This window comes from Rhinatrema bivittatum, chromosome 2 (genome assembly GCF_901001135.1).
Source record: "Rhinatrema bivittatum chromosome 2, aRhiBiv1.1, whole genome shotgun sequence".
Classification (NCBI taxonomy): domain Eukaryota; kingdom Metazoa; phylum Chordata; class Amphibia; order Gymnophiona; family Rhinatrematidae; genus Rhinatrema; species Rhinatrema bivittatum.
The window spans coordinates 710,557,844-710,702,022 of NC_042616.1; the positions used below are offsets into that span (position 1 = coordinate 710,557,844).

At 44.5% G+C, this 144,179-nt stretch overlaps 1 protein-coding gene and 1 non-coding gene across 5 annotated transcripts; both read right to left on the reverse strand.

The window, feature by feature from the left end:
* Positions 1–19,935: 19,935 nt before the first annotated feature.
* Positions 19,936–103,038, reverse strand: C2H8orf37 (chromosome 2 C8orf37 homolog). 4 transcript variants are annotated; one of them, XM_029591746.1, is made up of 6 exons: positions 102,788–103,031; positions 83,627–83,726; positions 80,501–80,565; positions 48,448–48,513; positions 25,778–25,873; positions 19,936–22,264 (listed from the first exon to the last, which is right to left on the reverse strand). In XM_029591746.1, the coding sequence occupies exons 1-6, from the start codon at positions 102,913–102,915 to the stop codon at positions 22,105–22,107; spliced, it is 615 nt and encodes a 204-aa protein (XP_029447606.1). In that variant the 5' UTR covers positions 102,916–103,031; the 3' UTR covers positions 19,936–22,104. The 4 variants fall into 4 exon arrangements, with proteins under 4 accessions (XP_029447606.1, XP_029447608.1, XP_029447607.1 ...); XM_029591749.1 differs by having other exon boundaries at positions 22,086–22,264; positions 25,773–25,873; positions 102,788–103,038; XM_029591748.1 differs by lacking the exon at positions 25,778–25,873 and having other exon boundaries at positions 102,788–103,037.
* Positions 103,039–103,372: 334 nt separating this feature from the next.
* TRNAS-AGA lies at positions 103,373–103,454 on the reverse strand. The gene has a single exon. It is a non-coding gene; the product is annotated as a tRNA-Ser (tRNA).
* Between the last annotated feature and the right edge of the window lie 40,725 nt (positions 103,455–144,179).

A 144,179-nucleotide genomic window follows, 5' to 3' on the forward strand; every position in this document is an offset into this window, starting at 1 on the left:
GAAATAGGATGCTGTGCTTGATGGACCCTTGGTCTGACCCAGAATGGCATGTTTTTATCTTCTTAATTACACGTTTAGCTCCCCCTGTGGTGGATTGGAGGGAGCTTGATGAGCAATCTCCTGACAAATGATTCTTGGGTGTCCAAATCGTCAGGGTTTACTTCCCCTGAGGAAGCCAGATTGGTGAGGGAAGGGCCTTGTCGGGGCATTGCAAATTTATACCCACAGGAACTCCGCTTTTTAGAATTGTTTTTGACAGTTCATCATGATTACATGTAATGTTTTGTTAGTATATTATAATCATGAGCGATGTCACATTTTGTATTCATATGTTTAAATGCTAACACTCTTGTACCTTGCTTTCCCAGTTTGTGGTAGCTATAGACCAGCAGCATTTTAGATCAACCATCCCATGTGGTTAGGTTTACCATATAAAGCACATATTTATTAGTAGGGATGTGAAATGGTTTTATAACGAATTGAAATATCATACGATATTTCTTAATTCGTTATATATTGGTTAAAAACTAGAAATGGACATTTTTTCCCCGAATTTTCGTGAAAATCGATTTTTCATGAAAAAAACCAAACCATCGATCCACAGGAAAACGAGATTTTCTCGCGGCCAGACAAACACAAAAGCGGGAACGATCGGACACCTGATTCACATCCCTATTTATTAGTGTTATGCATCTGACATACTGTTCCTAATGCTTTAGGAGGAATGTTAGAATAATTTTAAATGGGGATTAAGTGGTTTATGTTTGCTCATTTCTGTACATGTGATTAGATGTGAATAAAGAATTGTAGTAAATGACATATTGTAATTAGGTTTTTGTATAATTCCATAGGTGCTTTTTTCCCGACCCCTTTTGGAGTGTGTATTTTTGTGTATATATATATATATATATATACACACATGCTATATCTAAGTTTCTTCTAACATTTACTGCCATTTAATGTTCTGTATACTGGAGACTATTGCTTAATTAAAATACAATCTTTTGCCTGTGCATCCTTCCAAATTAGTTTACAGCATAGGGTTGAAAGTTAGTAAAAGTTGAGATGATGCAATTTTCTTCTCTTTGATTTTTCCAAGACAGTAAAGTCTAGACCAAGTAACAGGAAGTTTATTTTTATCAGAGTATGTTGCAAGGAACCTATTGAGGAATTCACATTTGGTTTCTCAATGAGTCATAAAATGAAAGCTAGATGATGGGGTCGGCATAATGGCTTGGTGGCAGAACTGCATGCTGCCATGCTGTAAACTCAGGTCTTGTTGCGTGCCCCGTCTGCGCCCGGCCCGCGCACGGGCCTGCTCACCTCACTAGCTCCTCTGCAGGTCATGGGTTTGCCTCCCCAGCGGCAGCCGCGAGCTCCTCTAGGCCTCGGCACCCCAGGCCTGGCAACCGCCGGAGTTTGGCGTTTCCAGTGGCGTTGGCCATGACCCTGTGCGTGCTCGCGGACCGCCCAGCCTCTTGTAGGGCCAGGGGTGGGTCCTAGCTCCACGGCGCGCCCTGATTGATGGAACGATATAAGGAAGTCCCTGCCTGCACTTCCTTGCCTTGGCAATTGGGTCGACCCTGCATGTGTACTAGTTTGCCTCTATGTTCACAGTCTTGTTCCAGCCTTGTTCCAGCAACCACTAATAAGGTCAGGTTTTCAGGATATCCAGAATGAATATGCATGAGATAGATTTTCATACAATGGAGGCTGTATGATAACTCTCGAGAAACAGACTTAACTACCCCTGTTCTAAGTCAAACTAATTGTCTGGCTCCTATGGTGACTGCTGAAGATCTGGAAGCTGTGTCAAGTCAAATTCATCATATCTTGACCTGGTTAAGTGTTTTGAACATTTTTCTGCTTCTGCTACTACTGAAGGTGATCTTTTCCTGGACTTGCAACTCAGATTCTATTCTAATAAGACCTCTTTAATCTTCTGTAAGGTGTTGTACATGTACTATACCATTTACAAATGGTGAACTGCAATCCTGGACTGTAAAGTTGTAGATTGAAACAATTTTATCCCAAACTTGTCCAACAATTTTCAGTCCTTCCCAGGAGAAGTGATAGAGTAATTTTTTTTATTTCTTCACAGTTTTCATGGCTGACTCTACTACCAAAGAATCATGCAGTAGCTGTATATTCTTGAAACCAAGACACACTGGGGCAGATTTTAAAAGCCTACGTGCGTAAATCCAGGTGGATTTACGCACGTAGGGGTGGTTACATGCACCAGGTATATTTTCAAAAGGTCCGGCGGCGCACGTAAAGCTCCGGGATGCGTGTAGGTCCCGGGGCTTGAAAAAATGGGCAGTCTGGGGGCAGGGCATGGGTGGGGCCAGAGGCCTCTCCACTGCTGCTGGGCCAGGGGATCGCATGCTGGCAGATGGCTGGCGTGCGCAAGTCACGCCTGCCTTTGGCTGGCTTAACTTCTGAAATAAAGGTACGGGGTTTATTTTTTTCGGGCTGGGGGGCGGGACAGGTAGGGGAAGGGAGGGGAAGGTGGGGGGGGGGGGGGAACGGGGAAAGTCATCTGGTCTCCCCGAGGGCTCGGCCTGTGCTCCCCCTTGCGCACGTCGACCCCTGATTTTATAACATGTGCGCAGCTGCGCGCACATGTTATAGAACCAGGTGTACATTTGTGTGCGCCGGGTAGCACGCACAAATGTACCCCGCACGCGTACGTTTTAAAATATGGCTCTATATTTCACATTTATATTTTTTGCCACTAGTGATATAGAGGGGTTTTCCATATTCTTGACTGTAGATCCTGTAGCACCTTATAAATTGGTACGCACTTAATTTAGGAGACTGAACACATTTTAATACTCCCTGTTGTCTGGTCTCCTCCAGTTTGAAAGGTATGGCTTCAGCCATCTTTTCCACAAAGACTGGATATGACAGATCTGTAGGTGAAGTACCTCTCATAGGCTCAGGTGATGGGTTTGAAAGCAGTTCAGGTGATGGCTGGAAGGAACACAAATGAACAAGTGAATGCCCCAACCATAGATTGTCTAGAATCATGAAACAATAGGGCAGAAAAGTCTCAAATGTCCAATCTATTTGTCTTTAAGAGATATTTATTTATAGTCTCACAGATGTATTACAAGATATTGAAGACTTGTTATGAGTTATAAGGTTCCCCGATACAGATCGTGTTTCGTACAATAACTGCGTCAGGAGACACTAATAATCTAAAGTTAGATAATATATTTTTAAATAAAGAAGCAAAAGATGGCATCAAAAAACAGAAGAATGCAAGTCAAAATAATCTTACCCCAACTTTACAAATGTTTGACTTTTAAGTTTAGAGTGGATCTAATAACAGAATTAAAAATAAAAGTTACATAATGAGCAAATCTGTACATAAATACAAAAATTAGAACATGTATTCTGACATTATTGGTCCCTCTCAACACAGTTGTACAAAACACGGTCCGTGTTGGGGGACTGTGTAAATCATAACAAGCCTGCAATATCTTGTGATACATGTTATGGGAGTCTCTGTTTAGTGGACCCTTGGGCTGACTTACTGGAGGCTGGGAAAGGAGGTCAATGTCTCTGATGAATAGCAGGCCGGGAGGCAGATGTTCAGGCAGGACGTAGATGCTCTTCACCCTGGAAGCTGGTACTCCCCCAGGAGGAGCCCGTAGGAGCCCAACCGCTGGGACTTAGGTGGCTTCACCCTTGGAAGCCGAAGCCCCCCCCGGAGGAGCCCGTAGGGGCCCGGCCGCTGAGACTTAGGCGGGTTGTGGATCAGGACAGGTAACTGGAACCAGACTAGGACAGTAGCAATATTGTAACTGGGCTCGGGTTCTGGATCCAGGCAGGAACTGTAGCAAGACTCGGATACTGGAACCAGGCAGGAACTGTAGCAGGATTTGGTTACTGGAACCAGGCAGGAACTGTAGCAGGATTCGGGTACTGGAACCAGGCAGGAACTGTAGCAAGACTCGGGTACTGGAACCAGGCAGGTACTAAGCAGGTACTGTAGCAGGCAGGCAGGAACCAAGCAGGTACTGGAGCAGGCAGGCAGGAACCGAGCAGGAATGGAGCGATGAAGCAAAGCAAGTCACTCCGGGGCACAGCGCAACAGGAAATCGGGAGGCTAACCCGTTGCAAGGCAAAGACTGGAAGACCGCGGTCGGCTTATCAAGGCCGCGGCGTCTGACGTCAGGAGTTGGGCGGAGTCACCACTGGCGGGAAACGGCCTAGAAAAGCGCCCAAGTGGAGAGTGCGTGCCTAGGAGCCGGGCGTCCATGGGAGACCTCACAGCGGCGCAGCCCCAGCGGGGACGCTGCCAACCAGGCCGCAAACCAGGCCTCTGGAAGTGGGAGCAGGTCCGGGAGCCCGGAGGTAAGGGCCTGGCCGCGGTGCTCGCAGCCAGAACCGCAACAATACATCTGTGAAACTACAAATAAATATCTCTTAAAGACAAAGATTGGACCTTTGAGATTTTTCTGCCCTGTCATTTCTTGATTCTAGATAATGGTTTGAAGGAACCATGAGAAAATGTTGAGTAAGAATCAACAGATTCATTGCAATCCAAAAGAAGGATAAGTAATTCTCTGGGTAAAGATATTTCCGTTAAGAAAATCGACTAGGATGATTTTATTCCCAGTTTAAATTGCTGTGTTTTGGATTGAAGCTCCTTTGCTATTTTTTTTTAATAAATTCTGAAACTTGTGCCCCTGCAGAAGAAGATGGAATATTGCTTGCATAAACTGCAATAAAATCAGACCCTAGCTTTTGCATGACTGATGGCATTCTGCTATTGGTGGTAATGACAGAAGTGGTGATGGAATTTTAGCTGCAAAATCAGACTCCAGCACTAAAATGGGAGAAGATCTTTCCTTTATAGATGATTCTCCACACTAAGGGGAATGCTTGGCACTAACACTTTTCCTGCACTGAGGATATTCTGCATTGGTTTCATGATGGCACCAATGAAAGTGGTCAGCACCATGGACATTTGGCGCCATACACTTTGGCTCAGGGATGAAGAAGATGTAGACTGAGCTGACACTGATGGAGCCATTAGTATAGCTGCACCAGCAGCATCTGATTGTGCCAAGCTTTGGCACAGCCTATGGTCAGCATGACTTTTTTTCTTTTTTTTTAAACTTGGCTCTGAGTTTGTAGGAGATGCTGTTCGTTTCTTTGAGGAATCATGTTTAAGGGACAGTTCCTCTTTTCCCTTCTTGAGCTTGGACCTGTGAGGTTCTGGTCTTTTTTGTGCACTCTTCTTCTCAGCAGGTGACAAGAGCTCATACATGAGTTTCATTTACTTGTAGGTGCAGGCTCTCAGATATTTGCTTGCAGGGATCACAAATGGACATGGCATGTCCCGGTCTCAAACAGATAGCATGTAGGTCATGTGTTGCCATTTTATGGCAACATTTCATGCGGGCTTTAAATGGGGACTTCCCTGCCCTCTAAGATTCTTCAGTCATGATTAGGGGCAAATAAACCTACTTTTTTTTTTTTAAGCTCAAATGGAGGAAAAATAAAGAAATTAAACTTGCGGAAAAAGAAAAAAAAATTAAGGGAAAAATCATGGCAAGGAGAGAAACTGACCATTTGCAAAGAGACCGAAAAAAGATTAAAGGGCTGGCACGGTGACACCAATGTATGAAATCTCACGCATGCTCAGAAAGCTATTTTTCTTCTGATCTTGAGAAAGAATATGCTCAGACATGGAGCCGTAGAAGAAGGATGTGACCCGCTCGTGTGCTGACTTTGTATTTGTTTGTCCGCGGACAAAACCTGTTCCTAGTGACTAACAGCCATGCTGGCAATCCTATATTATGAAGGCTAGTGTTGTATTAATACGGCTGTTACAGCCCAGCTGTCGTTTTTCTGCAACACCTTGAGCCAAATTCAATAAAGATTATTTTCCCATAGGCACAAAATGGGGGGAAAAGTTTTTTTTTAAATAAAGTCTATTGTGTATTACCCCAATGGAGCAAGGTGGAGGTTGGGGAGAAAAAACCCCAGGGTAGAATGGAATATGCCTATGGATGAAGTGAACACCCCAACCAATAGGATTAGAGTAAGTTTCAGTGAATCTTCTTTACCAGATGTAAACACACAGAAATATCATTATTTATACCATGAGAGTACATTAACAAAACATTTGCATTTTTACATCTTATAAACTGTACATCTCTGTGCCTTTATCTTGGATATTAGCTGGGACTTGTAAGGTCGGCATTTGTTTAGCCAGCTGCTCTCCTTTGGTTATTTCTCTCAATGCTTCTGTGTGTTGGGTTTCTAAGCACTGGACAAGTTGAACAGAGATGTCTCAGTGTTAGAATACAACAACCAGTACATTCCTTAAATGAAAAAAAAAATATGGAAGTTCCAGGGTGATGGGTGCAATCTTTAACAGTCTACACAGGATCTCAGCAAACTGGATTACAAACCCGAAAAGCAGGCAGTCTCCACAGTGCAAGGCTGCCCTCTGCAGTGTGGCTTATGCAAACTCCATGTATTACTTACATAGGGAGGGTAATTTTCAAAGGAAAATCAGTAAAGGTAAAACAGTGCTTTTATCCATGGAAGTGGTCTGTTACAAAACTGCCCACCCAATATGCAAGTAAAAGGGCATGGATGTAGGGCCTGTATGCAGATAACTATGTCTGCAGTGAGCAAAAGCACTCCTGGGGGCGGGGTCACAGTGTGGTTTGCACTTATGTGCATGTAAATTTTCCCAGAAATTATCTGCACATAAATTAGCAAGTGTAATTGTTGTGGGTATTTTATGCGTGTACATCTCCTTTGAAAATTGGTGTAAAGAATGCATGTTTGATCGAATATTTATGTAGGCTACTACACAATTACCCACTAAAACCATAACTGATGTCATGTGCACTGCTCAGCTAAAATAATCTCTCTCATTTTTTTTTTTTTTTGGGAGGTCAAGTTCCACCATGTTAGTATAAAACTATTTCTTCAGGAGTAAAGATACATTTCCACGTGTATGTATAAATAAATAAATAAATAAATAAAGTACCCTATGTGTATTTATTTAAGCTAATTAACTAACGTCTTTTTTTCTCTTTCTGGTTTAATATGGTGCTGTTGCCCAGGGTGAGATACAGAAACCTCATACTTTTCCTTTTTAGTTTTATACACAATTGCTTCCCAGCTTGCCTATTTGATGTGACTAGTATACTTTGCTTAATGTAGTAGGCAAATTTGCCCCTTTAGCATGTAAAATATACTTTAAAGTTAGAGGATCTGACCAATTAAGTAAAAATACTATTAGTGAACAGATCACTGTATCAAAAAGCAAACTCTGACATGCTGTAACATACATGCAAGATTGTATAACTTTTTGGAGACCAAGCCCTCCTTCATATTGTTGCATTAAAATTGTTATCGCGACTCTAGCTGTTTTATTACCCCACAATAATTTACCAACTATCCTCTGTATTTCTTGATTATCCTTCTATCTCAACCAAATTAGCAACAAACAAAGAACATACAACTGTTTGGAAGTTGCATAATTTTAAAGAGATGAATCTTCCCATTTAAGATAAAGGTAGGTCATGCCAATTAGCCAATTGTGACTTCAACTTTTGCATTAAGGGTCTTAGATTACATTGATACATCTTGCTAATATCTCATGGGACATAAATTCCAAAATTTCATTTCCTTTTTTACCCATTTTAGGGGACAGAATTTAGCCAAAGTGTCCAAAAATGATATACCATGAATTTGTACTTTGAATTTTAAGAGGATACTTGAATAGATTTCACTCATTACTTAGATGCATTTACCACCTCCCCCCCTGGTAAGTCAGCTTTTACACATGTAAGGCAGGGGATATAATAATATACATGAGGCAGTGAAATCACCAGTTTTACCAATTAGTCTACCAGTTGTCCCAGTCCATCTGCAGCTCAAGAAGACCCTCATGGCTCTTCATCCTGAAGTCCCCCCATTTCAGCCACACCTCCCATGCAGTCATAAATTTACCCCTTATCTATGGTTTGCCCAAGATTTTTGCACTGTTTTGTTTGCAAAAGCTGAGGTTTTTAAAATTATTGAATAGGTTTTCTTCAATATTTATTCACAACCAGCTGCCATCTACTTTAAGGCTACAAGTTATACATTGTCTTTATCCCTTTTCCTAATGTATAACTTGTAGCCTTAAAGTAGATGGCAGCTGGTTGTGAATAAATATTGAAGAAAACCTATTCAATAATTTTAAAAACCTCAGCTTTTACAAACAAAACAGTGCAAAAATGTGAATATCTTGGGCAAACCATAGATAAAGACCACATACTCCAATGACTTGATTGAGACAGAGACATTAATTTTAAAGGATATACATTATATTATAGAACCAGAGAAAGTGAGGATTAAAATGTAACTTTCAGCAACAAATGTGGAAAAGCAAAAAAGTACATTGTAAATTATTCATACTTTTATTTCTCACTAAGAAAATGATACAAAGCATTGAACCAGCTTTAGCATACTAGAAACCTTCTTTGTTTGAATTTTCAATACATTTTTGCCTTCTTTGAATGTACATTAGGTAGGTCTCTGGTTAATCTTAACCCAAGAAATGTTCCTGGACTCTGCTCATCTCAGGGATGAAAGCAATCCTTCTTGATCATCTTAATGTTGTGCCAAAGAGAAAGTCAATACCTTTTCACCACCAGATTATTTTGCTTGCAGATCGTTTTCAAGTTGGAGTTGCCTTTCCATTGTAAAAATCAGTATGCACTTGTGAGGCTAAACTATCATAGGCTTGTGTGCTAGTCAAATGTGTAAAACAAGCATCATGACATCCCAAATTTAAGAATATATATTAAAAACATCAATAAAAGCACACACAAATATATTCCAGATCCATTTCAGACTTAACACTTCATCGCATGCAAAGAGTGATAAATTTTCACGAGATTAGGTATCAGTTAGATGAGGCGAAATGGAACATGTTGACATTAAGGAATTTTCAAAGACACTGAGTATCTAAGTAGAGTTGCAGGGCTAAACTGTAAATGTCAAAGAAAATGGTGGTGGTTTAGAGGGAATGGCCTAACAATTGAAGGCACAGAGCTAATTTATAATATATTGCGTTTGTAAATCAACTATGCATTACTGCACCAGATATGAAGGTATCTAACCAAATGACCCACTCAACCATTCACTCTGGTATTGGTGTTTTAGATTAAAAATCTGCCCTGTCCTTTGCGTTCACAAAGCTTAATGTCTTAAATCCCTGATAACACCTCCATTCTTCCCAGTATCAGCTAGCAAATTGTGGAGTTTGGTCCAAATTTCTCTTAATTTGGACAAAGAGTTGTAGCAGGAGTTATGGGTTAAGTGTTACAGAAGTATGACAAAGCAAAGACAATGAACCAATATGTTAGATGTTGGCAGAAAAGAACCATCTGGTCCACCTGGTCTGCCCAGGTGCCCTCTGAATATGCTGCTATATCTAAAGATCTCCCCCCCCTCCCCCCCCAGTTGTCAGCAGTACAAGCTAGACTAGCAGTTCCTACACCATTCTAGTTATGGCCATCATCTTTCCTGGTTTATACCACCATACGCACCTACTACACAGATTTCCCTGCTATCAGCTGTACAAATTAAATTGCCTATAGGAGATCTAGCCTTATTCCATGCAGGTCAAAGTTTCAGGAGGCTCTGTACCCAGTAAATAGAAAAGGACGAGGAAGCCAAATCAGGAAAGAATAGGAAAACATTAATAAGGTGATTGTCAATGAAGAGAGTTAGCATGTTGCTAAATAGACTAGGAGCTTAGGAAGCAGGTAGTTTTTTTTTTAGGGATGGGGAGAGGGATTCTTGGCATGTAGAACTGAGACACAGGTGAGCCAAGACTGCATAGCATGTGAATTCAGATGGTTCTAATAATTAGAAATCTATAAAATAATTCAAATCAAAGCAAAGGGGGGGCAAAGTCAAGGATGAAAGCTGCTGGGAAGAAGCTGTTGCTGGAACTGGCCTGGAGATTCAGCAGGAAATCCAGAAGTAGAAAGCAGTATAACCTGGGACCCATAGAGTAACCAGGAGCTATAGTGAATGACCATTAATTGTGAGACATTGCCATCAGGCCAGACAGACATGGAGAAACAAGCAACTGCAGACATACTAAAGAGTTTATTTCTTTCAAATATCCAGTAGACATATCAAGAAATGGTGGGTCCTGGCTGCTTGTCTTTAGAGGAGAAGAGAATAAGAGATATTATTGGGATTAAGTTTCTTCCATCCAAATCAGCTGGATTTGAGTCTTTTCTATTTTTTCTGCATGTATTTCAAAATGGAGAGGCTTATAAGGACTCTGGTACAGCAGCAGCAGCGGACAGGACAGCGATCAATGGGAAATGGTGTCGGCGACCACGCGAGCAATATGAAGACCACCTCGGAGGGTCTCCACATGGGAGGACCATTGGATCGGGGTCTAGCCCGGACAGGGCTGATCAACCCGATAACACAGACGCCGGCTGACGATTTGTGCGGCTTTCCGAGCCTCGGAGACTTTTAGAAAGTTTTCTAACTTACTTTGTTTCGGTGTTTCTCGGGTTTCGTTCCGGGCGGTCTCTGGCTGCAGGAAGAGAGGGAAGTACCTTTGCCGCACTTGGTGTTGCACCCGCTGCCTCTCAGCCTCTCCCGTTGCCGGGGATCTAAGTCCACACCGGGAACCGGCTGCCAGACCGAGGCCTACCTCTGAGGGATCTCGGAAATCACCTCAGGAATTCTCGACTGGGGGAGGGACCCGCAGGAGAGCAGGACTCGTCTCTAGAGGTAAGGTTTTTTCTTGTTTGTAATTTTCTTTGGTTTGAATACTCTAACGCTGTGCAAGCGTGTATAAAGTCCCGAACTGCTATGGAGACGGAAAATACTGAAGAGCAGAGCTTCCTGCAGGGGCATATGTACTGGTGGTGACGTCAGATTGAAATCTGACTCCATCTCCAACTGCTATCAGGAGCACACTATACCCATTGGTCCTGAGTCCATCTGCTACACGCTAGGAAACTGCTATTAATAAAGCTGACTTAGGGAATGGCCTCTGTTATTACTGGCATCAGTAGCATGGGATCTTCTTAGTGTTTGGGTACTTGCCAGGTTCTTGTAGTCTAGTTTGGCCACTGTTGGAAACAGGATACTGGGCTTGATGGACCCTTGGTTTGACCCAGTATGGCAATTTCTTATGATCTTTTGCATGTTTGGGTGAGAATGAGAGTAGGTGTATGTGAGAGTGAAGTGTACTTCAGAAGTGCGGGGAGGTGGGTTTGATGCTATCCTTTCCTCGCCAGTTGCTTCAGTTATTTTTCCTTTTCTGCTGGTGTTGCTCTATGGCAAAGTGCTGTAAGGATGAAAGGGAGGGTTAATGGAATGAAACCAGGGTCAGCATTCTGTACCTTCTGACAGTTTCTCATAGAAAGCAATGGGCATTTTGTTTTTAGAGCCTCTGTTCTCTGAAACTACTGAGCCAATGGGTTTGACGTTCAAACTTATCTGAGATATTCACATTTTCTCCTAAGAAAAGCAGGATGTGGTCTTCACCCTTCAGATGGAGCCTGGCACGGAAAATTATGTCAGTTTCTAGAAACTTTGACTGGCACACTGAACATGCCCAGCATGCCACTATGCGCATGTCCACGAGGGGGTCCCTCTTCAGTCTCTTCTTTTTCGCGGAGCTATTTTCTTGCGGTTCTGGAGCTCTGCTCTTTTTTCGTTAATTTTTAAGTATTTCATCGATTGGTTCAGACTTTTCCTGCATCAGGGTCCCTCTTTCTCCTAACGGTTAGTCAGCAGGGTGGCGCAGTAAGTTTTTCTCCCTTCTGTGCAGTCGATTCCTGGTGTGTTTCACCTTCGGTGGCTGCTGGGCAATGACTGCTTGCCGGGTCTTTTTTGAAATGGCGGCGTCAGGTTTTCATCAATGCCCCCAGTGTCTGCGGACCATGTCCCTCTCGGATCTGCATGAGGTTTGTATCTTCTGTCTGGGGGCATTTTTGCGACCAAATGACCCCCAAAGGACGTTGCGCCCATCTAGATAAAATGGAGAAGCTCTTTGGTCACAAGAAATCTGAACCTTCGACTCCAGCATCGGAAGCATTGACTCCGAGAGACCATGGGGAACCGATGGACACCGAGCCTTTGCTGTCCATTCCCCCACTGGGGCCCCCTCTGGAAAGAGGGGCCAGAGATCGGCCATCATCAGTGTCTTTGTGCTCCAGGATATTGGGATCATCTCCATCCTCCTTGGCACCAGGGAAAGTCCGGGCTGAACACAGAGGAACGTCTCAGAAGCATTGCCACCAGTCACCGTCTTTGCATGGCACTGGGTTCGAGTCGACACTGACACCAGCTGTGATGCCTCCAAAGGAACCCCATGGAGAGGAGGCGCAGTTCTCCATCAAACCCAGGAGTCCCAGCCATTCCCCATAGATACTAGCGCTGGGCACCGATCTCCCTCGGGGCTCTGAGGGAGATCTAGTAATGCCTCCCCTCCTCCGTCCATCTTGTCCTTGACAGACTTTCAGTAGGAGTTGGACCGCAGGGTGCAGTTGGTGGTGATCCGAGCCCTGTAGGGTATTGAGCTGCTGGCATTGTCGGTGCCTCCATCGGTGGCTGCATTCTTGATGTTGGCACCACTACTGGAGTGCCTCGATATCCTTCTTAGCATTCTCCCCACGCAAACGCTGCCCGGCAGTCCTATACCCCGGCAGCCACTGTTGCCTCCTTTGTCCGATGCAATTTCCATTGTGGGTTCCTCTGAGAAGGAAGGCCCAGCACAGTCCATGGCACTGCCAAGGCCCTTGGTTTCTTGACCAGCATTTCCCGGTCCAATTCTGGATCCTGCAGGGGATCTCTATGCCTTAGGTGCCCAAGCTGAGAAGCCTGGGTAAGGGCCCCTCACTGGTGTCTCCGCGTGATCTTGGTGATGAAGATGCCCTGTATGACCCAGTCTGTTGTGATGGAGTCCACTCAAGAAGGCCAAGCATTCCCATACCCATGCATCTACCCCTCTGGGTCAAGAGCACAGAGCGCTGGATGCGCTGGGCAGCAAGGTGTTTGAGTGCACCATGTTGATTGCCTGGATTGCTGCCTACCAGCTGTACATGAGACAGTACTCTCAGAACCTCTGGAAACAAGTCCAAGAGTTGTCCGAGCATCTGCCCCAGCAGCAACAGGATGCTTTTATGGTGCTTGTCCAGCAAGGCTTGGAATGTGGCAAGCACGAACTGCACTCCACCTATGACGTGTTAGAAATGTCTGCTAGAGTGGCAGTGGCTGGCATTGGTGCCTGCAGGATGGCCTGGCTCCGAGTCTCAGATCTCCACCTGGAGGTCCAGGATAAGCTCATGGACTTCCCATGTACTGGCGAGAGCCTTTTTGGTGATAAGGTGAGGAATACTGTGCTAGGTTGAAGGATCACCATGAAATTCCCCAGCATCTTTTGGCCAGTACATCAGACCCGCCGTCCTCTGCCAGGAAAGTCCTTGCAGCAGGGCTTGAGGAGGTCTTTTTACTACCAGAGGAAATATCTTCTGGCCTCTCGTGCCCGTGCTCAACGTGTGGGCTCTAGGGGCCACCCCAGACAGCAGTAGACCCCCAGGTCTCAGCTGGTGCCTCAGCCGAGTCCTGCCACAGGGTTTTGACTGGTTGCAGGGGAGAATAAGCCAATCGTCTGTACCCTCGGCGCTGGGCTCTCCAGTTGGGGGCCAGCTACGGTTCTTCATTGACAATTGGCCCAGTGTCACCTCGGACCGGTGGGTCCTGTCCATCATTCGTCGAGGGTATCAACTCAACTTTCTGGGTGTTCTTGTAGACACTCCCCCATGCCCCGCTTGGGGTTAGTCCTCGCATCAGGAAATACTTTTGACAGAGCTCTCTGCCCTCATAATGGCCAGAGCAGTGGAATTCATCCCATTGCTGCAGCAAGGGAGGAGGTTCTATTCTCGCTATTTCCTGATTCCAAAGAGAACAGGAGGACTCCGCCCTATTTTGGACCTGAGAGCTTTGAACCAGTTCCTAAAAAGCGAAAAGTTCAAAATGGTCTCTGGGCATCTTGATTCCCCTCCTGCAAAGAGGGGACTGGCTTTGCTCCCTCGATCTCAAGGTTGCATATGCCCACATCGAAATCTTCCCCAGCCACCGGAAGTATCTTTGCTTTGTTGTGGGTGAAAGGTATTTCCAGTACAGGATGTTGCCTTTTGGCCTCGCCTCAGCCCCCTTGTCTTCACCAAGTGACTAGAAGTGGCTGGAGCCCACCTCCACTGTCTAGGGGTGCAGGTGTTCCCCTACTTGGTCAACTGGCTGGTCAAGAGCGTCATCTAGGAAGGATTGCTTTGGTCTCTACACGTGACCATTCAGGTGTTGGAGTCCCTCGGGTTTGTCATCAACTAACCGAAGTCCCATCTGACTTCGTCGCTGCAACTGAGCTTAATCGGCGCCCGGCTGGTCACAGCTCAAGCCAGAGCCTATTTGCCTCGGAACCGGGTGCTGGCACTGGTATCCCTCGTGGGTCTGGTTTGCCAGAGCTGACAGGTTTCGGCCCATCTCATGCTTCGTCTTCTAGGTCACATGGCTGCCACTGTCCATGTTACTCTCTTGACTCACTTGCATATGTGCAGGGCCCAGTGGATCCTGCAGTCCTAGTGGCTGCAGGCCACCCAGAACCTACATGTACACATCTGCATCACTCAGTCTCTCCAGGCCACCTTTTCTTGGTGGGAGAGCCTTTCCAATTTGGAGCAGGGGGTTCTTTTCCAGTCTCCCCCTTCCCAGGTTGTACTCACCACTAATGCATCGATCCTGGGGTGAGGGGCCCATGTGGAGGGCCTCCGCACGCAGGGTCTGTGATATGCTCAGGAATCTCAGTGCCAGATCAACTTCCTGGAACTTAGAGTAATTCTTACACATTCTGGGCGTTCTGGGATTGCTTGAGCAACAAGGCAGTCTTGATCCGGACTGACAACCAAGTGGCAATGTGGTACATCAACAAGAGAGAGGTACGAAATTGTTCCTCCTGTGTCTGGAAGCATTTCAAATTTGGTCTTGGGCTTGGTCTCAGGGCATGCCTTGTGGGGGACGAAGAATGTGGTGGCAGACCACCTGAGTTGAGCTTTCTGATCCCACGAATGATCTCTGAATCCTGCAGTGGCAGACAGGATCTTCCACCTCTGAGAAACTCCAGATGTGGGTCTTTTCGCCTCCCCCTGTTACAGCAAGGTGAAAAAATTCTGTACAGGTGGGGACAGCAAACCAGCCAGACGCCTTTGCCCGCCATTGGGGCAGGGGCCTTCTGTATGCATATCCTCCGCTTCCTCTGGTGATGAAGACTTTTCTGAAGCTCCGGTAGGACAGGGGAACCATGATCCTCAAAGCTCCTCATTGGCCGAGGCTGATTTGGTTCCCGCTTCTACAGGATCTCTCTATCAGGGACACGATCGGCCTGGGGATCTCCCCCGACCTTGTCACACAGGATCAGGGCAGGCTGTGCCATCCCAACCTCAGGGTGTTGTCCCTAACTGCCTGGATATTAAGGGGCTAATTCTGCAGCCCCTTGATATGTCTCGGGTCCTGGTAGCATCCAGGAAGCTTTCCACTAGGAAGTCTAAGTGGAGGAGGTGTATCATGGACTAGATCTGTTCTACTCTACACTGAAAATGCTTGAAATGATAGCAGCTTCGGCCAGTTTGTCCTCTGTAATCTCTTCCTGCCTGGGACCTTTTTTTTGGGTTCAGGCAGTTTCCCGCTGTTACGCCTGTTGGCACCTGGTTGGGTGCCTGTTGGTCTTGCTTGTTGCTCGGGAACAGCCTGTAGCTAGGGATTCGCCCATGTGTGAGGACTACCATCCTGCTTGTCCTAGAAGAAAGCAGAGTTGCTTACCTGTAACAGGTGTTCTCCTAGAAGAACACCTGTTACAGGTAAGCAACTCTTTCTTCCTACATGCCAAATTTGGTGACCTTCTGTTCCTTTTTTTGGAGAGTTATTGTGCCTACTGACAGATGGATATCAATTGGTTTTATATAATTCTTTCCAATTTTCCATCTGTTGGAAAACATTAAAAACAGGTATTAAGAGATCCTGTAGAAAGACAATTCACATTAACTTGTTACGATTCCAGCTGTGTAGCAGCTTCATCAAACCCCGACAGTGACACCTCCCCGCCAGCAGGTCTCCCAGAAGCTCCATCCCTTGCTGTCCTTGTCAGCTCCTCCACCCTGCCTGCACCACACCCAGATTCCAGCACTACATAACCCTGTCTGTCCCTTGCTTCGATGCTTTTGCATCGAGACTCCCTATGCTCCTTGCCCTAGCCACTCTTGCCTTGTGGCCTACTCAGGCCTATCCTCGCTTTGACTTGTGGTTTCCAGGCTTTCTTGCTCCTAGCCTCAGGGACTTCTGACCTCAGCCTTGTCTTGCCTTGCTGAATGGTCTCTGGGCCTTCTGACCTTTTCCTTGTGCCCTGCATAGTCCTAGCCTTGCTCTGTGGCCTTTCTAGGCCTTTTCTTGTCCTGCCCCTTGGGGCTTAACTGTATGGCTGCCTTTCAGCCTGTATGTTCTATGTTCTGTCTTGTTGTGTCATCATACCTGCATGCTGTTCTTTCTAAGCCTCAGTTCCAGTCTCACTTGCGTGCTGTTCCTAACCCTCAGTTCCAACTTTACTTGCATGCTGCTCCTGTCTATGCCTCAGTTCCAGCCTTACTTGCATGCTGTTCCTGTCTATGCCTCAGTTCCAGTCTTACTTGCATGCTGTTCCTGTCTATGCCTCAGTTCCAACCTTAGTTGCACTCTGTTCCAGTCCAAGCTTTGGTTCCAGCCTTACGAGCACTCTTATTCCAATCCAAGCCTTGGTTCCAGCCTTACCTGCACTCTGTTCCAAGCCTTGGTTCCAGCCTTACCTGCACTCTGTTCCAAGCCTTGCACCAGCCTTGCCAAAATGTCCAAGCCTTGCTTCAGCTGTATCAGGCTGTCCAGGCTTTGTTGCAACTTTACCAGACTATCCATGCCTTGCTCCAGCCTCGCCCTGCTGTGTCTTGCTATTCCGGGGGTGGTGTTCCCCACATTCCACCCGGACCTGAGCCATAACACTTGTCAAATCCATTTGCCTAGTCATTATGCAGACTAGAATTACAGCCCTGCATAAATTGGTTACTGATAAGATTACAGCAGGGGTGGCCAACTCCAGTCTTTGAGAGCTACAAACAGGACAGGGTTTCAGGATATCCACAATGAATATGCATGAGATAGTTTTGCATGTAATGATAGCAGTGCATGCAAATCTCTCATATGCATAATCATTGTGTATATCTTAAAAACCTGGACTGGATGAGGGCAGCACGACATGAAAGAAAGCATCAACAAACATTATGCATCATACATCGCAGGGGTGATTTGCTCATCTAGCTACGAAGCAGCCCCATTTTACAGCATTCTCCCTAGCCTACTTGCAACCCCACTAAGAAATGTATCCTTTTTTGGAAAGAAGAGAGATGTAAGGGGCAATTGTTTTAAAACTATAATTAGGAAGGAGAGAGAGAAGATCCCACCATGGCAACATTTAAAAAGAGAGAGGGGAGATCACATCATGGGTACTTTTATTTTAAATTGTAGGAGAGAAGAGAGGGAAATAAAAAAAAAAATTACAGTCAGGTGGTGAGGGGAGATCTTTCCATGAGGACTTTTTTTTTTTTAATTAATTACCCACCACACAAATTAGAAGGGAGGGGAGATCCTGCCATCAGTACTTAAAAAAAAAAAAAAAAATTACAGTCGGGGGAGAGATGATCTAGCACTGGCTTGGAGAGGAGTAATTAGGGGCCTGACTTTCAGTGTGAACCACCTAAGGCCCTATGTACTAAGAATTTTTCCTACAGACACAAAATGAGAGAAAATCTTTAGTAAATATGCCCTGTGTTAGCTAAATCTAGCTGGTCAAATAGTGACCACCTGTATTTAGGGAAATTGTTACTTGAAAACCCAGCTGGTTAAGTTCAGCTGAAAATTAGCCAGTTACTTTAGTTGTTCAGCAGCTGTTTGAAAATTGACCCCATAATGACTAAGGAAAACAGAATACACATCCTCCTTAAGAACATTTAGTTCTAAACTCACATGATAAAAATGAACTCTTCATAAAACTAATGGTATGCTAATGCAATAGGAGGTTAAAAAGGGTGCTAATCCAAAAATGCACACAGAAAACATTGAGGTCGATTTTAAAAGCATTGCTTGTGCAAAAATGCCCACCATATGTGTGTATGTGGGCTACGCATGAGCAACATGGATTTTAAAACCCACAAATTACATGCAGGGGCATGAGCGTTCCGTGGCGGGGCCAACTGTTAAATGCATAATACCCTATTTAAAACCTGAGGCCGCAGCAAGTGGTGGCTTATCCGCATAACTCTACTGCTGCTCCTGATGAGGAGCAAGTCTGTAGATCTTGAGTTTTAGTACTTGCAGGACAGGGTGAGGGGTCCGGGTCAACTGGGAGGCATGCAGGATGAAGAACCAAAGGGGTCTGGAAGACCTCGATTTTGACTGGGCAAAGTGCTAGACTGACTGGAAAAACTGGAAACGTCCCTTGCGAGAGAATGTTTTAAAATCCACTTACATACACCTGTTAAAGCCAGCAAAGTCCTATGGAAGATACACGAAGTAGGTCTGCTCAAGTAATATCTTAAAATTAGGAGCATAATTACGCGGAGTAGGCATATTTTAAATCATGCGTGCGCATGATTTAAAATTCCAGCGTATTTCCACTCGCACGCCGCTATGTGCGTGGGAGCACATGCGCGCATTTTAAAATTTGTCTGCTTATGTGCACAATAAGTGTCTTCTGAACATAAATAAAATGTGCATGAAGCACATTCTCTGTGCATAAAACATGTTTTATGCACTTAAAATTTGATTTGTGTACACATTGACGGTAACTTTCAAATGGGCGCACACCCAGAGACGCAGCCATTTTATTTCATGCGTGCATGTTATAAAATAGCCTATGCGTGTGTAAGTGTGCGCCCAACAGCATAAGTTGGCTTACAAATGTCCAACTGCCTGTATTTTAAAACAGATGTGCATCCAGCTGAGGACTGGTTTCACCAGTTCATTCACTAGTTCGCCCAATGTTCTCCTAGGTCCTCCCAAAGCCCTTGGTTATACAGCCTGCACTCCTCACAGTTACCCAGACCCCATAGATGCCTGTATTATTATTTATTTTTAACTTACGCCTCCTCATATAGAAGTAAAATTATGCGGCACTGGACCTGGGCGCGCGCCCAGGCGTGTAAGTACTTGCATGCACATTTCTTGGCCCTGCCCCGGAACACCCACCATGCCCATTTTTCTTCCAATGTGAGATGTGCGTGCATTGGCACTTGTACACATATCTGCCTGCTTTATAAAATAGGGTGGACATGCACTGCCATCTCCTGATTTTGCATGCATCCAGCTTTTAAAATTCACCTTGTGTTTTATGCGCATTAATTCTGAGTGCAGGACCCTTGCACTGTGAACTTTGGATTCAGCCTCCTAAACTAACATTAACTCAAAGAACTTTACACCAGCTTTGATCAGAAGTTAAATTTTCAGTATTAAGAAACTATGAGTTAAGCTTATGTGTCTCTCTGTATCAGGGAGTGATAGCTATTGCCTTCATTAACATGGAATTTGAATGAAAGTGCACTAATTTGTGCATATATTTTTTGCGTGCAAAATTCTTTGTTGCACCGAAGGTAAAGTCTGTGCACATTCACAAGTAAACCTGTGCACACATCTAGTGCACTTTATTACATCGAGGCCTAAGTTAGCAGAGTCACCACATTTTTACTAGTTTTGGAGTTTAAGATGTAAACATTAAAGTATTAAATAAAGCAGACACAGTAGTTCAAGATTTCTGCCACTGATTATTTTTCTAAGCAAAGATGGAAATATCGCAGCTGAGAGTTACAGATATTTGTGTTTTATTGGGGAAGGAAATTCTTTACCTTTACCAACTTGTAATAATTATCAGTTATATTTTCAGCACTATACAGCACAACATTAGAGACCATACAAATACACCTTTCCAGCTTTTCAGTTCAATATAAAATAGGACAGCAGTGTAAATGACTGCGGTGAGACAACTTTATTTTAATTCTCATTAAAATGAACTCCATTTCTGAACCTATCCAGTGATTGTTTTTTCACATTTTGTGCCTCTGGCAGAAATCCAGCCAATAGAGCCCTTCATTTGTAAACCAGTAGCTGAGATTGAAATAGTTGTAGCAAAATAAGTGATACATTAAATATTATCTGCTACTAGGTTTTCTCTAATTGTTAAAAATTAAAAATTTAATCTTTTACTATATAATCATATTTTCCATATATACTATAGGGTGGATCCAGGCAAGTGTTTTTAGACCGTCACACAAGGTAGCTTTGAAGTGTGTATGGTAGTCCATGAGGCAGACTTCTGCCTGGATTTAACTCCTTAGGAGTTCTGCCATAGACACTAGTAAGGAAAAAAAAACCTTTAATGAAGTGATTTTTATAGTTTTTAAACACATAGGTTTAAATCAATCAAAATAAAGGACAGCAGCCTTCTAAATCAGACTCTCTCTAATCCCAGCCCTATTATTTCTTTCCCCTTATACAACAAAATGACCCGTTTGCTGTGGATACCTACTTGATCTGGAATGTACGGAGCTCTGAAAATCTAGAATCCATCTCTCCTGCCTTCACTTTATCACTATATCGCCTTGTCATTAGCTGACACACATCTTTCGTGTTCATGGCTATTCAGCTCTACTATTTTTAGCAATCTATAACATAAGGCTTACTACTAGAATAGTGAAGTAAAAAGCTTCAGATCTAAAAATTTCCCAGTCTAGTGCTGTTGTGAATATTTCCATATGCAAAATGTATACACACACAGCAGTAACTGATCCAGAAAGGCTGACAATAACAGATTTCTTAGCTATCCAACTCTCGGGACCCAGGAGTAAAATGTCCATTTTACACTACTCCAAATTAAGGATTGTTTTTTTTAAAGCAGGTAATTAGCAACATTTATTCTTTCTAAACTGTCACACCCCTTTTTCTGAGAATTTCTCTCATTTGGTCTTCTGGTCTTTTATTTTACTTACTACATTTCACTTTGCTTTCACTTCTGATGTACGTTACCAACACTATCATGCTTGCACAATACAAGACATATCCGCATTCCATCTATATTCTAAAATATGTATTTACATTTTCTTAAACCTCTCTGCATATTTCTAAAACCAAAATAATTTGTTACATTTAAAATGACTCATTTACATCAACATATATAAATAACACTACTGATTATATGCAGTACACACACAGATGTACATCATCTTTTTAAGAATTGTAAAAAGAAAACTTGACATGAAGCAGCGCAACTACACTACCCCAATACAAAATCTGAACACCTATCATAACTTACATTTTTACATGAAAGCGTGTTTTGCTGGCCATTTAACCTGTAGATGTACTTTGACATGGGGGCATTAAAGGGAAGATCCTAATCCATGATCCTTGATATATCCAACCTCTCTGTTAACTTTATTGAATCAAGAGGTTGGATATCCAGGGTAAATTTCATATTTATGCATTGCTCTTTTACCTTGTTTCTGAAAAATATAATACAAATCTAACAATAAGACTGGCTACCCAAAGTGTTATCAAAGTAATTACATTAGTAATAGCACTAAGTCCCTCAAGTGATCTTGAGTAATGTTACCAATTCCGATATAAAATCAACGATGCCACTAAAACCTAACATTTATGTGGGTTTTACCTTCTTGAACAGACTACACTTCCACACACAGCCATTTCTTCTAAACAATCTGCTTACCATGACTTATTCATGTTGCATAATCATACTGACGTAAAAGTGACTTGCAAATCACATCAAAAACTGATGTACCCAAATTCCTGTCACAACTAATAAACCTTTTCATGTAAACCTGTATGTGACCATGAGTCTTCAATGATCAAACCAAAGTCAATGCTTCTTCAGTTTCATGGCCTTGTGAAACCGATTGGCAGTCTGTTATCAGTCATTAACACATCAAAACCATGGCTTCAGAATACTGGAAAACTTCATTCGGCATGTTTACCACAAACCCAACGAAGGTGCTGATCTGTTGCAAGGTCAGTTAGCTCCTGGATGGATCTCCAGCTGCACTGACATGCATATGCTCGTGTTCCTTTCTTCTTTATCATCTTCTCTTGTAATCTGCTGAACTCAGGCATGTTATTCCTGTCAGGAGCAAACATACAACTCAGTACTACTTTAAACCAAAGACTACCTAGCTACCAACATGTTTTCTTCCGTCTATAACTGTATCATAAGCAAATATCAACTGCACGACTAGAATAAAAAGGTTGCATTTTTACACAGTAATGTGGAGAAAGGACATAAGAACATGCCATACTGGGTCAGACCAAGGGTCCATCAAGCCCAGCATCCTGTTTCCAACAGTGGCCAATCCAGGCCATAAGAATCTGGCAAATACCCCAAAACTAGGTCTATTCCATGTTACTGTTGCTAGTAATAGCAGTGGCTATTTTCTAAGTCAACTTAATTAATAGCAGGTAATGGACTTCTCCAAGAACTTAGCCAATCCTTTTTTAAACACAGCTATACTAACTGCACTAACCACATCCTCTGGCAACAAATTCCAGAGTTTAATTGTGTGCTGAGTAAAAAGAACTTTCTCCGATTAGTTTTAAATGTGCCACATGCTAACTTCAAGGAGTGCTCCCTAGTCTATTATCTGAAAGAGTAAATAACTGATTCACATTAACCCATTCTAGACCGCTCATTATTTTAAACACCTCTATCATACCCCCCCCCCCCTCAGCTGTCTCTTCTCCAAGCTGAAAAGTCCTAACCTCTTTAGTCTTTCCTCATAGGGGAGCTGTTCCATTCCCCTTATTATTTTGGTCGCCCATTTAAAATTAAACCTAAGCTAGAACCTACCTGATGAAACTATTTCTACACACTAAGCAGAATTATGTGTCTGATGAAAGAGGGGAGATGTAGATAAGTTTCCTACTAAGGGGTGAATTCTCATTTTTACTCTTCTTACCACACAGGATATGGTGAAGGTTAATAGTATAGCAGGGCTTAAAAAAAGCTTTGGACAAGGGCAGGGCCTTCCAATTGAAATATCCTTGTAAGTGTATACTTAAAAATCATGGTAACAGTTAAGTTTTCTATGTTGCAATTCGGTTGGATTATTTTTTGGGAAATATGGTGGTATCTCGTAGTATTGATGCTAATCTCTAGAGATCGTAATAGGCCCTGAAAGTAATAATGTCTTATTTTCCTATTAAGTATTTCTATTTTATTTCTTTTTCTCTCCTTTTTGTGGTCTGCTATGCAACTTTCTGTTTATTGTTAATCTCATTCATAATGCTTTTTTTTCTTCTTGTATTAAATATTTCAGATTGTTGGTATATTTCTGTAATCTAAGGTTAGTTCTTGGATAATTTGTTAAAATTTAATAAAGAAAGAATTAAAAAAAAAAAGGTTTAGACAAGTTTCTGAAGGCTAGGTTCATTAATACTAATTAGTTAGATAGACAACTCTTACTTCTGATAGAAAAGTATATGTAGGGACCTTCGTTTTCAGTTTTTATGTTATTTTGCCTGGGAATTTCAATGTCAGAACATAAAAGAAATCTGTTGAAAAATGAGTTTTCGGTTGTTATAATAAAGCCGTTTTTCCACTGATTTGTTTTAAACACTGAAATTCACAGGCAAAATAAAATAAAAACTGAAAACAAAGGTCCCTAAGTATATGGAATGGATTTCTCCAATATGGTCTGTTAGGTAGTTCTAAGTAACCCAGATTAGCCGCTGTCATAGACAGGATGCTAGACTCGATGAAAAATTACTACTTTCCTGATAATTTCCTTTTCTTTAATATAGTCAGATGAATCCAGAACCAGTGGGTTATGAACCTCTACCAGCAGATGGAGCAAAGCTGACATCACTGTATATATACTCCTGCAGTGACATCAGCCTGCCAGTATTTTCTTCAAAAGCCAAATGTGGACAGACAAGTCAAAACTTGATTAATAACAGATAACCCACTGCAGTACTCAGCCAACAGGAAACATTGAACTCAGACAAAAAATGCTTCAACACTAGTTTAGGGACTGAACTAACCAGTTTACTTATCAGTAAACCCTGGGACATGTAGCCACGCAGAAGGACTATATCACAATCATTTGGCAGCCAAGAGCGGGAAGCTAGATTCAACTGACTCTACTAAAGAAATGCATTTCTTAGCGTCTAGTCAGATGAATCCAGAACCAGTGGGATGTTCCCAAGCTACTCCTGAATAGGACGAGAGGATGTCTGCGGTCCAGTCAAAACTGTACGTGCATAGGCTGCGTCCTCTCAGGCCTGCACATCCAGACAATAATACCTGGAAAAGGTATGTAAGGAGGACCATGTTGCAGCTTGGCAAATGTCGATGGAAGACAACAATCTAACTTCCTCCCATGACATTGCCTGAGGCCTATAATGACTAGACAACCGCTATTCACCTCCACGTACTTGGCCGTGACCACCTCCTTAATCCAGGGAGCTACTGTAGCCAGCTACTACCATCGTGGAGGACAAACAGGCGTTCCATCTTCCAGAAAGGTTTAGAAACCTCCAGATACTTTACGATATGTCTCTTGACATCCAAGGGTCGCAACAGGCGATACTCCTTCGCATCTCTTTCCCTATCCAGAGACAGCAGGGAAATGGTCTGATTTAAGTGAAAACCTGAGACCACTTTTTGCAAAAAGGAAGGAACAGTACACAGCTGTATTGCCCCTGTGGTTACTCGGAAGAATGGCTTCTGGCAAGAAACATAGAAATGATGGCAGAAGAAGACCAAACGGCCCATCCAGTCTGTCCAGCAAGCTTTCACACTTTTTTTTCCCTCATACTTATCTGTTACTCTTGCTTGGCCCTTAGTAGCCTTTTGGTTCTATTTCGCTTCCACCCCCACCATTAATGTAGAGAGCAATGCTGGAACTGCATCTAAATGAAGTATCTAGCTTAATTGGTTAGGGGTAGTAACCGCCGCAATAAGCAAGCTACTCCCATGCTTATTTGTTTACCCAGCCTGAACAATTCATTCCTTGTTGGTTGTTGTCTGAATATAAATTTACTTTTCTTCATTCCCTCCCACCGTTGAAGCAGAGAGCTACCCTGGATATGCATTGAAAGTGAAGTATCAGGCTTAATTGATTCAGGGTAGTAACTGATGTAACAAGCAAGCTACACCTATGCTTATTTGTTTACTTATTTGTTGACTCTTGGTCTGACTCAGTATGGCAACTTATGTTCTTATGTTTGATTTATGTTGAACTGCAGCATATAAAAAATGATTAAACTGAACACTCCACAATCCCTTGTCTTTCCTTTTGCTTTTGGTACATATCTCTCCTTCTAGTGTGAATACTGAGCAAAGTATTCCTTCTGATCATCTCGTCATATTAAATATGTCCTCCCCTTTAATTTTTACTATCCCCCTTTTTGGTCATCACTATTCATTTATGTGTAAATAAAATTGTATCCTCTCCCTTTACTTAGTGGGCAATATACTTTTCAGTTTGAACCTTTTGCTGTGTAAAAATATAGTTGCGGCATACAGCAATATACCATGTTATGATTGATGGAAGGAATAGTCTATAGCTATAAAAGCTCTGTGCAATCTGAATTTTTGATTAGTGTTCTTATCACTTTGAAGTCTGCCTTACCATACCTGAAGAACAGATAATCACAAGATATGTCCCACTGGTAGTCATCATGAATTGCCACACTGAAGTCACAAGCAGTGCAACGTAGGTGATCACATGTTCTATTACAAAAAAAATAAAAAAACTACCATGAATTTATCACAAGTCATTATGCATAGTTCATGTCATTTACAAGAATAGATTCTTTTATGCTGAGTTTACGCGTGTGGCCGGCCTTGCGTGCACCATGAGCATTTTACAAGCAGCCCAGCCATGTGCCTAACAGTATGCACAGAAGTGCCAGTTGAGGGAAAAGGGGCGGGCTGGGGAGGGGGCTGGCCAGGATAACGGCCAATAGGCCCTGTCCTGGGGAAGCACATGCTGGCACCGGGCCAGTGCGCGGAACTTATATTTGCTCGTTATAGCACGAAAGTAAAAAGAAAAAAATGTAGAAAAATTGGGAAGGAGAAAAGGTAGGAAGGCCAGGTAGGGGTGTAGAGAACTGGGAAAAAGGCTGATGCACGCATGTTATAAAATCGGCGCGCCCATCTGCATGCACCGGGAACCAGTGTCTTAAAATCGAACCCTGAGGATGCAACTTCAGATTGCAAACTATTTTTTTTAAACCATTTATTTATAAGACAGACAACTACATAGTAGTACAAGACTCAGAACATATTCAGTGTCAACAACTGCGTAAATCATGTACATTGATCTTATACATATACAGTACACCATAACTTCCCCCTTATTGCATCTAGACTTCTTATATTTCCAAGGCTCCCGTATCCCATACATACTGGTCTTCTACATTATTGATGTGAGTTTTTCCAGCACTACTACGTCTTATACCTGCTTTTCTCAATGGGCAATTGAAGATGCAACATGAGGCAATTGTGTAACACGTTGCATGAACTAAATGTCTGTACAGCCTGCGTTGCTGTCGACAGCATGATCTGATCCCAGCCTCAAACAAAATTTAGGATGTAAAGCACCATATGATCCAATATTTTAGTAATTATTTTTTCCACTTTGTTCCAAAATTCCGCCAGTGGCACATACGTCCACAACACATGAAAATAGGTCCCCCTCCACACAATCCCTCCAACACAGGCTAGATGTCTGTGGCAAAAAAACCAGTAATACTTTGGGTATCTATAAATCCACCACACCAATTTATACTTAAGCTCTACCCTTATACTAGTAGTAATAAATTTTGTGTACCTTCCTTCATATGGTCTTCCAGTCTATCATGGGCAATCTATCCCCTAGGATCTGCATTCCACTTTTCTATCAGAGCAGTAAGGGGCTCTTTCCCTTCGTAAGTAGCAATAATGGCCTGATATAGGAAGGACATAATTTTATGTCCTACCTCTGTGGTCATTAGTAGCTGCTCTACTCGTGAGGGCTCCCTTCTAGCCCATAAGGTCTCTTCCATTTTAAGTGCCTGCGAATGCTGTCAAACATTTTTAGCTTCTTCTCCCAAGTCAAATTCCTCCTTCAAATCCTCGAAGAATCAACCCACTTTTTCTCCCATTCCTGAAACTAGGGATGTGAATCGTTTTTTGACGATTTAAAAAAATCGTCAGATATTTTTTAAATCGTCAAAAATCGTTAGAGTCGCGATACAATAGAAATTCCACCGATTTATTGTGAAAAATCGTAAATCGGGGGGGGGGGGGGGGGGGGGGGGGGGAGAGGGCGGGAAATCCGGCACACCAAAACAACCCCTAAACCCACCCCGATCCTTTAAAACAAATCCCCCACCCTCCCGAACCCCCCAAAATGTTTTAAATTACCTGGTGGTCCAGTGGGGGGGGGGGGGGGGGTTCCGCCGCGATCTCCTGCTCTCGGGTCATCGGCGCCATTTTGGCTGCCACTAATATAAATGGCGCCGATAAAAAAAAACCCCACCCAACCCTTTAAAATTACCCCCTTAGCCTCCCCCACTCTCCCGACCCCCCGCAAAAACTTTTTACACATACCTCGTGGTCCAGGGGGGCCCCTATGACATAGTGAGGGCAAAGGTAGCGCTGGCGCCATTTTGAATACTGGCAATACGGCCGGAGTGCAGGAGGTCGCTCCCGGACCCCCGCTGGACTTTTGGCAAGTCTTGTGGGGGTCAGGAGGCCCCCCCCAAGCTGGCCAAAAGTCCCTGGGGGTCCAGCGGGGGTCCGGGAGCAATCTCCTGCACGCGGGCCGTATTGCCAATATTCAAAATGGCGCCGGCTCTACCTTTGCCCTGTCACATGGTAAGGGCAAAGGGCCATTGGCGCCATTTTTTTTAGCGCAGCTGATAGCGTGGGAATGGGAGATCGCTCCCCGCGGCCCCCCTGGACCACCAGGTATCTGTAAAAAGTTTTTTTGGGGGGGGGGGGGGCGGGAGAGTGGGGGAGGCTAAGGGGGTAATTTTAAAGGGTCGGGGTGGGGTTTTTTTTTTTTTTAATCGGCGCGGGCCTCACTAAAAAAAATTAGTGATGTGAATTGGAATCGGAACAGATTTCAATTCACATCTCGTAACGATCAGATTCCCCCCCCCCAGCCGAACCCGATCGTTAAAACGATTGGGCACACGATTCACATCCCTACCTGAAACTCAGTATTAAATATAGTGATTGAAATATCAGGGTTCACCCTTAAAACAACTAGTGTGGCATGGTGGTCCAGCTGTATATGCAAATGCTTATAAAGCATATGCCATGTCTTTACAATGTGTGCTACAACTGGACTAGATCTCATCACTTGCCTGACCATCGGGGAAATCAGTGGCAAAAAAGGCAAATCTATTCCTTCTACTGCTAGTCTCCAGTGATAGCCATGGTGCATATAACCTCTATTAAGCCATGCCAGTAAGCAAACCAATCTGGAAGCCCAATAGTATACCAATAGATTAGGAAGTGCAAACCCTCCTATATTTTTAATGCACCATAAAAATATTTAATTTTAGCCTAGAAACCTTGCCCTGCCAGATGAACCTAGATATCAGTCCATTCAGGTTAGTGAAGAATTTCATAGGAAGTATAATGGATAAATGTTGGAACAGGTACATTAATTTTGTTAAAATATTCATTTTTAAGATCCCAATTCTACCTGCCCATGAGACATAAAGCCCAATCCATTTCTACATGTCTTCTAGGATTTTCTGGCATACAGGGGGCATAATTAGTTTTATAAAATGTCCGACCAAGATTTGGGTATAAAGATACCCAAATACTTAAAAACCCTGCCCTAGCTACCTTAAAAAGAGACAAGAGTCTGGTAACTGAGAGGGTTGAGTCCCCCCTATCAAAAATAGTTCAGATTTTTGCTAGTTTACTTTATAGCCAGACACCTCACCATACACTTTAAATATATGAAGCAATCACGGGGCTGAGTTTGGAATTTGTGTCATATATATTAGCATGTAATACGTGTTCAAAGAGATCTTATACTCATGCCCATTAAACACAAAACCTTTAATATCGATGTCTACGTGAATGAACTGTGCAAATACTTCAATAGCTAGGTTAAACAACAGGAGGGACAAGGGGCATCCCTGCTGCGTACCCTGTTTAATTGGAAAAAGATTGGAGAGATACCCATTTGTAAGTACCCTTGCCACTGGCCTGGAATACAGGGCCTTAACCCAATCAATGAATTCCTGATCAAAGCCATACGATTGCAGCACAGCAAACAGAAATCCCCAGCTAAGCTTATCAATGGCCTTTTGTGTGACCAAAGATGCAACCAGCCCCGGGATCTGATGCCTGTCTGCCAATGAAATGATATGAAAGGCACATCTAGTATTAGTAAAGGAGAGCCGCCATTTCACAAATACCGTTTGGTCCTCCTTTACCAGATGAGGTAAAATGCTTTCCACTTTTATCTGCATTACTTTAGCTAAGATTTTTAAATCTACATCTAGAAGAGATATGGGTCTATACGATCCTGGCTCTAGCTCATTCCTACCTTTTTTGTGTTTCAAGCCTACAGTAGCTTCAGTCATTCTATGAAAACATTCGAGTGCATCTTTAGTTGTTCAAAAGTGTCTGCCATAGGCAAAGCCAGTTCCACAAAATTTTTTTTTTTTTATAAAATTCTGCCTGCAACCCATTGGGTCCTGGACTTTTACCCATAGGTAGCAACTTAATGACCTTCAACATTTCCGTTAGTGTGATAGCCTCCTCTCCCTCAACTTTTCATTTTGTTCCTCTGTTACTTTGGGTAGATTAACCTTTTGTAGGAAGGCATCAATTGCCTTCTCAGTGCTTGCCTTTTTCCCTACAAAGAGATTCTCATAGAAATTCTTAGTTATGGCTATGTTCCAAATTATTAGAAATCCTCCCATTGCTTTAATATATACTAGTAATTAACGTGCTTTGTTTCCTTTTTTTTTTTTTTTTTTAAAGCAGGCTAGAGACGAGTTTTCCTGTTTTATTACCATGCTCACAGAATTTTTGACATGTGAAACGCAAGGATTTCTTGATCTGTTCAACTTGTAGCACCCTCCAACTCCATCAGGTGACCAGCTGTGTCCAAATCCTCCGAGAGCAGTTACTTTTGTGTAGAGATTCTAGTCATAAAATTTCCTTCATTAAGGAAGCCTCTCTAGCCAGCCAGACCTTATTCAGGTGACTTGTGTATTGCATAATTTTGCCTTTCAACATTACTTTTAGTGTTTCCCAAGTTACAGGGTTGTATTTCCTAACTGCATGAATTTCCTTAAAGTCAGCAATTTCCTTTCTGAACATTTCTTGAAACCCCTCCGTATTCAGGAATATGTTGCCACCAGGAATTGTGACAAGCCAATTCCCATTTCAATAGGATTGTGGTCAGAAACACTACTACTCAGTAATTCTGCAGAGAACACTAAGCTAGATATCTCCTTTTAGCAGAAAAAAACATGTCCAGAAGGCTGAAGAATGGTGAATAGCAGAGAAATATGCTCTGCTACTCAGGTAGCACATTCGTCACACATTTACCCAGTTTATGCTATGTACCAGATTTTTAAGACCTTTATTAGGCTCAGTAAGGCTTCTTACATTCTTAGATCTATCCTTTTCAGGATCCAGACATACATTCCAGACCCCTCCTGCTATTACAGAGCAAGAAGTAAACCCATCTATGGTTATTTTTAAATTATTATAAAAGAATGTCTGATCTCTGTTTGGCCCATAAACATTGACCAAGGCAATGTTCTGGCCATGTAAAGAACCTCTGCAAAAGAGTCCTGCATGAAATGCAAAAAATGAGCTTGTTAATTATAAGGCATTCACATAAAATTAAATTTTACAATATCAATACCTGCACAAAATCAGCAACAGCATAGGATTAGAGAGACCAGCATAACACCCGGTAGAAAACAATATGGGAGTACCACAGGGATCCTCACTCTCCCCCACCCTCTTCAACATTTATCTTCTCCCACTCTGTCACCTACTCTCCAACCTCAAGCTTACCCATTTCCTATACGCGGATGACATTCAAATTATCATCCCCATAACGGACACCTTACACAAGACCATGGCCTTCTGGAATAAATGCCTCTCATCCATCAACGAGCTGTTAAGCAGCCTCAACCTGGTTCTGAACACCAACAAAACAGAAATCCTGATAATAGCACCGGAAAAACATACCGCGCAGACCTCAAGCAATTCTCCAGACATCTCAGGATACACCACCTCACCACAAGTCAGAGATCTGGGTGTGATATTAGATGACAGATTCAACCTCAATAAATTCGTCAACAACACCACCAAAGAATGCTTCTTTAAATTACAAGTTTTAAAGAAACTAAAGCCACTTCTACGCTACAGAGACTTCCGCACAGTACTCCAAGCCATCATTCTCCCGAAACTAGACTATTGCAATTCACTTCTGCTGGGACTTCCTGCATGCTCTACCAAACCCCTCCAGATGGTGCTGAATGCCACAGCAAGAATTCTCACCAACGCCAAAAAAAGAGACCACATCACCCCGATCCTCCAGCACCTTCACTGGCTCCCCATTAAATACAGGATACAGTTCAAAAGCAGCATGATGATGCATAAGGCCCTTCATAGCATATCCCCACTCAACTTAACCTTCAAGCTGCAACTACATACTTCGGACAAGCCGACTAGAAGTGCATACCAAAACAGAATGATTACTCAGCCCGCAAAATCCTCGCTGAGAAAACGCGCTCTATCAACCGCGGGCCCGTCCCTCTGGAATTCCCTACCACCAGGCCTCCGCCTGGAGCCGTGCCACACCACTTTTAAGGCGAAATTAAAGACTTGGCTCTTCCTGCAAGCATTCCCAGAGAGCTAAGAACTAACTTATATAACAACCCATAACAACCCTGTCCTTTGGTTCTAATGTATTATTCTCTGCACTATTTATTTTAATTAAGATTTATATTGCCTTTTTATTTATTTTTTATTTTTTATTTGTTTAAAGTTGAAACTAGTTAGTTGGTTTGCTTATTCTTATTAGATCAAGTTCTGATTTGTTCCATGTAAACTGCCACACGGCAGTAGTTATTACCGTTTAACTGTGAACCGGAGTGATATGTATTGTATACAGGAACTCCCGGTATATAAAATCCATAAATAAATAAATAAATAAATAAATAAAACAGACCTAAGCTTGTGTAGGTCATTCATTATCATAAGTCTCAAAAGCACAAAAGTTAATTTTTTGTGTATTTTTATGCATATAAAAATCAGAGCCAAGAAGAAAATTAAATGACTTCCCTCAAGTGATCTTTATCTTCATTAACCACAACTTGAGGGATGAAAAAACATTTGGCTGCAGTACTTAATAGGAACCCAAGCATTTCACTGAAGTACTTAGCAGGAACCTGACATAACGCTGTTTTGAATTACTTCAGCATCAGGGGTAATTCATATGCTCAGTAGACTCCAATTTTCATGGCTCATTACACTGAAAACAAACGTACAAGAACAGCTGTAAAACAATTATGTATTACCAAAAAGAAGAACTCACCCACATTAAGGTATCTTTTCTTACTGGCGGCAGTTTTCTGCTTGTAATAGCCAAGATCAAGCATGTTTTGCGCCATTGCGGAGCATTGCTTTTAAAAGAACCGACATGTTCACAGAAAGACGTCACTTCCAACATCAGCGCCCATCAGCTGATTAGGCTACCAAGCAGTCACGATGTAAATATAGATATTGACGCGATCATTTGTACCTTAAATACAAGGGTTCCATTCGATCTTTTTATTTAAGCCATGAGGGAACAGTGAATTAATTTTATAAATCCATCTCTGTTCTCTTTGTAATAAAAGTTGTCCCTAATTACCCCCCCTCCAGTCTTTAAGACAACTTTTATGTTCCAATAACCATGTGTGTAGCTGTCTCGTGGTTTGTCCAACATATTGTAGCCTACATGGGCACTGTAGACATTATACAACAAATGAGGTTTTACAACTGAAAACTTCACGTTAGAAAAATTTGTTGGGTAGAAAAAGATTTTATCTGTGTGCCAGAAATCCACATTTTACATATCATACAATGTGTGCATGGTTCACAATTGTGTGTCAAAGATGTTGTCTCAGTCAGGGGGTAAACTGGATCACACCACTTTATCTTTGATATTTCGTCCCTTGGTGAAAGCAAATTTCACCGGTAATTGTGTAGAGGCTTTGTTGGAAACGTTACATCAATGATATTTTTGTCATCTGGAGATGGTCATCTGAAACACTTATACAATTTCACCAATGGCTAAATACCTTGAACACCAATTTGCGTGTCACATTAAATTATTGTAATGAACATATTCCCTTTCTGAATTTGAAGATTATCAAAACACCACCTTCACTTACGACCACCTTGTATAGAAAACCAAATGAACACAACAACTTGTTATTTTTTTTAAAGCTTCCATCCATCCCCTCTAAAAAGAAGCCTCCCAGTTGGACAGTTCCAGTGATTGCGCAGGATTTGCACTGATGTGCAGAAATATAAATGCCAACTGCAAACTTTAGCTGATAAGGATATCCAAGAGATATGGTGAAGTGAGCTTTTCAGCGAGCATTGTTCAATAATAGGGATCTACTTCTAACTACTTCTACGTGACAAATATCAAAGCGACAAACTTGGGTGCTTACTTACTCTTATTTGTCAAATAAAATGTGTTACATAATTCAACAACATTGGCCAATTATGGATTTTTTTGCATCCACACAATTACCGGTGAGATTTGCTTTCACCTGGGGACAAAATATCAAAGATAAAGATAAACCTGGCTGTTTAAACAAGCATACACTTCATGAACATTTCCCCCTCAGATATTACTAAATATATGCTTATTTTTCAATAATCTTTTTCCATTTCATGCAGTCACTTTACAATAACGCTAAACGCCTCCGTTGATATTTTACTTTTGTAAAGACTATTTTGATTCTTGGATCTATCATGCAATTTTAGCTCCCAAATTAATTTACATCTCCTGTTATATTTACTTCAAATTATATATATATATATATCTTTAAATTTCCTCCACCTTTTAAGTACATCCCCATTGTATTATTTGATGTTAATTGTATTCTGGTTTTAATTTATATATCTGTTGTTCCATTCTAAATTGTTTGGATTGTAAAGCTGGTTGCTGAATTATCGTTCATTGTAAACAGAGGTGATGTTTTCTAACGTGCCGCAGTATATAAAAACATTCTTAAATAAAATAAATAAATAAATATGGTACAATCTAGTTTACCCCAGACCGAGAAAACATCTTCGACACACAATTGTGAACCATGCACACATTGTATGTCTTGTGAAATGTCTTGTGAAATGTTCTTATGTTCTTATGGGGTTCTGACACACAAAATCTTTTTCTACCCAACAAAGTTTTCCAACATGTGAAGTTTCCAATTGTAAAATCTCATTTGCTGTATACTGTCTACAATGCCCACGTGGGCTACAATATGTTGGATGAACCACGAGACAGCTACACACATGGTTATTGGAACACAAAGTTGTCTCAGAACCAACAAACTTCATGCACCATTGCTGCCACATTTCATACAATCACAACATCGCTTTGAAGATATCAAATGGTATATTTTGGATACCATTAATAAAAACTGGAGGGGGGCGGGTTAATAAGAGAAAACTTTTATTACAAAGGGAACAGAGATAGATTTATAAATTAATTCAGTATTCCCTCATGGCTTAAATAACGAGATCGAATGGAACTCAGGTATTTAAGATACAAACAATTGCGCCAATATCTATATTTACATTGTGACTGCTGGGTAGGCTAATCATCTGATAGGCGCTGACGTCAGAAGTGATGTCTTTCTGTGAACATGGTTCTTTTAAAAGCAATGCTCCACAATGGCGCGAAGCACGCTTGATCTTGGCTATAACAAGCAGAAAACTGTGCTGCCAGTACGAAATGATACTTTAATGTGGGTGAGTTAACCTGTTTTATAGCACATACCGGTAATTGTTTTACAGCTGTTCTTGTATGTTTGTTTTCAGTATAATGAGCCATGAAAATTGGAGGCTACTGAGCGAATGAATTATCCCTGATGCTGAAGTAATTCGAAACATAGCGTTAATTCGGGTTCCTGCCACTTCAGTCAATGCTTGGGTTCCTGTTAAGTACTGCAGCTGAATGTTTTTTCACCCCTCAAGTTGTGGATAATGAAGATATAGATCACTGAAGGGAAGTAATTTAATTTTCTTCTTGGCTCTAATGTATAAAAATAACACAAAAAAATGTTGAACTGTCATGCTTTGAGACAAATGATATGAATGACCCACACGAGCTTATGGACAAATATAGGTTTATTTACTGCTGGGTGTTATGATGGTTTCTCTAATCCTATGCTGGTGCTGATTTTGTGCAGATATTGATAATGTAAAATTTAAAAATTTTATGTGAATGCCTTATAGTTGATATGTAAAGAACCTTCCAGCAAGATAAATCTGTTTGTACCTGAAGCAAAGGATTGACTCAAACACCAAAGAAAAACGCTCAGGTCAGCATGTCAGGATTGCCATTTTGATTTTCAGGAGAGTGAGAGGGCAGAGGCATCACTCACAGAGCACCTTTGGTAACATGGAGAGGGAAGCAGTCAACTCTTGGCTAAGAGAAGTCATGTGCTGCTCTTAATTCAACAATAAACGAGGAGATGTAAAACTACAAAAATCTGGAAAGTAACTGCATGAATCCTTCCTGTGATTATTGTTTTTGGTGGCCCCTACCATGCAACTTTGATTTTTAGATTTCCAGTTTATGTTTTTTTTTTTTTTTTTTTTAAATAATTATCTTTTTATTAACATGCATTCCATTACTAAGATTAAAGCTAAAATAAAAAGTGACATACATAAGCATAATACATAGAAGAAAACCTACCAATAATAATATTCCATCTTACAAATCACAAGTCCCCTTCATGGGGGGGGGGGATATAAGAAAATAAAAAGAAGAAATAATAAACAAACAGGCGCCAACAGAGCTATTCAATACTATTCCAATATATATATTCTCACACACTCTCAACATTATCACCCACCTTTATCAACAAGAAATGTTTCCAAATGGACAGGATCAACAAAAAAAAACTTGTTCCCATGATAAATAATACATTTACATTGGAACTGTAAGAAAAAAGATGCACCCAAACCATTTACACTGTGTTTTAACTGTAGGAAAAGCTTCCTTCTCATTTGAATCTGTTTAGCAACATCAGGAAAAATATGTATCCTTTGTCCACAAAAAATTTCATTCTTATATTTAGAATATTGCCTAAGTACCAATTCCTTGTCTGTTCCAGAAGAACAATTATAACAAAAGGGTATATCAAAAAGTCCTACAAATACAAATAATATAATTACAAAAAAGGAATAAAAAATTTGAAATATACAATATTTCTCAAATGTTACATTTTTATTTTTTCTTACCACATTTCATACTCTAATATAGAACACAAGAGATACATCAAGAATTTACATGCACAATATCAATTTAAAAATCACACAAACTGCATATACAATTATACCACCCAAAGCATTTTGGTAAATTTTAGTATACAATAGTTATTACAGGAGCCTGAGGGAGAAAGTTGTGGTTAATACTTTTGCTAAAAAGAATTTAGGTGGTGTAATTGTATATGCAGTTTGTAGAGGTACATGAACACAAGAGATCACATTAGATTGGGCTGGTAAGATTTGCACCGATCAGTTAGGTGCTGCAGTTACAAGCTATGTATAGCATTAATTTTGTGTACATATATATATATTTTTATATGTGTTTAAGTCTATTAGAGTATGTAAATTCACTGAATATATCACCGTGTGATTGCTAACAGAAATTTAGATCAACGGATTGGTTGCAGTAGATGCTGTTTTCCCTGTACTTTGTAACGGGACTCTGGAAGATGCATTGTATATTACATAAGGAGGAGAGTGGATATTGCATCCCCCTAAAGAAGCCGTAATGGGTGAAATAAGTGGGCCTATGGTCAGGGTGATGGATATTTAAATTAATTAATATTCAGTGAAGTCATTATGGTTCGAGACAATTCCTTTGTGTAACATTTTGTATAGTGATTTGAGTTATTGTCAATTATTTTTATATGAGAAATTACTTACCTGATAATTTCCTTTTTTTTTTTTTTTTAGAACTGTCAGATGAATCCAGAACAAGTAGGTTATGAGTTCCTACCAGCAGATGGCAACGGAGTAACTGACATCACAGTATATACATCCTTGCAGTTTCATCAGCCTGCCAGTATTTTCTTCAAAAGCATCTGTGGCCAGACTAGCAAAAAACTTGATGAAAAACAGATAACCATTGCAATAATCATCCAACAGGCAACATTGAGATCAGATAAGAATGTAATAATACTGGTCTAGGGACTGGAGTAACACTTAGCCCCGTAACATATAGGCACACAGGAGGATCATTATGCAATCAGACAGCAGCCAAGAGAGGGAAGCTAGATTCATCTGACTGTCCTATAGAAAAGGAAAGTATCAGGTAAGTAGTAATTTCTCATTTCTTAGCATCCAGTCAGATTAATCCAGAACAAGTGGGATGTACCCAAGCTACACCCGAACAGGGCGGGGGCTGCCCGCAGTCCAGTCAAAACCAAACGTGCAAACGCTGCGTCCTCCTGGGCTTGCATGTCCAGATGATAATACCTGGAAAGGTGTGCAAGAATGACCACGTTGCAAGTCAGCAAATGTCAATGGAAGATGTTAATCATGGTAACATAGTAATGATGGCAGAAAAAGACCAAAATAGTCCATCTAGTCTGCCCTGCAAGCTTCCCAAGGTAGTAACTGTCGCTCCGTGCAGGTTACCCCCAAGCTTTTTTATTTATTACCATCCTCTAGCCTTTAGGGATCCACAGTGTTTATCCCATGCCCCTTTGAAATCCTTCACAGTTTTAGTTTTCACCACTTCCTCCAGAAGGGCATTCCAAACATCCACCACCCTCTCAGTGAAGAAATATTTCCTGACAATGGTTCTAAGTCTTCCTCCATGGAGTTTCAAATCGTGACCCCCTAGTTCTACTAAATTGTTTCCAATGAAAAAGGTTTGACAATCATGGTTCATTAAAACCTTTCAAGTATCTGAAGGTCTGTATCATATCATCCCTGCTCCTCCTCTCCTCCAGGGTATACAGTTCTTCAACCTCTCCTCATAAGTCATTCGATGGAGACCACCCACCATTTTGGTCGCCCTTCTCTGGACCGCCTCCATCCTCTCTCTCCTTTGAGATACGGTCTCCAGAACTGAACAAAGTACTCCAGGTGAGCCCTCACCAAGGACCTGTACAAGGGAAATATCACTTCCCTTTTCTTATTAGATATTCCTCTCTCTATGCAGCCTAGCATTCTTCTGGCTTTGGCTATCGTTGTGTCTCACTGCTTTGTTGACTTCAGGTCGTTAGACACTATCACCCCAAGGTCTCTCTCCTGCTCCATACACATCAGCCCTTCACCCCCCAACGCATACAGTTCTTTCGGATTACCACACCCCAGATGCACGACTCTGCACTTCTTGGCATTGAATCCCAGCTGCCATATCATCGACCACTCTTCCAGCTTCCTTAAATCCTGTCTCATTCTCTCTACTCCTTCCAGCGTGTCCAACTCTATTGCAGATCTTAGTATCATCCGCAAATAGACAAACTTTACCTTCTATCCCTTCCGCAATGTCACTCACGAAGATGTGGAACAGAACCGGTCCCAAGGCTGATCCCTGTGGCACTCCACTTAACACCATTCTCTCTTCAGAGTAGGTTCCATTTACCATCACCTGATGTCTTCTATCCATCAGTTAACCAGTTTGTAATCCACGCCATCACCTTGGAGCTGACTCCCAAGCTTCTCATTTTGTTGACGAGTCTTCTATGTGGGACTGTATCAAACTCTTTACTAAAATCCAAGTAAATTACACCGAGTGCTCTTCCCTGATCCAGTTCTCTAGTCACCCCATCAAAGAAATCAATTAGATTAGTCTGACAGGACCTTCCCTGGTGAATCCATGCTGCTTCTGATCGAGCAACTCACCGGATTATAGATAGTTCACTATCCTTTCCTTCAGCGGAGTCTCCATTAATTTTCCCATCACCGAGGTGATGCTAACTGGCCTGTAGTTTCCAGCCTCTTCTCTGCTCCCACTCTTGTGAACTGTGACCATCACCATCTCTGAGTTCCCTCAGTATTCTGGGGTGAACCTCATCAGGCCCCATGGCTTTGTCCACTTTCAGTTTTCTTAGCTCTTCCTATACAACTGTAAATGAAGTTTCATCTACTCCACCCCCTTCTACAGTCTTGATAACAAGTGACAGTCCTTCTCCAGGGTTTTCCTTAGTGAACACTGATCTGAAGTATTTGTTTAATACTTCTGCTAATTCTTCAACTCTCTCCACCCATTGATCCTTATCCCCTTATCTAACTTCTGCTCATGACAATGCCTGAGCTCAAGTGAAATGGGCCCGAACACGACTAGGTAACGGCTTTCCAGCATCCACATATGCATTGGTGACTACCTCCTAAATCCAGCGAGCTACTGTAGCCCATGAGACTGGCTCTCCCTGTCTAGTACCATCATGGAGGACAAACAGGCGATCCGACCTGCACAAAGGCCCAGTGACCTCCAGATACCTGACAATATGCCGCTTGACATCCAAGGGCCGCAACAGAAGAGGCTCTTCTACATCTCTCCCCCTGACCAGAGATGTCAGGGAGATGGTCTGGTTCAACTGAAATTCAGAGACTACTTTTGGTAAAAAGGTTTAAGGTCATTTATAAACCGTTGTCTCAGTAAAGCCTTCACGGTGGTTAACATTTCAATAAAACAGATAAAAGCAATGAAATTACAATCATATCATAAAAGAAGATTAACAGCTAAAATAATTAAAAGATCAGAAATTATGAAAAACACAATAGCTGTTAAAATAGAAATTGTTAAAACTAAAATATTTTAAAATAAGTGTTAAATAATTAAAAATACTAAAAGAGAAACAGCTCCTGGCAAGACAAGGTCTGCTGCTCGGAAACCCTATGTGCATAACAATTTGCTACAAGAAACATTGTTGTCAAGGTCAGAAACCGAAGAAAAGAGTACACAGCGGCCTACCAAAAAATCCAAAACCAAATTGAAACTCCATAGGGCAGTGGAAATACAAAGGAGAATGAAGATGTTCCACTCCTTTCAGAAAACGGACCACATTAGCCGACAAGGATCCACCATTGACCAGATCCCTGAAACAGGAGAGAGCAGTTACTTGTACCCTTAAAGAATAAAGGGCCAAAACTTTATTCAAGCCATCCTGCAAAAGTTCCATCGGTATCTTGACCAAACAAGGAAGAGCACCGCGATCTTTGCACCAGGTCTCCAACACTCTCCAAATCCGCACATAGGCCAAGGAAGTGGAGAACTTTCTATTTCTTAGCAAGGCAGAGATCACTGCCGTAAAGTATTCACATATCAGCAAGCGAGTCCTGTCAAGGGCCATTATGTAAGACAAAATAGAGTTGGATCTTCATGAAGGACAGGCCCCTTCTGCAACAGGTTCCTGTGCGCCAGAAGTTGAAGAGGCGAATCCACCAGGAGCCTCCGCAGATCTGCATGCCACAGTCTCCTGGGCCAATCTGGAGCAACCAAGAGCACCATCCCTTGGTGGCATCCAATCCTTCAAATCAATCTGCCAACATAGGCCATGGAGGAAAGGAATACAGTAACTTGTCTTCCAGCTACTCCTGCACTAGGCCATTGACTTCCAATGACCTCAGATCTCTTCTATGGCTGAAGAATAGTAATCTGCTTGGAGACTGCACACACAAGTGCATTTACAACTTGGGAAAAACATAAGCGCTCTCTTACCACTGGATCCAGAGGGTACAGGCCTTCCAAAATAGCCTCTGGGGCACCCATCATGGGGAAAAACCAAGAGGCTTTACCAAGGAAACCAAAATGGGATTTCTCTTTGGCTCAGACACTGAATTGCACCAGGAATTCCAAGCAATTTTCAAGGTCTGGGAAATCAGAGCTGGCAGTTCATCTAAAGAACCACAACATAGTTCCATATGGTTCTAATCCAGGGGAATTTCATCATCCTCAAGAGAGGCAGGATCGGTGTCATCATCTGTGCCGTTCGGATCTCCATTCAGAGAGCCCGCTCCTGCCCAACAAAAATTCCAGGCAAGGTTTTCCCCCTGCGCATCTGCTCTAGGAGCATGGGTCAGGGCAGAGGACTACGCCTGAAGAAAGGACTGCAACCCCTGGAAAAATTCTACCCATGAAAAAGTAGAATCATCCAGACTGGGAGGGACCTGAGGTGTACTCACTAAGCTAACTTCCCCTGATGAAGAACCAGTTAGAGGAGTTCCAAAATTAAGTGCCCCACCTGAATCGTCTTTACCCACACCCACATCCGGCTGGGATGAACCAGGCTTAGTGAAATCAGAGGCAGACAATTCACCCTCAGCCTCCATACAGCACTGGCACAAATCAGCATACTCTCCTGGCTGAGATTCCCAAGCAGTGAAAGAGAAAGACGTTTAGTCTTCTTAGGCACAGGTGCCAGGATGGCTGATAATGTGCTCAGCGGTGGCCAAAAGCGTGTGTCTAGCCGGTTTTGTTTTTCTTATTTAGACAGGCACTCAACTAGGCGCCTAGAAATTATGCGTCCAACACTTATGTGCACAGACCTAGGCGCTTACTTAGGTGGCCAAAAATTAAGCGCACAGTACCACTTGTGCGCATAGGAAAGCGTGCGGCCACTAATCGTCATAATGTGGGCGCACAGACTACATGGCCCCACTGTGCACTTAAAAGCTGGGCGTCCAACCTGAACGCACAGCGAGATGCATGCATACGCCGGACCGACAATCCTGTAGAGCAGTGGTTCTCAACCTTTTTTCTGTCGGCACACACCTGACAGATGGTTCTCACATGCATGACACACTGACCCATGATCGTCATGGGGCTAGATGTAAAAGTACAGTTTGCATCCACGGGAACCCCCCTGACCCACAATAATGGATGTAAAGCAGAATTATGACATTCCTCATACAACTCACCCTACAAAAAAGATATTCTGGTTCTGGTGTCATCTCAATAACAGCAACTCAAACTCCTTCTACTTCCAGGCTCAATAGTCCTACTTATGAAAAGACAGCAGTTTACCACCAATACATGTCCTCTTCAGAAAACACAACAAATAAGACTGATAAAACGCTTACATGCTAGTAAAATATCTCATCTCGGTAACAGACACAGAACCGACCTTACATACTCCCAGGATCTGTAGTAATGCACATAAACTAATTCGCACACAGTTTCACCTGTATTATGGAATACATTCAAACAGGAGCAACCCTATCTATGAAAAGGCAACACTACAAATATTAAATCAGGCCCTAAAAACCAATACACGTCTTATTAGGAAAACAGAACTAGCAAGCAGCTATAGATCCCCACACAGAAATAATTGTAAAACTATACTAACAAGCAGAATAAATGTTTCAAAACAGCTATGAACAGAATAACATCCAACAATTAAAAACTCATAAAAACTATTAAAAATTCTCCAAACACCAATAAAATATTTCAAAAAAAGCAGACACATCACATAATATTAAATAATTAAAATGGCAGTCAATCAAGAAAATAAACTTAAAAAGCCACCTTTACTTACCCCCTCCAGCAGCTCTCCTACTCCTCTTCCATGCAGGCCATAGCACACAGCAGAAGCAGCAGTAGAGGCTAAGCTCTATACTCATGGTCCTCTTCCTTAGTGCCCAAGTCTCTCACACACACACACCATACCAGTCATGCCCCCATGACCAGTTTCTGTCTCTCACACACCAATCATCTCCCAAACAGTCTTTGACACACACACCAGTCACCTTCCTGAACAGTTTCTCTCATGCCATACACACACACAGGCTTCCCACTGCCGTGTTCTACTTACATATAGGGGCTTCTCACTCTCATAATCACTTTCTCTGTCTCACACACACTCACCAGTCTCTCACTCCCATGCACAGGCTTCTCATTCCCATAATCATTTTTTCTCTCTCACACACACACACACACACACCAGTCACCTGATCTCTCTCATGCATACACACACAGAGGCTTCCCACTCCCATGTTCTCTTTCAGATATACAGGCTTCTCACTCCCATGCTCACTCTTCACATGCACAGGCTTCTCATTCCCATAATACTTTCTTTCTCTCTCTCTCTCTCACACACACACACACCAGTCACCTGATCTCTCTCATGCGCGCACACACACACACACACAGGCTTCCCACTCCCATGTTCTCTTACAGATATACAGGCTTCTCACTCCCATGCTGTGTCTCACACACACACAGGTTTCTCACTCCCATGCTCGCTCTTCACATGCACAGGTTTCTCATTCCCATAATCACTTTCTCTCTCTCTCTCACACACACACATAAACACACACCAGTCACCTGATCTCTCTCATGCATACACACACACAGGCTTCCCACTTTCATGTTCTGTCTTACATATACAGGCTTCTTCCTCCCATGCTGTGTCTCACACACACACACAGATTTCTCACTCCCATGCTCACTCTCTTCACATGCACAGGCTTCTCATTCCCATAATCATTTTCTCTGTTACACACACATACACACACACACCAGTCTCTCTCTCATTTCCATGCTCGCTCTCCACTGCACAGGCTTCTCATTCCCTGAATCACATTTTTTTCTCTCACATTCACACACACCAGTCTCTTTCTCTCACACACACTGTCACCATACCAACCAGTCTCTCTCTCATGCATGCACACACACACACACAGGCTTCCCACTCCCATGCTCTCTCTCACATAATCAGGCTTCTCACTCCCATGCTTTCTTTCACACACACCCCCGCAACACCAGGCTTCTTACTCCCATGCTTTCTCACATACCCAGATTTCTCACTTCCATGCTTTTTCTCTCTTTCACACACACACACTAGTCACATCCCTGTCTGTCTCACACTCTCACATATACATCAGTCATCTCCTTGAGCAGTCACTTTCATTGTCTCTCACATACACACACACACACACACACATCAGCTCTCTGACCAGTTTTTCTCAATCACACACATGCTCTCAATCAAATACATTCTCTCACTTACACACTGGCTGGCTGCTTCTCTCTCTCTCACTCACTTCCTCTCCCCCCCCTCCCCCGAGCACAAATGGTAGCTGCAGCGGCCTCCTCCGCCAGCCCCCTCAGGCCAAGAAAGAAGAATCCCATCAGCCGCGGGAGGCTCAAGCTGCTGTCTCCTTTCCGGCTGCTTCAATTGCTCGGGGGCCGATGCTGCAGCCGCCGCTGCTACTTTATCACGCGGCACGGCTTTCTCCTTCCAGCGCACCGCGTATCACTTCCTGTTCCGGGTCACGGGAGGGGGGGGGGGGGGGGGCAGGTGCGGGAAGAAGAAAAGGCCAGCCACGGGTGCCACAGCTTCTTTTAGCACTGCTGCCGTTCCCACTGGGCTTGAATGTGCTGATAGCCCGGCGGCAATGGCAGCAGGGAAGGAAGAGCAGCGGGAGAGACCGGGAGCACGCGACACACCAGCCGGTGCTTGGCCACACACTGGTGTGTCGCGACACACTGGTTGAGAAGTGCTGCTGTAGAGGACAGCCTTAGAAAGTGCACAAAATGCCGTTGCAGCCTATCACATGGTGTGCAGCGAAAAGCCTCAGAGCGAGGCCTTGCCTAAGGAAGCTGCTCAACCTGCCAGGCTGCCCACATTCCGCGACCTTCCATGGAGCGGAACGAATGTTGGAGTGGCGCCATGAGCACGGACACCAGGGAAGGAGGAAACCCTGTACAACAAAAAACCTCCTGCTAAGTCTCTGTATCTATTTTTTTTTTTTAAAACTTACCGGAGCTCAGCTGTACTTGGCTGAGCACACAGACGGTCTTCGGTTGCAAGGGGGAGAGGGCATGTGCTGTCATCGCCACGCTTAGCTTCCTGCTCCCACTGCCTTTCAACTGCTCAAGCAGCTAAGTCCACACCAGCAAAACCAGGTACCGGACCAAGGCACTCATCTGAGGGACCACAGAAATCATCTCAGGCATTCTCCTTTATTTTAAAATGAAGCAATCCCCAGTGGGGAGATGCACGTCCACCATCTCCTGGAGATGGAGAATACTAGCAGGCAGATATAACTGCAGGGGTGTATATACTGTGACGTCAGTTACTCCATCTCTATCTGCTGGTAGGAATGCATAACTCACTTGTTTTGGATTCATCAGACCGGACGCTAAGAAAGAGCGTGGATATGAATGTATGAATGCATGTGGTGATGTAAGTGGTATTCATACCCCTCAGCGTAATCTATGATCTTCGGGTAAGGCACTGTTATCCATCCCATCCCCAAAATCAGCTCATTTAAACACCGCTCAAGACAGAGCCTATCATTAGCAGGCCCAAAATATGGAACACACTACTGTTAGATATCAGGCTTGAAACACATCCACATTCATTCAAAAAAAACAAAACAACTGAAGATATGGCTATTTGAACAAAGCATTCACATAGTCGGACAGATCCCCTTAAGAGGCTCCTGTTTTGTTTTACTATCTTATCCCCATTTATTTTAATTTGTTTTTAGATTTACTCTTATTGCATTTTATTTATGTTACTTATAATTTATGGGCAGTTTTAGAGTTTAGAGGGTTGTTTTTTTTTTATAGAGTTATTTGAGGTTAGAATTTAATTTTAATCAATGTTCTCGCCTTGTATTAATTTTAATGTTTTGATTGTTTTAAGATTGCCAACAATTTGATTCTGCTGTATTGATGTCTTTTGATTTGACATGTAAACCGATATGAAGCCAACACGAATATCGGTATATAAAAGTGAATAAATAAATTATATGGTATGGATAAAACAAAATGGTGTGATTTTAAATTGATATTGTGCATGTAAATTATTGATGTATCTCGTGTTCTATATAAGTCTGAAATGTAAGAAATAAAAAATAAAAATGTAACATTTGAAAAATATTTTATATTTCAAAATGTTGATTTCCTTTTGTGATTATATTACTGTTTCAGAAGAAAACATAACCCAATAGGGTAGGTCTAGTTGCAATTACATCATGAGAATCTTGAAGAAATGATGAAAAATCAGAGCTCTCAATGGCTGCAAGCACATCCTTATAGCTTTCAACTAGGTTAAGACAATCATTTTAGCAAGCAAATAATATCTGGAAAAAATAAACAGAGGAAAATTGTAATATTCCTACAAAATATTTATTAGGCAACTCTACAGGTGATAACCACCTTTTGTTGGGGAAATACCTACGTTTTTTTTCCCCAAAGATTCATGTTTACAGTATAACAATTTATCCTTGATATCATAGCTATTGTAGATTGCAGTGTAGCTATGGAACATGACAGAACCACAAGCTGATTCTCAAGGCCTACAAGTCTGTTTTCTAAATTAGACATCTTAGTAGCAGCTCCAGCAGAAAAGGAACAAAGCCAGGTGACAGTACTAGCTAGGGAGGTTTCAATACGCATGACCACTTTCTGTATGACTTAAGTGTCACATTTAATTTATTTTATTTAAAATTGCTCATAGCCTGCTCTCTTCAAACCTTTGGACAGGTTACAATAGTACACACATAATAAAAAGTTAGAACAAAAACCACAAAAACAAAGTAACTGACAAAAACAGATCCTATTAAAGGTGCATTACAATTCCTCTAAATCTTACTGGTATGCTGGATAAATGGTGGAAGGCTTTGTTAAGAGGTCTGTTCCTGTATCAGATCTTTAAATGAGGTATTAAAAGGGAAAGTCTTTATGACCTTCCTAAATTCCTTAGAATCTTCGAAAGTACGTAGCTGCAAAGGAAGCGAGTTCCATAGTAAGGGGGGTTGGAGATGGAAAATGCTCTCTCTCTCTCTCTTGTTGAGTCAAGTCTGGCTAATCTATAGGAAGGAATCTCCAGTAATTGCTGGCTGGATAAATGGAGGGAATGGCTGGGTGTGTACATTTTAAGAGTTGTATTTATCCAAGGGGAAGTGCGATGGTGTAATAAAGTATGAATAATTGAAGCTAGTTTGTACTGAATACTCCACTGAATGGAAAGCCAGTACAAACTGAATAAAACTGGGATAATGTGTTCATAAATCTTGGAACATCTGCAGGTTTGGGCACAAGCCCCCTTTGCTTTAATTCCACTAAGACCTGGGGCTGGACTAACAGCCTCTGGCACTATAGCCCTGGAAGATTCAGGGGTGTGTCCACTAGGCAGTATATGGTTTGTCATATTCAGCTCTTGACTCATGGGATTCAAGACAGAGGGGGCTCCAAGCCTAGATGCTGATCTGGAGAGTCACCTGACATCATACATGGGCCTCCAACTGCTCTTAATACAGGAGCACATTTACTCTCCCCTTCCAGGATGGCTCTGGATAAAGATGGGGGTGACCAGACTCCAGGACTCAAAAATGTTTCAGTGATTTCCTTACTTAAATTAGGGGAAATGCAACCATTTAACTGCACCAAGTGGTCATCTAGGGGGCCTCTTGCTAGAGTCCAGTTTGCAGGCATTCCAACTGTCTTCCGCTTTTGATTTCTGCTGGGATTTCCTTTCAAAAGGGGCACGCCCTTTGGCACACAGCCTTGCATTGCTGCAGGCCAGATGTTATAGCCCTGGCGCTTGGGTGACCAGCACTTGCAGTCAGATGGCTGTAATTTCACTGAGCTCAAGACAGCAGGTAAAGCCGGTCACCTTTTCTCAGAGATCCCCCAAGAAAATGTCTTTGCAGGTCGGATGTTATAGCCCTGGTGCTTGGTTGAAGTTGGAACTTAACGGTCCGGTAAGCCGCAATTCCACTGAACTCAGGAGGCTGTTCAAGATGGCAGTTAAAGCTGTTGGCCTTCTCTTAAGAGCTCCACCTTAATGTTATGTTTTAATGCTTATTATCTATTGCTCTATTATTTAATTGTACACCGCTTTGATGTGTTTAAAAGAACTGAGGTAAATCAAATAGATTAAAGTAGAAAGCAAATGGAAGAAACAGGTTGCAATGAGGAAAAGTTGGTGTAAATTAACAGTTAAAAAAGGTAAGGGGAAGTAGTTCCTTAAAAAAAAATAAACATGGCTATTAAATATTTTAAATACATATTGGTAATCTGGAAAATATTTGCGCTTAAGAAATATATTATGGCTAAGATTTCTAACCTCTGTGACAAATTTGTTCCTATTCCATGTGGTGCCTTGCTTCCACCCAGATAAACTGGACAACATCTGCAATAGAAAAAAACAACAATATTCAACTATTGTTTCAGCAGGCATTTTCAGTAAACTGGGCAGGTGCAAAGAACCTGAGTACCCTTCTATCTGCATACCTTGTAGATAATTTTCCAAGAGAAACTACCAAAGAGTTTCTGTGGCTGGAGGAACAGGGGCAAACCTACATACCCGTATGAACAATTAAAAATAGAATTGTGTGTGTTTAGTTCATTACCTGTCCTAAACCTTTCTCCAGAAATGCCTCTTTTTAATCCAGTTAAAAGTGCATCCGTGTTTCCAGCCTCTACATGGGATATGAGTTCCACCCCAGGGAATCTAGCCAGCTGACTGGTTCGCTATTTGGTTAAATCCTTTTGAAAACTGTTCTCTTAAAAATGTGTCTTGAAAGCCAAATCTTAATAAAAATTTATGATATTTTAAACTTTTTCCTTTATTATAAGAGTTACCAGCAATTACTACATGGAGATAATTTAATATACAAATAAAGAAAAAGTACATAATATTACTTATGATTTATATAATGCTAATAGATGTACACCAATGATTCCCAACCTTTTCAAGCCCAAAGCACACCTATATTAACAAAAATGTTATATGGCACACCGACCTTTAAAGAGCAGGCTGTGTGGACATGAAGAGTACTCATATGGTTAAAATAAGCATCAAAATTCTGGCTGCTAGTTGGCCCCCCTGCCAGCAGGGGCCCTCAGTGAGCTGCACTCACTCCTTCTCTGGCCTCCACCTTTAAGGCTGCATGACATAGCAAGGCCAGCCCTATAAAAACCCTCCCTCATAGTTTGCTCACAGCCTCATTATCAAGTCATCTTAGCTCCTTGCTTTGGCCAACCTCTTGCCTTGCCTTGTTCCTGGGTGGTCTGTAGTGGCCAATTTGCTTTGCTTTGTTCCAGTGTGGCCTGTTTAGACCTTCTTGTCTGGATCTGTCTTATCCCTGTTCATTTCCCTAGTTCCTATGGGCCTCCCAGAAGCTCTCCTGTTTCATGTGGGTCTCCCAGTGGCCCTCCTATTCCCTGTCGATCTCTTAGTGGCCCTCCTGGTCCCTGTGGGTCTCCAGATGGTTCTTCTTGCTTGATTATATCATGTCTTGTTCCTGGCCCTCCTTGCCTGTCTTGTTCTCCTGTCTGGGAGTCCCAATGGCCCTCCTTATCTGTTGCTTATCTTCTCCTTGTCTTGGTCCAGGCCTTCCAGGGGCCTATCCAGCCTTTCTGTTCCCTGCCTTTCCCCTGTTTAGGCTTCCTAGTGGCTTCTGCTGCTTGTTTGCACCTTGCCTTGTATACCAACAGAGTTTTGCCCTTGTTTACAACATTCCTACCTATGTGTTTACCTTATTCTTGCCAGCGTGTTCCAAGACTTGCCTTATTGCTCCTGCACACCTTGCTTCCTCTAGGTTTGGTTTGACTCCTGGTACCTGATCTTCAATGTTGCCTGTACTCTGCCGACTCTGATTATATCATGCTTCAATTTCTGCTTGAACCCCTGCTCCAGGTGCTCTTTCCAACTAAGTCCTGCTGGCCACCAGAACCTGTGGACTCAACCAAAAGGGGAGGTGGCCAGTCAGGCAGAAGACTCTGCGCTGGAGTCCAGAGCTTTCCCTGCTGGGGAAATACCTTTATCTGGCCTGCCCAGCTGTGACAAAGAGTTAGAGACAAACTGAAAGCCCTACCAGCCTCTTTCCCTAATTTTAAAACAAAGGAAGAGGGGGGGGGGAGGGGGGTGAAAACCACATGGACCTATCATATTGGAGTAGCATATAGTGGCTTTTGAAATTAACTGATTTGCCTATTTATTTAAAAGGATTTCTGTCTATTTTACCAAAGATCAAAGTGGGTTACAGTAAAAACAACCATAATCAAATCACATGAAAATCACAATGGAACATAAAAACTAACAAGGACAAAAAAATACAGCACCTGTTCAATAAGAAGGAACAAAGCACAACTGCCTAAAGCTCAAAAGCTAGTCTGAACAGATAAGTCTTCAAATCACACTTAAATGATTGCAAACAAGCTATTGAGCACAAGGCCACTGGCAAAGTATTCCAAAGTGCCGAACATGCTACTAATAAAGTCTTCTCTTGAGTCTTAGACCAAATGTGATGTATAGAGGGAACCTCAATAAATCCACGATTTTAATTCACACTGTGGGTGTAACAAATATACAATGCAGTGATCATGGGAAAATGTTTAATAATTTATGAATGAAGGACAAGATCTTATATTGTATCCCCCATTTTATGGGCAGCCAGTGCAATGAACGCAGAGTTAGCACAATGTGTTCTCGAAGGCCAGTATTTGTCAATAGCCTCACCGCTGAATTCTATAAAACCTGTAGTGCCCTAGCAGAACTCTCAGGGATGCCCATACACAAAGAATTACAATAGTCTAGAGCAGGGGTCCCCAACCACCGGTCCGCGGACCGGGCCGTGGGAGTTTTTTGCCGGTCCGCGGCGCCGCCAAGCACCGGCAGGTGTGTCGCGCGCTCCCGGTCTCTCCCGCTGCTCTTCCTTCCCTGCTGCCGTTGCCGCTGGGCTATCAGCACGTTCAAGCCCAGCGGGAACGGCAGCGGTGCAAAAAAAAAAAAGCTGTGGCATCCGCGGCTGGCCTTTTCTTCTTCCCTCCCTCTGACCCGGAACAGGAAGTGATACGCGGTGCGCGGGAAGGAGAAAGAGCCGTGCCGCATGAAACAATAGCAGCGGCGACAGCAGCATCGGCCCCCGAGCAATCGAAGCAGCTGATAATAGGTAAAGGAGACAGCAACGTGAGCCTCCCGCGGCCGATGGGATTCTTCTTTCTTGGCCTGCGGGGGCTGGAGGAGGAGGTGGTGCAGCTACCGTTTGTGCTCGGGGGGGGGGGGGGGAGGGGAGAGGAAGTGAGTGAGAGAAAGAGAGAGAAGCAGGCAGCCAGCATGTGTGTGATTGACTGGTCAGAGAGCTGATGTGTGTGTGTATGTGAGAGACAATGAAAGTGATTGCTCAGGGAGATGACTGTTGTGTATGTGAGAGTGTGAGACAGTCAGGGAGGTGACTGATGTGTGTGTGTGTGAGAGAGAAAAAGCATGGAAGTGAGAAGTCTGGGTATGTGAGAAAGCATGGGCGTAAGAAGCCTGGTGTTGTGGGGGTGAAAGAAAGCATGGGAGTGAGAAACCTGGGTGAGTGTGCATGCATGAGAGAGAGAGACTGCTTGGTAAGGTGATGGTGTGTGTGAGAGAAAAAGACTGGTGTGTGTGAATGTGAGAGAATGTGATTCAGGGAATGAGAAGCCTGTGCACGTGGAGAGTGAGCATGGAAATGAGAGAGACTGGTGTGTGTGTAACAGAGAGAAAGTGATTATGGGAATGAGAAGCCTGTGCATGTGAAGAGAAGTGAGCATGGGCGTGAGAAACCTGGGTGTGTATGAGACACAGCATAGGAGGGAGAAGCCTGTATATCTGAAAGAGAACATGGGAGTGGGAAGCCTGTGTGTGTGTATGCATGAGCGAGATCAGGTGACTGGTGTGTGTGTGAGTGAGAGAGAGAGAGAGAGAGAGAAATAAAGTGATTATGGGAATGAGAAACCTGTGCATGTGAAGAGTGAGCATGGGAGTGAGAAACCTGGGTGTGTGTGAGACACATCATGGGAGGGAGAAGCCTGTATATCTGAAAGAGAACATGGGAGTGAGAGACTGGTGAGTGTGTGTGAGAGAGAGAGACAGAGATAGTGATTATGAGAGTGAGAAGCCCATATATGTAAGTAGAACACGGGAGTGGGAAGCCTCTGTGTGTGTGTATGGCATGAGAGAAACTGTTCAGGCAGGTGACTGGTGTGTGTGTGCCAAAGACTGTTTTGGGAGATGATTGGTGTGTGAGACACAGAAACTGGTCATGGGGGCATGACTGGTATGGTGTGTGTGAGAGTCATGGGCACTAAGGAAGAGGACCATAAGTATAGAGCTTAGCTTCTACTGCTGCGTGCCACGGCCTGCAGGGAAGGGGAGTAGGACAGCTGCTGGAGGGGGTAAGTAAAAGTGGCTTTTTAAGTTTATTTTTCTTGACTGCTATTTTAATTGTGTGGTGTCTGCTTTTTTGAAATATTTTATTGGTGTTTGGAGAATGTTTAATAGTTTTTATGAGTTTTTAATTGTTGGATGTTATTCTGTTCATAGCTGTTTTGAAACATTTATTCTGCTTATTAGTATAGTTTTACAATTATTTCTGTGTGGGGATCTATAGCTGCTTGCTAGTTCTGTTTTCCTAATAAGAGGTGTATTGGTTTTTAGGACCTGATTTAATATTTGTAGTGTTGCCTTTTCATAGATAGGGTTGCTCCTGTTTGAGTGTATTCCATAATACAGGTGTAACTGTGTGCAGATTAGTTTATGTGCATTACTACAGATCCTGGGAGTATGTTAGGTCAGTTCTGTATCTGTTACCGAGATGAAATATTTTGCTAGCATGTAAGCGTTTGTATCGGTCTCATTTGTTGTTTTCTCAAGAGGACATGCATTGGTGGTAAACTGCTGTCTTTTCATAAGTAGGGCTATTGAGCCTGGAAGTAGGAGTTTGAGTTGCTGTTACTGAGATGTCACCAGAACATCTTTTTTGTATGGGGAATGTCATAATTCTGCTTTACATCCATTATTGTGGGTCAGGGGGGTTCCCGTGGATACAAACTGTACTTTTACATCTAGCCCCATGACGATCATGGGTCAGTGTGCCATGCATATGAGAACCTATGGTGAGTTGAGTCACATTCACTTTATAAATGTCATAATTAAATGATAAGTGTGCACTAAAATCCAACCCCCTCCATAACCCCGCCCTCATATGACCAAAGCCCCGCCCCTGCCCCGCCGGGCCATGGAAAAATGGTCTTGCTTGAAGCCGGTCCCTGGTGCAAAAAAGGTTGGGGACCACTGGTCTAGAGGAACCAATATTAAAGCCTGAAAAACTACTGGAAGCTCTGGCAGCTCCCCCAACCCACTAGTATTAAGCAGATGTGGTTAAATGTGTGTGTGCACATACACTCACTGCCCCCCCCCCCCGCCCCCCAAAAGCATTGTTACATAGCAACATTGAAAGTAACCAGGGTTGCAATACAGTACCATGATTCTAGCACAAGAGCCACATTTCTAAAGGTACCGGCTGGGTGGGGGGAATGGATAGGGTTTGGCTGTGGGGGGGAGGGCATTTAGGGACATTTTCTGTGGAATCAGGGAAGAGGTGGGGTGGGAGGGAGGTAGGCCAACCTACAGACCCTACCACATTTTTTGTGTGCTTTGAGGGGCAGAGGCTGGATGGGGTGTACTTGGCCTGGTAGGGCGATTTATTAAATACTGGGTGGATGTATAGGAATTGGGCCATAGTCCTGCACAGCATTTAAAAAAAAAAATTTAACTCTTTATTTAGATAAATTCAGAATATACATGGAGGAGAAGGGAGCTTGCTCGGACCCCTGTGGCAGAAGGATTGTTCTTACCTTGCTGATAATTTCCTTATCTGCCTTAATAGGCAGACTACTTTTGCGAATTCTGCCTGGGAGGGGTAGGCAGGAGCCTGCCCCGACGAAACAGAGGGAAGCCAATCAGCTGCTGCCACGTCATCGAGGGAGCCTAAAAGCTTTCTTTCGCGGAGGAATCTTTGAGGAGAAGGGAGCTTGCTCAGACCCCTGTGGCAGAAGGATTGTTCTTACCTTGCTGATAATTTCCTTATCTGCCTTAATAGGCAGACTACTTTTGCAAATTCTGCCTGGGAGGGGTAGGCAGGAGCCTGCCCCGACGAAGCCGAGGGAAGCCAATCAGCTGCTGCCACGTCATCGGAGGACCCGGAAGGGAGCCTAAAAAGCTTTCCTACGGCGCGTAGCTGCCGAGGCGCGCCTATTAACCGCGCCGTCTAAGCCGCGCGTCCAAGGGGCGCGTGGCTTTGGTCGGCTTCGGCTGGATTCGCCTGGGAGCCTCTAGGAACTTTAAAAAAATTTTTGCAGACATATCCGTAGAAGATGGACTTCTCTTAAAAGATCTGCTGTCTGGCTAAGGTAGGCTAAAATACTTTAATATTAACCTCTCCTACTCCTTCACGAGAGAAGTGTAATTGAATTTGTAAGGTTCTCTCTGCTAGTTCAGCTCTTAGCACTATACTCCATATTTAATGAAGTAGAGATGCCCCATACTAAAAGAAAGGCTAAGGTAAGGCCTCCATCTTCAAGTACACCAAATATGGAATATGGGCAAAGGACTGTTGCAGAGTGGCTTAATTCCCCTCAGATCACTCCTGTTGAGGGGGCCGCTATAGGAATAGATTTGGAGCATAATCGAAACCTATTGGCCGAGGACATCTCACTAAGTCCAGGAGCGCCAGAAATACCAACACCACCCGGTAAAGATGGGGATTCGCCCCATAGTTTACCAGATACCAACCAGAGTGACTCAGAGAGGAGGGAACGAATCAGTATAATAATGGAAGGAACAGAAAAAACACCTAATGATGGACTGTCTACACCTGAGAATCTTGAGCAATTAAGAGAGCGGAAGGATATTCCCTCCTCTGTGCAGGATAGTAACCAAAAAACAGAAAAGATCATTCAAGAAGTGATTGTAAGACCATCAATTATTACTTTGGAAACTGTTTGGAATTTTCTGATAAAAATGGATTCCTCTATTAAAAAACTAACTGAGGTAGTAATAGAAACTAATAAAGTAGCTAAGGGCAATTCGGATATATTGATGGCTCAGCAAAAACAAATTAAGGAAGTAGAACAACGTCTTTTGAAAGTTGAAAAGATACAAGTGGTGCAGATAAAAAGTGAGAATGAGTTACAGAGAAAGATGGAGAATCTAGAGAATTACTCACGCATATTAAATTTACGAGTAATTAATTTTCCTATTATTGGAAAGATGAATGCATTAGAATTATTTAGATCTTATATTGCTCAAATATTAAATATGCCGGATCAGATTATGCCTACTATAGTAAAGGCTTTCTATATTAATACTTCTTTAAAAAGTAAAGAACAAACTAAAGAAGGGGAAGTGCAGATAATTGAATCTGGGTCATCAATAGATCTAACTGCCCTTATAGAAAAATCCCAAGATAAGCTAGTGATAGAGAAAAGGGGGAATATATTGGTTACACTAGCTTTTGTATCAGATAGGGACAACATATTGAAATATTTCTTTAGGAATATGTCAAAAACATTCTATGGATACAAAGTTTGGATTTATCCAGACCTGGTGAAGGCTACTCAGACTAGGAGGAAGAGCTTTTTAGCGCTCAGAAAATATGTTCTTGAAAAAGGTGGACAATTCACACTTCGGTATCCTTGCAAATGTGCCATAAAGTTAAATGGTCAAAAATATCAATTTACTGATCCGGAACACCTTAGAGCACTTATGGGGGTAGAGAAGGATGGCAATAAATAATAAATAAGGGGAATTATTCTACAAATTTTCCTTGAGTTAATGTATGTAAAATGCTCCTAATTATACACTTCTTTCATTTTACTTGTTTAAAATACAGAATATGTTTTAAGGAAAAAATTGCAAAATAACTGTTTTTTCTCATTTTTCTTATACATATCTGTAATTTCAATTGCAAGTTATTGCTTGTATAATTTGTAAAACTCAATAAATAAAGAATTAAAAAAAAAAAATTCAGAATATACATATCAAGAAAATACTGACAACAGAAAATGCAATAAAACTGCCATCAGAACACATATTGGGAGAGAGAAAAACAAAGAATTTCATATAAAAGAAATATATCACCCAATTTCATTAAAAGGTCCAAAGGCTCTATGGAGCATGCGGACTCAAGTAATTTTATTCTGAAGAAAAAAAAGTCTAATTGAGAAGGGACAAAGAAAACATAATTGGCACTCTGATATCGAATATGGATGTACACTATACAGGCCATCACATATTTGATCCTGCTCACCAATTTATATAAAAAAAAATGAATCTCTTTTTTAAGTGAAAAAATTACTTTATTAAATCACAACCTCATGTATAAATATTATGCCTATAAAACATCCAAATAAAGATATATATTGTTTTTCTTCCACACATCAATCAACATATTCCAATTCCCCATTCACACAACACTACCCCATACGCACTCACGCATACTTTTACCCCATTCATACATACCCTTAAAAACATATACCACCGCTATCCCAAATTCCTTTGTAACCAGAGTAAAAGTAAATACTTCAGTCCATGAATCATATGTTTTTTACTTCCCAAGAAACAGCTTGTTGGTAGATGAATTAGTGATCAAATGTTCCAAGGAATAATGCTTCGAATGTGAAAAATTTTTTTTGCTGATCAAATTTGATTATTTCACATATGGAGTTCACTTTAAATGTAAAAGACTGTGAATAACCATTTATGGTCACAGATGTCACTTCCCAAACAAAATCTGTCTCACAGGACACTTGAAAAGGAAGTCACTTTGAATCGCTGTCCATTGCAATTAATGGTCATCAACTTTACTTCTCCAATGTGGGATGCCATGGCATTTTGGCCTGCATCAGGGGATAATGTCTACTTAGCTTTCAGGATATCACCGGCTTGCTGATATCTTATCACAGAGTTCTGAAGAAACACTTCTCAACACGGCTGTTGAGGTAACAGTGCGGTTTTGTATGGTGTTGATTGACACTCTGATATCGAACACAAGATTTACATGGAAACTTAAGTCAAAAGGTATCCCTTATATCCAGTACCCTTTCTTCAGAAAAACTTTCCTTCTTTGCTGAGTATCTTTAAGCGCATCAGGAAAAACAGCAACTGGAAGCCCTAAAAAATATATCCCTAAGACAAAGAAAAAATCTTAACTTCAAGTCCTTTTTGGACTCTTGAGCGCAAAACCAACACAGTGACCCTTTCCAGGTTTTCAGAGCTAGAGCCCACTAGAAACCTAGTAAGGTCCATATTAACGGAAATATGAAAACCTTCAGATGCAGAAGAAACCTTTTTGTAGTCTGGGAGGTCGTATGCCTTAACTATAGAACTTAGATACTTTTAACACTTCCAAATAGAACTTTCTTAACTCCATTGGTGATGACATTGGACATTTAGGAAAATTATGAAACTTTAGATTACATGTTCTTAAAACAATTATCAAAATTTTCCAATTTTCAATGTGAAAGAGATTTATCTTTTATGATAGAAACAGGACATTCTTGTAATTTAGAGCATTTTTCTGAAACTTCCTTAATTACCTTATCCTGCTCTTTAAATCTTCAATCTTTTGAGTGAGACCTACCTACCATCAAATCTATTTTAGAGGAAAGAAGCTTTTTAGAGTCTACTATAGCTGTCCATGTAGGATAACAATTGCAAGTTTCTGAAGCACAAAGTGCTGTTTTACTGGTACATCCAAAGGGATAGATGAAAGTGCCTCAATGGATGACAAAGACTCTCCTAAGGGCTGAAAGAAAGACCAGTATCTCTACTCACCCCTCGCACAGCTTTCTTAAAAGCAGATGATATCACCTGCAGAGATAATGGACCGCCGGGGATAAGAGAAACTGGTGTCATGTGCGTCGGAGTTCGAGGTTGGATCGAGAGCTTCGCACATTTTGAGTCGTCATGCTTCGATATGTCATGTGGCATATGCTCTGATGCGCCGACCCGTGCGCCGATGCGTTGTACGCGCAGCTGTGCGCCGATGTACCGTGCGCCTTTTTGTGCGCCAATGTGTTGTGCACCGAGCTATGCGCCAATACGCCGTACGTGCATTCCTGCGCCAACGCACCGTTCTTCGAATGCTTCGTTTGTTTTGATTTTTTATGCTCCGACTTTTTTGGTGTCGAGGAGCCGAGCGGGTACAGTGGCCTGAAACCCGAGCAGCTCATGAGGGGCTTTTTGTGGAAGAGGAGTTGCGGCCTCAACTCTCTTCACTGGCCCTGGTGGTATGACCGACCTGGCCGAGGCACGCTCTAGCGAAGCAGATCTCTTAGCTGGTGTCTTCTTCGGTCTCTTTGTCGGTCCCGGTGAAGACTGCGTGGATGATATCTTTAAACGTGCAATTTTTTCTGCGTGTTGCCTTTGGGCCAGGGGGGACATACGACCACAGTTTCGGCATGAGACTTGGTCATGTTCCGGCCACAGGCATATATAGCAGTAATTATGTCCATCTGTAATGGACATAATTTTACCGCATTCGTAGTACTTAAATCCTGATGACTTAGGAGCCATCTCTGCCCAGAAGAAAAAGAAAATCGAAAAAATTGTGAAAAAATCTCTTTAGAGACAAGGAGGAGAAAAACCTCGCGTGCTGACTGCTCACGGGATAAAAGGAGACTGAGGTAATAAGGCAATCGCACAGGAAGCTCACTGCGCAGCCGTACACAGTTCAAAACTGTACTGAGAAAACTCGGCCTACTGACTGGTAACGATGCGCTCCCAGACAGCATGGCTAATTCAGCTCTGCTATCGACGGGAAACTTCAAGTTCCATATTTCTTTGAACATTCTGGGCGACCAAAAGAGGTGTTCAAAATAGGCTGAAAAGAAGGAAGTGGCATAGATGAGACAGATGAGAATACCTGTACAGTACCCCATCGAACTTCTATAAAGGAAACAACTGAAGAAGGCTAAAAAACCCACAGAGAGGCACGCCACTTTGATGCATGGCTTCGGTGCGCCATCAAGTCGGAGCTTTTCAAGGGACCCGGTCATCTGATGGAAAAGCGTCAAACATGGCAATAGCGTCATAAGACCAATGTCACAAATACTCTTCAGCTTTCTCCAAGCTTCACTGCTGAGTTGGAGCTTTCAAAGGGATCCAGTTGCCTCTTGATTAAGCGATGGAAGGCATCAAGCACGATGATAGGGTCACAGGGCTGATGTCACAAATACTGCTCAGCTTTCCTCCACTATTTTATTTTTTTTAAAACACTCTAGCAGTTAACTGGCTATATTCTTTTGAATATAGCTGGTTAAGTCAAGTTATCCAACCAAACATCCAATCAATCAAACGCCCAATCAATCGCAAAAAAAATCCCCATCATAAATGACCTAATCCTTGATCACCTACCTGACATTTTCTGCATCACAGAATCCTGGCTGAAAAGCACAGACACTGTACTACTAAATCAACTGCCCAGAAACAACTACAACATATTCTCCATTCCCAGACCCAAAAGAAAAGGAGGTGGCCTACTATTCTTAGCACACAAAAAGCACAAATTCTCATCCCACACACTAAACCTTCCCCTCCCCATATGAGACAAACCTATTCAAATCTAAAAAACTCCAAATACTCCTCCTCTATGCACCCCAGGTCTCCTCCAACACAATCTTTCCCTCCTAATCGAAACCATAACAACCCACATCAACCTACAGCAGCCAGCCATCATTCTGGGGGACTTCAATCTCCACATGGACACCAACCCCCCCTCCCCACCAGCCAACTCCTCCTCTCCACCATTGGATTCACCCAACTCATCAACACCCCCATCCAAAAATCAGGTCACACCCTTGACTTACTCTTCATCAACAAAATTTCCACCCTAGGCATTCCCACAGCCACCCCTACCCCATGGTCAGACCACAGCCTCATTCAAGCCAAACTTCAACTCCAACGCTCCCCAATGAAACCAAACAAGCACATCATCGAATTCACCAAACCGTGCTCCAGCAACGACCTCGCCAATCTACTACCTGAAGCCTTAAAGACCCTCAACAAAAATGACGCCAACTCTGCCACGAACTCCTGGATCTCCATCAATGCGGATATAGCCAAATCATTATGCCCCAAAGTAAGAAATGTAATCAAAGAATCCACGAAACACAAATCCCCATGGTACACCCCAGAACTAAAAAACTCAAAGCAAACCTTAAGACAAACAGAAAAACTATGGAGAAGAAACCCAACGCCAGAACTGAAAGACAAATACAGAACTCTACTTCAAAAATACGCAATGGATATCAACACAGCAAAGCAAAACATTTATTCAACAAAGATACATGAATACCATTTCAACCCCAGAACCCTCTTCTCCTTTGTCAGTGACCTAACCAACCCAATCCAGAATAACTCAACCCTGGACACCCACACCATCTCCAACGAAAAGCTAGCACACTTCTTCAGAGACAAGGTCAACACCATCATCGCCAAGATCCCCCCAGTCCACCCTAACGCAATAGAAATTCCCCCGCTCAACTCTACGTGGTCACAATTCATCCCTGTGGCTTCGACAGAAATAGAACCCATCATCAAAAAAACCAAGCCCGCCTCCCACCCCTTAGACCCGATCCCCATCAAAACCCTAAAACTCATCAGCAAGATCATCACCAAACCCATAACTGACATCATCAACCTATCACTCGAGCAAGGAATATTCCCTGAGAAACTCAAAAACGCCATAGTCAAGCCAATCATCAAAAATCCTCAGCTTGACAAGTCTGATCCAGCAAACTACAGACCAGTATCCAACCCCCCCTTCAAAGCGAAAATCCTTGAAAAAACAGTTAACAATCAACTTACGGAACACATTGAAACCTACAACATCTTACAACCTGCACAGCATGGCTTCAGAAAACTATTCAGCACTGAAACCCTCCTTCTTACACTCACTGATATCATCCTCAGAGGGCTCGACCTTGGCCAATCATACCTCCTAATACTCCGACATATCCGCCGCCTTCGACACCATCAACCACGGAACACTCCTCACAAGACTCAAAGAAATCGGACTACGACACACTACAATCAAATGGTTCGAATCCTATCTCACAAACAGATCCTACAACGTAAAGATAAACACATCAGAATCCTCCCAAATACCTCTCACACATGGTGTCCCACAAGGATCTTCACTTTCCTCCACCCTATTCAACATATACCTCCTCCCACTCTGCAAATTCCTCTCAGAATCACACCTCACTTATTTTGTTTACGCAGACAACATACAAATACTACTCCCCATAAACAAAACCATCGAACACACCCTAGTCAGATGGAACCAACTGAGCACAAAAATAACACCGCTGCTATCTCAATTATCACTCTGCCTCAACCAAAACAAGACTGAATTCCTACATATCTCCAATCAGCTTCCCTCTGTCCCCCTCAAAATCAACACCCATAATAACACAGGGGTGCAACTTACACCATCTACAAGAAATCTGGGAGTGACTATTGACAATGAACTCAACCTCAAGCACCACATCTCCAACATGATCGAAGATGGATTCTTCAAGCTGCAAACACTAAAAAAGCTCAAAACCCCTTCTCCATGCTCAAGACTTTTGAACAGTCCAACAAACAATAATCTTTTCAAAGCTCGACTACTGTAACACATTACTCCTTGGCCTCCTCAAAACCACCAGACCTCTTCAGGTACTACAAAACGCCGCCACCAGATCCATCACCAACATAAAAAAATGCATACAAACAGAAACATACGGGTGTTGCATATAGGGAATGTTGCAAAAAACATACGAACAGAACTGTACACACTTGTGAAGATTTGATGTCTTTTGGAGTGAGAAACTCAACCAAAGATGAGATTTGTACAATGTTCTCTCAACCCAGCTTGATGAACTCTCTACCTGGATATCATCAAGCTAGGTTGAGAGAACATTATACAAGTCTCATCTTTGGGTGAGTTTCCTCACTCCAAAGGACATCAAATCTTCACAAGAGTGTACTGTTCTGTTCGTACGTCTCACTCTGAATGTCAAAGTGGCCCCTAACCCCTACACTAATACCTAAACCTCACCTCGAGTAACTAGGTGGGCCTCCTATAGAGGTATAAATACCTAACTACTATGAGGGCTTTATAGCTAGGTGCTCTCTCTCTCTCTTCCCCCCCCCCCCCCCCCAAGTGGTTGTAGGTAGGAATTACAAGAATTGTGGCACTTACTGCAAAGTGCGAAAAAGTTATCGCACTCTGCGTTAATACCTATGCGAAGCGCTAAGATAGCGTACCATAAAACATGCCCCTCTTCCTATCGCATGCGATAGTTTGATTAATCTAGCCCTTAGCTAGATAACATAGCTCCACTTCAGAATGCCTCTATGTTATCCAGCTAAATAGCTAAACCAAAATATTCAAAAGTCAACATTTAGCCAGCTATATGCCTTTGAATATGGACATATATAGATAGATAAAAATGGACATACATAGAGAGGGAGATATGGACATGCATACACACAACTGCTGCTGGTTTTATTCCTTCAATCGTTACCTGTGAATTTCTCCGGCCATCTCTATAGGTCCCATGAAGAATGATGTTTAAGTTGCATTTGTATATTATCTACAGCTTCAGTATGCTTTTAAGCAACACTTCCTTGGGATTCAGCAACAATTTGGCCTCAATGGTGCAAGAGTCTTACCTTGGAACCCCTTCCTCTCTCCTCCTGCTGCTCTCTTCTTCACTCTCAACTATTTTTTAAAATCGGAACAATGTTCATCTGTCCCAGCTCCTCACCTACAGATGCTTCTACTCCCTCTGCTTTTCACTGTCTGCAAACTCCTGCTCCTTCCCTACTTTTTGCAGCTTATTGTACATGGACAGTTTTATTTATTTAATCATTTTAAAAGATTTTTTTTTTATCTGCTTACATTCATTTTGGTTCATAGAGAATTATATCAGAACATACATAATAAAATTAAAACAGTACAGCAGTAAGCACAAAACAATGTAAAAAGCCAACAGAATATGAATAAACAAATTCCAAAGCTGGAACATTTTCTTAATTTACAGAATTAAGTTAGCCTACTTCAAACACTTGTTTGAAAATAGTTTTAAGAGCTTTCTTGAAGGATTTAACCACAGATAATGGTTTGCAATTGCTCCAGCAGGGAATTTAATGGTCTTGGGGCTCTCCCTCTAGTAACATCCAAGCTTGCCATGTCACTAACCCATCCTCTCAGTTTCTCACTGTGAAAAGATCATCCCATTCCTGGACTCAAGCTCCCTCCATATGCAGGAACAAGCAGAAACCTGTGTAGTGCAGGTGGTTAGTTCAGTTAGTTACCTTGGCTGCCACATGTAGCTGTCAAGACTATCTCCACTGTTATTGTTCTTAACATATCCAGCGCTCAATAAACGGTCTCCACATCTCGTTCAGCTTAGACAAAGGCTGAAATACTCAAAGAAGGATGTTCAAGAAAGGGAAGAGGAGGCGGTGCTGTGTGCAATGTGTGTGCTGCATGGGGTCCAGCTATCCATGCCCTACATGCTGCCCATTAATTCCATGCTTTTTGGCTCAAACTGTAGCTTGGAAAAAAAGGCATGTAGAGCCATGACTGGTGTCTCTTGTTCAAGATACTGAGAGTAGAGCCCAGATGCTGTTCTGGACCTATCAGACAGGTTGACTTTTCTATGGCACAAATGATCAGATCTGATGGCACACTGGTTGGGAAACACTGATGTACACAGGGATATAAAGATACACATTACACAGTCTTATCTATGAAGTTTAATCTAGTCAAGGCACACCAACATGACAAACAGGTTGCTTCAGGAAATGTATTTATTACAATAAACATAGTTAAAATTGAAAAAAAGACTATGATCAGAAAAACTCAGATTTTAAAATGTAAAATGATAGCTAGAGAGGAGAAATGCCATACCATTTCAGGAAGGCTGCTCCAGGTGGTATAGCAAGTGGAAAGCAATCTAGGTATGAGCCTTTTCATAGTTAATGAGGTGAAGAACATGATTTATGCTTATATCTAATTTATGTAAAATCAGTAATTTACAATTGGCTAGTAACTAAAAGAGAAAATTTATTAAGAAATAAAATCATAGTAGCATAATATAGTAATGACAGCAAATAAAGACCAAATGATCCATCCAGTCTGCCCAGCAAGTTGCTTATGGTAGTAAATACCGATCTATGCAAGTCATCCCCATGCATTCTGTTAATAGTAGTAACTACCACTCCGTGAAGGTTACCCTCATGCATTCTGTTAAGTGTAATAATTGCTGCTCTGTGCAGGTTACCCCCATGCAGAAATTTTACACCTAAAGTTACCTCCTTTCTTCATTTCCAACTTCATACCTTTAGGGATCCGCAGTGTTTATCCCATGCCCTTCTGCATTAATTTACTATTCTCATCTTCACCATCTCTTCCAGGAGGGCATTCCAGGAATCCACTACTCTTCTCTGTGAAGAAATATTTCCTGATGTTGGTCCTGAGTCATCTTCCCTGGGAGCTTCATATCATGACCACTTGTAGTACAGTTTCTTTTCCAATAGAAAAGGTTTGTGCATCATTAATACCTTTCAGGTATCTGAAGGTCTGTATTATATCTCCCCTGCACCTCTTCTTCTCCAAGGTATGAATATTTAGATTTTTCATCCTCTCCTTATAAGTCTTCCAAACAGACCCCACACAATTTTGGTCACCTTCCTTTTGACTGCTTCCATAAGAACATAAGAAATTGCCATGCTGGGTCAGACGAAGGGTCCAAGCCCAGCATCCTGTTTCCAACAGAGGACAAACCAGGCCACAAGAACCTGGCAATTACCCAAACACTAAGAAGATCCCATGCTACTGATGCAATTAATAGCAGTGGCTATTCCCTAAGTAAACTTGATTAATAGCCGTTAATGGACTTCTCCAAACCTTTTTTGAACCCAGCTACACTAACTGCACTAATCACATCCTCTGGCAACAAATTTCAGAGCTTTATTGTGCATTGAGTGAAAAAAAAATTTTCTCCGCTTAGTCTTAAATGTGCTACTTGCTAACTTCATGCAATGCCCCCTAGTCCTTCTATTATTCGAAAGTGTACATAACTGAGTCAAATCTACTCGTTCAAGACCTCTCATGATCTTAAAGACCTCTATCATATCCCCCCCCTCAGCTGTCTCTTCTCCAAGCTGAACAGCCCTAACCTCTTCAACCTTTTCTCATAGGAGAGCTGATCTATCCCCTTTATCATTTTGGTTGCCCTTCTCTGTACCTTCTCCATCACAACTATATCTTTTTTGAGATGCGGAGACCAGAATTGTACACCGTATTCAAGGTGCAGTCTCATCATGGAGCGATATAGAGGCATTATGACATTTTCCGTTTTATTAACCATTCCCTTCCTAATAATTCCTAAAATTGTTTGCTTTTTTGACTGCTGCAGCACACTGAGCCGACGATTTTAAAGTATTATCCACCATGATGCCTAGATCTTTTTCCTGGGTGGTAGCTCCTAATATGGAACCTAACATCGTGTAACTATAGCAAGGGTTATTTTTCCCTATATGCAACACCCTGCACTTGCCCACATTAAATTTCATCTGCCATTTGGATGCCCAATCTTCCAGTCTTGCAAGGTCCTCCTGTAATGTATCACAGTTCGCTTGTGATTTAACTACTCTAAATAATTTTGTATCATCCGCAAATTTGATAACCTCACTCGTCATATTCCTTTCCAGATCATTTATATATATATATTGAAAAGCACCGGTCCAAGTACAGATCCCTGAGGCACTCCACTGTTTACCCTTTTCCACTGAGAAAATTGACCATTAATCCTGTTTCCTGTCTTTTAACCAGTTTGTAATCCACAAAAGGACATTGCCTCCTATCCCATGACTTTTTAGTTTTCATAGAAGCCTCTCATGAGGGACTTTGTCAAACACCTTCTGAAAATCCTAATACACTACCATCTGAGCTATACTCGACTTAGTGCTCACTAATGGAGATAATGTCTCTGATGTCCAGGTGGGCGCCCACCTCAGCACCAGTGATCAAACGGTATGGTTTAATATCACAAAAAGGATACGGAAAAGAAGCACAAAGACCCGAGTTTTGCAGTTCAAAAACATGGACTTTGATGAAATGGGGAAGTACCTGGAGGAAGAATTAAAAGGCTGGAAGAATGAGAGAGATGTAGATCAACAATGGACCAATCTAAAAGGAGCAATTACCAAGGCAACTAATCTATGTGTTAGAAAAGTAAAGAAAAGCAAAAGAAAAATGAAACCTATCTGGTTCTCAAAGGAGGTGGCTGACAAAATAAAGGCTAAAAGAGCAGCGTTCAAGAAATATAAAAGATCCCAAAGGGAGGCGCACAAAGAAGAATATCTGGTAGAACTGAGGGAGACGAAGAAATTAATCAAGACAGCAAAAAGTCAAGCGGAAGAGAGGATTGCCAAGGAGGTAAAGAGAGGTGACAAAACATTTTTCAGATACATCAGTGAAAAGAGAAAAGTTCAAAGTGGTATAGCGAAATTGAAAGATGGAAAGGATCAATGTGAGGAGAGAGACGAAGAAATGGCAGAAATATTAAATGAATACTTCAGTTCTGTGTTCACTAAAGAGGACCCTGGAGAAGGACCGTCGCTAGTTAACAAGAAACTGGATGGGAGTGGAGTAGATGTAACTCCATTTACAGTAGAAAATGTATGGGAAGAGCTGGAGAAACTGAAAGTGGACAAAGCCATGGCGCCTGATGAAATTCATCCCAGGATACTGAGGGAGCTCAGAGATGTGCTGGCGGGTCCGCTGTGTGACCTGTTCAATAGATCACTAGAAACGGGAGTGGTGCCGAGTGATTGGAGAAGAGCGTTGGTGGTCCCGCTTCACAAGAGTGGGAACAGAGAAGAGGCTGGTAACTACAGACCGGTTAGCCTCACTTCAGTGGTGGGAAAAGTAATGGAGTCACCGTTGAAAGAGAGAATAGTGAACTATCTACAGTCGGGAGAATTGCTGGACCAGAGGCAGCATGGATTCACCAGGGGAAAATCCTGTCAGACAAATCTGATTGACTTTTTTGATTGGATAAGCAAGGAATTGGATCAAGGAAGAGCGCTCGATGTCATCTACTTAGATTTCAGCAAAGCTTTTGATACGGTTCCGCACAGGAGACTGGTGAACCGAGAAGCTTAGGAGTGAGTGCTGAGTTGGTGACCTGGATTGCAAACTGGTTGACGGACAGAAGACAATGTGTGATGGTAAATGGAACTTTCTCTGAAGAGAGAGCGGTGTTAAGTGGTGTACCACAAGGATCGGTGTTGGGACCAGTCATGTTCAATATCTTTGTGAGCGACATTGCGGAAGGGATAGAAGGTAAGATTTGTCTTTTTGCGGACGACACTAAGATCTGCAACAGAGTGGACATGCCGGAAGGAGTGGAAAGAATGAGACGGGATTTAAGGAAACTGGAAGAGTGGTCGAAGATATGGCAGCTGAGATTGCCAATGCCAAGAAGTGCAAAGTAATGCATATGGGGAATGGAAATCCGAATGAACTGTATTCGATGGGGGGGGGGGGGGGGGGGGGGGGGGAAGAAAGGCTGAAGTGCACGGAGCAGGAGAGAGACCTAGGGATTATAGTGTCTAATGATATGAAGTCTGCGAAACAATGCGACAAGGCGATAGCAAAAGCCAGAAGAATGCTGGGCTGCATAGAGAGAGGAATATTGAGTAAGAAAAGGGAAGTGATTATCCCCTTGTACAGGTCCTTGGTGAGGCCTCACCTGGAGTACTGTGTTCAGTTCTGGAGACCGTATCTACAAAGAGACAGAGACAAGATGGAAGCGGTACAGAGAAGGGCGACCAGAAAGGTGGAGGGTCTTCATCGGATGTCATACGAGGAGAGATTGAAGAATCTGAATATGTACACCCTGGAGGAAAGGAGGAGCAGGGGTGATATGATTCAGACCTTCAGATACTTGAAAAACTTTAACGATCCAAAGACAATGACAAACCTTTTCCGCCAGAAAAAAATCAGCAGAACCAGGGGTCACGAGCTGAGGCTCCAGGGAGGAAGACTAAGAACCAATGTCAGGAAGTATTTCTTCACGGAGAGAGTGGTGGATGCCTGGAATGCCCTTCCGGAGGAAGTGGTGAAGTCCAAAACTGTGAAGGACTTCAAAGGGGCGTGGGATAAACATTGTGGATCCATCAGGTCTAGAGGACTTGTATAAAGAGGAGGCAGCAAAACACTGCACGGAGTGGCAGTAGCCACAGAGGCATTCACGGAGCGGGATGCCAGTGGTTGGTGTTCCACCTTCACGGAGCGGAAGGATGGAGGGCTGCCATCTCCAAATTAAATTTAAAAAAAACAAACAAAAAAACATGGGTGGGTAAGAGTATGTAAAATTAACGGAGAGTTAATAGGCTATAGGTATTACCAATTATTAGGCTTATTCAATATTTGTTGATAGTTAATGTGGCTTTCAATGCATACTTCACTTTCAATGCATATCCAGCATAGCTCTCTGCTTCAACGGCAAGGGAGAAGAAAAACTGATACTTCACGCATATCCAGCATAGCTCTCTGCTTCAACGGCAGGGGAGAAGAAAAACTAATACTTCACGCATATCCAGCACAGCTCTCTGCTTCAACAGCAGGGGAGAAGTAAAACAACCAATAAGGGCTGAATAACATAGTCTGGGTAAACAAATAAGTATGGGTGTAGCTTGCTTGTTGCGGCGGTTACTATCACTAACTAATCAAGCTTGATATTTCACTGGGATGCAGCTCCATCACTGCTCTCTGCATTAATGGTGGGGGTGAAAGGGAAATAGAACCAAGGGTTGCTAAGAGCCAAGAGAAACAGATAAGTATGAAAGGAAAGAAGTGTGAAGCTTGCTGGGCAGACTGGATGGGCCGATTGGTCTTCTTCTGCCGTTGTTTCTATGTTTCCTTTATCCACATGTTTATTAACCCCTTCAAAAAAATGAAGCAGATTTGTTAGGCAAGACTTCCCTTGGGTAAATCCATGTTGACTGTGTTCCATTAAACCATGTCTTTCTATATGCTCTACGATTTTGATCTTGAGAATAGTTTCCACTATTTTTCCCGGCACTGAAGTCAGGCTCACTGGTCTATAGTTAACCGGATCACCCCTGGAGCCTTTTTTAAATATTGAGGTTACATTGGCCACTCTCCAGTCTTTAGGTACAATGGATGATTTTAATGATAGGTTACAAATTTTAAATAATAGATCAGAAATTTCATTTTTTAGTTCCTTCAGTACCCTAGGATGCATACCATCCGGTCCAGGTGATTTGCTACTCTTTAGTTTGTCAATCTGGCCTACTACATCTTCCAGGTTCACAGTGATTTTGTTCAGTTCGTCTGACTCATCACCCCTGAAAACCATCTCTGGAACTGGTATCTCCCCAACATTCTCATTAGTAAACACGGAAGCAAAGAATTAATTTAGTCTTTCTGCAATGGTCTTATCTTCCCTAAGAGCCCCTTTTAACCATCCTGTCTATTCTTTTTGAGCTACATTCTTCAAAACTGAACACAGTATCCAGATGAGACCTCACCAAGGACCTGTACAAGGGCTTTATTATCTCCTTTTTCCTGCTGGTTATTCTTCTCACTATGCAGCCCAGCATCCTCTTGGCTTTAGCCACCACCTTGCCACATTGCTTCGCTGCCTTCAGACCACCAGATACAATCACCCCAAGGTCTCCTCCTGGTTAGTCTTTCACCCTCCCATCACAGTCAGCTCTTTTGGATTACTGCACTTCCTGGCATTTAATCTCAGCTGTAAATCTTCAACCACACTTCAAGTTTTCTTAAATAGCTTTTCATTCTTTCTATTCCTTCAGGCATGTTCAAGCTGTTGCAGATCTTAGTGTGCACCACAAAAAGACAAACTTTTCCTTTTAACTCCTTCGCAAAGGAAAATTGGTTCTTACCTGCTAATTTTCGTTCCTGTAGTACCAAGAATCAGTCCAGACCGCTGGGTTGTGTCTCCCTTCCACCAGATGGAGTCAGAGAAAAAACTGAAAGGCACCCCCTCTTACACTGGTGTACCACCTGCGATCCTTCAGTATAATCCATACCATAGCAGAATGAAAAATATCATAACCTTAACATAAGAACCAATGGCTATATCAAACCACTTAATGAAAAAAACTGCATAACTTCTGGAACTTATGTACATGGAGGGAGTGTTTCCATACGTAACAGAAATGCTGAGCATATTCTGCAGAATGAAAACGATAGTGAACGGACTATCCAGATTCCATGGGCGGGCAACTGGACTGATCCTTGGTACTACAGGAATGAAACACTGGGCAACAATGAAAGTGTTACTGACCTAAAAAGGTCCTACTCTGTAGTATCTTGATGTGCTGAACACGAATATGACCATGAAAAGTTTTTATTGGCTCTCGTTTTGAAGATATTTAATATAGTTCACTTTCTATGTTTAGTCATGTAAATTTATCCAGGACTGTAAATAAGCCTAGAATGATGTAATATTGCATAATACCATCATGCACACATCATCCAGAGTTTATTACATCATTTTCTGATGCAATGCAGTTCTACTGCCATGCTGCTGCTGAGTAAGCTGACGTCAGCAGTGTACTATATGAAGCCCAGTCAGAAAGGGTGAGTATTTGAAATATTCATACTGGCTGACTACTGCTGGACACTCCGCAGAGATGCTCCCGAACAGGTGTACAAGAGACAAGCAAAGAAATCTAAGATGTAGTCTATTACTTCATTTTTCAAATGGTATTAACCGTAGGTCTCCTACTATTGGCATACAGTTCAAGATGTAATTATATTATTGCATATTACAAAAAAACTAGAGCCAATTTTGCATTTTCACAGTCACATTTGAGTTTAGCACATGGAAATTTATAAGAATTGACTAATTTCATTTCAGTAACATGACTTTTGTGAAAATTTGTTGCCCAGTGAAATTAGCAGGTAAGAACCAATTTTCCTTTCCCTGTACATACCAGGATCAGTCCAGACCACTGGACCCAAGCTGCCCTAAATGGGGTGGGACTGGAGAGTCCCGCTCGCAGAACACTGCTGCCAAAGTAGTCGACATCCAGATCCCAGACATCCAAACGGTAATGCCTCGCGAAGGTATGCAATGATTTCCAGATAGCTGCCCTGCAAATCTCCTGTGGCGAGAAATTGACTCTCTGCCCAAGACGCCGTCTGAGACCTGATTGAATGCACCCTCAAACCATCCTGTACTGAGCGCCCAAGACCAATGTAAGTCGAGGATATGGCGTCCTTCAACCACCTAGCAATAGTAGCCTTAGATGCCTTCTGGCCTTTCTAAGGACCACACCATAAGACAAATAGATGATCAGACAATCGAAAAGCATTGGTGACCTCCAGATATCGAAGTAGAATCCGCCTCACATCCAACCTACGCAATTCGCAAGTCTGAGGAGAATCCCGATCCAAATGCGTAAACACAGGCAACTCCACTGTCTGAGTCAAATGAAAGCCAGAGACCACCTTCCACAGAAAGGAGGGCACCGTTCGAAGGGAAACTCCCAACTCTGAAATTCGGAGAAAAAGCTCCCGACAGGACAATGCTTGAAGCTCCGATATCTGCCTTGCCGACGTGATAGCCACCAAGAAAATCACCTTGAGAGTCAGGTCTTTCAAGGTGGCCTGTTTGAGAGGCTTGAAGGTAAGACCGCACAAGCCACGGAGAACCAGGTTCAAACTCCACGAAGGACACACCTGCCTAACCGCGGGATTCAGGTGCTTGGCACCCTTCAAAAACCGTGACACATCCGGATGAGTTGCGAGAGAAATGCCATCAATCTTTCCCCGCAAACATCCAAGGGCCGCCATCTGCACCCAAAGAGAACTGCATGCCAACCCTTTCTTCAGTCCCTCCTGCAAGAACGCTAGAATATGTATAATAGAAGCGCGCCTTGGGGACACATTCAACCCGCAGCACAGGGTATCAAAAACCTTCCAGACTCGAACATAAGCAAGAGAAGTGGAGTTCTTGCGTGCCTGCAGGAGGGTTGAAATAACCGCATCAGGATAGCCTCTCTTCCTCAACTGCCGCCTCTCATAAGCCAGGCCGCTAGACAAAATCGATACACTCGATTGAAAAATACTGGACCTTGTCGAAGATTTGGTAGATGATGGAGTTGAAGCAGACCGTCGACTGCCAGGTTGATGAGATCCACAAACCACGGCCGTCGTGACCATTCTATCGCCACGAGGATAACGGGCCTCGTGTGCTTCTCTATGCATCATAGGACCTTGCCCACCAGCGGCCAGGGCGGAAACACATAAAGCAGGATGTCGCAAGGCCACAGAAGGAATACAGCATCCATCCCTTCTGACCCGTGCTCCCTTCGGCGACTGAAAAACCGAGCCGCCTTTGCATTTCTCTGAGTCGCCATCAAGTCCAGGTGAGGCACGCCCCACTGAGTCAGGAGGCGCATCACTTCCTCAGACAACTCCCACTCTCCGGGATCTAAGCGCTGACAACTGAGAAAATCCGGCTGAACGTTGTCGACTCTGGCTATGTGAGAAGCCGCTAAGCGGACTAGATGGCGCTCCGCCCAAAACATCAGACGGTCGGCCTCTGCGGCCACGGGACGACTCTTGGTCACTCCTTGACGATTGATGTAAGCCACCGCTGTTGCATTGTCGGACAACACTTGCACCGACTGACAGCGTACCAAGGGAAGAAAGCTGCGCAACGCCAGACGCATCACCCTGGTTTCCAGACAATTGATGGACCATTTCGCCTGTTGCTCCGTCCAGCTGCCCTGCGCCGCTTGGGATTGACAAACCGTGCCCCAACCTGAAAGGCTAGCGTCCGTCGTCACTATTACCCATTGAGGTTTTTCCAGGTCCATGCCACGCTGTAGGTAGGCTGGAATCAACCACCACTGGAGACTGGACTGGGAAGGCTCCAAGAGCGGTAATCGGATTTGGAACTCCTCCGACTTCGGATCCCAACGAGAAAGTAATGCCCTTTGCAAAGGTCGCGTGTGAGCAAATGCCCAAGGGACTAATTCCAGAGTAGACGCCATAGAACCAAGCACCTGCAAGTAATCCCACACTCGAGGCAACGGTTGGGACAACAGTTTGCGAATCTGCGCTACCAACTTGGTGGCACGCTCCTGCGCCTAGGAAGTTCAGAACCTGGGACGGAATCAACTGACTCTTGGCGTGATTGACAATCCACCTGAGCGATTGCAGCCGGCGCAACACTGACTGAACCGCTGCCTTGCACAGTCCTCAGACTTCGCACAGATCAGCCAATCGTCGAGGTATGGATGAACCAAAATCCCCTCCTTCCGGATAGCCGTCGCTACGACCACCATCACCTTGGTGAATACTCAGGGAGCCGTCACCAACCCAAACGGTAGGGCCTGAAACTGGTAATGCTCGCCCAAAATCATGAACCTGAGGTACCGGTGATACCGCTCATTGATCCACACGTGAAGGTAGGCCTCCATAAGGTTTAAAGAAGCCAAATATTCGTCCAAGTGGAAGGTCGCAATGACTGAGCGGAGAGTCTCCATGCGAAAATGAGGCACCCGGAGCGCCTTGTTCAACTTCTTGAGGTTGAAAATCGGGTGGAAGGAACCCTCCTTCTTGCGGACCACGAAATATATGGAACATCTGCCGGTTCCGAGCTCCTCCGGTGGGACCGGGACAATAGCTCCCAGAGCTTTCAGCCGACCTAACGTCTGAGTTACCGCTACCCGCTTTGCGTGAGACCCGCAGGGCAACATCAAAAACAGATCCCGCAACGGGTAAGTAAAATCCAAAGCGTAACTGTGTTCGACGATGCTTAGCACCCACTGGTCTGACGTAATCTTGACCTATTCCTCGAGAAATGAAGAAAGACTGCTGCCTATCACCGGGACCGAGGAGTGGGCCTGCACACCTTCATTGTGTGGACTTACCCCTGGAAGATCCCTGAGGACCCCTGTAGCGGGGAGGCCTGCGGCCATGAAAGGAAGAAGGCCAAGCCTGCGACCTCTGGGACAGCTGCCGGGAAGTAAAGGAGGCGGCCGCCCTACCCTGGCGAAACTGGCGCTGATCCCGAAACCTAGGGCGAGTCAAACCAAAGGTCCTAGATGTTCTAAGTTTATCCTCCAGTAACTTGTACACCTTATTGTCACCTAGGGATTTGATAAGAGCCTCCAGATCATCTCCGAACAAGAATTTACCCTTAAACGGTAGATTGCCCAACTGAGTCTTGGAGGAAACATCGGACGACCAGTTGCGGAGCCACAGAAGCCTTCTGGCCGAAACCGCCAAAGTCATATTGCGCAAAGACGCCCGCAGAAGATCATACAAAGCATCTGCGGTGTATCCACAGCTGCCTCCATGCTATTAGCTTGTTCGGCCTCCGCCGGAGGCAACTCTTACATGGTGAGCATCTGCTGCACCCATCTAAGGGTCGCCCGTTGCATGAGGATGCTGCACACTACCGCCCGAATGCATAAGGCAGAGACTTCAAAGATGCGCTTGAGAAGGGTCTCCAGCTTCCGATCCTGAAGATCCTTAAGAGCAGCCGCCCCCGCCACTGGGATGGACATCCACTTGGTGATAGCTGAGATGGCCGCATCCACTTTTGGTACCCTAAGAACAGCCAAGGCCTCGTCCGGTAAAGGGTAGAGTTTTTCCATAGCTCGCCCCACCTGAAGGCTGTCCTCGTCTCCCATTCCCTGGTCACCAGCTGCAACATGGGGTGAAACGGAAAAGCCTTAGGAGGAGCCTTAAGCCCCGAGAGAACCGGGTCCCCTTTGGTCACCTCGGAGCTAGGCTGCGGCGCCTCAATATCTAGTTCCTCCAGAATCTTGGGAATCAGATGATCCAGCTCTTCCTTCCGAAACAACCTAAGGACCCTTGGATCATCCCCCTCCACTGGGGCGGACCCATCAACGTCCCCGTCTACATCCCCAAGGAGAAGGTCCTGCGACCCAGGGTCTGGTGGATTTGGAGCTGAAGATCCAGATGAGTTAGCAGATGTCTGGCCTGACTGTCCCCTAGAGGGGTCCGACACCCCTGATGGCCTGGGGACTATTGCTGGTGGAGGTACTACCTCCTGCAATTCAGCCTCCACTTCTAAAAATGTTTTGGGCATCAAAAGCACAAACTTTGATGAAAAAGGCTGCTGTCTCTTTAAGGCCCCCCCCCCCCGGGGGAGGGGCCGTATCGGGAGGAGAGGCAGGCCTTAAGTCGGCCGGTTGCACAGGGCTCAAATTAGGAGGCGAAAGTGGAGGAGGGATCTCCCCTCCCCCTGCACCCAGCTCTTCTTCTTCCCCTTGTGGGGAAGGCAAAATGGCCATCGCTTCCGTGCTAGACAGGGACGTCATGGCCCGAGTCCGGCGGGAGTGAAAACTTTTGTCTGTCCCCCGAAATCGCGCTGACATGCTCCCTCAGGCACTCCCCGATGGTCCTTCACCACCGGGGAGACATCTTGTGCAGATGCTGTCGCGGGAGAGCCGCAGGACTGGCTCCCCGCAAGCAGAGCAAGCAGCACCCCACGGCATGCCCCGAGGTGAGAGCAAACAATTGAATAGAAATCAGACGACGGAACGTCCCTCCGGAGCCCCTGGAACCTGCGCGCAAGGTTTCCCTTTTTTTTTTAAAACACTGTCAACCAGGGGAAAACGCGTCCCTGGGACCACTAGCGCTGCAGGAGGCACACGAGGAATTAGCACATCTCAGGGTGTGAGGGAGAGGGACCGGCCCACCAGTGAATCTCCCTACTTACCAGCCGACTGGGCTCCAGGAATTCAGCTATCGGGGCAACCCACCCCAGCCGAGCCTCTACCAAGGGGACTTGGGAGGATCCATACTAGTCAACCTCCAGCCAAACAAAAAAGGATTGTCAATTATTATTATTATTATTTTTTTAAACTAGCTTGATGTAGCCAAAGAAACAGACAATAAGGCAAAAACCTTCTGAAAGAACAAGCTTCCTCTTAAATCTAGATCAACCCTGTTTTTTTTTTAAAGGATCAGGACCGCAGGTTCTGTCACCCTCATCTGCTAGAGTCAGATAAAATACTGAAGGATCACAGGTGGCGCCTTTCAGTTTTTTCTGACTCCATCTGCTGGAAGGGAGACACAACCCAGCGGGTCTGGACTGATCCTGGTACATACAGGTAATGTCACTTGCAAAAATATTGAACAGAACTGGTTCCAACACATAGATCCTTGAGGTACACCACTTAACACTGTTCTCTCTTCAGAGTAGGTTCTATTATCATTACACGTTGTCTCCTGTCAGTCAACCAGTTTGTAATCCACCCCACCATCTTGGCACCCACTCACAAACTTCTCTTTTTATTCATGATCCTCCCATGTGGGATCATATTGAAAGCTTTGCTGAAATCCAAGTAAATCACATTGAGTGCTCTTCCTTGATCTCATTCTCTAGTCACACAATAATAAAAAAAAAATCAATCAGATTTGCCTGACAGGATCTTCCCCTGATGAATCCATATTGCATTGGGTTCAGGATCCCTCTGGATTGTAGATAGTTCACTATACTTTCCTTCAGCAGTCTCCATTAATTTTCCCACCACCAAGGAGAGGCTAACATAGAAACATAGAAATGACGGCAGAAGAAGACCAACCGGTCCATCCAGTCTGCCCAGCAAGCCTTACACTTATTTTTTCTCATACTTAACTGTTTCTCTTGGCTCTTAGTAACCTTATGTTCTAATTCGCTTTTCACCCCCACTATTAATGTAGAGAGCAGTGATGGAGCTGCTTCCAAGTGAAATATTAAGTTTGATTAGTTAGGTAAGCGGCAGCATAGCTCTCTGCCATGAAGCAGAGGGCAATGCTGGAAATGTGTGAAGTATCAGTTTTTCTTTTCCCCTGTCATTGAAGCAGGGAGTCATGCCGGACATGCACCGAAAGTGAAGCATGTAACTGGCCTGTAATTTCCAGCCTCCTCTTTTCTACAATCCTTGTGGAGCAGGACCACAACCGCTCTTCACCAATCTTGCAGCACCACTCCCTTTTCCAGGGATTTCTTGAATAATTCTTTCAGCAGACCCACCAGCACATCTCTGAGCTCCCTTAGTATCCTGGGATGTACACATCTGGCCCCCATGGCCTTGTCCACTTTCAGATTTACTAGCTCTTCCTATATTATCTCTTTTGTAAATGAGGTTGCTTCTACCCCACTCCCATCCATGGTCTTGACAACCAGCAATGATCCTTCTCCAGGGTCTTCTTTCATGATCACTGAAATTAAGTATTTGTTTAATATTTCTATTATTTCATCTTTCTCCACATATTACTCAGTCTCATTTCAATTTTACTATAGCACCTTAGGTTTTCCTCCTTTCACTAATATATTTTTTAAAAAGTTTTGTTACCTCAATTTACTTATTTAGCAATCTTTTCTGTGCTTGACCTTTTGCTTTCCTGATTTCTTTCCTGGTCTCTCTCAGTGTGACCAGATATTCATCGATTTATTCCTCTTTTTGGGAACCTTTGTACTTCAACAGTTTATTCTATTTATTTATTGATTAAAAGTTCTTATCCACAGCTGCTGCAGTGTTCAGTGTGGTTTATAGTTTTAACATACATAATAATAGAACAAAATAATTAATAAAATAAAACAAAATAAAAACTAGTACCAAAAATTACACTGTTCTTTATCTGTAGTTTTATTATTTATTTTTATATACCGATGTATCATGAGAACATATCACATCGGTTTACATTAGTTAACAAGTATTCATTTCAAAATACTTGCATTTCCAAAATCAAATCCTTTGAAAACCAGATTACTTTCTTATTCCTCTTGTTTACTGTTTTTTACATGGAGATTTGTTGCCTTTTAATAGCTCTTTTAAATTTGGCACACTGTTTTACTTCACCCATCTCCCAGGTTTCTAGTTCCTCAAGGTACTTCCCCATTTTACCAAAGTTCAAATTTTTTAAATTCAAACATTTAGATTCTGTTTATAACTTCTCTCTATCCTGGCTGTGATATTGAACCATACCTTCTGATGATCACCTACTCAAACATTAGAGCCTTTATCCTCGTTTGTGAGTACGAGTATCACTCCCTCTCCTCATAAGTTCCAACACCAGTTGCTTGCGCACAGCCCCCATAGGGCATGCACTATTTCTCTACTTCTTTCAGATTCTGCAGTAGGGATATTCCAGTCTACATTTGACAGATTAAAGGCTCCAATGAGCATCACTTCTCCCTTCTATCCCACTTATTTATGTTTCCGACCAGATCTCTGTCCAGTTCTTCAGTTTAAGTCTGAGGCCTGTAGACCACTATTAACTATTGTCCCCCTCTCATAAAGTGCCATTAAAACTATAAGCACTTAAAACTAAATGAAACCAAATTCAATTATTAATTGAGTCATTTAAGAGAGAATCAGATTTGCTATTATTTTTGAAAGTTACTGCAGAGACAATGAGGTGTCCCAGAGACAAATGAAAGAACTCTCTTCTTTATTTATTTCTTTTTAAGACATCCCATAATGCTTGTTCCCTACCCCATGTCTCTTGCATTTCAGTTGCTTGGACATTTTTTACATGAATTACTCCTCCCCCTTTTCTGTACCTTCTGTCTTTCCTTAGCAGCATATAGCCTGAGATGGCCATTTCCAAATCATGAGACTCAGTGAACCATGCGCCTCTGTAATAGCAATAACGTTTGCCTCCACCATTAGAACCTGTAAATTTGGAATTTTATTGCCAGAGTGTGTGCATTTGTGGTCACAGCTTTCAAAGTATTCTCCCTTGATTTACTGCTCTTCCTAGTCACCTTTTCTGCTCTTTTTCTTAAATGTGGAATATTGAGCGGATTGATTTTATTTTCTCCTCTCACTTCCTGTGTTGCTCAGGGGTGACATTTCAATTTTATTGGCTGTCTTCTGCCACCCCCATCCTCAAGTTTAAATGCCCGATGATGTATGACCAGAATTTCTTGCTAGGGATCTTCTTTCCTGCTATTGTCATATATAGACCATCCTTACCATATAATCTTTTACTGTTCTATACATGGCTCCAGCTTTCAATGTATCCAAAACCACCTTCTTCATACTATGTTTTGAGCCATGAATTGAAATTTTCTATTTGCCTTAGCCTTTCCTTTCCCTTTCTAGCAAAAGGTAATATTTCAGAAAAGGCAATAGTCTTTGTCATATATCTAATCTTTCCCTAGATTCTGGAAATCTTTTTGTATTGCTTAGATACTGTTTCTAGCGAGGTCGTTGGCCCCCAGATGGATAATAACTTTAATATTAGAGTCTTTACTTTCTTCTATAATTGTACTATCTGGTCTGCATTTCTATCAGTTGAGGATCCTGGAAGGCTTTTGATTATTGCGTCCTATCTTCCCCATAAAGTGCCATTAAAACTATAAGCACTTAAACTCAATGAAAACAAATTCAGTTATTCATAGAATCATCAGATTTGCTAAATAATTATTTTTGAAAGAAAGTTATTGCAGAGACAAAGATGTCCCAGAGACAAAAGAAAACAAATCTCAAAGGCTATTTAACAAGCTAAGGTTCTTCAATACTTTCATCAATATCAGAACAATATAACGTCTTTGAGAATACAAGGTCTTACATCCATGATGGTTAAGAGTTATTCAGAGTAATCAATTCTAAAGACACTCAGGAAGTGAAAAGCCCTACTGAACTAAAAATCAAATGACCCCATCAACCTGGTAATTCCAAAAGCTTAGCACTGTGGGAACAGAATTCAAAACTGTTTGCCACTCCTACCTAAGATGATACAGAAATGAAGCCTCTGAAGAACTGCATCTTTCATGTAAATGTCATGAGAGATGGACTTGTAAACCTCTGGGTGTATGACTGAATTAAGAGAGACCTTCTAGCTGAGTGACTTGGAAATCCTGTCTACTGAAACTTGATTACTCTTTCCCTTGCTTTACTATTCCTGTCACAAAACATTTTTGGGATGTCCAGGACATGAAAATAGGCACTAGACACAGAACCATTACATAACTGCATTTGCCATGTATTAAATGTTAGAATATTTGTTTGGATGGTTATTTTAATTTGCATTGGTAACATTGTTCAGTATGTCAAATTTCCCAGTATACTGCTTAATTACAAAACTACTAAATTTTTGCAATGCATGAGATTACAATTATCCCTTCCTCCTAAAAAGCAGTTAACCCTTAATCAGCTTCTCGGTTACTGAGCATGTTTCTTACGTGTGAACAGAAACCAGTTTACCAATATTCAAAAGATTTAGCTGCTTTGGTTTTTTTGTTTATTAACCAAAGTCTAATGAACTTACTTTTTGCTATTTATCTGGATAGAAGCACTTACAGCTGACTGATCTGAAGCATGAGCTCTTGGTTTCTGCAAAACAACAATAAATACAAAGAGCATGAGCCACAACAAAATTTATTGTAAAACATACCTTAATTGTGCAGTTAAATTAATTGCTTGATGGTCCAACTCACTTGAAAAGTGTTGCTACTACTACCTCAAATAACTGAAGAAACTTAAGGCCAAGTCAAACAATTTAGTAGTGAAAAGTTTAGTTGATTTGGGTTTCTTGATGCACAATACCATGACACATGCCAGTAAATAGCTGCGTAAAATGTTTTTATTAGACTTTTAGAAAATGTTATATTCATTTTCAGATTATTTAACATGTTAGGCAAATACTAGTATTTATTAACCTCTTTGCTGTAGTAACTGTCTCCCCATACAGCTTGCAGATATGAGGATAGCCTACAAGCTTATTTTCAAAACAAAACTTCTCATCGAGTTAACTTTTTAGGTAACTACCACTCCTCCCCAAAATTGCCAAACCTAGCACTTTTATGATGTATTTAAATTCAATATACATAGAGTCTAACATAAGCAGCGTGCACAGTGAATCAGATGATGGGATGTAAGGAACATCAAAGTTACTATGCAGATTAACATAATAAAAACATAAGAACTGCCATGCTGGATCAGACCAAGTGCCCAGCATCCTGTTTAAAACAGTGGCCAATCCAGGTCACAAGAATCTGGCAGATCCCATAAAGTAAATCTACTTCCGTTACTTATTCCCAGGGATACCAATAGCTTTCCTTAGTCTACCTGGCTAATAATGTTATGGTCTTTTCTTCTAGGAACTTGTCCACGCCTCTTTTAAATCTCACTATGCTAGCTGCCTTGACTATATCCTCTGGCAACAGATTTCATAGCTTAACTGGACACTGCGTGAAAAAGTACTTTCGATTTTTTTTTTTTTAATCTACTGGTTGTTATGTTTCTTAGAGCATCCCCTGGATTTAGTATCTTTTGAAAGAGTAAATAACTATCCTTTATTTACCTGTTTCACCTCACTTGTGATTTTATAAACTTCTACCATGTCTCCTCAAAGCCATCTCTTTTCCAAGCTGAAGAGCCCTAGCCTGCATATTCTCTCATCACAGGAGTGCTATTCTATCCCCTTTGCTATTTTTGTCACCCTCCTCTGCACCTTTTCTAGTTCTGCCATGTCTTTTTTGAAATGAGATGACCAGAACCTCCCACAATACTCAATGTACAGTCACATGATGGCGATCCTTCTCACCACCTTTGTTACCATTGACATAGGCAAGAATACATATAGCAGTGTGTTTCTGGGCCACTTTTGAGTTAGTGCATCTACCCCCATGATCCCCATTCTCTTTTTCAGCTGTAGAATTGTTTTGCTTTGTTCTTATATATTGCCTTAGACCTCACTGGGGGCAATCTCATTTGGTCATAATTTGATAGACGGCTTCTTCATCCAGTTCCCACGCCCTTGGGAGTTGGCTTGTATATTGAATATTCCTGCTATATGAAGAGATGAGATATCTTATATGTGTACTTCCGCCTATCTCATGAGGCATTCCATCTCCTCCACTACTTGCAGGCTCCATGTTTCTCCTTGCCTTCTGACATAAGCTACTGCAGTGGCATTGTTTTTAAATACCCTTACTGCTTTCCCCTTTACTTCAGGGAGGAAGCTCTTTAATGCACACATGATTGCTCAGGAATCCATGTGGTTTATGGAGAATGACACCTCCATATGGGAGCAGCTTGCTCTCTGCTTCCATCTGCTGGTAAGAGGGAAAAATGCCACTTGCCTGGACTGGTCTGGTAGGACAATGAGGAAGCATGTTTTCTGCACATAAATCTTGATTACAGGTCCCAGTGTCAGAATTTCAGCTTCTGCCCATAGACTGACACAAGCGCTGGAAACTTTATTCCACCTCTGACCAAGAGTAAAATTTCCAGTGCTAAGAAAACCTGTGTTAAGCAAGCACATCTCTGCATCGGGAGGGTAATAATTATTGCATTCGTTTGCATAAGATCTCCATGTAAGGGCACTAAGCAGGACGCACAGTATATGCACATTTTTTGTGTGCAAAATTCCTTGCTGCATGAGGAGTAACATTTGCACACAAAAAATGTGTGCACAATTGTGCCTTCTGCTGAATGTACCTTATTGCATCGGCTCCCATAGGTAGAACTCACATAGAATATTGTGTTCAGTTCTGGAAGCCATACTTCTAAAAGGACATACATAGGCTATAGAGGGTCCAGAAAAAGGCAACCAAAATGTTGCAGTGTCTGCACCAAAACCATACGAGAAGAAACTTAAAGACCTAAATACATATAACCGAAAGGTGAAGAGAGATAGGAGGAATCAAGAGACATTTAAATACCTGAATGTATTAATAATTTACAAGAACTAAACCTTTGCCAGTAGAGAGGAAATTTCAGAACTAGGAATCATGATAATGAAGTTCCACAGGGGTAGATTCAGGAAAAATGTCATGAAATGTTTTTTCATGACAAGGATGGTGAATGCATCGAATGCCCTCTCAGAATGGCAGATTCAAAAGGTTTACTTGCAAAAAGAGAAGGAATAGTGGAAGCATGACCTAGTTGTAGCCAAGGGATAACCTGATTGTAACAGTGTTTATGCCCCTAATAGACTATGCTTCCAAAAAAGCACAGGAGTAACCTACATGGAGTGATTATGGTTAAACCCCAAACTTCAATAAGCATAGCAGACCAGATGTTTTGGTCTATAGCTTTATGGGTTTTGGTGGATGCGTGGATTGTTGGAAAACTTAGTGGAAGGATGGGAGAGGTACCTGTGTGTTGGTCTTGTGGGAATTATAGATAAGGATGAAAGGACCTGAAGTGACCTACCACTGGGAATGGTGGAGGCCAGTATTTGGCAGATTCTGGACATGTTTGGGACTGATGTGGAGGGTAGTAGTGGGAAAGGGGCTGAAAAGTTCAGGTGGAAGAAATTGAGAGCTGGAGTTTAGGAATTTGTATGCTCAACTACCCAAAACAGAAGCATCACAACTGGGCAGACTAGATGGGCCAATTTGGTCTTTTTCTGCTGTCATTTATTATGTTACTTGGTAGATGGTCTTACCACCAATTTTTCATCAAAGCTGACATTATGAAAAATATCTTCAATTAGGTCTTCTATATCATCATCTTCTTTTGAATTTTTCACAATTGAATTAGAAGATCTGCAAAAAACACAAAATACCCCTCAGTGTATGAAATAGCCTGTCAAAAAATTTTCACATACAGACATATGGGCTGAACATGCACTTTAACTACTTATCTTATTTTAAATCACCTAAAACTAATAAGTGCCTCACTTGCTCAGAAACTCAATCAAAAAATAGAGACAAAGGTACTTAATTGACATTTATGCCCATCAAAATGTATAACTGTTTATCTAATTTAACTGAAGGGTTTCAGCAAGCTGGTAACAACCAACTTAAACTCAGCACTAGGTCTTCACTTCCTGACAGCATTTTAACATGTTCTGCTGAAGTAGTCTATGATACGAAACATCAGCTGATGATGGATTTTCAAGTTTAAGACAGTGTTTAAATTGCTTCTTTTGTTATAATGAAGATTTTTAAATAAGCATAGAAAAATCTAAGAAGAACTTTTCATGGTTAAAGATAGAGAAGACCGGTGTTGGCCACTAAAGGTCAGACGTGTTACTAACTTACTGATACCCCTCAAATTAGATAAATGAGGACTGATCCTGGTACGTATAGGGAATAGTTCTTACTCATTTGCTAACACTTTACGGCCCCAAAACTTCAACTTCAAACATTTTTATTTTGAAATGTTTAAAATGATTGCGAATGCTGTATCTGAATAGCAGTAACTTACAAATGAAGTGCTGACAGACATCAAGAAATCTAAAGTCAGGACATAAGGCTTGGATGTAAGTAACCTATATCTTATTCTGAACAGCAACAAAAGTCCAACAGAAACAGCAAAATACTTAAAACCTCTTCAGAATCCAGACAGGGATTTGAATACACAGATCAGATTTACTTAAGATGACTTCACTTCTTCTCCAGATTCCAGAGAATGCACCAAAAGAAAAAGAATGCACCAAAAGAAAAAGAAGCAAAATAAAATTGCTGAATACAACAGACTTCGAAAGCTGTTTTGCCCCTCAGTGGCAAAACATTTCAGGAACAAAAGTAATAAATGTTCAAAATTGAATTGTGGTTTTATGCATAACCTACAGATCTAGATAAAAAGTGGTTATTTTAATTGCTATCTACTGCCTGCAAAAGTTATCATCCAGGAATCAATAAACCTATTTGAATTACTTGAGCTGATCAGAGGATCCCTGAAGATAGTGTGCATCCTTTGGAATTAAACAGCTGTATCCACTGGTTTATTTGCTTTTGAATAAGTGTTCTATAGAAAATCCAGTTGTCAATGAAATAGGACCGGGGTGGACCGGGGTGTTGATGCCAATTTCCTGACATCTGTTGCATTTCATGACTTCAGCATCTCATTTCAAAAGCCCAATGCATTTTAACACACTTAGCTGCCAATTCAGTAAAGGATGATAAGCCAATTTAAGTGTGAACCCTTGCTTTTCATGCCCAAACTATCATCATCCTATTCATTAAGGCATGAAAAATCTCATTTCAAAATGTAAAAAAGCAATTTCTTAAAGTTCCCTAATGCCATTCCCATTAAAATGGATGCAAAAAGCATTCAAACAAATGGAAATATATTTAAATGCTAGGTTTTCACAAAATAAAATATGCTCCAGTTATTCAGGAAACCATGATCTTGCTAGACACACAAACACACAAAAAAAAACAAAACCCCATGAAAATATTTGATAGATTAGCGCCAGTCTCCCATAGCTTCCCCTCCCCTTGATCTTTGCATGGGTGAGGAAGGGGAGAAAAATCCAGCAGGACCTAATTGGCAGGGGAGAGAGGCAAGAAAAGAAAGGTGAATAGAGAAGAGTCCCTGTGCCCACCTGCCACCTTTCCTTGCCCTCACACTCTTGCCTTCTTCTGTGTGAGAAAACACACAGTAGAATGTAATACATTTCAATCACTTTTTTTTTTTTTAACTTTTAAGCGCAATTTAACTAAACAAATTTACTTCTTCAAGTGCGATGATTTTGCATAGTTAATGTTTAGTAAACAGGGCAAAAATGCCCCAATTTAAGGCATGGTTTTGGCCAAATAGGTGTAATATTTGACCAAACTTAGCACTTTTTAATGTCATAGTAAAGTAGAAGACAGTAGTTAAAGATCAGTTGGTCCACACAGTCTACTCATTTGCCTTTCTTTCTGGCTCTCTCCCACTTTGAGTAGACAAACATATACATTCCCATAATTAAAAACCAACACCTGCTCCTCCTCAGTTTTCTGAAAGTCCAGAATATCCAAAGAAAAGGTTAATCAAACTAAAACATAAAAGTAAATGTTCTACTACACAAATATAAATCAATATAAGTGGCAAGAAACAAAAACAATATTTTAACCAATTAAATTCTGGGCACCCCAAAAACTATTATAACTGTTTTTTTGCAAAAAGATCTTTGCGAAATATTGGCAACAAATGTGGAGCGCTGGATTTCACTTTAATCAGAGAAAACACACTGATCATCTCCACTTTGAAAAAAGTGTTTTTAAAATTTTTATGAATGCATTTTAACATATCTTTAAAAAGAACTTTTTTGAAAAACTCAACCTAATGTCAAAAGCTGTTCATAGTTTTTCTCTTAATTTGAGCTATGAGATCTGTACAAGCTTGATTTACTCAAGGGTAAATGATGATGGGGATCTTTCACTATTATAGTCACTAGAAGTCTTTGCAGGTGATGTTGTTCAGTGGGTTTTCTCTGTTTGAAGTGGAACCCAGAACTCCATGTTTGCTGCCAATATTCTACAGAGATATTTTGGCAAAATATTTTTTAAACAGTTTTTAAAATGCTGATAGTTTGGTTAGTTGGTTAAAAAATACATTTTTTTACCATCTATTGCAAGGGTGGCCAACTCCAGTCCTTAAAAGCCACAAAGACCAGATTTTCAGGATATCCGTGATGAATATGCATGAGATAAATTTTCATAAAATGGAGGCAGTGCATGCAAATCTACCACATGCATATTCATTGTGGATATCCTCAAAACCAGGCTTGTTTGTGAACTATTCCATTGATGGTCATCATAACAAACCACAACTTTCAAGGTAACCTCAAGGTATTCCTCTAACTGGCTTAAGAATTGGAATGTGTAAAGACTAATAAGAAACCAGGACCAGATCAGATTCATCCAGGAAATAAGCGTGGCACATTCACTGTATTTAGTATTTCAAAACTCAAGTTATGGAGATGTAGGTTCCTCAAGTCTGGTAAGAAGCACATAGGGCCCTATTCAAAAAGTGATCCAAATCAGAGCCAGGGCACTACAGTTATCATCAATTCCAGGGAAAATACTGGAAGCCATCATAAAAGAGGAGATGGCTGCACACTTGCAGACAAATCAGTAGCAAAAATCAGCAAGGGTTCTGGGGCAAGAAATCCTACCATATTAACCTTCTTGAGTTTTTCAAGATCATTATCATAAAACTTGATATGGGAGACATGACTGTTAAAATGTACCTGAATTTTTCTAAATGTTCTGATGTGATGCCATATAAAAGGTTGATTTTTGAACTAGAGGTAACATGATTAAAGAACAAACAAAGGAAAGTATCAGTGGATCATACTTAATTGCACATATTTGAAACAGTGTCCCAGAGATACCTGAGCTTGGAATGTTGGTAAAAGCATGTTTGCTTACCGTAAACGGTATTTCCATAGATAGGATGAATTAGCCATGCTGTCTGGGAAGCATCGCAACCCGAGGTAGGCGGAGTCTCCTCAGCTAGTAACAGAGCTTTGACTCTGTGCGACTGCACGGTGGTGTTCCCGCGCGGTTCCCTCTTCTCCTCAGTTTCTTTATAGCAAAGCGAGAGGTAAGGTAAGTTAGTGTGTTGTAGTTGACTATCTAGGGAGGAGGGAGGGAAGGCATGGCTAATTCATCCTATCTACAGAAATACTGTTTACGGTAAGCAAACTTGCTTTTTCCCGTCGATAGCAGGGCTGAATTAGCCATGCTGTCTGGGAGTCCCAAGCTCCCCGGTTGTGTCCATGTGTAATGTTTTTTGAAGATTTGGACGGCAACCCTTGAAGTAGTAGACAGTCTCATAGCTTTTGTGTAGTTGATAAGACTGCTGTGCCTAGAGCTGCATCAGAGGTAGTCTGTTGTTGAAGGGAATAGTGACCTGTGAAGGTATGAATGGAGGACCATGTTGCTGCCTTGCAGATATCCAGTAGTGGAACGTTGTTTAAGTGGGCAACTGATGCTGCTGTGGCGCATATCTGATGTGCCTTAGGCTTATCTTCAAGTTTTATGGAACGTTTATTGTAGCAAAATAGAATACATTGTGATAACCAACTAGCTATAGTCCTTTTTGAAACGGGTTGGCCCGGATCATTGGGGTTAAAGGATAAGAACAGTTAAGAGTGTCTAGAAGTGCACCAAATCTTTTGTTTGTTGTATGCTAGAGCCCTTTTACAGTCTAGGGTATGTAAAAGTTTCTCTCAGTCATTAGCATGCGGCTTTGGCATAAAAATAGGGAGAGTAATAGTTTGATTTATATGAAAAGCAGAAACCACCTTTGGGAGAAAGGTAGGGTGAGGTCGGAGAGTTACTTTATCATAGTAAAATTCTAGATAAGGGGAGTAGTGAACCAATGCTTGGAGTTCACAGACCCTCTGTGCTGATGTAATGGCCACTAGAAACACAGTTTTCCATGTCACATATTTTATGTGGCTGGGGTCCATTGGTTCAAAGGGTGGTAGCATAAGCTGTTCCAATACTACGTTGAGATCCCATGGTACCGGTGGTTTAGTCACCGGTGGGCGAAGTCGTAACATACCTTTCATTAATCTAGATATTAATGGATGATTCGATATAGGCAAATCATGATGCTGGTCATGAAACACTGCTATAGCACTAATGTGTACTCTGACGAAGTGGTAGCTAAACCTGCTTCGTACAGTGTGTGAGATACTGTAGTAATTGAGAAGCAGTAGCAGAAAAAGGATTTATGTTTTTAGGATTGCACCAGGTGAGATAGCGATGCCATTTGCCTGTATAGTTCCGTCTGGTGGAAGGTTTCCTGGATGCAATGAGGATGTCTTCCACATCAGTGGGTAAATTAAGGTGATTCAATACCTGCCGTTCAATCTCCATGCTGTGAGATGAAGCGATTGATTCATCAGGTGAAGAAGAGAGCCCTCTTCTTGTGTCAGAAGATGTGGATGGTTTTGAAGTAGTATTGGTGGGCGTATGGAAAGACAAATCAGATACGCATACCATGGTTGCCTTGGCCATGCAGGAGCGATGAGTATCATGTCCGCCACATCTTGTATGCACTTTTGAATTGTCCGAGAAATTAGCGGAATGGGAGGGTAAGCATACATCAAGTCTGTTGTCCATGGAATGAGGAAGGCATCGGGGGCCAACCGTATGCTACTGGGATAAATGGAGCAGAAGGTTTGAACTTGTCTGTTGCTTTCTGTGGCGAAGAGATCTATTGATGGAAACCCCCATTTTTGAAAAATGTTTTCCGCTACTTCTGGGTTCAGGGTCCACTCTGTGGATGGAACACTCGGCTTAGACGATCTACTGTTATATTGTTTAGGCCCGGAAGGTAAGTTGCTTGGAGGGAGATTTGGAACTTGAGAGTCCAATGAAGTATTCGAAGTGCTTCCCGACACAGTATCCAAGAACCGGACCCTCCTTCCTTGTTTATGTAAAACATTGCCACTTGGTTGTCGGTATACACCATGAGGTTTGAGCAGCGGAGTTGAGTGGAGAAGGTTTGAAGTGCTTTCCATATTGCTCGCAGTTCTAAGAGATTGATCTGGAACCGAGACTCTTGGGGAGACCAGAGACATTGTGTCTTCAGGATGCCTAGGTAGGCACCCCAACCCTTCTTGGACGGGGTCCGTAGTGAGTGCAAGCTGATGTGGAGGTAGATGGAAGGGGGCTCCCGTCGATAGGTTGGAAGGAGAGAGCCATCAACGAATGTCCTCTTTCATTGACTTGGTAGCGCGAATCTTGGAACTGAGTGGTTGTAGAAACTGAGAGCACTGCGTCTTTAGTCACCATTGCAAGCGGCGCATGTGAAGTTTGGTGTGGGGAACTACATAGATGGCCACCGCCATGTGTCCCAAAAGTTGAAGGATTTGGCATGCAGATGCTTGACATTTGTTGATTAGGCTGTTTGCTAAAGTCACAAGAGTGTGCATTCTGTCTGATGGGAGATATGCTTTTTGTTCTATCGTATTGATGAGAGCACCTATAAACTGAAGTATTTGTGTAGGTTGGAGTTGGGCTTTTTCGAAGTTGATTAGGAATCCCAACGTTTGAAGTCAATTGATGGTGCAGAACGCGTGCTCCTGGAGAGTGGACGGATTGGAAGCCTCAATCAACCAATCGTCCAGGTAAGGAAATATCTGGATCGACATCTGAGATGAGCCACCACCACTGCTAGGCATTTTGTGAATTCCCTAGGAGCTGAGGAAAGACCAAAGGGGAGAACTTTGTATTGGTAATGCGAATTCTGAATTTGAAAACAGAGGTATTGCCAAGAGGAAGGGTGAATTGGGATATGGGAGTAGGCATCCTTCAGGTAGATGGAACAAAGCCAATCGTTGGGTTGTAACAGAGGTAGGATGTTCTTGAGAGAGGTCATCTTGAATTTTTCTCTCTGAATGTGTTGGTTCAGGAGACAGAGATCCAGGATAGGATGGAGGCCTCCTGATTTCTTTGGAATGAGGAAATATTGGGAATAGAATCCTTAATTCTGAAGATGAAGAGGGATTGTTTGTATAGAATGCTGTAAGGTCAGGTTGGCTAACTCTGTCCTGAGGGATGTTGTATGAGTGGGTACAGTCCGTATTGAAGATCTGTGAGGAAGAGGTGAGATAGATTTGAAATTTAGTTGGTAACCTTCTTTGATGATGTTGATTACCAAATGGATTCCCAATTGGCAAGGAAGAATTGAAGACGTCCTCCTATGAAATCTGGGGGTGGTGGTGGCTGAATCATACTCAAAAAGACGACGATGGCTGTTTTTGCTGTGCAGCTGGGGTCTGTTTTTGTTGTCTAGGCCTTCCCCTTGTCGCAGCCTGGGGTGTGGACCTGGAAGAAGTATATGGTTGATGTCTATACTGAGTAAAGGGTCGAGAATATGCCCTTGGGTAATACAGACGACGGTAACATGGTTGATATCTCTGTTGATGATTTTGTGATTCTGCTGTGTAGGTAAGTGATTGTACCGCTGCAGATTGCTCCTTGAGACGAGATACCATATCTGTAAATTGATCACCAAAAAGATTGTTTCCCACGTATGGAATATCTGCTAGTTTTTCCTGGATGTCTGTTCGAATAGCACTTGCTTTGAGCCATGCAAGACGCCTGGCAGTGATGGCCGTAGCAGAAGCCCGTGTTGTTGAGTCAAAGGATTAAAAAATGGATCGAAGAAGATGACAAAGACCTTCTTCTAGGTCTAGAAAGGGTTGTGGAAGAATGCTGTCTTCTGAGATGCTAAGTGGGTGCTATTTCTGCAGCGTTTCAAAAAGGTACTGCGTGGTGTAAAATTGGTGATGTTGAATCCTGGAGGTTAACATCGAGGAGTGGTACACCTTCTTTACAAAGTCATCCAAGCATTTACTCTCTTTAACTGGTGCGGCATTGGAATGAAGCTTGGAGCGTTTTGCCCTTGAAAGAGCAGACTCCACGAAGACAGATTGATGGGGAAGTTGAGGAGTCTCTTAAATGGAGGAATTCCATATTTTGTATTTAATATCAATCTTTCTGAAAGTTGCTGTAGTGGAAAAAGGAGTCTTCCAATTTTTTAAAAGAAGATTCTGTAAGACATCATGTGGTGGTAGGGCAGTTGGTTCAGCGGGGGCTTTGAATATCTTTAGAATTCCCATCATGTCAGCCCTTTGATCTGGTATTTTCCCTGTTGAGACTTGGAGGAGGGTACCCACCTTTTTCAATAAACTTAGCATAGGTTAAGTCTTCTGGGGTGGGGGGTGGGGAATAGGGTCGCGGTGGTCCCTCCGGGGAATCAGAAGGAAGTCCTGTCGAACAGTTAGAAGAAGCAAATGAAATTTGGGAAACTGGGCTGGTGGGTTGAAATTCCGGTTCTGAATAAGGTTCTTGTGGAATAGGAGCCGGTGAAGGTGATGGAGGAGTTTGTGAGGGGGACTCAGGAGGTAACTGGTTAGCCTGTTCCAAATCCTGAAAGAAAGAGGATAGCGCCTCTGAGATCTTTGACATGGCAGATTCTGCAAGTGTTCCCTGCAGAGGAATGTATATCTTTGACTTTTTATGTTTTGAAGGAAAATGAGCAGAAGTTTCCACAATTTGGGATGTGGACTTGATGATCGGAGTCAAATGATGTCTCTTGGTCAAAGAAGTCTGCTGTGCGGAAGACAGTCCTTTGGATTTAGAGGCTGATGACATTCCGGAGAGAGAGTGGTCACTTGCAATAGATTGTAGTGATGAAGAGGTTTCTGCTGTGGAAAGAATCTCCACGTCAATGTCTCTACTGGATGTAGAAGGCATGGGGGAAACTTCTTGGTGTTTCCTTTTTTGAGACCTTTTCTTGGGAGTATTCTCTAAAAATAGAGATGTTTGATCTGACGAGGTCTGCGTCGTAGGAGCACCTTCGCTGTGCACCGGTCGTCCCCCTTTCTCCTTGGGAGTATGGTATACTTCATCCGCACTACGATGAAAAAATGCGCCCCGGTTTGAGTCAGACCCAACCTTTTTTGATGCGTCGTGCTTCGAATCTGGGCCCAGCGGTTTAAATGCGTCGTGCTTCGGACCTGCATTGTATGGCTTGGATGCGCCGTGCGTCGAATCTGCTCCATGCGTCGTGGATGCTCCATGTGTCGTGGAAGCACCAAGCGCCCGTTGCTTCGACACCGAATGGAAGGGTTCTTTAGGCTTAGAAGGCCTGACACCCTTTGACGCATCTCCTTTCCCCTGCGTTGCACCCTCAGATGTCGGAGCCCTGACTTGTTTTAAGGGTAGGTTAGTCTTCTGGGATCCCGATGGGAGATTAAGGCGCACTGCAGAAGGGTCTACTGATGAAGCCCTTTTTCTATGGGCCTTAACAGACTTCGCCAGTCCCGGCGATGAATGGATGGAGGTCGGTGGAGCATAGACGCCGGTCCGTAGGCGCTCTATTTTCGCTGCCCTATTCCGCTGGGCCAGGGGAGACATGCGGCCGCAGTCTCTACACGACGATTGGTTGTGTTACGGCCTAGGCACAGTTAGCAGTAATTAGGTCCATCCGTTAAGGACATACTTTTGCCATATTGGCAATATTTGAATCCCCATGGCTTGGGAGCCATCTGGGATTCTATTCAATGAAAAAATGAGAAAAAACGATGAAAAAATCTTCCATGAGAAAAAAATCGTGTGAGGAGAAAAAACCCCGCGTGCGATCGGCTCACGGAAAAAAAGAAACTGAGGAGAAGAGGGAACCGCGCGGGTACACCACCGCGCAGCCACACAGAGTCAAAGCTCTGTTACTAGCTGAGGAGACTCCACCTACCTCGGGTTGCGACGCTTCCCAGACAGCATGGCTAATTCAGCCCTGCTATCGACAGGAAAACATGTTTATCAATAAGATGAGCAAAGGAGGACAGTGATATTATATTTTGGCCAATGACTCCAATTTATCACATAATGAACTGCAGTACTCACTGACTTTGCAAGGAGAGAAAGGTACGTTAGACAAATAGAGAGAAACCCAGAAAATATTTAATGTGGACAAGTTAGAGTAATGCACTTGTGAAAAATGAATTGGCAAATGCAGTGGATTCAGAATGAAGCAATATTTGCCAATACCAAGCATGAAAAAACTTGTGATTTATTTTTTATTTATTTATTTTATTTATTTAACACTTTTTATATACCGGCATTCGTAAGACACATCATGTCGGTTCACAAGTAACTGAGAAAGGAAATTACAATGAACGAGGTGATATATTAGTTGACAACTGGAAATGAACAAAATTAAGCAGGAACAGTCAAAGTTTGGAATATGTCTACATATGTTAAAAAAAAAAAAGGATACAAAGCAAAGAACAAAGATGTCATCCTGTCGCTGGATTACTGCCCTTAACAAACAAGCCTTGATGCTTTTGATGCAACTGCAACATCGCTCTCTGCTTTGAAGGAGTACTGATGCTCAGACATTAAAGAAAAAAAACAAAACAGGACTGCTTCCATAAGCAAAGCACGTCAAGCAGCACTGATTAACACATGGGGGTAACCTGCACGGCAAATACTACCATGGGAAGCTGCTGGGCAGACTGGATGGACCATTGATCCTTTTCTGCTGTCATTTCTATTTTTCTATGTATAAGGTACCTGTTAAACTATATTTGGAGATCAGGGCTCAGTTTTGGGCACCCATCAGTAGAACAAAAAAACAAACAAAAAATATATCCTATTTAGGAAAAAAATGTCCATAACACAGGGAATGCATGGCAAATAGGAAACTGCTACAAAAAAGTAATTTAACTGTAGGTCATTAGTTTGTATCCAGTTCAGGTCAGTAGTGACAGTTATTACCATAAGATCATCAGAAGTTGTCATACTGGGTCAAAATGAGGGTCATGAAGCCTGTAATCCCATTTCCAACCATGGCCAATCCAGGATACAAGTACCTGGCAAGTACCTAAACATTAAAAAGATCCCATCCTACTAAAGCCAGTAATAAGCAGTGGCCATTACTTAAGACAACCTGACTAAAAGCAATTCTGGACCTCTCCTCCAAGAACTTGTCCAAATCTTTTTTAAACCCAGCTAACTACCTTAACTACATCTTCTGGCAATGAATTCCAGAGCATAACTGTGCAGGGAGAGAAAAACATTTTTCTCCCATTTGTTTTAAATGTGCTACTTGCTAACTTCAAGTTCCCCCCAGTCCTTGAATTATCGAAAAGAGTAAACAATCGATTCACATTTACCCGTTCTAGTCCTCTCATGATTTTGTAGACCTCCATTATATCCCTCCACAACCATCTCTTCTCCAAGCTGAACAGCCTTAATCTCTTTAGCCTTTCCTTATAGGGGAGTCGTTCCATCTCCTTTATCATTTTGGTTGCCCTTCTCCAATGCTTCTATATCTTTTTTGAGATGTGGTGACCAGAAATGCACACAGTACTCAAGATGCGGTCGCAACATAGAGCGATATAGAACCATTGTGACAATCTCCATTTTATTCATCATTCTCTTCCTAATAATTCCTAACATTCTGTTGGTTTTTTGACCGCTGCAGCACACTGAGCAGATGATTTCAATGTATTGTCCACTATGATGCTTAGATTTTTTTCCTAGGTGGTAACTCCTAACATGAAACCTAACATCATGTAACTACAGCATGAATTTTTCCTTATAAACATTACCATGCACTTGTCCACATTAAATTTCATATGCTATTTGGACACCCAATCTTCCATTCTCAAAGTCCTACTGCAGTTTATCACTATCTACTTGTGATTTAATTACTCTGAATAACTGTGTTATCTGCAAATCTGATCACCTCACTCGTCATTCCCCTTTCCAGATCATTTATCAATACATTAAAAATCACCAGTCCAAGTAGAGAACCCTGATCACTACACTGTTTACCTCTCTCCACTGAGAAAACTGACCATTTAATCCTACTCTGTTTCCTGTCTTTTAACCAGTATGCAATCCACAAAGGACAATGCCGCCAATCCCATGACTTTTTAGTTTTCTTAGAAGCCTCTCATGCAGGACTTTGTCAAATGCCTTCTGAAAAGCCACATATACTATATCTACTGAGCTCACCTTTATCCACATGTTTATTAACCCCTTCAATAAAATGTAACAGATTTGTGAGGCAAGACTTCCCTTGGGTAAATCTATGCTGGCTGTGTCCATTAAATCATGTCTTTCTATATGTTCTATGATTTGGATCTTTAGAATAGTTTTCACGATATTTCCTGGCACTGAAGTCAGGCTCACCAGTCTATAATTTCCCAGATCACCACTGGAGCTCTTTTTAAACATTGGGATTACATTGGCCACCTTCCATTCTTCAGGTACAATGGACATTATTACTGATAGGATACAAATTACTAGTAATTGATTTGAAATTTCATTTTTGAGTCCTTTCAGAATCCTAGGGTGTATACCATCTGGTGCGAGTGATTTGTTACTCTTCAGTTTGTCAATCTGGCCTACTACATCTTCCAGCTCCACTGTGATCTGGTTCAGTTAATCTGAATCATCACCCTTTAAAAGCAATGTGTCTTCCAGCTAGACCTGTACGAGAGCACTATGCCCAGGGACCATGGACATCTCCTGCAACTGAAGAAGGGAGGAACCTTCGCATAGCGAGAAGTCGCCAGCAGGTCTAAGAACGGAAGACCTCAGAGATCCATTATCATCTGAAATTGTTGCACTGGAGGTGGACCCTTGGGCCAAGGTGGGGTTGACGCTACCCGGAGGAGGGATCCTACGGGTCCCCACCGTCGGCAGGCAGAGAGGGCTGACGGACGGAGGCTGGCTGGCACTTCACCAATACTAGTCCTCGTTCCCCGCGGTTGAGCCTTTGGGTGCCGGGGCCGGCTGAACTTAGGTGGCCTCCGTCAGTGGTTGTCGATGGGTGGCTCGAGGTCAGCCCAGAGGCAGCAACTGGTGTATGTATCAGTCTGTACTGGATGAGGCAGAGCCCCGGAGACCAGGGCGCCAATAGAAACACAGTCTGACAGAGAGCGCCCGAGCAAGAGCAGGCCGAAGCCTGAATGAACCACGTCCAGGACAAGGGCTGAAGAGGCGTCTTAAAGCAAGCTGGGTTCTGGGCTGGTGGCAGACTGGAAGCAGGGGCAAACAAGGCTGAGGTCTAGACAAGGAGAGAGTCAAAGGATGGTCAGAAGAAGCAGAAGTCCAGGGCTGGAGAGAGGCAACGGAGTAGTCAGGCAATGCAGAGGTCCGGGGTTGGAGAGAGGGAACAGAGAGTAGTCAGGCAATGCAAAGGTCCGGGTCTGGAGAGAGCAACGGAGTAGTCAGGCAATGCAAAAGTCTGGGGTTGGAGAGAAGCAACGGCATCGTCAGGCAATGTAGGATCAAACCAGATTAGCAATCTGAAGGAGAGGTGAAGGAACAGGAACACCGGAACAAGGAAACAGGAACGAAGGCAATCAGGATCGGGAACCAGGAACAGAGGAAGCAACGAGCACTCGACTAGCAAGGGGACCTGTTGCAAAGGCAATTTGAGAGCAGAGCCCGGGCTTATATACCGGAGCTCAGCCGACGTCATCATGCGGGGGCCGCAGCAGGTTCCCGCCGCGGGCCCTATTAAAGGATCTACTGTGTTTGCATGTGCGCGCCTAGGGAGGGGTGCGGCGCTGCTCAGGATGGCGTCTCTTATAGCATTACATTCGTTAGAATAGATACACTATACACAATACATCATTTAATTTCATCCCTTTAGAAGAATGATTTGTCAGCAACAAATATTTATATATCTTTCGATACTGTCTAGACATGCCCCCAGAATGATTGACAGCTCGATTGTCCCTTTAAATTTGATCTAGTATTAGTACAAAACAAATTTGCCAGATTAAGAGTATATTAACACTAGCATGTTTAACCACTGATGACTCCTCTCAATTTTAAAGCATACCATTCAGGAACACGTTTTTAGACTGTTTCTTCACAGCTAATCGTAGACCAGTCAGCACGGTGCTAAATAGGACACATGGTAATAGGTAGCAAGTGTAGTATCATCAAAACATGTCGCTGCCAACTTCCATCACATCAAAATATACATAAATATTTTTTATTTAGTTTAAAAAAGTTTATAATATGCTTACTCTCGATATTAGGCACCATTATGTGAATGGAGTCGACAAGATTTTGTGTGTAATCATATACAACTTAAGGTTGGTTGAATATTATTTTTCCTACAAATTGAAGAAGTACATGCTTTTATAAACTGTTAGCAAGAATTCACTTTCGTTTACAAACTTCAAGTTTACACCAGAACCGCTGCTATGAATGCCCTCAGGGTCTCCATCTGAAAATGGGGAACCTTGAGGGCCCAGTTAACTCTCTTGAGGTCCAGGATCGGTCTGAAGGAGCAGTCCTTTTTGGGAATGACGAAGTAGATGGAGTACTGGCCGGATCCCTGTTCCTCCACAGGGACAGGGACTATGGCTTCTAGCTCTTGCAGCCTGGTCAGAGTCTGACACACCACAGGATGCTTCCGGCTCCCGCAGGGAGAGACGAGGTAGTGGTCCAGGAGGTCCCGAGCAAATTCTAATGCGTAGTCTTTTTCAATCACCTCGAGGACTCACTGATCCGTTGTAACCTTGACCCATTCCTCTAGAAACAGGGACAGATGACCACCTAAGTTCTGAACGGAGGAATAGGCCAGCCTAATCTCATTGGGAGGACTTTGCAGAGGAGCCTTGGAGGTTACCATCTCAGAAGGGACGTTGGCCACGAAAGGAATGAGACCACGGCTGGGACCTAGCGGAAGCACCTCTTTGGAAGGAGCCCCGCGCTCTGTTATTGTACCTGCGCTGGCCTCGGAAGCGAGAGCGTGAAGTAAAGGACTTAGTCTGTTTAGGATGGTCCTCAGGCAGCTTATGAATCTTGTTGTCCCCCAAAGATTTAATAAGCTGTTCAAGGTCCTCACCAAAAAGAAACTTACCCTTGAAGGGAAGCATGCCCAGCTATGACTTGGAGGAGGGATCTGCAGCCCAATTTCACAGCTAAAGAAGCCATTTGGCCGATACTGCGGACACCATGGCCCTGGCCTTCACTCGGAGCAAGTCATAGAGGGCGTCAGTCCCATACTCCACCACAGCTTCCAGCCGGTCCGCCTGTTTCGCCTCTGTAGACGGGAGGTCCTGGGTGCTGAGTAATTGTTGAACCCACCTGAAACTTGCCCGCTGCATGAGACTGCTACAGACTGTCACCTGAACTCCTAAAGCGAGGACCTCAAAGATCTGCTTGAGATGCAGTTCCAGTTTGTGATCCTGAACATCCTTCAGCGCTGTGGCTCCAACCACTGGGATGGTGGTCCGTTTGGTGACTGCGGAAACCGAAGCGTCCACCTTGGGAACCTTAAGCATCTCCAGACATTGGTTGGGTAGGGGATAGAGCTTGTCCACTGCCCTACCCACCCGAAGCTCCGATTCAGGAGACTCCCATTCCCGTAGGAGGAGCTGCACGAGCATAGGGTGGAAAACGTACGTGGCGGAGCCCTGAGTCCCACCAGGACTGGGTCCATGTTCCCTGAGGCAGAAGCACAGGCGGATTCCTCAGGTGGGTTTTCGATCTCCAGCTCATCCAGTACAAAGGGAATGAACGGGTCCAGCTCTTCCCTCTGGAATAATCTTAACACCCGCGGGTCGTCACCTTCTATTGGGGGATTTGGGAGCAAATCTGGATCAGGATCTGAAGGAGAGGGCTGGGAAGGGTCTGCGGTGGTTGGTACACCCAGAACGGTCCTGACTCCAACGGAACCCTGGGAATCTGGGGCCCTAGGAGGCTGGGTAATGGACACCCAAGGAATCTTTGCCGGAGGGGGGTCCAGGGTGGGCTCTTCCTGTTCCTGAAGGCTGGCTAAATAAGATTTGTGCAGCAAGAGCACAAAATCAGTGGAAAAACGATGCTGAGCCTTCCTGGGTAATGGAGGGGAGGGGCCAGGTCAGAGGGGTCAGGCACCCCCTCCGGGGAGTGCACAGGGCTCAAATCTGGCGGCGAAGTTGTAAAATCCGACTCCCCTCCCCCGTGAGGCACAGAAATCGCTGCGATCCCTAAGCCCAAAATGGCCACCGTTCCCGCAGTTTTTCGCGAGGGAGCCGGCCTGGAAACATGCATGGGAGCCCGACCCAGGACTGCCGACGTTGCTGGTGCCTCGGAGGGTCCCTCACCCCCAGGTAAGCAAGCCGAGCATAGGCCATCGCGGCTATCCGAGCCTCGGAGACCAGAAACTTTAAGAAAGTTTTCTTCCTTACCTTGTCTTTGCGCTTCCCGGTCTCCGGCTGCGGGGGCGGGGGGGGGAATACCTTCATCGCCACGCTCGGTATTGCACCCGCTGCCTCTCAGCCATTCTGGGGGCTGTCCATGCCGGGAACCGGCTACCGAACCGAGGCTTACCTCTGAGGGATCTCGGAAATCACCTCAGGAATTCTCGACTGGGGGAGGGACCCTTAGGTATCACCGCAGGAGAGCGGGGCTCATCTTGTGGAGGTAAGATTTTCTAATGCTGTGCAGCATGTGTAGTGTCTCAAACTTGTAAGGAGACGGAGAAATACTGGGAAGCAGAGCTTCCTGCAAGGGTATATGTAGGCTGATGTCAGATTGAAATCTGACTCCATCTTCCAACTACTATCAGGAGTACACTATACCCATTGGTCCTGAGTCCATCTGCTTCACGCTAGGAAATAAGGCTTATTACCCTGCAATTTGTATTAGACACACTAAGCTTGAGGGTTTTTTGGTGTGTTTTTTTGTTGTTTTTTTTAAACACCAAAGCCCATATTACATACCTTGGCAAGGTTAGTGCCAAAAAACCCATAGTAGCCTCATCACAGCTTATTGCATAGGCCCCAAAATTAGCCGGGTAGAGACTAAAGAAAGATATTGCTATCCCAGGAAGTAACAGGAAAATAGGCCTACTTCATGGGATCTGCTGGGTAGTTGCAAATCTGTACTGGCCACTGTCAGAGACAAGATGCTGGGCTTGATAGACCTTGGTCTGATCCAGCATAGCATTTATGTTCTCATGGCATGGAGAGGGTGGTGGATGCCTGAAATGCCCTTCCGGAGGAGGTAAGACAAAAATGGTGAAAGATTTCAAAGGGGCATGGGATAAACACTGTAGATCCCTAAAGGCTAGATGATGGAAATGAGGAATTGTGCATGGTGGTAACATACTGATATGGCGGTTACTACCCTTAACCAACAAGCCTTCATACTATTGATACAACTCATTATTGCTCTCTGCTTTAATGAGGGAGACCTGTGTACGCAAGCCAGTTGCCACCCCCCTGATGATACCTTTATGGGGGAGACCGGCATGGCACAGCTGGTGCTACCACAAGCTTGCTTGGCCGACTAGATGGACCATTTGGTCCTTTTCTGCCATCATTTCTATATAAGATTCTAGAATAAAATGCTGATCCAATTGTTTAAGCTGAACACTGTATGTAGATTCAGAAGGGAATGTTCTTTGTTGCAGAACTGTCATTACATACACAGTGGAGTTTTTGCCTTCCCTGGATTATCACAAAAAGTTGTGTTAGGAACTTTAGAATAATGTTTGATTTGATGGACATCTACTCATCTTTCAGTGCCATCAAACATATATTACTGAAATGTACTACCATGATGTTCATCTCTAAGGTGATTAACATTTGATTTATAAAGCATGATCAATGTACCATACAAATCTAAAATTACTACTACTGAAACCTTTTCACAGATATCTAGGGTCCTTCATTTTCAGTTTAACTGATTTTCACCCATAATTCCTGGATTTTGCCAAAGGTGACAGCTGGTGTAAACTGATATTTACTCTAATTTTAGGCTGATTTAAAAAGCAGCATTTCAAGGCCTCCAGCCACTGCTAGAAGCCAGCGTAGGCCAAAGTTCATGTTGTTCAAGTTGTGCTCCCCCACCGATGAAAGAACACGACCTCTAGTCCAGCTCATGCCATATTTCAAGTTCCATCTCCTCAACCCCAAGCAGCCAAAGTGCCTGCTGTCTGATGCCATGAATGCGTTTGAAGCAGGCTCTGTCCACCAGAAGCACTTCCCGGCAGGCTCCCTGGCCTTGCACGAAAGCAGAAGTGCAGTGCTGCAGAGCATAGGAGCCTTAGTAAGCATGCTGCTGAAGGAGAGAGGAGAAGCCCGGAGCCACTACCGGTAAGAGTGAACGCTGCTGCAATGGGACGTAGAAGTAGGCAGGGGATGGGTATAGAGATGGGGATGCTGCTGAGTTGGTGGGCAGGAGAATCTGCTTAATATTTTGTCCTAGCTTTGTCCACCAAAATAAATTCAGATATTTACCCAGAAAAATGAGTCATTTTTTCCAACTGATTTTCTCCTGTTTTTGTTCTTGTCATAAGCAGCCCTTATAAATTCCCGGGAAAAACAAAGTACAATAAAAAATGAAAATGAAGGACCCTACACATCACAAGAAAAAACAAATATCAATCAAGGAAATAATGCAGTTGCAAGAGGTGGGTAACAAGGGCAACTGTTGTGGACTGTAAGCCAGGAAGAGGTAACACTTTATCCTTTTTGAGTCAGTCTGTGAGCCCAAAGTGTGGTGGGGAGGGATGCTGAAAGCAATCTTTGCCTTGGGTACTGTTTTGTTAGGCAACTTCCCTGGACTAGAGAACACTAGGACTTATATGCTGTCAGATATAACTCTCTGGAATATTCCTATCGTGGGCCAACGAAAGATATCACTATCTACAAAGAATTCAGTATAATTAAAATATGGTTAATGACGGAGAAGGGGTTTCAATGTGGTTAATTTTGTACAAGTACTATTATTCCTCGTCGAAAGAACAATAGAAATCCTTAGCATTAGGTTTTTATTTTCAAAATGTAATTGTGTTTAAAAAACAGATCATAAATACACTGAACGTTTGCGATCTAAGCTATTAACCAGCATGCAATCCTCAATTCGCCACGTGCCAAAAGAACTTCCGGATTTCAAAACCGTACGATGCAAAAGCCAGATCTAGCAGTTGAGTGTTGAAGATCAGGAAAGACCCGCAGACGGATTAGTGACTTTCACTAATTTATAGCAAAAGGGAACTTAGAATATGCACCATATACAACACATGGTCTTTCGTTTAACAGCTTTATAGACATTTTTCATTCGTAGTAGCCATTAATATTAAGGCGGTTTTACTTTACACTTAGGGCACCCCGGGAGCAGAGCAGAGCTCAACTCAGTGAGCACCGGCTATTTATTATCATTATCAATTTGTGCGGCCAGGGACATTAAGTCTGTTAATTGTTTCAAGCAACTTTGGACAGAGTCGCAGGAGACTGGAGCTGACCAGGGTGAGCGACAGCAGCCCAGACCCCCCTGACTTGGTCTGAGGAGAAAACCCCAGGCCCATGATGACAGCGGCGGCAGAAGACCGGCAATTATTTAACCTGTTTCTTTCTGCCCCCTCCGGGTGTCCGCCCTTGCTGGAGTCGCCCGCGCCTTCAGCTCGCAGCACACCCGCTTTGCAGAACTTGGACTCCACTTCATCCAGCAGCTCGTCCAAATCATCCGCCATACTGGGTCCCGGCAACTGCGCACGCGCAAGCACCCCTGGCAACTGCACCGGCCGTTGCCTAGGAGGTCGCGCGCGCGACGTGATGAGGGCTGGAGCTGCACGTTTGCTTACGTTCTGGAGTTCTAGCTGCTGGCGGCTGTCCATGATGGGTCCAGCGCGTGCATACTTGTATAATACAAAGTAGTGAAATTACAAATAAAATTCGCAGGAAATGTGATCTGAAAAAAAATTTGGCTCAGTTGAATGCCAAACGTGAGAAGCACGGGAAAAAGACAGGCAGGCTAACTGCGGGGATCCCCTGAATTTGAAATTAACAGCAATCAGAGCCTGAATTGTCATTTGTTCATAGTATGGCATAATTGCTTGCTATGTTGTTATTGAGTTTTCATCTACTTTCTCAGATTGATTGTACTGACTTAAATACGAAAAATATTAGCAATAACAGAAAAATAGAACCCGTAGTCGGCAGGATTCGAACCTGCGCGGGGAGACCCCAATGGATTTCTAGTCCATCGCCTTAACCACTCGGCCACGACTACAAGTGGAAAAAGTAGTTAGCAAAGAATCTTAAATATATCATTATGGTGCTATTGCCCAATTTTAAAATTTCAGAAAATAAATTTGAAGAGATCAAAAGGCAGACATGTTTTTAGTGTTTCCCTTGTTAGATGCAATATCCAAACGATTTCATTTGGTTTTAATCAGAGTATCTTCTTTAAACCGCTTTAGAGTTGGTGAATTTCAGAAGGAAGCTGCAGGAGGGTGCTGGAATTCCACCCCCTCCCCCAAATCCTCAGAGGCCTGAGAACAGAGAAGAAATAGAAAATGCACTACAGCCTGGAAGTTGGAAGTTAAAAGATAAAATCTATGCTTAAAGGAGGCAGGGACTTTTCTGGTCCAGGAAGCCAAATTGTGCCAGAGAGAAATTGTTTTGGGGCTTGGAGGATCCTAAAGCTGTCTGTACCAGAAGGGTTTTTCCTTGAGCTGAGTAGGAGATTCTTTTGATAATTCTTTTGATAATTAAGGAAAGCAAAGACAGTACCAGGCTAACTTGTGTAAGGATTAAAGAGAAGAGAAACAAAGTAGATATCCTGAGTTGCTATAAGAGGAAACTGCTACTTTAGGAGAAGAGTTAAAATTTCTGGAATTGTAATTCTGTTTGATTTCTGCATCTACCGGTCACTATGTTTGGTCCTAAAAATTCTGCAGTAAACTATTTATTATTTGGAGCACAACTTGAGTCTGGAGAGTGGTTTGTTTATGTGGAGTGTTTTCAGCCTGTTACTGGCCCTGCAGGTTATTGCCTCCAGCTTACAGCCCTGGAGATTTATTTCCCCCACATATCACCACTGATTTCATAGTGTATCTTCCCCTTTCCAATGGGAATAATACCATTTGGGTTACAGTGGCCTGGTTTTCAAAAATGGCTCACTTTGTGGCTTTACCTGGCCTCCCTTCTGCTCCAGAGCTGGCGAGATTGTTCATTCGCCATATATTCCGACTCCACGGATTCCCGAGGCACATCCTGTCTGATCGGGAGTACAATTTACGACCAGGATTTGGAGAGCATTATGCAAGAAGTTTGACATTGCATTGGATCTTACGTCGGTGTATCACCCGCAGGCTAATGGACAGACGGAGCGTACTAATCGGACTTTGAAGCAGTTTCTCCGGGCCTACATCAACTCACGACAAAATGATTGGTCCGAATTATTGCCTTGGGCTGAATTTGCTCTCAAATCTCACCTCTCTTGTCCACTGGGTCTTCACCCTTCCAAGTGGTATATGGACGCCAGCCCCTGCCTCCACTTCCATTGCCTCTGTCAGTGACCTCTCTTGCGGCGCAAGCCACCGCTCAAGAGTTGCATAAACTCTGGAAAGACACTAAGCAACTCATACAACAAGCTGCCCAGAAGTAAAAAAATTGATACGATATGCATCATTGGGCAGCACCACAATTCAATCCGGGAGATAAAGTGTGGCTGAGTACTCGATTCATTCATCTGAAACTTATATTGGACCATTCCCCGTACTTCGTCAGCTGGGCCCAGTTACTGATATCGCTGGGGTTAGTGGACCCTTAGGCTGGCCGTGCGGATGAAGATTGGATGAGAAGAGAACTCCGCAGAGATGATAAGGCCGGGAAGCCCGCAATCCCCCCGGGGGGAGCCCATGAGGACTCGGGCCGCTGAGACTTAGGAGCAGTCTCCCGGAGCAGAAGTCCAGCTGAGTGGAGAACAGACCGAGGATCTGGACTAGCAGCAGGCAAAGAGAAATAGTATATGAACCAGAATCAAGAACCAGGAAGTCAGTCTGATGGCTGGGAAGCTGAAACTGAAGTAGAGGCTGGAACAGGCGAGAAAGCTGGATCAGGAGCGGAGGTTGGAACAGGCGAGAAAGCTGAATCAGAAGCACAGGAGCAAGGACAGCAACAGTCACTCCTTAGAATGAACTCTGCTGCAAGGCAAAGTCTTCATTCAGACGCTGGATTTAAATATCCTGCCGGCATCTGACGTCATCTCGGGGGCTGGCCTCGGTTTCACACCACTGCACCTCCAACCGCCTTCCCCTTGCGTGCACGCGTGTCTAAGGGGGGCGGAGCTCTGAAGCGGAGCTCAGTGGCGTCTCCCTCGTGGAGACGCTGCCGCATAGAGGGCTGAGAAGGCCTGAAAAACGCCGGACCCCGTCGCGGGACCCCAGGGTGGAGGAAGGTAAGGACCCGGTTGCAAGTCCAGCGACCAGGACCACAACAGTACCCCTCCTCTTATACCCCTTCCTCGGAGGCCCCGGCTTACCAGGATAGTCCGTGTGGAACTGCTGCAGAAGGGCCTTGTCCAAGATGTTACTAGCTGGTTCCCAGGTATTCTCCTCAGGACCACCTCCCTCCCAGGCCAGCAAGTACTTCCACCGTTGATGGTGGAAGCGGACGTCTAGTACTTCCCACACCTGGTACGTTGTCTCAGCTGTAATGGGAGTCTCCGTAGGGTCTAGTGGTTTGCAATGAAACTTGGAAAGAATCACAGGTTTGAGTAATGAGATGTGGAATACATTATGGATTCGCAATGTAGTGGGAAGACGTAGGCGATAAGATACCATCCCCACTCTCTCTTTCACTCTGAAGGGACTGCAGAATTTAGGAACCAGATGTCGAGACGGTAACTGAAGGTGGATATTCTTGGTACTTAACCAGACCTTATCACTTGGTAGGAACACCGGAGCCGGTCGGCAATGTCGGTCTGTACACTTCTTTGCAGTGGCTGCAGCACTTAGTAGTTTCTTCTGAATTGAGTTCCAAAGAGCATGGAGCTGTTGTGCAGTTAGCTGGGCTGTCGGAGATGGAACAGTTACTGGAAGAGGTAACAGTGGCTTGAGTTGCATTCCATAAACTAATTGAAAGGGAGACTTCCCGGTGGCAGAATGAGTGTGGTTATTATATGAAAATTCAGCCCAAGATAATAACATTACCCAATTATCTTGTCTTTTAGTTGCAAAAGTTCAGAGAAAGGTCTTTAAAGAGCGATTCATTTGTTCAGTTTGTCCATTACTTTGAGGATGGAAGGCAGTGGTAAGATTTAACTGGATCCCAAATTTTTTGCATAGCACCTTCCAGTATCTGGCTGTAAACTGCGGTCCTCTGTCTGAGACAATATTCAGAGGCAGACCATGAATCCGGAAGATATGTTGTGTGAAGAGTCGGGCTAACTCTGGCGCTGAAGGGAGTTTGGGAAGTGGAACGAAGTGAGCCATTTTGGAAAAGTGGTCCACTGTGACCCAAATGACCATCTTTACTTCGGAAGATGGCAAATCAACCACAAAATCTGTGGCTAAGTGTGTCCTAGGTTCCACTGGTATGGGCAAAGGTTGAAGAAGTCCCCACTGTTGACCTGGTAAAGGCTTATGTTTCTCACAGATAGAGCAGTAGCTGACATAAGTATGAATGTCCTGTCACATACGAGGCCACCAATAATAGTGGGACAGGAGCTCCAATCTTCTTTCTCGACCAGCATGTCCACCGGTGAGGGAATCATTTATTTTATTTAATTAGTTTATTTAAAACCTTTTATATACCGACATCCGTTTGCACATCGCATCGGTTTACAAGTAACTTATTTATTTATTTATTTATTTTATTTATTTAAACAAATTTATATACCTTTTTCCAGTAAGGCTTACTGACCAAAACGGTTTACAGCAGTAAGTAACCTTAACAATTAAAAAGGTTAAAAATTAATACTAAATAAAACTTAAAACAGTAAAATAGGTATGAATAAAAATACAACATTTTAGGTAATCAATAAAAATAATGATGACTAAACAGAGAATGGCCAATTACATTAAAAATTTTAAAGCAAGAATAAGTAAAGTAATATAATATAATACAAACTTATTTAGTCTTATTTACTTAGCTAAGATGTTTCTAAATCTTTAAAAGCCTCTTGAAAGAAATAGGTTTTTAAAGCCTTCTTAAATTCCTTCCGGCTGCTTATTAGCCTAAGCGAGTCAGGCAATGCATTCCACAGAATGGGGCCAGCAACCGAGAAAGCTCTATTTCTTGTTATACTCAATGCCGCATTCTTCACTGAGGGAATTTCCAATAAATTTTTTCCTGTAGATCTTAGTTCTCTCTGTGGTTTATAGATATGTAAAGTGAAACACATCCAAGTGGAGTCACTATTGTTCAACAGAGAATGGATTAACATGATGATTTTATAACGAATTCTATATTTAACTGGAAGCCAGTGTAATTTGTGCAGAATAGGTGAGATGTGATGTTTTAATGGAGTACCGGTAAGAAGTCTAGCTGCCGAGTTCAGTATCAGTTGTAAAGGCTTAATATTAGAATCAGGCAATCCCAAATATAAGCCGTTACAATAGTCTAGACCAGACAGAATCAGTGCTTGAAGCACTGAGCGATAATCATGAGAAAATAAAAGGGGCCGCAATCTTTTCAGAACATGCAATTTGAAAAATGAAGTTTTAACCACTTTTGAAACTTAATAACTTTAGGCGAAGCCTTTACATTGAACAGTAACTGTGGTATTAAGGAAACAAAAACAACTAAATAAATATGGCTATAAATTACAAGGAGTAGGCAGATGGCTATAATTTACAAAGAGCAAGCACCTCTGGAGGGGGTACTGCTTAGGTGGATGGGAGGCAAAAGGATATTTACACAAAGTTTAATAAAAGATTGAGAATGGCATTATATAATACTGTTTGATAAACAATAAGTGAAATTACATTAGGAGCGGAGGGAAAGGGGGGGAAGAAGGGGTGAGAGGTGAGCGGCGGGGGGATGGGACGACTGAGGATGAATCAGATAACATTCGGAGAGAGGTTCATGTTGGATGGGTAGGCTTGGAGGAACAACCAAGTTTTTAGTTTTTTTTTAAATTTAGGGGTAGAGGATTCAGTGCGTAGGTCTGGTGGCATGGAGTTCCAAAGGGTGGGGCCGGCTAGAGAAAAGGCTCTGTTCATTGTGGAGGTGAGTTTTGTTGATTTGATAGAGGGGGTACGGAGTGTTCCTTGGTATACGGAACAAGATGGTTGAGTGGATGTGCGTAGAAGTAAGGGAGGGTTGAGCCAGTCAGAGTTTTCATTATTGATGCTTTTGTGGATGAGTGAGAGTGTCTTGAAAAGGATACGGGATTGTATAGGCAGCCAGTGGAGTTCGATAAGGGAGGGTGTGATGTGGTCACGTTTTTTGGAGTTGGTGAGGATGCGTGCTGAGGCATTCTGTAGGAGTTGTAAAGGTTTGGTATATGATGCAGGGAGGCCAAGGAAGAGAGCATTACAGTAGTCAATCTTGGAGAAGATGATAGATTGCAGTACTGTACGAAAGTCAGTAAAGTAAAGTAGAGGTCTGAGTTTTTTGATGGTTTGAAGTTTGAAGTAGCAGTCACTTATGATAGATTTGATGAAGGGTTTGAAGGGTTTTGACTGCCTGCCGTACGTAGCCAGGCGTCTTTTAGCCAGGGCCCCCGTGGCGTCACCTCTCTCTGCCAGGGAGTCCCGCCATGTGCGCTTTGTCGCGCCACTGCCTTTTCATGAGCCCATGAAAGTACTTTCCTTTGTAAGTGACATGGAACCACCGTCTTGCCCACAGGATTTATGTCTGTGCTTGCCACGTCAACTCTCACTGATCCAGAATGTATTGTGGTGACTCCCCCATCTCCTCTTGTTCGGTAGTACGGGACAATGCTTCTACCCGTATATTCTTTGTTGCCGGTCTATAGCGAAGGGAGAAGTCAAAGCGACTGAAGAAAAGGGACCAGCGAGCCTGTCTGGGATTTAGTTGCTGAGCTCGACATAAGAACTCTGTTCTTGTGATCTGTATAGACAGTAACAGGATGTAGCACTCCCTCCAGCCATTGTCTCCACCCCTCGAAGGCCAATGTGATAGCTAGGAGTTCCTTGTCTCCAATATTGTAGTTTTGTTCCGCTGCGGAGAATTTCTTGGAGAAGTATGAGCATGGAAGCAACTTCCCCTTACTGGAGGTTTGACTGAGAACTGCACTCACTGCGATGTTAGATGCATCTACCTCCACAATAAAGGGGCGCTGAGGATTCGGATGGTGTAAACAAGTGTACAGCAGGAATGCCTTCTTTAAATCTTCGAATGCTTGGCAGGCAGCCATGGGCCATTCTCTGGCATCAGCCCCCTTCTTGGTAAGGTCTGTGAGTGGTGCGACTTTGAGAGAATAATGAGGGATAAATTGTCTATAGAAATTTGCAAATCCCAGGAAACACTGTAGGGCTTTTACTCCCATCGGACGGGGCCATTCCTTAATGGCAGAGACCTTGTCTGGATCGATATAGAACCCTGTAGAGGAAATGATGTAGCCCAAAAAGGGGAGTGATTCCCGTAGGCATTTTTCTAATTTTGCGTAAAGGTGATTGTCTTTATGGATCTGTAGCACCTGTCTTACGTGTTGTTGATGAGTATCCAAATCCTGGGAGTATATCAAAACATCATCCAAATATACAATAGCCGATGAATGCAGCATCTCACCAAGTACCTCGTTCATCAGGTTTTGAAAAACTGCCGGAGCGTTGCACAAGCCAAAAGGCATGACCAAGTACTCATAGTGCCCGTCTCTAGTATTGAAGGCAGTTTTCCATTCGTCCCCAGGGCGAATTTGAACAAGGTTGTAAGCACCGCGAATGTCGAGCTTAGTAAATACTTTAGCTCCCTGTAACCTGTCCAGAAGTTCGGGAATCAGGGGTAAAGGATAATGATCCTGTCGAGTGATAGCATTTAAGCCCCTGTAGTCGATACATGACCTTAAGGATCTGTCCTTTTTCCCAACGAAGAAAAACCCCGCACCAGCGGGTGACTTGGACGGACGGATAAATCCTCTGGCAAAGTTTTCATTTGGACATGGCTTGTGTCTCCAGAAGAGATAGCGGGTATACCCATCCTCGAGCTGAAATGGTACCGGGCAGCAATTCAATTGCACAATCAAACGGACGGTGCTGTGGCAGGATCTCCGTTTTCTCTTTGGAAAATACTTCAGAGAATTCTGCGTACTGTGCCGGTGGTGTTATAGCAGTGTTCATTATGGCTATACTGGCCCGTGACAGAGAGGCCAGGCAATTTGAAAAACAGTATGAACCCCATCTTGCCACTTGTAAAGTGTCCCAATGAATAACCAGGGAATGTTGTTGCAGCCAGGGTAACCCTAGTGCTATAGGGTGTACTGCTTTCTCTAAGACCAGAAAGGAAATTTTCTCAGAATGGAGTACTCCAGTCCGGAGTGTGATGGGAGCAGTGGAGACTGAGATACTTCCTGGCAATAAGGTGCCCCGAATGGAGGTGATCCGAAGTGGAGGATCACGGGGAAGAACTGGTAACTGAAGTTGTTGTACCAAATCATACAGGATAAAGTTCCCTCCTGCTCCGGAGTCAATGAAAGCGAGTGTGGAAAAGGACCCTCCAGAGTACTCTAGGGTCACTGGGACGGTACATTGAGGAGCGGAATTAACACAGCCTAGGAACAGCTCCCCTGTGGCACCTAGGCTTTGGCATTTTCCAAACGCTCCTTACATTGGGCCAGGAAGTGGCCTTTGCCGCCACAGTACAGACAGAGGCTCAAAGTGTGACGTCGTCGTCTCTCCTCTGCAGTTAAAGGAGTCCTTCCCAGCTGCATAGGTTCCTCTGCAGGGAGCTCTGAATGAGAAGTCGAATGTGATGAAGGAGACATTAGAGGCCTAGAAAAAGTGGGAACCAATGATACTTGCCTCTGCAGTGGACGATCCTCCTTAGTTCTTTGTTGCAGACGGCAGTCAATTCGCCCAGCCAACTCAATCAGACTGTTTAGATCATCTAGAAGGTCTCTGGCTGCCAGCTCATCCTTGATGTGTGCGGATAGCCCTTCCAGAAAAACACCACACAATCTGTCCTCTCGCCATCCCACCTCTGTGGCCAGCGTGCGAAACTCTATCGCATAATCAGCTAAGGACCGCGGTCCCTGTCGCAGCTGTAAGAGTTCCGAAGTAGCGGTAGACTGATGTGCGGGCTCATCGAACACCTGTTTGAAGTTTAACACAAATTGCTGAAGATTATTCAACAGAGGGTCAATGCGCTCCCACATTGGTGAAGCCCAGCTCAGCTCTTTTCCATCCAATAAGGACAGGATGAAAGCCACCTTCACCGAATCAGAAGGGAACTGGTTTGGTAAGAGTGAAAATCTTATATAGCACTAGTTCAAGAATCCTCAACAGCTTTTGGCCTCGCCCGAATAGCGAGGTGGAGCTGCTAACTAAGTGGATGTGGTAGGCCCCGGAACCTGGACTGGAGGATGCACTGGAGGCATCTCCAGAGGAGTGACATCCAAACGGTTGGCCAACCGTTCGACGGTAGCTGCCAGGACGTCCAGACAGTGTTGCTGTTGTTGCAGACGTTGTGCCATTCCTAGAATGGTCTGAAGTCCCAAAAGGTCCACCGGGTCCATGGCCTTGCAAACTGTTATCGCTGGGGTTAGTGGACCCTTAGGCCGGCCATGTGGATGAAGATTGGATGAGAAGAGAACTCCGCAGAGATGATAAGGCTGGGAGGCGGTATGGAGCCGGGAGATCAAGCAGAGGCTTTGCCACTGGAAGCCCGTGATCCCCCCGGGAGGAGCCCATGAGGACCCCGGCTGCTGGGAGTTAGAAGCGGTCTCCCGGAGCAGAAGTCCAGCTGAGTGGAGAACAGTCTGAGGATCTGGACTGGCAGCAGGCAAAGAGAAACAGTATACGAACCAAAATCAAGAACCAGGAAGTAATCCGATGGCTGGGAAGCTGAAACTGAAGTAGAGGCTGGAACAAGCGAGGAAGCTGAAGCTGAAGCTGGATCAGGAGCGGAGGCTGGAACAGGTGAGGAAGCTGAATCAGGAGTGGAGGCTGGAACAGACGAGAAAGCTGAATCAGGAGCACAGGACCAAGGACAGCAACAGTCACTCCTTATAATGAACTTTGTTGCAAGGCAACGTCTTCAGTCAGACGCTGGGTTTAAATATTCTGCCGTCATCTGACATCATCTCGGGGGCCGGCCTCGGTTTCACATCACTGCACCTCGAACCACCTTCCCCTTGCGTGCGCGAGTGTCTAAGGGGGGCAGAGCTCTGAAGCGGAGCTCGGCGGCATCTCCCTCGTGGAGACGCTGCCACAGAGAGGTGAGAAGGCCTGAATAACGTTGGACCCCGTCGCAGGACCCTCAGGGCGGAGGAAGGTAAGGACCCGGTCGCAAGTCCAGTGACCGGGACCGCAACAGTTACATACAGTCTACGCCTGCCTACCTCACTCAAGATACATAACACCTTCCACGTCTCCTTACTTAAACCTCTTGTTCTCTCCGAGTTTTCCAAGAAATCACCCGAACTGCAACCTCTAGCATCTGAGGAAGATGTCACTTATCAGGTACAAGACATCTTGGATATATGGAAAAGAGGAAGATGATAGGAATACTTGTTATCTTGGAAGAAGAAAACAGTTGGGAGCCAGCAGCGAACATTCTCGATAAAGAACTGATCAGACAGTTTCACATGTCTCATCCTGGAAAACCCAAACCCCCAGGGAGGGGCCCTAAGAAGGGGGATACTGTTATGCTCCACGGCCACAGATGGCTACGGCTACCATTGCTCACCTCTCTTTTCACAACCTTGGCTCCATTAGGCGAACTCACGGCTTTGGCCAGCTACCATCGGCCTTCTGGCCTCCATTCCCAGGCCTAGCCAAGCAATGTGGAAGCTCCCAACTGCCCATGGGGTTCCTTAGGTGCGAGCGCGCACTTCCTGACCAGCTTTAACCACGTGATAGCGGGAACCTTGGGGGCGTCCCTACCAGATGATGTCACTCTGTTCTACTATTTAATCCAGCCTGCCCAGACAGCCGGCGACTTGGCAACGAGTTCACATGCTGTTGTTCCAGCTTCTACACTATTTGTTCTGGTATCGCTTCCGTAGGGTGAGACTGCTGGATATCCGCTCCTCAGGGACCTCCCTTGTCTCTTGGCTATCCGCTCCTCGGAGGGCCTATCACCCAGTTTCCAGCCTGCCTTCTCCTAAGGCCTTCTATGGGACTTCTGCTTACTTCCAGTCGCTGCGAGTACTACTTTGGATCACTGCTTGATTGCCACATGGGAATCCTCGCCGTTGTACCCCACTCTGCGGACCATTGCTGTGAGGACTCCCTTCCAGGTTCCCCCTGCTGTACGGACCTACTCGGTGATATCATCTGGAGCACCCTCGCCGATGTACCCCGCTCTGCGGACCATTGCTGTGAGGACGCACATCCGAGTTCCCCTCTGCTCTGAGGACCTCTACCATCAAGGAACCTCCTTGCAAGCTCTACTACTGATTCAGTGTGTTACAGAGACTGTATCTCCAGCAGCCCCGCTCCTTGGGTACTGCCGCTTCCACCTTTGACTCTCGTCTCTAGCAAGTCTGACGTCAGCAGATTACTGCCGTTCCATGGCCCACCTCCAGAGGTTATCCTCTACATCTCCACCTCTATGTCGGCTGTATTTCCATCCCACAGCCGAGGCTAGGCCTCCCAACGGTGAGGCCCAGTGGGGCTCCTCCCCCCTGGGTGATTCCACCCCTCACCTCAGCCATAGGGTTCACTAACTTACTTATCCTAACAATTGCCAAGCTATTGATAGGAAAAACTTACTGCGCATGCTCTCTAAGGATGTGAATCGTTTATCTGACGATTGAAAATATCGGACAATATTTTCAGTCTCGTCAGATAGCGGGGGGTCTCCGATAGCAATAGGAAATCCCATGATTAATTTCATGGGTTCTCTTATCGTTATGGAGGGAGGGGGGCGGGAAGAAAGGGCACTTACAAAAACACAGCCCGACCTTTTAAAATTAGTCCTTTAGTATCCCCCCACCCTCCAGACCCCTCCAACCCCCGCCCCCAAAATCTTTAAGTACCTGGTGGTCCAGTGGGGGTCCTGGGAGCGTTCTCCCACTCTCGGGTCGTCGGCTGCCAGTAAACAAAATGGCACCGATGGCCCTTTGCCCTTAGCATGTGACAGGGTATCCGTGCCATTGGCCAGCCCCTGTCACATGGTAGGAACACTGATGGCCCGCGCCATTTTTAAAGATGGCACCGGCCATCCATTGCTCCTACCATATGACAGGGGCTGGCCAATGGCACGGATACCCTGTCACATGCTAAGGGCAAAGGGTCATCGGAGCCATTTTGTTTACTAGCAGCCGATGGCCCGAGAGCGGGAGAACGCTCCTGGGACCCCCACTGGACCAGCAGGTACTTAAAAATTGGGGGGGGGGGGGGGTTGGAGAGGTCCGGAGGGTGGGAGGATACTAACGAACTAATTTTAAAGGGTTGAGCTGTGATTTTGGGTTATCGGCTCGGCGCAGCCGATAAAAAAAACAACCCAACGATTGGACCACAGGAAAAATAATTTCCCGATAGTCCACGAATCCGAAACCGGAACCGATTCCGGTTCCGATTCACATCTCTAATGCTCTCTAAGATGGTGGACTTTCTGTCTTCATTCACTGCTGCTAATCGTCATATTGTGAAATAGGGATGTGAATCGTGTCCTCGATCGTCTTAACGATCGATTTCGGCTGGGAGGGGGAGGGAATCGTATTGTTGCCGTTTGGGGGGGTAAAATATCGTGAAAAATCGTTAAAAATCGAAAAATCGAAAAACCGGCACATTAAAACCCCCTAAAACCCACCCCCGACCCTTTAAATTAAATCCCCCACCCTCCCGAACCCCCCCCCAAATAACTTAAATAACCTGCGGGTCCAGCGGCGGTCCGGAACGGCAGCGGTCCGGAACGGGCTCCTGCTCTGAATCTTGTCGTCTTCAGCCGGCGCCATTTTCCAAAATGGCGCCGAAAAATGGCGGCGGCCATAGACGAAAAAGATTGGACGGCAGGAGGTCCTTCCGGACCCCCGCTGGACTTTTGGCAAGTCTCGTGGGGGTCAGGAGGCCCCCCACAAGCTGGCCAAAAGTTCCTGGAGGTCCAGCGGGGGTCAGGGAGCGATTTCCCGCCGCGAATCGTTTTCGTACGGAAAATGGCGCCGGCAGGAGATCGACTGCAGGAGGTCGTTCAGCGAGGCGCCGGAACCCTCGCTGAACGACCTCCTGCAGTCGATCTCCTGCCGGCGCCATTTTCCGTACGAAAACGATTCGCGGCGGGAAATCGCTCCCTGACCCCCGCTGGACCTCCAGGAACTTTTGGCCAGCTTGTGGGGGGCCTCCTGACCCCCACGAGACTTGCCAAAAGTCCAGCGGGGGTCCGGAAGGACCTCCTGCCGTCCAATCTTTTTCGTCTATGGCTGCCGCCATTTTTCGGCGCCATTTTGGAAAATGGCGCCGGCTGAAGACGACAAGATTCAGAGCAGGAGCCCGTTCCGGACCGCTGCCGTTCCGGACCGCCGCTGGACCCGCAGGTTATTTAAGTTATTTGGGGGGGGGGTTCGGGAGGGTGGGGGATTTAATTTAAAGGGTCGGGGGTGGGTTTTAGGGGGTTTTAGTGTGCCGGCTCACGATTCTAACGATTTATAACGATAAATCGTTAGAATCTGTATTGTATTGTGTTCCATAACGGTTTAAGACGATATTAAAATTATCGGACGATAATTTTAATCGTCCTAAAACGATTCACATCCCTATTGTGAAATACCCCAAAATAATAACCAGAAATCAGCACATGTTTCAGGTAACAAGTAATCACTACTGTTGTATGTCCCAAAAGCTATAGTGTATCCATGAAGGCCTGGGCAACTGCCAGATATTTCAGTGCTCAGCTTTTAGCTGAGTATTTGCTGTACTTGACTTTACAGCCAGTCAATGTCAAGTTTTAACTCTCAATATGCTAGCTGGCTTTAAGTAAGTAGTGGTTTTATGCTTTTAATTAAGACGTGTCTCCATTTTGCACTCATTACCTTGAAGCTTGCAGGCTTTAAATCAGAGAAAGGGATGGCTGTGTAGCAAAGGAAGGGGGGAACTGCCTAACATTCCACAAGTCTGCCTTTTCTTTACGTGTTATATTTCTTAGGAAAAATATGCAGCACTCCCTACAAGCTTTGTACTGACCTTGAGCACAATAATTGAGTCTAAGTTGTACTTTCTGTAATACCAAAGGGGAAAAATGTAGAGGCCGTGAAGCATGAAGCAAGAACTGTCCTCTTGATGACACAAAACCATATGTAATCCCCATAAACAAATCATAACTATATGATAGTATTTTTCTTGCATAAAGGACAAAATTATACACAAAATTACACACTACACATTCAGTTCCCCAAAATGTGAGAGAAAAATACTAAAAGGAAAAAAAGCAAATGTTGCTTACCTGTAACAGGTGTTCTCACAGGACAGCAGGATGTTAGTACTCACATATGGGTGCCATCACAGGATGGAGCCCAATCACGGAATACTTCTGTCAAAGTTTCCAGAACTTTGACTGGCCCCTACTGGGCATGCCCAGCATGGCACTAACCCTGCAGCCAGCAGGGGTCCCCCTTCAGTCTTGTTAAAAAGCTACAAGGAGTGCCAAAAATAAAATAAGAAAACGTTACGAACCCAACACCACGGGGCGGCGGGTGGGCTTCGTGAGGACTAACATCCTGCTGTCCTTTGAGAACACCTGTTACAGGTAAGCAACATTTGCTTTCTCACAGGACAAGCAGGATGGTAGTCCTCACATATGGGTGAGTACCGAGCTGAGGATGTCCGAACATGCACCAAATGTACGCAGGCGTACAAGGCACTAGGCCTGGGATGAAATTTGGCCGAGGACATCCTGAACCCCACCAGGCAGGCGGAAGGGTGTTGGTACGTCACGTTGTAAATAGGTTGCGCAAGACAGACTGGCCGAAGATGGAATCTTGTCTTCCAGCTTTGTCTAAGCAATAATGGGCTGAAAAAGTATGGAGAGAACTCCAGGTGGCAGCCCTGCAAATGTCAGGAAGCGGCACCGATCGTAGGTGTGCTACTGAAGTCACATGGCCCTCACAGAGTGTGCTTTAACACGGTCTTGAAGTGGAATGCCCGCTTGCTGATAGCAAAAGGAGATGCAGACCGCCAACCATAGCCTGTCCCAATTTGATAGAATGGAAAGAGACAAACAATTGAGTGCTTTTCCTGTGGGCAGCTATACGGTCTAGGTAGAACGCTAGAGCCCGTTTGCAGTCAAGGGTAGGAAGAGCCTGCTCTCCTGGATTGGAATGGGGCCTGGGAAAAAAGGTAGGTAGTATAATGGATTGATTGAGATGAAACTCCAAAACTACCTTTGGCAAGAACTTAGGGTGAGTGCGGAGTACTGCTCGGTCCTGCAGAAGTTTAGTGTAAGGCAGGTAGGTAACTAGAGCCTGCAATTCACTAACTCTGTGTTATGAACTGCTCCTCTAGAGGGGAGGAGTTAGCAATCTGTAATGAATCAGCTAGGGAGTTAGCAATCTTGTTGTGAACTGCTCCTCCAGAGGGGAGGAGTTAGCAATCTTGTTATGGATCTGCTCCTGTAGAGGGAGGAGTTAACAATCTTGTTATGCTCCGTAGGCAGAGTTAGTAACTTAGTTAGGATATAGACTGCAGAGATAGCAATCTGTACCAGTGGAGTGTTAGAGAGGGCATGCAGCTGTAGAGGAATGTAAATAGGTAGATCCTTGGGCCGATGGCAGATGACAGCGCTCCCAGGAGGATATCCTGAGAGGGACCACCGGCTAGGCTTGGTTATGGAGACAGACACAGATAGTTCTTTTATTAGACAGGTTAGTAGAACCACCAGAGGTAGCAGTAGTGAGCTGTTGTGCCTGGCAGGGCTGAAGTCCCTCAGATACTGGAACAGTGCTCCCAGGGTTGCTGAGCTGTAGAAAGACTATAAATAGTGAGTAGACAGGGTGTGCTGTATTCATAGCCAGAACTAGATGACAAATCTCACATAAGGTCTTAAGGAGGCTCAGTAGCTAGAAAGAGTTAGGCCCTCGAGGAGCAAGTACCTGGTTCCAGGGAAAGCTCTGAGAGAGCGATGGTAACTCAAAATGTCTGTATCTGCGATAGCTTCCAGACAGTAGAGAATCTTCAGAGTGTTCAGGAACATGGGCCCTCGAGGAGCGAGTACCGGTTCCTATCTGCAATCTGAAATAGAGAAAAAGAGAGCGAGGCCCCCGAGGAGCGGGTACCCCTGGTAAGTCTGAGGAGGCAGGAAGCTTGAACAAATCCGTAGCGAGTCCGAATCGTAGTCCTTACTAACTGAATCTGTTAGCGAAAGTTTGAGACCTTTTATATTGGAAGCGGATGACGTCATCTCAGGGGACGCCCCTGAGGTTCGCGCCTTTGCTGGTACATACATCAGAGCGCGCGCGCGTCCTACGTCATCAGGAACATGGCGGATCTGCAGCGTCAAGTCAGTCCGGGTACGCCAGAGAGAAGCAGCATGGAGACGCCGTGGCAGCAAGCCGTCCATCAGACCCGGAGGGAGTCGCCACAGAGGTAGAGAGAGCAGAGTGAGGGCGAAGAGCAGCCACGGATGCAACACTCTGCGAGCGGAAGTGATTGCCAGAAGGAAAATCACTTTCCATGTTAGATATGGAAGGTCACAGGTTTGAAGAGGCTCGAATGGTGGTTTCATGAGCTGACCCAAAACTAGGTTGAAGTCCCAAGAAGGGGCCAGAGGACGCAAAGGAGGCTTGAGGTGAAGTAATCCCTTCAAGAAGCGAGTGACAAGGGGTTGTACTAATATGGGAACATCCCCGACACCTTTATGGAAGGCGGCTACCGCACTGACATGCATCCTGATGGAGGAAGTTTTTAGACCTGACTGACAAATGCCAGAGATAGTCCAGAAACTTCGTGATTGGACAGGTAAAGGGGTCAAGGGACTGAGAAGAGCACCATGACATAAACCTGGTCCATGTGTAAGAATAAGATTTTCTTGTGGAAGGCTTCCGTGAAGCAATCAGGACACGGGAAACTGGTTCAGAAAGGTTAAGTGGCTGAAGGATTAACCTTTCAACATCCATGCTGTCAGGGACAAGGCTTGAAATTTGGGGTGGCGTAGGCACCTGTCGTTCTGAGTGATTAGAAGTGGGTCCTTTCCCAAGGGAATGTGCCTGCGAATAGAGAGATCCTGAAGTATTGGAAACCACACTTGGCGTGGCCAGTGAGGTGCTATCAGGATCATGGTTCCCTTGTCCTGACGTAACTTCACGAGAGTCTTCAAGAGAAGTGGAAGTGGAGGGAATGCATATAGGAGACCGGTTGCCCATGATAGGGAGAACGCATCTCTTGGCTGATGGTGTTGGCTGCGAGTGAGCGAGCAGAAGTTGTCTACTTTGTGATTTTGATGTGACGCAAAGAGGTCTATTCGAGAATAACCCCATTGTTGGAAGATCGAGTTTGCTACTGAGGGGTTGAGAGACCACTCGTGCGGTTGAAAGGGGCGACTCAGCTTGTCTGCCAACACATTGTCCACTCCCGGCAAGTAGGTGGCCCTGAGGTACATCGAGTGGGAGAGGGCCTCCGCCCATATCTGTGCAGCTTCCTGACACAGAAGGTAGGAGCCCGTCCCTCCCTGTTTGTTGATGTACCACATGGCTACCTGGCTGTCTGTCTGGATCAGGATGACTTGATTGGAGAGGCGATCCTGAAATACCCTGAGAGCATATCTTATTGCTCGAAGCTCCAGGAAATTTATTTGGTGTTTGGCTTCCTCTGGAGACCAAGATCCTTGTGTCTGCAGATCAGCCACGTGGGCTCCCCAGCCGAGGTTGGAAGCATCGGTTATTTGAGGGTCTGGAGCCTGGAAGGGCAAGCCTTGGAGGAGATTGATCTGATTTCTCCACCAGATGAGAGACTGACGGAGGGAGTTGGTTACATGGACAATGGTCGACAGGGGCTGAATGGATTGAGTCCATTGTGACCTTAGAGTCCACTGCATGACTCTCATGGCCAAGTGGGCCATTGGGGTGACCTGAACTGAGGACGCCATGTGTCCCAGCGGATGAGAAAGTGGTGTGCAGTCGTGGAATGCTGAGACTGCAGTTGGTGTGCAAGAAACACAAGAGTGAGAGCTCGCTGTTGAGGCAGAAAAGCCTTTGCCTGCAAGGTGTCCAAGTCTGCCCCAATGAACGATAAGGTTTGAGATGGGACCAAGTAGGATTTGTCATAGTTGATGAGAAATCCTAGTGAAATTAGAGTGTGAAAGGTAAGATGTAGGGACGACAGAGCAGCTTGCTGAGTGGAAGCTCTGATTAACCAATCGTCTAAATAGGGGTAGACATGAACATCTTGAGTCCTGAGGAAGGCTGCAACTATGACAAGGCATTTTGTGAAGACTCGTGGTGCAGACGAGAGGCCGAATGGAAGCACTCGGTACTGATAGTGCTTGGGGCCTACTAGAAATCTCAGGTATTTGCGATGGGATGGAATTATCGCAATATGAGTGTATGCGTCCTGAAGGTCTAGAGAGCAGAGCCAGTCTCCTCTTTGAAGAAGAGGAAGAAGAGAGCCCAAGGGTACCATTTTGAACTTTTCTCGCTGTAGGTACTTGTTGAGAGCACGTAGGTCCAGAATTGGACGAACACCCCCCGATTCTTTGGGGATTAGAAAGTACTGGAAATAGAACCCTAGGCCGTGCTGAGAGTAGGGCACTGGTTCTATTGCCTTGGACTGGAGGAGGAGGGAGACCTCCTGTTCCAGAAGGATGGAGTGATCGGACGTTCTCCACGTCGGTAGAGGTGGGGAGTCCGGTGGAATGGCGAGAAAGTTCAGATGATAACCATGAGCAATTATTGCCAGGACCCACTGGTCTGAGGTGATCGAATGCCACCTGTTGTTGAAATGGCACAATTGACTTCCCACTGGTATATGGGGTATTGGAAGCGGGCTGCTGCTCTCTATGCAGGAGTCAAAAACCGGAGGCAGGGCCCGGCTGTGGAGCTGCCTGCGGTTTTTGTTTTCGTGTCTGACAAGACTGGGCTTTTTGAAACGGTCTCGTAGAACGGGTTCTAGTTGGTGGTGGGTAAGATTTCTTCGGACGAAAGAATGACTTCTTAGAGTCCTTCCGGAAGGGCTGTTTTGAAGAGTACTCAGAAGGCATCAGAGAGAGCTGTCTTAGGGTCTCATGATGGTCCTTGAGTTCCGCCACTGTTCGTTGAATCTGCTCGCCAAACAGATTATCCCCTACACAAGGCAGATCGGATAATCTGTCTTGTACTTCAGGGCGAAGGTCGGAAGACCTGAGCCAGGCCCATCGTCTTGCCAAGATAGCAGCTGCAGATACCCTGGTAGCAGTGTCAAAGATATCGTAAGATGATCTGATTTCATGCTTGCTTGCCTCAAAACCCTTGTTTACAAGGGTTTGGAGTTGATCTTGAAATTGCTGAGGCAGGGAGTGAATCAAGTCTTGTATCTGCTTAAATAAGACCCTATTATATTGGGTCATATAGAGCTGATAAGCGGCAATTCTGGATATGAGCATTGATCCCTGGAAGACACGTCGACCAATGGCATCTAGAAATTTCTGTTCCTTGCCTGGGGGAAAGGAAGTATGAGGTTTTGATCTCCTTGCTCTTTTCTGGGAAGATTCTACAACCACAGATTGGTTATCCAATTGAGGTTTGTGAAATCCTGGTGCTGACTGAACAAGATAGGTGGTGTCAGCTTTCCTGTGGACTGGAGCAACAGAGCCAGGATGTTCCCAGTTCTTTTTGAGGAGATCCAAAAAAACTGGTAGATAGGGATGGAGGTTATTTCCTTGGGAGCATCCAGGAATTGTAGCAACTCCATCATTTGATGCCTATCGTCCTGTTCTGTCTGTAATTGGAAGGGAACAAATTCAGACATCTCCTTCACAAAATTTATAAAGGAAAGGTCCTCTGGAGGAGAACGCTTTCTACTTTCAGTAGGTGAACGTGGTGAAGGCAAGTCATTGGTATCTGGTGAAGAATCATCAGTCCAGATATCCTAGGGATCAGCACCTGCTCCTCTAGGGACTAGAGGAGGACAGGGCGGTGGGATCCCTGAAGGTCCTGGTCTAGGCTCCGAAGGACTCGAAGGGAGAACTGGAGGCACCAATGAAGGCAACGAAGGCACCGGCGCAGGCATTAAGGGCATCAATGGATGGCTCAGTGGGGCCGATGGACGGATCGGCACCGATGGGTGCATCAGTGGCATCGACGGACGTGTCAGCATCGATGGCTGAGGCATCTTCAGAACTCCCGATGGAGGGATGTGGAACGGTGTTTCTCCTCCCGATGACAAAGTAAGCAGGGAGGGCACTGGAGCCATCAGTGACCTGGGGTCCATTGGTGGAAAAGCGGCCATGAGCGCTTCCATCCTTGAGAGCAGTGGTGCCAACGCTGCTGGAATCGGGTCAATGGCTGGTTCCTCAATCGGTACCGGTGTCGATGCCGGAGGAACCTGGAGTCGATGCATCGCCTTGTCGATGGCCTCCTGAACCATCCGGTCCAGTTCTTCTTGGAGAACTGGAGCAAGCAGCACTGGCTCCGGAACAGAAGAAGGAGGCAGAGGCATAGCCGGAGGGATCACCGTTAAAGGCGAAGTCACGGCTCCCGATACCCTGTCGGGTGAGGGTTGCCTCGGTGACCCGGTCGCCGAAAAGGTCAGTGCCTTTTCTGGACGGGTTTTCTTCGACAGTGGCTTGGACGATGGCGAGGTCGATGATTTCACTCTCTCGATGGTCCGAGAATTTTGATGCCGGTGGTGATGTTTATCTCTATGATCCCCACGGTCTTGACGGGGAGTAGAGGTTTTAAAGACCGAGAAGTCATCGATGCCAGATGGTCACCGGTCGGAGGTCGATGCTGGCATGAAGTCGACGGTGTTGGTTCTGACTACGTTGATGCAATCGATGGCGTCGGGGTTTGAACGCGGAAGAGAAGTTCCATCTTCTCCATTTTAACCTTGCAACATTTTGGTGTCATTAGGGCACATATGGTGCAGGTTAGGACATCGTGCTCACATCCAAAACACATTACACAGACTTTGTGAGGGTTTGTGATGGACATGGTGTGATTACAGTCCGGGCACCGGCGGAACCCCGACGCCATGGCCATGAAAAAATGGAGCCGCGGTACGATCAATGGCCAGTAGGCGGCAAGGGCCAAACTCGACGGTAATAGATGGAAAATGGGTAAAAACTTACCGGAGTACCGCAGCTTGACAAAAGTTGAAGGAGGGACCCCTGTAGGGTATATTAAATTTTAGTAATTCCATGAGGAAAATGCCTGTCAGGAATCTCTACAGAGCTCCTTAACCACGTGGCTACTGCTGCGCAGAAAAAAGAAGACTGAAGGGGGACCCCTGCTGGCTGCAGGGTTAGTGCCATGCTGGGCATGCCCAGTAGGGGCCAGTCAAAGTTCTGGAAACTTTGACAGAAGTGTTCCGTGATTGGGCTCCATCCTGTGATGTCACCCATATGTGAGGACTACCATCCTGCTTGTCCTGTGAGAATAAGCAGTATCATAACAACAATGCCTTTCTCACCAAAAGTCCAAACTGTTAGGAATGAGAGGTGTTTGGGTGGATCCTTGGGTACTGTGGCAGATGACCACGCCCACAGTGAGGAGCCCCGTGAGGAACTACAGTAATAGGCTAGACTCAAATGCACAAACACAGTAGTTCTTTATTAAACAGCTTAGATGAGTACCACCAGAGGTGGCAGTAATGAGGCAGTCTGGTAGTTGCAGTCTCAGGGACCTCGGCAGAGGGAGCCCTTTTCTCCTTGAAGATGGAAAGAGGTTCCGTAGCAGGTCTCCGAGCTAGGAGATACTGTGGAGGAGATAGACTGAGAGTTAAGAGTACTCGCTAAGTGTTTGCTGTTGATATTAGGGATGTGAATCGTTTTTTGACGATTTAAAATATCGTTCGATATATTTTAAATCGTCAAAAATCGTTAGCGGCGATATTTAATAGGAATTCCCCCGATTTATCGTCAAAAATCGTAAATCGGGGGAAGAAGGAGGGGAAGGGGGAGGGCGGGAAAACCGGCACACTAAAACATCCCTAAAACCCACCCCGACCCTTTAAAATAAATCCCCCACCATCCCGACCCCCCCCCCAAATGTCTTAAATTACCTGGGGGTCCAGTGGGGGGGTCCCGTTGTGATCTTCCACTCTCGGGCCACGGGTGCGTTGATAGAAATGGCGCCGGCGCTACCTTTGCCCTGTCATATGACAGGGCAAAGGTAGCGCCGGCGCCATTTTGCTTCCTGTCCCCCGATGTCACGAGCGTAGGAGATCACTCCCGGACCCCCGCTGGACACCCAGGGACTTTTGGCCAGCTTGGGGGGCCTCCTGACCCCCACAAGACTTGCCAAAATCCAGCGGGGGTCCGGGAACGACCTCCTGCACTCGAATCGTGTTGCCGTATTGCAAAATGGCCATATGGCCGGCGCCATTTTGCAAAATGGCGCCGGCCGTACGGCAACACGATTTGAGTGCAGGAGGTCGTTCCCGGACCCCCGCTGGACTTTTGGCAAGTCTTGTGGGGGTCAGGAGGCCCCCCCAAGCTGGCCAAAAGTCCCTGGGGGTCCAGCGGGGGTCCGGGAGCGATCTTCTACGCTCGTGACGTCGGGGACAGGAACCAAAATGGCGCCGGCGCTACCTTTGCCCTGTCATATGACAGGGCAAAGGTAGCGCCGGCGCCATTTTCTATCAACGCCCTCCCCCGATTTACGATTTACACGATATTTAAAAAAACAAAACTGCGACGATCCAATTCCCAACCCCCCCAGCCGAAATCGATCATTAAGTCGATCGATCACATGATTCACATCTCTAGTTGATATGCGATTCCACCAGGTATGTACAGGCACCGAGGCAGGGAGAGCAGGTCCTCGAGGAGCGAGTGCCTGTTCCCTGTAAGGCACCTGAAATAAAGCAGAGGGCCCCCGAGAAGTGGGTACCCAGGTTAGCAGTTACCCCGAAGGGTAGAGAGAGAGCCTCGAGCGGCAGCACGGAAGCAACAGAGTAGTGTAGACAAGAGAGAATACGAGTCTGGAATCAAGTCCTTGCTAACTCAAATTGTAACAAGGATAGCAACCTTAAATACCCACAAATTGAAGAACTTCCGGGGCTGTCCCCGGGATTCTTCCCGCGCTGGGCCATTTAAATGAAGAGCTGATGTCGCTGCGCACGTCCCGATGACGTCAGGGGGCGTGGCCTCTGCTGCGGTGGCGCTCCTGCCGCAGAGAAGGATCTCTCGGCGTCTCCGGGACCACTGCTCCATTGTGAAGGCGGGTAAGCACGGTCGGCCATGGCCTGCGTGGTCGACCGGCGTAACACAAACTTTAACACTATCAGTAATGAGTATTAATCTCTCTCTCTTTCTGTGGTTTTCTCTAGCCATCTCCTATGCAGTTCTACACCCCATAATTAGGTCTAAAATGTAAAATATACTTTCACTAAAGAGAGAAAGCTAAATCCATTAGCCCATTGCTTACTCTGTGCAATTTGTCAGATGACTCTCATCAAGAATACCTAAGCCCCATCTAAGCTCAAGTACATCTGGTATTTATTTGACCCAGACGTCTGTCCAATTTAAAAGAGCAAAGTGTACCTTCAGTCTGCCAGGAGCATCTGTGGTGAATGGTCTCAGTATCTTCTGTCATCCATTGCAATCTTCATTCTGGAAGTTGTATACATGGTTAGCCTTTCTAACTTCACGGGCCACCTGGATCGTCAGGATATATAGGCCACCTTTCACTGATTATGTCCACTGCAGGTCCCCATCTTTGGAACCTGCTCCCACCGGACCTCCGCCGAGAACCATGCCTTCCGACATTCAAAAAGAAGCTAAAGACTTGGCTATTCACTCAAGCTTTCCCTGAGAGCTAAAATCTGGTGAAGCGACAGACGATATACCTACCTCTGTACATATGTTCCTGATTTATGGTTCCCAGTTACATTTAATTGAGTTTATGAAAGTTCTCTTTAATAGTTTTCCTGTATACTTGTGTTAATGTATTCTGCCTTGAGGCGACTGTTTTAATGTATTTCCGCCCTGGAGGCGACTGTTCAGTTCCTTGTAAACCAGTGCGATATGTATTCTTTACAGGAACATCGGTATATAAAAATTAAAAATAAATAAATAAATAAATTATTCAAAGTCAGGCTCACTGCGCTCAGCATAGCCTGTGTAACAAATGCTCCACATGTGCGGTTATTTGGGTGTCTCTCCACCCTGCGATGAAGTATGGTCCCAGGTCCTTACTCATCAGCATCTCCCATTGGTAGTGCACAGCCTGTTAATTATTATTTTAAAGTATCTGGAACAGTTAAACTCAGGTGTATCACATATCTCTCCCCACCCACCGGTGGTGCAAGAAGTGAAAAACAAAAACAGACCTCTCTTTCAAAAATCTATTCAAGTTCTTTCTGAAAATAAAAATGACTCTATAGGTGTCTGATAGACATGCAGATAGCATATTCTGTTGAACCATGAACACAGAGAGAAGCAACTAAGGACCAACACAACTGCATTAATTCAGACTTTATCATCTATGTGAGAATCAAAATAGTGGCATCTGTAAGTAAGTATGTAACTAGGTATCGGCTGTATTATAAAAATATTTCATCATGATATCAATTATTACATTTCAAATAGATAGATAAAACAAATAAAAACAGTACCTACATAAGACCACCCACATAGAACAAGAAAACATGAAGGCAGAGCTTGTGCATACATTTTGTCACTGACAAAGAATATGTACAGTTCTTTCAGCACAGCACTCTCAAAGCTGTCATCAAAGAACAGCTTCTGCACTCCCATCATCATCTGCTTTCCAAGTTTTATTACCCTGTTCTATGTAACTTGCATTCCTTCATGCTTGTCGTTTTCAGTTACAATGTAAACCGAGATGAAATGCAAATTCTGCATGAATCCCGGTATATAAAAAGTTAAATAAATAAATAAATAAATAAATAAACAAACAAATAAATAAATAAATCATTAAGTCACATGTTTGTATTTATGGATTAATACCTGATATAAGATGAACACAAATTCAAATTAAGTAGAGGGAAGACAGCGTGAGATTGAGGGTCCTATCCCGGTCTGAGAGACAGCTGCGAGAGCCAACCCACTTGAAAGGTTTATGTGACTCTGCTTCTCCCACCCAGAACACCTCCTTCAAAGAGCTGAAAGCTGCAGCATCTTGGCAGGGAATACAGCATGAGATCGAGGGTTCTTTCCTGGTGTGAGAGACAGCTGTGGGAGCCAACATGCTTGGAGGCTTTGTGTGACTCTTCTTCCCTCCCTGGAACACTTCCTTCAAAGAGCTGAAAGCTGTAGTGAGCAGCTGCTGGTGCGCAACCAAAGCCACATGCCTAAAGGGCGCATCCCTATGTGCAAATTTCTCCCACTGGTCAACCTGCTACCATGAGTACATCTTGGCCTTCTAGTCTTCTTGCTGTTTGATGGATAAGAAGAGGAAGGGAGGGATTCAGTTTCTTCCACCTAGAACTGTCTCATCTCCCTCTCTACTCCAGCCCACCACAGATTTTTTTTAATGACATCTTCTATTTCTGGTTCAGGACCTGAGGGACTTGGGGGGGGGGGGGGGTGGATTTCTCCTTCCTTCATTCAAAATGAGACTTTGGTTTCACTTAGCCTGAAATTTGTCACAATCCACAATCAGGAGTTGAGGGTTCTACAGGTTCTTTAGCTGGAGCATCATTGGATCACAGTGCCCAAGTCTCCCCTATCTGTAGGTGGAGAAGAACCAGTGACTCAAACAACAGTGGGTATGACAACATCTACTCCCAATGCCATTAGGAAAACTTTTGCTGTATCTCCTCCTGTTAAACCATCTCTGATTATCCTTGAAACTGTATGGTCAGCAATAGCTGGTTTGAAAAATTCTCTTACTTCTAGCATTTAGTATGTTTGTTCTTCAGTAAATGATCTATCTGTAACTGTATCTTCTCTTTCTCAGAAACATTCTCTCTGTGAAAACAAAATTCAAGAATTGTCTGGTAATATTAGGGAGCTGCAGGAGAGTAATATGGCCCTAATTTAGAATAAGGAATTTTCCCATCACAGACTGGAAAAAAATGAAAATCAACTAAGGAGACTTAATTGGAGATTTATTAAATCTCCTCAGTCCTCTTTAAATCTACTCATTGGAGTTACTTAGAAAATATTATTATGAAGTGTTACAAATTACAGCAGAGTTTTTCCCTCCCTTAACTAAGTTGTATTTTGTTCCTGTTACATCAGTTACTTCTGAGCAGAGTTTAAGGAGGGAGGGAAACCAGCTAGAAGGTTTAGATATGATCAGTTTTCTGCAGAATTCTAATATTGATTCCAGAGCCACACTTTTGGTTGTTTTTGTTTTAGAATCAGACAAGGATTGGACATTGAAGCCGTTTTTTCATCTTGGGAATAAGTTTTTTTATGGGTCACAGGGTGGTGTTAATGAAAACAATTCAAATTAAGTAATAAAGGAACTCTATGATAAATGTCAATAACTTCTTGTATCTAATAATGTCTACATACACAATTAATATCTGCATAATATTCAATCCCCTATTTATGTCTCCCATTTTACTATAAAATAATATGCAACATTCAAAGACACAAGCAACCTAGGTGCCCATTCATCCATTCAGAGACTACATAGAAGACCATGACAGAGAACATTTATTTCACTCTGCTGTCTTCATATATACACAATGTAACATGCACAGCACTTAATGACACACAAAGAGTAAACAGTTATCAAACATTTGAGCTCAAAAGTAATGAAAAGGAAGATGAAAAAGAGGAAAACATTATTTGGATCCAAAATTAAACAAAATTCCGAATTTTTCAGACAGATCTGATCAACAAGCAAAAGGACTAATTGGGAAAAATAAATCTTCAGGTGTTGCACCCTATTCGATAAAGCAGGCATCATCTTTGTCAATCTGTAAAAATTTAAAATCTCACACATGAAGAAAGGTTAATTCAGTCTTTAAAATCGAATCACATAACAAGACAAGAACAGCTATAAACAACTGAGCTAACTAGACACATCTTCATTGCTAAACGAAGTGGAAAACATCCACTTCAATTAATTTACACAGCTTAAAAGGAAAAAGAAATCTCTCTGTAATTTCTCAAGCATAAAGCAGAAAAGAAAGAAAACAATTATCTCATTTCTGATAAACAGCTACAAACATAAATCTTGTTGCGCTGGAGGTGGACCTTGGGCCGAGGTGGGGTTGATGCTACCTGTAGGAGGGATCCTATCGGACCCCACCGTCAGTAGGCAGAGAGGGCTGACGGATGGAGGCTGGCTGGCACTTCACCAATACCAGCCCTTGTTCCCCGTGGGTTGAGCCTTTGGGTGCCAGGGCCAGCTGGACTTAGGTGGCCTCTGTCAGAGGCAGCAACTGGTGTAGGTATCAGTCTGTACTGGATGAGGCAGAGTCCCGGAGACCCAGGTGCCAATAGGAACACAGCCTGACAGAGGGCGCCCGAGCAAAAGCAGGCCGAAGCCTGAATGAACCACGTCCAGGACAAGGGCTGAAGAGGCGTCTTAAAGCAAGCTGGGTTCTGGGCTGGCGGCAGTCTGGAAGCAGTGGCAAGCAAGGCTGAGGTCTAGATGAGGAGATAGTCAAAGGATGGTCAGACAATGCAGAGGTCCGGGGCTAGAGAGAGGCAATGGAGTAGTCAGGCGATGCAGAGATCCGGGGCTGGAGAGAGGCAACGGCGTGGTCAGGCAATGCAGAGGTCCGGGGTTGGAGAGAGGCAATGGAGTAGTCAGGCAATACAGGGTCAAACCAGGTTAGCAATCCAAAGGAGAGATGAAGGAACAGCAACACCGGAACAAGGAAACAGGAACGAAGGCAATCAGGATCGGGAACCAGGAACAGAGGAACAACGAGCACTCGACTAGCAAGAGGACCTGTTGCAAAGGCCATTGTTTAAAATTTATATTCAAAGTGGATTACATTCAGGTACTGTAGGTATTTCCCTATCCCCAGAGGGCTTACAATCTAACAGGCCGATTCAGAAAAATGCACGGGAGAGCTGGCGAATGCCCGCTCTCCCGGCGTGCACACAGGCCACTCTCCTGGGTGCGCGATTCAGGAGGGTGGCCTATGCAAATTAGGGCACCTCCTTTTTGACAGGAGCGGCAGCTGTCAGCGGGTTTAACAGCCGATGCTCAATTTTGCCGGCGTCGGTTCTCAAACCCGCTAACAGTCACAGGTTCAGAAAATGGACACCAGCATAATTGAGCATCCATCTTCTGATCCGTGGGCTGATTTTTAATTTTTTTTTTTACTTTTGGGGCCTCCGACTTAATATCTGTGCACTGTGTACTTCCCCAGTGCAGGCAGAAATTAATGCCAGCCGTCCATCAACATGCATTTGCATGTTGCGGGTGCTATTAGTTTTGGGGGGGGTAGAGAATGGTTGGACATGCGTTTTCAGTGCACTAATACTCCTTACAGAAGGGGTGCACCCAAATGCAGGTTAACAGTGCGCTCCACCGGAGCTGTAAGTTTGCACCTGAGGCAATTGAGGGTAAAGTGACTTGCCCAAGGAGCAACAGCAGGACTCAAACCCTGGTCTTCTGGATCTTAGCCCACTGCTCTAACCACTAGGCTACTCCTCCACATCATTTAAGAGAGCAAAGCCTGGGCTTATATACTGGAGCTCAGCTGACGTCATCATCCGGGGCTGTGGCCAGGTTCCCGCCGCGGGCCCTATTAAACGATTAGCTGTGCACGCGCGCGCATCTAGGGAGGTGCGTGCCGCTGGTCGGAACAGCTTCTCTCTGCGGGCCACGCGGAGAGTCCCGACGAGGAGCATCAGGAGCTGTAGCAGAGCCGGAGGCCCCAGGGGCGGCCTGAGGACAGAGCCGGCGGCCTACAGCCACCAGAGACGAGGGACCAGGTGCTGGATCACTTTGAGAGAGGTGAGGGGGCCGAGCCGCAGGTATGTTGCGGCCGGCATGTGTAACAAATTATGATTTGAGAGTTTTCTGCTGACCTATACATACACAGTACACCTACACAATTGACTATAATGCAAGCTTTCATTGCTAATCATGTAAAATCTTGTCAGGAATACGTACAGTAGCAACATCCTCATTCCCTTCTCTTCTGGATTATTTGCTCCCCTTTTCCCAGTGGTCCTATCTCCCGTATCCTCAGCAGCAGAGGAGAATTTAGGTGCACCACAGTCCCTTAGAATTGCTATCTCATTATCATTATCAAGCAACTATGCAATTAAACAGGAAATGTCAGACTTTAAAGCCTCAATCCAAGTATGAAACTAGTCATTGTCATCCTGTAAAGCCTTATTCAGGGTACTAGTAATTTTTAGTTTTGGAATTAAATCAGGCTCACTCTCTTTATTTCACTGTCAATCATCTACTCACGGGGCAGAAGATAAAGCACTGAGATGTTCGGACCATGTTTTTACGATGTCTGAACTCTGTTGTTTTTTATGTCTACTGATCAATGTGGAGTTTAGATCCTCAAAAGAATTTATCTACCGTGACATTAGGATCCCACATGCTGTTGCATTTTCCAAAAGGGACTACTCCCATGTTCTGCTGGTATAACTATACTATTTTTTGGACTCTTTAACAAATGACACTTTTTTGGACCACATGATGCTGAATTTAAATACACATAAAAGTTTGTACTCCATGGGGCGGATTTTCAGAGCCCTGCTCGCGTAAATCCGCCCAAAACCGGGCGGATTTACGCGAGCAGGGCCCTGCGCGCCGGGAAGCCTATTTTACATAGGCCTCCCGGCGCGCGCAGAGCCCCGGGACTCACGTAAGTCCCGGGGTTCTCGGAGGGGGGCGTGTCGGGGGCGGGCCCGGTCGTCGCGGCGTTTCGGGGGCGTGTCGGCAGCGTTTTGGGGGCGGGTACGGGGCGTGGCTACGGCCTGGGGGCGTGGCCGCGCCCTCCGTACCCGCCCCCAGATCGCGGCCCGGCGCGCAGGAGTCCCACTCGCGCGCGGGGATTTACGCCTCCCTCTGGGAGGCGTAAATCCCCCGACAAAGGTAGGATGGGGGTTTAGACAGGGCCGGGCGGGTGGGTTAGGTAGGGGAAGGGAGGGGAAGGTGAGGGGAGGGGAGGGCAAAGGAAAGTTCCCTTCTAGGCCGCTCCGATTTCGGAGCGGCCTAGGAGGGAACGGGGGTAGGCTGTGCGGCTCGGCGCGCGCAGGCTGTACGAAATCGATAGCCTTGCGCGCGCCGATCCAGGATTTTAGCCGATACGCGCGACTACGCGCGTATCTACTAAAATCCAGCGTACTTTTGTTTGCGCCTGGAGCGCAAACAAAAGTAGGCTATTCGCGCTCGTCTGAAAATCTACCCCCATATGTATTCTTAGGGGTAGATTTTCAGACGAGCGCGAACAGCCTACTTTTGTTTGCGCTCCAGGCTCCAGGCTCCAGGCGCAAACAAAAGTACGCTGGATTTTAGTAGATACGCGCGTAGTCGCGCGTATCGGCTAAAATCCTGGATCGGCGCGTGCAAGACTATCGATTTCGTATAGCCTGCACGCGCCGAGCCGCGCAGCCTACCCCCGTTCCCTCCTAGGCCGCTCCGAAATCGGAGCGGCCTAGAAGGGAACTTTCCTTTGCCCTCCCCTCACCTTCCCCTCCCTTCCCCTACCTAACCCACCCGCCCGGCCCTGTCTAAACCCCCATCCTACCTTTGTCGGGGGATTTACGCCTCCCATAGGGAGGCGTAAATCCCTGCGCGCCAGCGGGCCTCCTGCGCGCCGGGCCGCGACCTGGGGGCGGGTACGGAGGGCGCGGCCACGCCCCCGGGCCGTAGCCACGCCCCCGTACCCGCCCCCAAAACGCTGCCGACACGCCCCCGCAACGCCGTCGCGCTTCGGCCCCGCCCCCGACACGCCTCCCGACACTGCCCACTCCGAAAACCCCGGGACTTACGCGAGTCCCGGGGTTCTGCGCGCGCCGGTGAGCCTATGTAAAATAGGCTCACCGGCGCGCAGGGCCCTGCTCGCGTAAATCCGCCCGGTTTTGGGCGGATTTACGCGAGCAGGGCTCTGAAAATCCGCCCCTTAGGGTCTATCCTGTCTATATTCTGCATATAACTAGTAAAATCATTAACACAATCTACACAATATCAGAACAAACAAATCTGGCCTTCACCCTAAAAAAAGAAAAGAAAAGAAATAATTTCCCATCCTAGTTGCCATTTGTAGTGGAATTTGCCTTGTAATCTGTATTATGCAAACAACGGGCCGATACAGTAAAGTGCACTCTGACGCTATTACCCCTTATTCAGTAAGGGGTAATAGCGCGTCTAAAACGCGCGTCCAACCCCCTCGAACCTAATAGCACCCGCAACACACAAATGCATGTTGAAGGCCCTATTAGGTATTCCCGCACGATGCAGTAAGTAAAATGTGCAGCCAAACCGCACATTTTACTTTAAGAAATTAGTGCCTACCCAAAGGTAGGCGTTAATTTCTGCCGGTGCCGAGGAAGTGCACAGAAAAGCAGTAAAAACTGCTTTTCTGTGCACCCTCTGACTTAATATTATGGCGATATTAAGTCGGAGGCCCCAAAAGTTAAAAAAAGTAAAAAAAAAAAAAAATTAAAATGGGCCCGTGGCTCGCGGGCTGAAAACAGGACGCTCAATTTTGCCGGCGTCTGATTTCTGAACCCGTGGTTGTCAGTGGGTTTGAGAACCGATGCCAGCAAAATTGAGCGTCGGCTGTCAAACCCGCTGATAGCCGCCGCTCCTGTCAAAAAAGAGGCGCTAGGGACAGCTAGGCGCTAGGGACAGCTAGGGCTGACACTAGCCCTAATTAAAATAAATTAAAATACTGTATCGCATGCACAGGAGAGTGGCCTGTGCGCGCGCTGGGAGAGCGGGCGCTCGCCTGCTCTCCCGCGATTTTACTGTATCGGCCCAATAGTAAGAGAATAACAACACTCACTAAGTCTTATGTGAAACAATGAAAAGATATATTTTCTGTATAATATATGTACAGAACAGGTGCTTATGAGAACACATGAAACAAATAATAAAAGAAAATATATACAATATATCAGTGCAATAAGCAAAAGTAAATTCCTCAACTAATAAGGTATAATTATATACAAAGGCCTAGCACAAGTTTCCACTTTCTGTAAATTGCCTCCCAAAAACATCTCAGTTGTTGGTAGCAGTTCTCTTGTGGAAGCCTGGACTGCACAGGGAATTCTGGGTCTCTACCAAGGTGGTCATGCCATTCTGTGTATGTTATGATGCTGCTTGCGGGTCTAGCCACAAGCAGCCTCTCACCTGCCCCGCAGCCTGGAAGCCTCTGCCAACCACCTCTCCATCCTGCCGCCAACCACCTCTCCATCCTGCCGCCATCTCTTCGAGGCTAGGCCGCCACCGACAAAGTTGCTCTCCACGGCGGGCGAGCTGCCGCTGACATCGTCTCCTTCCATGCAGCCTGGAGGCCACCGTTGATGCCGTCTATTTGTGGCTAGGCCACCGTCGACCAAGTCCTCTTCCGTGGCCCGGAGGGTGCCGCTGATTTCCTCTTCCCATGGCGGAGAGCCGCCGCTGCCTTGCTCCCTCCATGGCAGGGAGCTGCCATCGACCTCTTCTCTTCGTGGCATGGAGCTGCCATCACTAGGCCCTCCCTCTGTGGCCTAGTGCTGCTCTTGCTTGATCCTCTTCGCAGCATGGATGCTGCTGTCGCTGTCCCTGGTCCTGCCCACAGTGGGCAGAGCCCCGCAGCCCCACCTGATGACATTTCCAAGGAGTCTGCTCTTCAGCCCTATAAGAAGGGCCTCTCATCAGTCTCTCGTCGCCTTCACAAGGAGCTAGTCTGCTCCTGGATTCTCTGTTGTTCCAGCTCATCGATCCAGGAGACTTCTGTGATCCATCTTCGCTTCTTCAAGGCACTCTCTTCCTCATGGGAATTCCCTTGTCTTCATCTGTGGCTCCTGGTCCTTCGTCTCCATCTTCATCTGTACTCCCTGATTTCTTGTCGGATCCCTTGTCTTCATCCAGATGTCCAAGATGTCCAGATGTCCTGGTGTCCTGATGTCCTGGTGTCCAGTGGTCCTGATGTCCTGATGTCCAATGTTCCAGTCCTGATCCTGATGTCCTCTTTGCCAGCTCTTCGTCCAGCTTCCCAGTTCCTCTTGTTTATCCTTCCTGGTGTACCTCTGTCGTGGTCCATGACCAGCCCATGGGGAGGCTGTGTAGGGCACTTCATAGCACAAGGCCTACCTTCATGTCTGCAGCACAAGCCTCCGGAAGGCCCTTGTTTTTAATGTTCATGAATCTGAGTTCCGAGTCTTGAATCCTGTTCCTGGTCTTTGGAGTATCTTGTGCCTGCTTCTGTCCATGACCTAGACTCAAGCCGGAACCTGCTCCATCAGCGTGGTCCATGACCAGCCATGAGTGGCTGTGTAGGGGGCACCTTGGTGCAGGCTTCTCCTGAATCTCTGCCATGTTTCCAGATCCAAGTCTTCACTTCCTCGCTGGAGTCTTCTTCTCTTCCAGCGTGGTCCACAACCAGTCATGTATAGGGCGCACTGCGGTGCAGGACTCAACCTGTACTAATACCCATATACTGAGTCCTCGTCCTTGCCTGAGAATCATGGGTCCTCATCCTCGTCTGAGAATCCTGAGTAGGGATGTGAATCGTTTTTTGATGATTTAAAATATTGTCCGATATTTTTTAAATTGTCTTTAATCGTTAAAGAGTGCGATACAATGAGGCTTGGTATAGTTGAAGTCCATAGTAGTAAGGTACTTACAGGAGGTAGTTCCAGGAGAGGTCCCGGGGAGCAGGACAGATAGAGGCAGGAAGGCCCTCCAAGGAGTGGATAGCCAGAGACAAGGAAGGGCCCCCAAGGAGCAGGTACCCAGAGTGTCTCATGCCAAGTGTAGAACCTGGAACAGAAGTCCAAGGATTGAGCTCAGATTTGGAAAAGTGAGTCATTTTATTTATTTTGATTCACTTTTCGCACTTTTTTCAGCACTTCAAAGTGGATTACATTCAGGTACTGTAGGTATTTCCCTATCCTCAGAGGTCTTATAATCTAAGGCCTGGATTCATCATTCTTTGCAGAATAAATAATCCTGAGAAAACAGGGGTGCGGGCCTGCGAAAGCCTGCAGCCTTCGCACCATGGCGGTGCGATTTCAGCAGCCGGCTTTCGCACCGAATAGCGCCATCGTGAAAGGTGATACTATTCGGCATGCTACTGTCGATGATAATGTCAGTAACATTCTCGCCAGCAGCGAAGCCACTGCTGACTCCGCCCCAATCTAATTTGCATGCTATCACATATGAAAAGGGCCTTTTTGCATGCAATAGAAAAAAAAATCCCTAAGTTTGTACCTGAGGCAATCGAGGGTAAAGTGACTTGTCCAAGGTCACAAGGAGTGACAATGGGACACAAACCCTGCTCTCCTGGTTTGTAGCTCACTGCTGTAACCACTGGCTACTCCTTAAATCCAAAATCTATCCCCAGCATCCACATGATGTCTTTAAATATTTCTTAGCCTCCAACACTTCTTTACAACTATGTTGTTGGTTTTAACTAATTTTATTTTTGAAGGGTTAATATAATATTCTTTATATTTTCTAAAATTAGATTGAATGGATGAATTCTGCTGATTTTAAACTTGACTCTTGAACTTGTCAACACACAAACCTTACTGTTTTCTAATTCAACAACCGTGTCCTCTCCAATCCCTCCTCCCAATCTGGGAATAAATTGTGCTCTTTTTTGTTAAATCCAAAAAGTGATGTAAAACTTTTTCAGAAAATTGTAAGAATTCCAATTTAGCAGATGTTCTAAGCCAGATTCAGGCCAGCAATGTGAAAGCATTTGTTCCATTTGATGGAACAGCAATGAAGATGGCATTGGAATCAGGTGCATCTATTTAATATATTTTTAATTAAGCTTTTTTTTACAAGCAAACAGCAGGATACAGATATTAATTGTTCATGGAAGAACATTTGAAGTCAATAAGCAAGTAGCATGTTTTTAATGTAATTTGAATACAATGGCATGGATTCACAATAAAGGAAAAGCTCCGAAATAATATGCAACATGGTAGTCTTGGATATTAAATCAGCTAGTAACATATGTAGCATATAATTACAATAAAATTCAAAACAAAAATGAAAAAAGCTAGAGGAAAATCTTAATGTGTTGCATATTCTGAAGCTATTCTTACATGCCTGCTGGAATGAAGCTGTTGTGCTTGGAGGTGGACCTTTGTCCTGGAGCAGTAGAGAACGGCTCTCTGGTAGGGACCAGGAAGCACCTGCTCCCAGGGGGCGGAGCACAGGAGGAGACAGAGGCTAGGATGACCTTCACCACTGGAAACCCGCGGTCCCCCCTGGTGGAGCCTGTAGGGACCCGGGCCGCTTGGACTTAGGTGGGCCTCGCAGGGTTTCCCGGAGAGGTAGTAGAGGGGTGTACCAACGAGCAGCAAGGGAGCACGGTTGGACACTAGGCTGTAGGTCTGGAGGAGCAAGGAAGGTCAGTACAGCGTAGGCGATGACAAGGCAAGGGACAAAGCCAGAATCAGGAGACGTGGTCAATGGCAGCCGGGGTCAGAATCTGAGGATCAGTCCGAGAAGTATTCAACGAAATAGGGGTCAGGTTCCAGAGGTCAGACAAGATCACAAGGCAGGCAGAGATCAGGATCCAGGCAGCTAACAGAATGGACAAGGAGCAGGCTGAGGTCAGTACCAGAGAGACAGTCCGAGGGTACTACCTGGGGAGACAGGACAGACAGACGCTGGAACAGAAGGATGCTGGAACAGAAGGACGCTGGACAAGGCTGGAACAGTAGGATGCTGGAACAGTAGGACGCTGGAAGAAGGCTGGAACAAGACTGGAACAAGACTGTGAACGCAGAGGCAAACTAGTACACTTACAATGCTGACCCGATTGCCAAGGCAAGGAAGTGCAGGCAGGGACTTTCTTATATCGTAAGTTCAATCAGGGCACGCCACAGAGCTAGGACCCGCCCCTGGCCCTACAAGAGGCAGGGCGGTCTGCGTGCCCATGTGCAGGGGCGTGGCCAACACCACTGGGGATGCCAAACTCCGGCGTGAGGCCTGGTGCGCAGTGGAAGGCCCGGCGACTGCCACCTCGGACGCCAAGACCTGGAAGAGCTCGCAGCTGCTGCTGGGGAGGTCGACCCGTGACCTGCAGAGGAGCCAGTGAGGTGAGCAGGCCCATGCGTGGGCCGGGCACGGACGGGGTGCGCAACAGTACCTCCCCTTCTAGGCCTCCCTCTACGTGGCCGTGGCTTCTCAGGATAGGTCCTGTGGAAAGTCCTGAGGAGCTCTTTATCAAGAATGTTGTGGGATGGTTCCCATGGGTTCTCCTTGGCCCCATAACCCTCCCAGGCTAAGAGGTATTCCCATCTGCCTCGACGTCGACGGACGTCGAGGACCTCTCTTACCTGGAGTGACGAATGTGGTTCGGTAGAGATCCGTGGAAGTCCTGGCTCTCTACGAGAGAGCCAGGAGAGGACCCAAGGCTTCAACAGAGAGACATGGAATGTGTTGTGGATGCCCATGGCATGAGGTAGCTGAAGTTGATAAGACACTGCTCCCACTCTTCGAAGCAATGGAAGCGGGCCAATGTACTTGGGAGCCAGGCGATGAGAAGGGAGTCTCAACCTTATGTGTTGGGTGCTTAAGCATACCTTCTGACCAGGACGGAAGAGTGGAACGGGACGTCTATGGGCATCAGAAGTGCGCTTGGAGCACTCATTGGCCTGGGTAGTGCGTTCTTTGACTTGATTCCACACCTGGTGTGGGCCATGAATTGCGCAGCTGGAGAAGGAACAGTCAGAGGAACTGGAAGTGGCAGCGGAGGTTGTCGTCCGAAAACCACGGAGAACGGAGATACATCGGTGGCAGCAGTGATGTGGGTATTATGTGACAGCTTAGCCCAGGTTAACAGATCAGACCAGTTGTCCTGCTGGTCATTCACGTAGGAATGAAGGAATGTTTTCAAGGTCCAGTTGATCCTTTCAGCTTGAGCATTGGCCTGTGGGTGATAGGCAGACATGAAATTCAAGGCAATGTTAAACTTTTTACATAGAGAGTGCCAGTACCTGGCGGCAAACTGTGGTCCTCAGTCAGATATGATTTCCTTTGGGAGTCCATGGAGACGAAAAATGTTTTTCAGGAACAACTTGGCTAGTTCTGGGGCTGATGGGAGGCCCAGCAGGGGAATGAAGTGACCCATTTTTTGAAAAAAAGTCGATGATGACCCAGATTATGGTATTGTTCTGGGACAGAGGCAGGTCTGTGATGAAGTCCGTTGAGATGCTGGACCATGGCTCTGTAGGTGCTGGAAGTGGTTGGAGTAGGCCCCAAGGCCATGGAGTAGATGGCTTCTGTTGGGTGCAGATGGGACATGAATCTACATAGTTACGAGAGTCTTGCACCATGTTGGGCCACCAGTAATATCTCCGTGATATCTCTAGGGTCCTGGTCCGACCCGGGTGTCCTGCCAACTTGGAATCATGGGCCCATTTCAGAAATCGATCACGTAATCTACGATGTGACTGGGAAAATCAGGAACATTCTCTGGTTCGAAGGATCTTGATAGTGCATCAGTACTGATTTTCTTGGAAGCTGGGCGATAACGTAGAACAAAATTGAACCGTTCAAAGAAGAGCTCCCATCGGGCTTGTCTAGGATTCAAGAGTTGAGCTTCTTTAAGGTGCTCAAGATTCTTATGGTCAGTGAAAATGGTAAATTTATGTTGCGCCCCTTCCAACCAGGGGCGCCACTCTTGGAGCACCAACTTAATGGCTAGAAGTTCTTGGTCACCAACAGTGTAGTGTTGCTCTGTAGGAGAGAACTTGTGTGAGTAGAATGAACAAGGTATCAATTAACCCTTTGGAGAAAACTGACTTAAGACAGTTCCTGCTCCAATTGCAGAGGTGTCAACTTCGACGATGAATGGGTATCTTGGGTCTGGATGCTGAAGACAAGGACCAGAACAGAATGCTTCTTTTAGCGTCTGAAAGGCAGCTTGTGCTTTGGGTGTCCACACACGAGTGTTAGCCCCTTTCTTGGTCATGGCGGTGAGCGGAGCAGCTAGGGTAGAATAATTGGCAATGAAGCTCCTGTAATAATTAGTAAAGCCAAGGAAACGTTGTTTGGCCCGTAGGCCTACTGGCTGGGGCCAGTCTCGGATCCCCTGGACTTTATCTGGATCCATGGAGAAACCTCGATCATATATGATGTACCCTAGGAAGGGTAAGCGATTTTGCTCGAAGAGGCACTTTTCTAACTTGGCATAAAGGTGATTTTCTCTTAGACTTTGGAGGACGATCCGAACATGATCTCGATGGGATTCAAGGTTTTTGGAAAAGATCAGGATGTCGTCATGATATACGACTACAAATGAGTACAAGAGGTCTCGGAGGATTTCGTTCATAAGGCGTTGAAAGACCACTGGGGCATTGCATAGCCCAAAGGGCATCACGGTATATTCATAGTGACCATCCCTCGTGTTGAATGCGGTTTTCCAGATATCTTCAGGTTGGGTGCATACCAGATTGTACGTACCCCTCAGATCCAACTTGGTGAAGATCTGTGCCCCTTGAAGGCGGTCAAACAGCTCACTGATAAGGGGCAGGGGGTACCGGTCTTTGCGGGTTATGGCGTTGAGTCCTCTATAGTCAATACAAGGGCATAAACCGCCATCCTTTTTCTTGACAAAGAAAAAGCTTGCTCCAGCAGGAGAATCAGAGGGACGAATTAACCCTTTTTCTAAGTTCTCTTTGATATACTCAGACATGGCTAGGGTTTCTGGATGAGACAATGGATAAGCTCTGCCCTTGGGAGGCGTCATGCCCAGCAGAGGTTCTATGGAGCAATTCAACTTGCGTAGTGGAGGCAAAGTGTCCGCTTTCTGCTTCGAGAAGACGACTTCGAACTCAACACACTGGGTAGGTAAACCAGATAGAGTGGTAGATTTCAAGACAGAGACTGCTGGCGATACTTGATGTAGACATGTCTTCTGGCATTTGGAACCCCACTGCACCAACTGCAGGGAATGCCAATCGATCTGGGGTTTGTGGACCTGGAGCCAGGGCAGCCCCAGGATGACTGGATGTGTAGAACGTTTTAACACATAGAAGGACATCTCCTCTTCGTGGAGAGTGCCCACGTTAAGACGGACAGCCACTGTTCGATGGGTGATGAGCCCTGGAAGATATTATCCTTGAATGGAGGTGCTGCGGAGGCTCACATCTAATGGCTGAAGAGGAATGTTCAGAAGCTTGACAATGTCATCCATGATGAAGCTGCCACTTGCTCCTATATCAACAAGAGCAGTGGTGGCGAAGGAGTGGACCTCGATGCCCAAAGAGACTGGAAGCAGAAGTTGGGGGCCAGTGACAGTAGCGCCTAAGCTCGGGACCCCCGCTGGGCTCAGGCATTGCAGTTTTCTGGACGGACCAGACAGGACTGCCGAAGATGTCCAGAAGCACCACAGTAATGGTAAAGACCCTCCTTCCTCTGACGGAGACGTTCAGTCGGAGACAGTCACCCATGGTTCACCTCCATAGGTTCCACCACGGGAGGAGGTGGTGGTGATGGAGTCTTGGCTGAAGGACTCTTGGAGGACATGGAGGCACATTTGCTAAAGCCAGGGCTGGCAAAGTTTATTTACCAAGCTGTCTCTCGCACTCCCCCACACCCCTTCTCCTCTCTCACACACACATTCTCTCCCACTGGCATCCCCCTCCCCTCATATAGGCTCCCTCTCTCTGAAACCCACACTCAAGCATCCCCCCCACCCACCCTCTCTTACCTCCTATGCTCTCTCACACCATCCCCTCCCCCCTCTTACCAACCATGCTCTCTGTCACCCCCCCTCTCACACACACATTCTCTCTCACTGGCATCCCCCCCCCATGCTTTCTCTCACACCCTCCTGCTCTCTCTCACCCTCCCCTCCCCGACACGCATTCTCTCTCACCGGGACAGGCAGAAAATAGCAGAGGAGACCCTGGCATGCCACAAACGGAGCGAGTCCCGCGGTACACGCTCTGTTCGCGGCAAAGATGAAGGCCCGGCGTGTCATTTGCTGTGAAAAGGGAAGGACCCCATGAGCCGCGATCAGCGCGCCCAGGCCTTCATATTCGCTGCGAACGGAGCGTGTGCCACGGGACGCACTCCGTTCGCGGCATGCCGGGGTCTCTGCTGCTATTTTCTGCTCAAGGCGAAAATGGAAGGCCTCTGTGTGCCGCGAACGGAGTGCCGGGCCTTCATCTTCGCTGCAAACGGCGTGGGTCCAGCGGCATGCCGGTGAGAGAGAATGAGTGTCAGGGAGGGGAGGGTGAGAGAGAGGAGGGTGTGAGAGAGAGCATGGGGAGGGGGGGGGGATGCCGGTGAGAGAGAATGACTGTGTGAGAGAGGAGAGGGGCTGTGGGGGAGTGCGAGAGACAGCTTGGTAAATAAATTTTACCAGTCCTGGCTTTAGCAAATGTGCCTCCATGTCCCTTGCCCTGGGTGAAAACAATTTAGTTTTTCCTTTTTAGCTAACGCTTCCATACAAGAGCATATGTGCCAATAAAAAGGCTTGCCGCCTGGGCATAGAACGGGTACAGTTGCTAGTATAAATAGAAAGGTACAGACAAAAACTGAATTGGAAATCACAAGAAACTAAACTCTGTTTGCAATGCAAACACTGAATACAATCAAGACATATAAAATATTAACAATACCAATAAAAAGGATGTCAAATCAGCCGATGAACAGAATATCATCCAATAATTAAACACACTTACAAAAATGTTTAAAAAATTACCCAACACCAATAAAATATTTCAAAAGAGCAGACACATCACATCCAATAATTAAAACTGCTTTGAAGTGCCTGAAAAAGTGGAATATAAATCAGATAAATAAAGTATAAATAAATAAAGAAACTAATATGGATACCATTCTTCATACCAGGGAACTTTAGATTTCCAGTCACCCTGAGATTCTTGAAGACTGGAGGAGGGCACAAAAACTTTAACCTTGCTCTCTCTCTCTATCTCTCTCACACACACATACACACACAAAGGCACTATCTCACACACAATCTCTATGAAAGTCTCTCACACATAGGCACTTACTTTCACATAGCCAGACTCTCTCAAACACCCACTCACTCTCACACAACCAGTGCCCCTCTCTCACTCTCACACATATCTAGTTTATTACTCTAAAGGTAGAATATTTTTTGAAATTGGTTTGTATTTCACTGTTTACCAATGTTTGCACCTGTCTCCGTTTAACCCTTTGTGTGCAGGTTTCTTATTGCTGAACTGGATCCTGCAGTAATAAAAGCAGTATTGTTTTACTTCAGTGTGTTTGTTGGCTCACAATGGAAAAAGGTTGGGTGCCCTCATGAGATAGTCATTTCAGGAACAGTTCCACATTAGGTGCTACAACCCAACCCAAGAAAGAGATCTAGGTGTCATAGTGGATAACACATTGAAATTGTCGGTTCAGTGTGCTGCGGCAGTCAAAAAAGCAAACAGAATGTTGGGAATTATTAGAAAGGGAATGGTGAATAAAATGGAAAATGTCATAATGCCTCTGTATCGCTCCATGGTGAGACCGCACCTTGAATATTGTGTACAATTCTGGTCGCTGCATCTCAAAAAAGATATAATTGCGATGGAGAAGGTACAGAGAAGGGCTACCAAAATGATAAGAGGAATGGAACAGCTCCCCTATGAGGAAAGACTAAAGAGGTTAGGACTTTTCAGCTTGGAGAAGAGACGGCTG

Coding starts and splice junctions, on each gene's coding strand:
- C2H8orf37 (XM_029591746.1), bottom strand. CDS start 102,915: ATGGCGGATGATTTGGACGAGCTGCTGGATGAAGTGGAGTCCAAGTTC. Junction 48,514..80,500: donor ATCCAGATAAATAGCAAAAA/GTAAGTTCATTA, acceptor TTTCTATTGCAG/ATGTTGTCCAGTTTATCTGG. Junction 22,265..25,777: donor TGTGATTATCTGTTCTTCAG/GTATGGTAAGGC, acceptor TGCTCCTGACAG/GAATAACATGCCTGAGTTCA.